The following is a 139,353-nucleotide window of genomic DNA, read 5'->3' on the forward strand; positions in this document are numbered from 1 at the left end:
CCAGCTGGCTGTGGCGGGAGCACAGCCTCTCCACGCCCTGCTGCTCATTTAGAAGCACTCAGGGCAGTGGTTCTCGACCTTGGCTGCCCATCAGAACCACCTGGGAATCTTTTTAAAATCCTGATTTCTGGGCCTCATCCTCCGGAAATTCTGTTTCTTTGTTATGGGGTGGGGCCACAACATTTAGTGCAGCCAAGGTTGAAAACCACTGACTCTGTGTAATGTCCAGGCAATGTTCAATGCTGTTTGTAATAATGTCTCCTTCTTTCTCTTTCTCTTTACAGAGAAAGTGACGGAGCATTTGGATGGAAGCATGATGGGCCCTGCGAGCCTTCCTATGGCATTGGTAGCAAGCCTACTTTGCGGAAGAAGCCACTCTGAGCCTTTTCAACGAGGGCGTTAAATTCCTAGGTGACTGGACAAAGCCTTCTGTTCTATACAAGATGGAGAATAGAGTGTTGGAAATTGTCTCTCAACTCTAAGAACCTAGACTGATTTTCATTCTCTGTTTGATTATTAAATAGCAGATGAAAAACTACCTTAATCGTGTGTTTGATCATATAAAACCCAATGCAACTTACAAAAATCATAAATATTTCAATCTATATAATACTGAATAATATTATCTTTATTAAAAATACAACCTTTTGTTGAGTAATGGATTAAGACACATGATTACTTCTGGTAACTACAAGTAACTGCTTTCAAAGATTAAAAAACAATACATTACCTGGGTGTTCATTAAAATTACAGACCCTTGGGATCCTCTTTATCAGAAAGAGCCAAAGGCTCCAGAAGAGGAATCAAGGACTGGAGTTCTAACAAGTACCCAGGGTCAATCTTACAATCATGAATATTAGCCAATATGGATTTGCATTCTAAAACATAGGCCTTATCTATCATTGAATAAACTGCAAATTCTATTCAAAGATATTGTGTGATTTCCGAGGCTTGGTGGAAAATGACATTATTTTCTTTGTCACTCACATCAATCAAGGCAAAGGTTGCTAGTGTACTTGATATAATCCAGATCCAAGGCCCTTAGGAGATACGAGAGGCCCAGTGCACGAATTCGTGCACCAGTGGGGTCCCTCAGCCTGGCCTGTGCCCTCTTGCAATCCAGGACCCCTCGGGGGATGTCAGCAGCCCGACATCCCCCGAGGAGGGTAGTCGTGCACAGGTGGCAGGCAGCCAGCGAGGAGCCGGAGCCTGGGCCAGGCACCAGCCGCTCCTGCTCATCCCAGCCCCGCTGCATCTGCCACCATCGCCCTGGGTAGTGCTGCCGCGGAGGCAGGAGAGGTTCGTGCCACCACAGCTGCGCTTGCCAGCCATGAGCCAGGTGTATGGCGCCTGTCAGTCAGCTGAGTGGCACTCCCACTGTGAGAGCACACTGACCACCAGGGGGCAGCTCCTGCATTGAGCGTCTGCCCCCTGGTGGTCAGTGCGCACCATAGCAACCAGCCAGTCGGTTGTTCGGCTGTTCGGTCATTCCGTCGCTTATATAGAGAGCTATGACATGCAAAATTTTCCCTGATGTTTCTATGTCTCTCCCTCTCCCTTCCTCTCTGAAATCAAGACAAATATATTTTAAAAATAATAATAACACCCCATAGAGGGACTGTTAAAACGAACGGTATAAACAAGTTTAAAGTGACAGCCCCTAAAACAAAATTGTTCCATTTCACAGCCATCGCCCATGTAGCCACCATCTGGATTCCACAATTAATGTTTTCCTGTGCTCCTGCCGCACTTACCTCTACCCACTCATCCAATCACCTTCACTATTTTTTGATGTGTGTGAAAGATGCAGGCAGAGGTCTCGCCTCCAGTAACCGACTAGCGAACAGCCCTAGCCCCCAGTGTGCGGCAGCTTCGTGGGTTTTGCATCTTGGTTTCTAAGAGTTGCCTCAAGACGCACCTGCCGATGATGCGATGCAACCATCAGCAGAAGTTATGTTGCGGGACCAGCAATGCCAGGCTCCGCCACCAGGTGGCAGCAGCGGCCCGCCCACAGCCTGAGCCTCCTACTGGGTCCACCAGTTTGGGATTCTGTCTTCCACACCTTAGTCACAAAGCGCACCGTAAATATATATATACACACACATATGTATATACACACACACACACACACATATATATATATATTATTGATTTCAGAGAGAAAGGGAGAGGTAGAGGAAGAGGGAGATAGAAACACCAGTGATGAAGAATCATGGATCGGCTGCCTCCTGCATGCCCCCCACTGGGGACCGAGCCCACAACCCGGGCAAGTGCCCTTGAATGGAATGGAACCCGGGACCCTCCAGTCCGCAGGCTGACGCTCTATCCACTGGGCCACACCAGCCAGGGCACAAGCACACTTCTTTCAGCAGCAGGTGCTAGCGGCGCCGAGGAGCACCTGCATGCGGGGTAAACAGGTGGATTAACTGCCAACAGGAATCCACAGAGGAGGCTGGTTAATGGGGGAGATTGCCGAGGCCGCTCCCGGGTCCCTGTGGCGGCTGCTGGGTCAGAGAACAGGACCCGAGGGCTGGTCACCGGACCGCGCCCACAGAACCGGCCCCGGAGTCAGCGTCCTGTCTCGGGAAGGAAAGAGAAGCCCTTCCCAGGGGCCTCCGAGCCCAAGGGGCAGCCGGGTGAGCGGCTGGATTAACGGGGTGGGGGCTGCCTGCGGGCGGGCAGGCGGGCGGGGAGGTGCTGTGGACGCGGGGCCCAGGCTAAGCTGGCCAGCTCAGGGCAGCCGTGCAAACTCAGGAGCCTGACGTAGCCACAAGGGAGGGTCGGAAAGTACAAGTTTTTAAAAAAATATTTTTTCATTTCAGAGAGGAAGGAAGTGGGAGAGAGAGAAACATCATTGAAGAGAATCATGGACCGGCTGCCTCCTGCACGCCCCGCACTGGGGATCGGGCCCACAACCCAGGCCTGTGCCCCGACGGGGAATCGAACCCTGACCTCCTGGTTCATAGGTGGATGCTCGACTACTGAGCCACGCCGCGGGCAGATTAAAGCTGTTTAAAGTAAAAGCAGTGTATGGTGGGTAGTCATGGCCTCGGCTAGAATCTGCCCTGACGGAAGCCAGTCTTTCCCTGCCTGAGCCGGTCTGTTCTCTCTTGCATCTAAGATAACAGACCTTTGGGAAGTCAGGGTGACTTCCCTTTTTCCAGCCCACCCCCCCCCCCAGGGTAAATGGGCAGCGCTTTGGGGGGAATTACATTATTTCAGAAAAGGGTTTGAGGGGGGAGGGGGGGAGGGCATCAGTGTGAGGGAAAATCAGATCTCCCTTAGGTGCCCCAACTAAGGATCAAGCCCCTGGCTAACAGGTCTGTTGTCTTTCCTTTGCTTAATCGTTTTCATGACCTTTCGATGCAGAATAAAACAATGAACTTCAATACCCCAGTCTCAGCAAAAACTCTGGTGGGTTGGGTGTTTGCAACCACTCACCACGAGGGGGCGACGTAAACCAGCATTTCTCCTGTTGAGCCATTTTGAAAGGAGGCAATTGAAGCAAGTCTGATGAAATGACCATGAATGACAGGGTTCCCACCCCGGGCTCCCCCGCGGGCTGAGCGTGTGGCTTCCTCCTGTGTGACCTCAGACCACCGGGCTGGGCGTGGGCCTCAGCGACACGAAGCAGCGGTGGCCCAGCACTGACCCTCTGTCCTTGGCCAGAGGCAGGGGAGGTCAGGGTGCCCCTGAGGCCCCCGCCCCGCTCGCCTCTGGAGCTCCTGCGCCCCTCAGGGTCCTAGGAGGACGTGGGGGGGGGGCAGGGAGGCAGGGGGTGACCGGTGTGACGTCGGAGGGAAGGTGAACCTGAGTGACAGGGGCGTGAGGACAGCAGGCTCACTCACCCGTGAGTCATTCTGCGGAGAAATGTTATCCCGTGAACGAGGGAGGGACCTCAGAGTGACACGGCCCGCCCGGCCTGGTCCCTGCGCTCAGGACACCGGCCTGAGCTCCCACCGCCTGGGCTCTGGGCCTCATAACAGACAGGGAACCAGCCCTGGCCGGGCTCAGTGGTTAGAGCATCGGCCAGGCCAGAAGGGGCGTGGGTTCGATCCCGGTCAAGGGCAGGTTCCACCTCTGGCCCCAGTCGGGGCGTGTACACGTGTGCGGGAGGCAACCAATCGACGTGTCTCTCTCTGTCTCTCCCCTCCCTCCCAACCTCTCTAAAAACCACTGGGGAAACGTCCTCAGGTGAGGAGGAACGAAATGAAGAACAGACAGAAGACGCTGCCGGCAGGAGGAGGGAGCACCTAGGCTTGGCCCACCTGGCCGAGGCACCTGGGGAGGAAGGAAAGGAGGACAGAACCGGGAGAGCCCGAGCCTCCTGCTGGGCGGGGCGCCCTCCCTGCCAGGAGCCCGGGGCCAGGGGAGGCTCGGGGCCCAGGAGGTAGGTGGGAACCCGAGGCCGCGACAGGAATAACCCAGAGTTACCTGAGGTTAGACACTCGTCCTGGCTGAGCCTGGAAACCACAGCTGAGGACTCGGAAAGCCCTGTCTGCCTCTCTCCGGCTCCTGAAATATGTCTTTGTGTTTCAATGACTGTGTCCTTTGTGGTGGCGTTGAGGCTCATAGTTGTGGCTCAAAAACAATGTGTTTCGATTTTTACAAACCTGATACATTCGGGAAACCTTGTAAACTATGTTTTAATTCAATGACGAAATCCTGGATTTGGGGCCAAAAGTGGATGATGCTGAAATGAAGGAGGGGAAAGTGAACCTGCGGGAGGGGACAGAGAACGGCTTTGTCAAACCCCAGCTCAGCTCAGGGAAACCTGCCCAGCAGGTCCGTGTGGAAACTTGGACGGTGCGTCCCGGCTGCCAGCTCCCGGCTGTCGCAGAAAAGGGTTGTTGCCGGCCCACGGGGAGTGGGCGCCAGGCGGTTCCCCACGTGCTGCTCCGCGGAGAACCCCCACCCGGGGGACGCCCATCACCCGGAGGCTGAGCGGCGTGGCTCCATGAGCCCACCTACTGCTCGGGCGGATGCGGCGGCCACTTCTACGTTTCACTCATTTTTTTAATTCACTTTTGTATTTTTTAATTTGTAAAAGTGTTTAATCCTAGTAGACAGTGCATATTATATCTGTCTCAGGCGTACAGCGAGGAGTGGGACGTTTGTACAGTTTGGGAGGCGATCCCTCCATAAGTCTAATCTCCACCCGGCACCGCAAGCGTAGTTATTACAGTATTATTATTTTATAAATATATTGTGCTGATTTCAGAGAGGAAGGGAGAGAGAGAGAAAAAAACACATCAATGATGAGAGAGGCAACCAATCACTGATCTGCTGCCTCCTGCACGCCCCACACTGGGGACCAAGCCTGCAACCGGGACATGTGCCCTGACTGGGAAGCGAACCCTGACCTCCAGGTTTGCCGCTCACCACTGAGCCACGCGGCGGGGCCCATTGCTATTGCCTGCGCCCCCCAAGCTGGACCCTGCACACCCTGATTATTGTGCAGCTGCCAATTCAAACTACTGCACATGCTCTCTCCCTCTTTAATCTCTTCAGGACTCAGCCTCCCAATTGTAAAAGCCCAGCGAGGCCTCCTGTGCCACCTGCTCAGGTGTCGGGGGCACGACAGGTACAGAGGGAAGTGGGGTGGCAAAGGCTCTCCTCCCCGGGGCTCCCAGGAGGGGCGGCCTGCGCATCCTCAGGGCGGTGCTGTGGGCGGTGGGCCACCGGGAGGGGTAAGAGCGCCACCTCTGGTGCTTCCTGGAAGTGCAAGGAGAACCAGCGGATCAGGGGCAGCTGCCCTAGAATAACCTTCAGTTCAAGGTCGTTCAGGCATCGCGCTGATGAGATGCCCCGGAGCTCAGCTCTTGTTGATGTCAGTTGCCCTGCGGGAAACGGGTTCGAGATGCACGGTTTCGCTTCAAGTCTCTGAGCCGATCGCCGACGCTGAAGCTCTCGGTCGTGGTGGAGGTGGAGGTGGAGGCGTGGGCGGTGGGACGGGGCCTCCCAAGGTCTGGCGGCCTCACCGCGGTTTGGGGTCTCCCATCAGCCTCCTCGTGGAGGTGTTCGTGTCCGTGGGAGCCCGCCACTGATTGGCTTAAGGAAACTGATTCCCACGAGCCAGCCAGCCAGCCGCGCAGGAGAAAGCAGGTTGAGTCCTGGATGGTGATGAGATGCGTCCCTAGCGACGGCGTCGTGTCCGGCAGGGGGCGCCTTTGTCCTGGTGGGAAGCCTCCCTGGGAAACCTGACACTTGCAAACCGTGTCTGTCCGTCTGAAGGCCAAGTCCCTGGGGTGGCCGTGGTCTCAGGCCCCCGTGTCCCGGCCCCGGAGCTGCTGGGGGCGTCCTCTCCTCCGAGGCTGTGTGCTGCGCATGCCTGCGCCTCCCGCCCTCCCAGCAGGGTGAGCAGCCCCGGGTCCCAGTCGGGCTGTCCCCTCCGCGGGGCGGCCCCCCGACACCCGGCTCGCCCCTGATGCGTGGACTTTGCTGAGCGATTAGGGTCTGGCGCTGGGCTCTCAGCGGCACCTCACAGAACCCCAGCGGCACCCTATCTCCTTCCTACCATCAGTCTGATACTAACCAGCTACGTGACCTTTCCTGGGCCAAAGCTGTGGAATCTACCCAATTATAGCAGATAGGTCAGCATCTAGGGACAGTGGCTTCCTTTTTTGTTTGTATATTTTTTATTAATGTCAGAGAGAGGAAGGGAGAGATAGAAACATCAATGATGAGAGAGGATCATGGATCGGCTGCCTCCTGCACGCCCCCCACTGGGGATGGAGCCCACAACCCGGGCCTGTGCCCTGACTGGGAATTCAACCCTGACCTCCTGGTTCATAGGTGGACGCTCAGCCACTAAGCCATGCGCCGGGTGAGACCCTGGTTTCTTGATGTTACTTCCAAGCTGGGAGGAATGTGTCCCAGGAGAGCCGAGCCGTCACCGAGAGAGCTGAGATGCGCAGAGGCCCTGGGGTGGGCGGGCGGCTCCCGGGCAGGTTTCTCGCCCTTTTCTGCGGGGACTTTCTCCAGCGTCAGTTCCAGGCCCGGGAAGGGACACATCCCCTCGCACAGACTTCCTGACACCCACTTGGCCATTTACAGGTGGGGACACTTGACAGCTTCCTACCCAGTACTTAGAGCAGGCGTTCATGACTGCCGATCCCCGTTTTACAGGCTGGGGCTGGGGCGGGGCCGGGGAGGTGCCGGGGTGCGCCCTCGTTTCTCCCTGATGATGACAAGCTGTTGGCACCCAGTGCTCGCTGCAGAGCCCTGTTTCCCAGCGAACCCAGGGCTTGCCCTAGAGGTCTGCGGCCTTTTCACCATTTGCAGGGACCGCAGCCCGGTTCCTGCAGCGGCCGTGGGTTTAGATCAGTATTGCCGGTATGTGTACCACAGGCAAGATCTGAACATGAAGACAGGAAAGGCAGCTGAGCCCGGTCTGTGTGGCTCCGTGGTTGAGCTCCAGCCCATGGACCTGGAGGTTCAGTTCCCGGTCAGGGCACAGGCCTGGGATGTGGGCTCGATCCCCACTGTGGGGTGCGCAGGAGGCGGCCGATCCGTGATTCTCTCTCCTCGTTGATGTTTCTCTCTCTCTCCCTCTCCCTTCCTCTCTGAAATCGATAAGAATATAGACGACAGCTCAGCATACATTCCACATGTGTCACCGGAAGTGGGGCTGCTCCGTCCCAGGTCCCAGGACAGCACTCGCTCGTGTCCACGCAGGGCCCGGAGCACCTGAGTTTCCGGGGCGGAAGGGTGCCAAGGCCACCTGACACCAGGCAGCCGTCCATCCTCCTTCCTGTGCATTGAAAGGCAACCCTGCCTTCGCTGCACGCTCCGGCTCCTTGTGTGGAAGGTGCTATCCTAGCTCCGCTGAAACGTGAGCGGCCCTGCCCTGGACAGCGGTGTTGTGTGTCCCGGGAGCACCAGATCCAGGGGTGGCGCTTGGAGAGCCGGGGCTCCGCCGTCTCCCAGGCCCAGCACGAACCTCTGACCTGGGGGCGGCTGGCTGGTCTCCTGGCGTCCGGAGCACACGCTTAGGATCACAGGACGCCAAACAGGAAGAGAGGGCTGAGCCAGGAAGCGTGACGGTGAATGTTTTTCTCTCCTCGCCCACGTGAGCCAGTGGGTTAATGAGTAACCCCTCCCTCCCAGCACATCGATGCCTCTCTCCGTTGGAAACGGGCCTGAGTTGCACAGGAGTGAGAGGAATGGGGTTTAATCGCTGCATCGTGGAGGGAGACGCCGAAGATCCCGTGTCTCCAGTTGCCTGGGGCAAAAGGGAGAGAGAGAGAATTTACAAGGTGTGCCATTCACAAACGCAGGCCCAGCGTAAAGTCAACTCACAAGTTCCTCCCGGAGCTTTGCTTTATGGTAACAGTGTCAGGGGCATAATAGACTCTCGGGGACCCACTGTAATTATGGGAAATGTGCCTCCTGCTCTGGGAACCGTGGCCCTGTCCTGATGAGAACGCGCATTCGCACCTGGCGGGGAGCTGTAGCCCTGGGACAGGGGAGTCACTTCGGAATGCGGTCCGTCCTCCTGTCCCGAGAACCGCCTTCCCTCACGGAAAGATTTACAGCTTCGTGGCTGAGACAACCCAGTCCCCGAGGCACCTGCCCTTTGCAACCCCAGCCCGCATGGCCTGTGATCTGGTCCCCGAGGCGCCCCCACCTCTGCGACCCCCTCCCCCAGCCCGCATGGCCTGTAACCTGTACCCATTACACCTGCCCACCCCCCCACCCTGTGATCCTACTTCCCCGTGTAATCTTCGTCCTTCTGCCCAGTACGAGCCGCTGGCTGATGGGGGGCAGAGCAGATGTTTGTGGGTGCCCGCTTCTCTCCCTGCTGCCGGCAGGACTGGGATAGACGCTCACATGACTCAACCCTGTCTCTGCTGACCTGGCTCAGGTGGTGCCAGGCGGCCCGGACCCGGGTTGTCCGGTTACAACATGGCCTGCTAACACACCGTTTCCTTAAGACGCTGTATTTGAAAAGCAGATGCAAGCATAAGACCCATTGGTAGCAATCCTAAAATACAGTTTATTTTATCATGGAATGAGTTTCATCACCCAAGTCGGGAGCTGTGAGGGTGAAGGTGGGAAAGGGAGGAGCTGGGACAGGACCTCGGAAGAGGGCGGGTCGGTGAGTCACCTGTATGGTGTTTCTTCCTTTTGTTTTAGAAGTAAAAACATTTGCCAACTTTTTAGTTACTGCGATTCCCAGGGGAATATTTAATTTACACAGTAAGCACTTCCCGGACGGAGTGCCAGGAACCGGTATGTTCTGACCGACCCTGACGATGACTTCACACTTGCGGTCACGCTGGCCACCAGCCTGGCCAGTGTCGGTCCCCGCGGTGCTCAGCAGAGAACAGGGACTCCTTCGTGTGTTTCTGTCGCTGCCCCATTTGCAAACATAATCATCAGTGTGAACAAATCAGCTCATTCCTAGAGGGGGCTCCCGAGATGGTACTTTATAACCCGTTTTGTAGACAGGCCCTGAGCCACGTGGACACCTTCCCCAGGTGTGCAGCCAATGGGAGCCTTTGTTCATGCCCACCCCCCGCCCTGAGGTGCCCGCTCGCGAGCACAGCTCCCCTCAGTCCCCTCACCTGTGCGAGTGGTTTAAGATGACAGTTTCACAGCAGCTCCCGCACCTGCTTTTCTGTTTGTCTATCTGAATAAAATGTGCTTCACTCTCACTCCGACTCAAATGAATGAATGAATGAATAAATAAGTAAATAAATAAAACAAGTGGACCTGTACAGTTCAAACCCATGTTGTTCAAGGGCTTGTACATGCACGCATATATACATATATAAGTGTGTATATGTACATACACATATACAACATGCACATGTATATATAAGTGTGTGCATGTATATACACAAACATGTACATATAGAAGTGTGTGTAAGTATGTATCTAAAGTTACACAAGTAGGATCATGCCTTTCCAAGCTATTAGAGAGGCATAATGTATACAATACGATGAAAATAACAAAAGAATTATGTAGGCCAGTGATGGCGAACCTATGACACGCGTGTCAGAGGTGACACGCGAACTCATTTCTTTGGTTGATTTTTCTTTGTTAAATGGCATTTAAATATATAAAATAAATATCAAAAATATGTCTTTGTTTTACTATGGTTGCAAATATCAAAAAATTTCTATATGTGACACAGCACCAGAGTTAAGTTAGGGTTTTTCAAAATGCTGACACGCCGAGCTCAAAAGGTTCGCCATCACTGCTGTCGGCGAAGGCCTCGTTAGGCCGCCAAGACACGTGGGCAGTGAGCCCCGCCAGAGCTAAGGTGCTGCTTCCGCTGGGATTTCACAGCAAACTCTAGTGTGCAAGCTCCCTAGTGGAGGGCATTGCCACGGCCATCACCAGCCAGACGACCTTGCAACCAGCAGCAGCTTGTCAGACGCGGGTTGGATGTTATGTTCAGTCTGAACCATGAGTCGGTGCAGGCAGAGAGCAGGAACCTGGTGTCTTCTAGAAACCTCCAGGAACAGAACGGACTGGTCGTGATGTGTTAGAAACGCCGGCCCTTGTCCACCGCAGGGCTCAGTGGTTGAGTGTCCACTAGGAACCAGGAGGTCACGGTTCATTCGGGTCAAGGGCATGTGCCCAGGTTGCAGGCTCTACCCCCAGTGTGGGGCGTGCGGGAGGCATCCGGTCCAGGATTCTCTCTCACCACTGATGTTTCTATCTCTCTCCCTCCCCCTTCCTCTCTGACATTCATCAATAAATATATATTTTAAACGAAAGAGGGGGTGGGAGGGTGTGCCGGCCCCTCCGTGAGGGAAAGGAGACTCTGAAAGGCTCGCTGGTCAACCTGCAGAGAGCTGCACCTTTAGCGTGGGGATGGCATTTCTGTGAACCAGAACCCGAGTGAGCGCAGTGGGTGCTGGCTGCTGGGGGGGGCGGGGGGGGGGCGGGGGCAGCCCAGGGATGTGGCCGGCCCTCCTGGGGCCCCGCCCCCTCCTCCAGCTCCTCTCCCTGGAGAGAGGAAGGATCCCCCCGAACCCCGCAGAGGATGGTGGGCAGCTTGTGCCTGGTGGGGCCCACGGACCCAGACACCTGTCAGATGGCAGGGAGCCCCGGAGACAAAAGGCCTTTGTGGACAGCTGGGCGCCATCTGTGAAATGCTCGGCTGCCAGCCACATTCTGTTCCTCCCTCCGCAGGCGGGAGGGGGGCACGCAGGGAGCCCCTGCACTGAGCAGAGCGCTTGCTCCTGTGTGTGTGTGTGGGGGGGTGGCGGGTGGGGGGACGGGAGGGGGAAACTGCCCTTCAGCCCTCCCAGGCTCTCCCTGTGGGCCTAGCCATCAGATTGACATGAGACAGGAAAGAGAGAACAGGACCACATTCAATTACATTCCACGACAGCCCCACACACCTGAGTCCGAGACAGAACGTGAACGTGAGGCCTGTGGCCTCCTGAGCCAAGCACAGGTGAGAGGGCGCCTGGGGCTCAGGGGGAGGAAGGGCCTTCGCAGGAGGGTACGAAGCGCAGATGTGCAGTGATTAGGGGTTTGCCCTGCCCTACAGATCGCTCATAAAAAGTTATTTCTAGCCCAGCTGGTTGCCCAATGGTTAGAGCGTCGACCTATGAGCCAGGAGGTCACGGTTCACTTCCTGGTCAGAGCACATGCCCGGGTTTTGAGCCTGATCCCCAGCGTGGGGCTTGCAGGAGGCAGCCGATCCAATGATTCTCTCTCATCATCGATGTTTCTGTCTCCCTCTCCCTCTCCCTTCCTCACTGAAATCAATAAAAATATTTTTTTAAAGACGAGTGCGTGCAGGAGGCAACCAATTGATGAGTCTCTCTCACATCGATGTTTCTCTGTCCCTCCCCCTCCCTTCCACTCTATAAAAATCAATGGAGCCCTGGCCGGTTTGGCTCAATGGATAGAGCATTGACCTTCGGACTGAAGGGCCCCAGGTTTGATTCTGGTCCAGGACACATGCCCAGGTTGTGGGCTTGATCCCCAGTGGGGGGCGTGCAGGAGGCAGCCAATCAGTGAGGCAGTCTCATCAGTGATGTTTCTCTCCCTCTGCCTTCCTCTCTGACATCAATTAACATATTTTTAAAAATCAATGGAGCCGAAACGGGTTTGGCTCAGTGGATAGAGCGTCGGCCTGCGGACTGAAAGGTCCCAGGTTCGATTCCGGTCAAGGGCATGTACCTGGGTTGCGGGCACATCTGATCGATGTTTCTCTCTCATTGATGTTTCTGACTCTCTATCTCTCTCTCTTCCTCTCTGTAAAAAATCAATAAAATATATTTAAAAAAATCAATGGAAAAATACCCTCAGGTGAGGACTAAAACCCCCAGAAAACAGGTTCTGCTTCCTGATAGCTCCTCTCCTCTGCCTGCCTCTCCCCACGGAGCCTGAGTGACACGTGCCGCTGCCTGTGGAAGCCACCAGGTCGGTCTGAATTCTAACCTCCGTGGGCCGTGTCCCCGCCCCGCTCTGTATCAGCTGCACAGGCCGAAGCCCGCTTTCCATCCCGTCTCACCTGGTCAGTGATAACGATGTTAAACAATCCTGGGCCCGGCCCAGCGCTGAGGAACACCTGTTCTGGGACTCTCGGTATCACTGATCCGCCGATAGCGGCTGCCGGTGCGCACCTCCGCCAGGTGCGCGGGCCCTGGGCGAGGCTCCTGCAGCCTGAGGGCTCCGGAAAGACCTGCTGTGCGAGCGCTGGTGTGAGTGAGGGGGCCCGGGTGACACGGCCCGTCTCCCACCCGGGCTGTAGCTCCGCTCCCTGAGGGAGGACACCGTGGTTCACTCAGGCGCCCTGCAGCACAAGGAACTAAGGCCACTAATGGTGGCGTCCGGGGGGGAGCTGTGTACACCCCTGCACGCCCAGCTCACACTCCCCACGTGAGCACGCCCCGGTTCACACTCCCCCTGTGAACATGCCCTGGCTCACACTCCCCTCTCCACCCCCCCCCCCCCAGCACTCAGGCTCACACTCCCCTCTCCACCCCCCCCCCCCCAGCACTCAGGGCTCACACTCCCCTCTCCACCCCCCCCAGCACTCAGGGCTCACACTCCCCTCTCCACCCCACCCCCCCAGCACTCAGGGCTCACACTCCCCATGTGAGCACCCAGGTCACCGGCAGGTGGTCCTGTCAGGCCCTGGGCGCCCACCCTTCCTGCCAGCTCTCCACGTGGTGTGCGGTGTTGGGTCTTGCTCTAACTCAGAAACGCCTGGGTAGTGGTGCCCTCCCGGGCCGTCACTCCCGCTGTGCAATGAAGGAGACGCTGGTTTTCGCGTTAATCCAGGCGGCCCTGGTGTTCACGTCATCTTATTAACATGCTGAAGCACACTGATTGGTTTTTAAGATTAGAACAGCTGTTTATTCCTGGGGGAAACCTGCTTGGCCCCTTTGCTTGATCACATTATGTGTATTTTTTACATATTGTTGAACTGAATTTGCTAGGATTTGGGGAACAGTTTTTACGTTTACGTTCCTGAGAAGTGCTGGTTGCTGCTGCTGGGTTCTGGCTTCATGCCGGGGCTGTCTCCCGGGTGCTGGTATCGGGTCGTGCTGGCCTCGGCGGCACCGGCCCCTCCCCTCGGGTTCCAGAGGGGTTTCCGGGGAGCCGACAGTCCTTCTTCCTTCATGTGTTTGCAGAACTCGCTAGTGAAACCTCCTGTGCACCGGGGATGTTCTCCCGGGAAGGCCTTCGGCGCCAGGTGGAATGTGTGTAATAGACATCGCGAGTTCTGGGCTCTTGCTTCGGCATGAGCTTCGGCAGTTTCTGTCCTTCATGAAATTTGTCCACTAAAACTAAGTCGCCAATTCTATTTTTTAATACGTTTTTATTGATTTTAGAGAGAGAGGCGGGGAGAGGGAGAGAGAGGTAGAAATACCGGAGAGAATCATAGATCGGCTGCTTCCTGCACACCCCACACTGGGGTCAGCCTGCACCCGGACCTGTGCCCTGCCTGGGAATCGAACCATGACTTCCTGGTTCACAGGTCGACGCTCACCACTGAGCCACGCTGACGGTGCGAGACCTTTTGCTTACTTTCTAATCCAGGTGTTCCCAGCTACAGACTGTCCTCCCGCCTGATTCGACAGCATCCCACAGAATTTATACAGTGTGTTTTCATTCTCATTCAGTTCAAAATATTTTCTATTCTTTGTTTGGACTGCTCACTTGGCTTACTTAAATGTGTGTCATTTGGCTTTCAAAATTGGGGGTTTTCCAGATATCGACTTTGTCACTGGTTTCTTTCTCTCTCTCTTTTTTATACTTACTATTACTGGCAGATAAAGAAGTACATGAGGCCCAGCTGGTGTGGCTCAGTGGTTGAGTGTCGACCTATGAACCAGGAGGTCAGGGTTCAATTCCCGGTCAGGGCACAGGCCCAGGTTGCGGGCTCGACCCAGTGTGGGGTGTGCAGGAGGCAGTGGATCTATGATTCTCTCTCATCATTGATGTTCCTCTCTCTCTCTTCCTCTCTGAAATCAATACATATATATTGTATAAATATTTTAAAAATGTACATAAGGCAAGCCTGGGAGGTTCCCGAATGCTGGGGCCCTGTCCCCATGAAGTCGGGGTGCAGCCACCCTCCAGGTGCCTGAATATATTCACCAACCGGAAGCGCCCCTGAGCCGGTGTTCAGCATTTTAATCCAGGTTTCATTACCGTCATGGAGAGTGAAACCGGCGCCACCTGAGTGAACTCCAGCCCAGGAGGCTGAGGTGAGGCCGGCTCCCACCCTCCAACCAGAGGCCTCGTGGCTCCGACGTGACCGTGACCGGCTCCTCCCTGCACACTCGCTGCGGCTCACCCCGGGAGCTTCACAAGCATCAACTCAGGTGTCGTCCAAAGTGACTCATCAGGAAAAACACAAGGTAATCCTTCCGGGAGATTCCAAGCGTTTCTGAAGCTCTGCGCTGGGAACCAGAAGCCCTGGGAGGGGTCGGACGCGTCCTCTATCACTGCCACACGGAGTCAGGAGCCAGATCTCTCTCCTCAGCCTTTTCCCGCCCCCCCCCCTCGCCCCCGCTGTGTTCAGAGAACTTCCTGGGAAGGAGCTCAATGCCCCACAAGGTGCTGGAAATGCCTGTGACCGAGAGTAGGATTGTTCTGGATGAATGTTCCGCCGGCGTGAAAAGAACATGTCCTCTGTTACGGTCGGTGCCGGAAAAGTCAGGTTTGCTGCCAAGGGTTGGTTACTTGGCCGATTTTAGTGTGGGAAGTGTGGAACTTTACTTATTTTTATTAGTATTATTCTTTAATCCTCACCCGAGGATATTTTCCCATTGATTTCCTCAGGCCAGGCGGCTAGGGTGGGTTCATTAGCATCAGAAAAATGCCCTTGGGGGACCTGTGACCTGACTCTTTCCGGAGTCGCTCCTCTGCCCTTGGCTCCCACCCCTCCCTGGCTGCCCTTCCTCACCCGGCCTCCAGAGCCAGGAGCCTTCCAGAGATGCGGGCAGGGCCAGGTGCCGGCCCTAGGGGTGGGCGAGCAGTGGTGGAGGGGCATGCATTCAGTGCTCCCTTCCCTAGGAGCACCCAGGCCCCCCCTGAGGCTGTCCACCCCCCCTCCAGGCTCTGTCCCCGCCAAGCTCTGTCCAGACCCCCCACCCCCATCCCCTCCACCCCCGCCCCCGCGAGGCTCTGTCGGAGAGGCTGAGGGTCAGAGACGGATAAAACCCGGGCAGGCGGTGCTCACTCAGGCCCCTGCGGCAGGGGAGACAGACGGCTGGCACTTGGACTTGGACCAAATGTATCCTGAACAGGATCCGTATGGACACACGTAACGTAGTCCATTACATACAATGTACACACCCTGTTTATTTGTTCCTAAGTGTGCACAAATATAAACTGTTCGGCATGAATATAAACAAACTTTTATTCAAATTCACATCAACAGCCACAAATGCGCGCGCACGTGCACGCACCGCTAAACGCTCAGAACAAACTGGAGCGGGACCAGGGCAGCCTGAGCCGTCCTGCCCGGCGGGGGAGGGACACCGAGCGAGACCGCGGTGGGTGGGGGGGAGGGCAGCAGCCGGAGGCAGCGCCGGGCGGGCGGAGGCCGTCCTGGGAGGTACCCGCAGGCTGCGCTGCCGGCGTGACCTCCCGGGCCACGCGCACAGGTGGGAATCCGGCTCCGGTGGGCGCCCGGGCTGAGGCCTTGGGCGCTGGGGCGAGGACTGGTCTCCCACTTTGTTAAGGAGAACACGGGGACCAGCTGGGAGGACGGGGCGGGCCTCTGACCGCATCCCAGTTCGGGGTCCAAGAGGAGCACCTGCCCCCGCGCTGGCCGCTGCAGGCTCCCCGCTCCCCTGCGTCCTCTAGGCCTTTCCTTCCCAGGCCCCGGAACCACGCGAAACGGACCTGTTTGTAGGCCCGACTTTCTCAGGACCCCGACTCTCTTCTGTGGCTTTGGGGCGGGTCCGGAGGCGCGTGAGGGTGCCGTCCCAGCAGATGGGCCCCGTTCCCCGTGAGCGAGGACCGGGGCTGCGGGCGGGGCCCATCGGGAGCCCCTGCGCACTGGGTATGGGCTGCGTGGGGGAAGGTGCCGCGGGGGTGCAGGGTCGTCCCAGGTGCCCAGCGACACCGGCCACTCGCCGCTCCTCCTGCAGCCTCACTCCTGCCGGGGCCGCCCCTCCCGCCGCGCCGCCCCCTCCCCCGCCCCCGCCCCCGCCTCGCAGCCGCGCCTCCCGCCCGCACCTGCCAGAGGGGGCGCTCCCTCGGGGGCGGAGGTCCGCGGGGCGGGGCGCGGGGCGCGGGGCGGGGGCGGCGGAGCCGGCGGGCGGGGCGCGGGGCGGGGGCGGCGGAGCCGGCGGGCGGGGGCGCGGCGCACCTGGCTCCGGCCCCTCCCCGCGCGCCGCCCCCGCCGCCCGGCCCGCCAGCCCCTTCCTTCCTCCCCGGCGGCCCGCGCGGCGGACGAGGGGTCAGCGCGGAGGGAGTGGGTGCGGCGGCGCGCTCCGCACTCGCCGGCCGAGCTCCATGGACGCGCCCTGCGCCTCGGCGGCCAAGCCCCCCACCGGGTAAGCGGGCGCCGGGCGGCCGGGACGCGAGCGCCGGGGAGGCGGCGGGGGGCCGGGGGAGTGTGCGGGGCACCGGCTCGGGGCGCGGGGAGGACACGGAGCCGCGCTGGCCCCGGGCAGGGCGCCCCGACTCTGGCCCGCACCCCGAGCGCGAAGCGGGTTGTGGACTTTGTGCGCCGGCCGGTTGCCCCGGTGACAGTGTCTGGCGGAGGCCGGAGCCTGCTCGCGGGCGTGCGCGCGCCCTTTCCGGGGTCCCCGCGGGCAGGTCCCCGCCGAGCCCTCGCGGTCCCTCGAGCGTTCGTCCCCGCGGGCGGGGGTCGCGGGGGTCGCGGGAGGGCCTGGCTTCCGACTGCAGCCCATCAAGGCCGTGCCTGGCGCCGGCCCCCCAGCCTGGCCCCCTGTCCGGGCCACGGCTCCGCGGGAGAAGGGGGCTCGCGGCGGGGGGAGGGGGGCACCGGCCTGAGGTTTTCATGACGATCGCCCCGCACCCCCGACTTTGTTGTCCGGGTCCCGGACAGTGGGCAGGGCTCGGGGTGGGGCCGGCTGACTCGGGACCCAGGCCTTGGACCTGAAGCCGCTGCCCGCCCCTGCGCTCCCGGGTGTCTCCACCCCACGCCCCGCGGGTGCGGGTCCCGTGCCACACGCCCGGGGGCTCGCGGAGTCCTCGCCTCCTCCGGCAGCCCTGCCCCCTCCCGGCCGAGCTGGAGTTGGAGCCGCGGAGTCCCCAGGCCGCGGGGCCTGGGTGGCGGGCGGGCGCAGCCCCGGGCCGGGCAGGTGCGGCCGGGAGGGGTGGGAGGGTGAGTCCTGCGAATGGCACGAGGGGCGGCGGCACCTGCTCCCCGGCCCCGCTCCGCTCGGCAGCTGCTCGCGCCCCGGCCGCCCTGTCCTCCCGGGGAGCCCAGTGACTCACCCTGCGGGGCGCAGGCCTCGCCGCCGGGTCAGTGAGAGGGACCCACACTGATACCCCAAACCCAGCCCTCCCCACCCCGCGGGGGAGGGGCCGGGCCGCAGAGCGAGTCGTGCTGAGCCAGGAATGTTGACAAGAACTTTTTTTTTTTTTTTTACGGAGCACTGAGTGCGGTTATGTAATTCCCGCCCAACAAACAGGTCTCCCCCAAAGGCAGTGCGGTGGGGAGTCCCTGCCCGCCGTCCGGCCGCCTTTGCCCGAGCAGGCCGGGCGGGGTGCCCTGTGAGTCCGTGCTGGGTGGCCTGTTTGGTGAGCGCGTTAGGAGGCCGATGGCCTGTGAGCGCGCAGGAGAGGATTTCGGAGGCCAGCCTGGCCCTGGGAGTGTCTGCTAAGTCCTGGGGCGACTGGCTGCAGGGGGAGCCTTGGGCCCCGCACCCCGCTCTCTCCAGCCGCGCTGGCCGGGTCAGGTTCCACTGTGTGCGCTCCCTGCGCTGCGGGCCTTCGCCTCCGGCCCCAGGGAGCGAGGACCCGCGGAGGATGGTGGCCCTGGGCGGGTAGAGCCTGGACTTGTTGTCCCTGTTGCTCCAGCATCCGGTCTGCTTGTTTGAACGTCTTTGCCCAAGAAACATCGGCAGGTGGCTGCATCGCCTGTTACTCCCAGTTAGTTTATCGGTTGTCACTTGTGTTAGGGCCTTTAGTGAAGAGACAGCAAGAACATAGCCATAGGGCCCGGCCCGCGTGGCTCAGGGGTTGAGCGTCCACCTATGAACCGGGAGGTCAGGGTTCCATTCCCGGTCAGGGCACAGGCCGGGGTGCAGGCTCCATCCCCAGTGGGGGGCGTGCAGGAGGCAGCCGATCCATGATGCTCTCTCATCGTTGATGTTTCTCTCTCTCTCTCTCCCTCTCTCTCTGAAATCAATCTCTATCTACATGTTTATACACCTATAAATCTTTATATGTCTATAAGGCTATACTGTGTATCTATATACATCTATATCTATCTATATACATACCTATATAGGAAAATAGCAATATGCTTCTATTTTCCAGGCAAGAATTACATGTTTATTCAGAGGGTGAGTTAAAATCCGAGGAGAGCACTGGTTGTGGGCTTTTTTAGTCTTTTCTGTACCGGAGGAGCCTGGCTCGCCCACCAGGAGAGAGGGAGTGAGGTGTCGGGCTCTGGAGCGGCTGTGGCCGGGCTTCTGGTGGCTCTTTGGGGCCTTGGTGTCCTCTCCGGCCGCTGGGCTGCTGCCTGAGAGCCAGGCTGAGCTTGCCTCGCGCTCCAGGGAGGTGACCGCGGCTTCTCTCCGGTGCTGCCGCCCCGGCTGTCAAGTCAGACGAGCGTTCGGTGACCAGAGTTCCCACCGAAGTCGCGAACAGCGCTCATTCTCGGGGAGCGACAGGCCAGCGGAGGGGGAAGGAGATTTCGGGAGCGTGCTGGGTCCAGGAAAGCCCTCCTGTGGCTGGTTGGGGCGACAGAGAGATGACTGAGTGCAAACTCCCGGATCGAGTGCCTGGCTGAATTATTAATACGTAGTTATTCCTTATCTTTGCTGAGAACACACAAATGCATTTTTAATTGGGTTGAAATTGTATATTTTTCTCAGTAGTTTTATTAGAAACAATGACATGACTAACTGCACTGCCTGGGAAAGCTATTCTTTTTTGTTGTTAATCTTCCCCCGGGGATATTTTTCCATTGATGTTTAGAGAGAGTGGAGGGAGCGGGAGACACCGAGGGAGAAAGAGAGACGTCGATGTGAGAGAAACACGTGGATTGGTTGTTGCCGCCTACATGCGCCTCTGGCCGGGAATCAAACCCACAACCAAGACACATGCCCTTGACCGGAATCGGGACCGGGACCCTTCAGTTCACGGCCTGGTGCTCTACCCACTGAGCAAAACTGGCCAGGGCGAAAGCTATTCTGTCAGGAAGGAGGATGGATACAGAAAGGAGCCAGCAAGGCAGACGTGGTGTGACTTGAAGGAATCTTAGAGCTCGGTTGAAGTATAATAGCTGACAGACCACAAGGGAAGGCAGATGGTCTTTTGGTAAAGTTTTAGAATATATTCAGGCCCAGTTAAGATGACCTGCTTCCTTCTAGTCTAGTGGTTCTTAACCTTGGCTGCACATTAGAATCACCTGGGAATCTTTTTATTTATTTATTTATTTATTTATTTTATTTTTTTCGGAATCTTTTTAAAATCCTGATTTCTGGGCCTCATCCTCCGGAAATTCTGTTTCCTTGTTACTAATGTTATGGCCCCACCCCATAACAAAGAAACAGAATTTCCGGAGGATGAGGCCCAGAAATCAGGATTTTAAAAAGATTCCCAGGTGATTCTAATGGGCAGCCACGGTTGAGAACCACTGATCTAGTCTATCTGTTTCCTTCTGAGACCCACCCCAAGAGCCGGTGGTGGAACACGGGGTTCCGTTTCCCACTGACCTCTGTGATTCAGAGATAGAGGGCTTGGGGTTTGGCAGGACACGGGTCAGTCTGCTTCCGTGGAGGAGACACACGTGTGCGTGGACCGGAAGGAGCTCGCGGTGGCGTGAAGTGTCGCAGCAGCAGGCACAGGTGCTCAGTGGCTGCCTTCGACGCGAAGCTTATGTGAAGCTCAGAGGAAGCTTGCCGACCGGTTTCATCGCACGGGAGCTTCGTGGACCCATAGCCGGGGTTCCCTTCTCTAATAATTTAATCAAGTTGTTAGAACGAGGAATAATGTTTTAAAAATGTAATCGGAGTGGGGAACTTGAACTTAAGTATAGCAGGCCTGCGACCCACAATGGCATTTGCCATTCCGCTCTGGAGTATTAACAAGTGTACCCCCCAATATGATGTTTAGGTAGGTAGTTTTCTGGGGGCTCTGTGGCCACCGTGTTAGAAAACGTGTTTCTAGTTTTTAAAGTGGTAGCATGTGTAATTACTTGTTCCATTAAGCTTTCCCATTTAATTTGAGCTCTATTTTTAAAAGATGCACTTCTGAGCCCTTCCTTTTTCTTTGTTTTGTTTTTTCCCTATTCAGTTTATTGGGGTAACATCGCTTAGCAACACTCTATGCATGAGCTATTCTTTCCTAGTATGTTGGCAGTTCACCTAAGAGCGTAGAAGTTGGGCCTTCTCTGATGTGAAGTGGAAAGTAGGCCCTGGAATTTTATTCTTTTGTAATTATAATTTTCCTTAACAAATGAGAGGCATCGGACATGTCCCTGTCACAGTATCAAATCATCTCATTGCATTTTAAATACTCCCCAGTGGCTGTGGGTGTGTAAGGATGATGGGACTAAAGTATGATTAGGTCGGAGCCACGCTGGGCCGCCCCGCCTTCGGAGCCCTGGCTGCCCGCCCCGTGCCCGGCCCGGCGGGGTGGCAGCCACACACGCAGGTCTGGGTGCAGGGCCCCTTTCATTTGGGACCTGGGGAGTGAGGTCATAAAACGTGTGTGCACCCAAGAGTGCTCCCATCATTATTAAGAAAACAAGATTATAGGGCGTCTCTGCAGACCATAATAAGCGGCTGAGGTCTCGAGGCCTCCGGTGCTCTGCTATTAAATGCATCACCCGGCGTTACTGGGATCAGAAGTCCTCACGAGCGAGCAGCGATATTTGATACCAAGTGCGTTCAGATTGAGGCTGCGCCTGTTTAAAATACAGAGGCGCTCGGGTCTGATTTAGACTTAAACTCAGTGAGAGCACTCAGGAGAAGGGATCGAGTGTTTATGGGACGGGCTCCGTCCTCTCCCATCCACCTGTAGCCATGGGGCCTGTGGACTGTGGGGCTGGTTAATTTTAGTTGCACATTTTCAGTTAACTTGACACTGTAACGAAACCGAGATTTGACATATAGGAATGCTTTTATAAATCCTCATCTTTGTACTGTGTCTCTACTTAAAAGATTTACTACCACTTGTATGATCGGCTTAGACCAGTGATGGCGAACCTTTTGAGCTTGGCGTGTCAGCATTTTGAAAAGCCCTAACTTAACTCTGGTGCTGTGTCACATATAGAAATTTTTTGATCTTTGCCACCATAGTAAAACAAAGACTTACATTTTTGATATTTATTTTATCTATTTAAATGCCATTTAACAAAGAAAAATCAACCAAAAAAATGAGTTCACGTGTCGCCTCTGACACGCGTGTCATCGGTTCGCCGTCACTGGCTTAGATCTTGCGGTATTGATACTGTGCCTTTGTTACCCATTTTAAAGTTTACCCCCCCCCCTTCCCTTTGCTTCCTCGCTGCCCCTCACCGCCCCTCGGTCCGCTGCTCAGGGCCGCGCCCCGCCTCAGTGCCTGCGCCAGGGCAGGGCCGCGCTCTGTGGCTCCCCCCGCGGCCCCGGTAAACGTTCTCACGTGTGACTTCTGTGGTTTCGTTTGCTGTGCACGAAGCTAGTGATGGGATCCCTTTCAGGACTTCGGGGTGTTGGTGCCAGACGAGATTTGGCGATGAGCTGGGGCCGCAGCAAGGTCTGCCTTGCCCACTCCTGGCTGGGCGCCAGGCGGGTGCAGCCGCTCCCGGCCCAGCTGGGGGCCCACACAGGCTTCCTCCCGGTCCCTGCTTAGCTGTCTTCTGAAGCCCAACTTCAATGAAATCAATTCCACAGCTAGAACATTTCCATCTAAAAAAGGGGACAAACAGGAGAGGTTTCTCAAGCTACTGTGCAGGTGTGGCTTATTCAGCTCATTTGACTAGACAAGCTCCCAGAGCAGGAACCTCCCAGCAGCTCGGTCCCCAACAGGCAGGACTGGCGTGGATAAGGCGCCGAGTCCCTAGCCCCGCCCCCCAGGATTCCTGGGGCCCACACCCCACACCCCACAACGGGCCAGGTCCATCTCCTCCTGGCTCATTCATCTCTCCGTCTTCTCAGCTGGCTGCCCCAGAACCCCGACGGGGACCCATGCTCCATGTCCTGGTGGTGAGAGAGGGCAGTGGCTGCCTGGGCTGGGCGGGGCCGCTCCCTGAGCCCAGTGCCCTCTGCTTGGTCACTCATCCTCTTAGATCCCAGGCAGACCGGCTGGCTCAGGGAGGAGCGCAGGCTCGGGACTGCGAAGCCTTGGGCCCGCCTCAGCCGTGCGGGACTCACCGTCCCTCCTCAGAGCCCGTCTGTTTGACGTTCCAGCTCCGGCCCGTTCCCCACGGTGTCTGCACCACTGTGCGTCCCCACCGCGTGCACAGGGCCGGTTCCTCCTGTGCTCGCCTTGGCCCAGGCCCAACACCTGCCATTCGAAGTCTTGGAGGGCCTGGCCGGTGTGGCTCAGTGGTTCAGCGTCGACCTCTGCACCAGGAGGTCACAGATCGATTCCTGGTCAGGGCCCAGGCCCAGGCTGTGGGCTTGATCCCTCGTAGGGGGCGTGCAGGAGGCAGGCGATCCATGATTCTCTCTCGTCGTTGGTGTTTCTCTCTCTCCCTCTCCCTTCCTCTCTGAAGTCAATAAAAACATATTAAAAGCAAAGTCTTGGAGAAGCAGACACGGAAACAGGCTTCGGCGGGCTTTGCTGAGGGGTCACCTCTCACCCTCTGGGAGGACCCGGGCTCCTCCTCCTCACGCCAGGCCCTGGTACCCCGGTTTCTTCGGAGTGGGTGCCCCGGGCAGGTGCTGGCCCCGGGGGAAGCTGGCCCCGAGTTTGCTCTGAGCACAGGCGGTGGTGCAGGACCTGGGGTGGCCACGGGCGGCTGCCTGCAGGCCCCATGGGGCTGGCATCTCGCAGCAGCCCCTGCATCCTGGCAGGAAGGTGGGCGTGCCCGTCCCTCCCAGGGGGGCTCTGCATCCTCAGCACAGTGACGGCTGGGCTGTGTCGGGACCAGGTCGGGGTGGGGTGGGGGGGGGCACAGTTTTCTTTCCTGATGTCTCTGTTGGCATCAGCCGTGTGGCGCCCGCTGCTGCTGGTTGAGAATGGGTGCCAGCCAGGAGGGGGGAGGGAAGAGGAATTCGGAGTCTGGGCCCTGAGGGTGTGGGGAGGAGGGAATCGGGGCCCTGCTATAGGCCTGGGGGTGGGCAGGAGGGCAGGAGGGCAGGTGGGGGGGAGCCTGTCTAGAACGAGGTGGTGTCTGCCTCGGTGTCTGCGCTGGGAGAGGCCGAGCAGCCAGAGAACAGAAGGGCAGCAGGGGCTGTGTCCACCCGACAGGCACATGGGAAGAGCTGCAGCGGTTCAGCCAGCAAATGAGGTGCCCGTGGGCTGTGTGCCTGCGATGGGTGTGTGTGTGTGTGTGTGTGTGTGAGCGAGCGTGTGAGCTTGTATGTATACGCACATGAGTGTGAGAGTGCGTGAGAGCTTGTATATGCATGTAAGTGTGAGTCTGAGTGACTGAATGTGTAAGCTTAGGTCTGCATTTGGGTGACCGTGTGAGAGTGTGAGTGTGTGTGTGAGTGTGACTGTGAGTATGGCTGTGGCTGTGCAGGTGAGTGTGAATGTATGATGGTGCGTATGTTGTGTGGACGTGTGTGTGAGCATGTGTGTGTGACAGTGCACGTGCATGTGAGTGTGAGCGAGTGTGGTGTGCACGCGCCGCGGGTGGGAGAGAAGTGGAGGCTGCCCTCCAGCACCGGGCAAAGCCGTGGGTTCCCAAATCAGCGTTTTCCAGCCTCGTGCTGGGGCGTTGAGTTAAAAATAGCCCGGGTGGGAGTGAGCGGGCAGACGCATCTGTGTGCCCGGGCTGGCTGCTGAGGCTCACATGGAGCCGGGTCGGCTGGAGCCCGGGGCTGCGGGCCCCACTGATGTTCCGTGAGGAAGGCGTCGGGGGGAGAGACGGCCCGCGGCGGCCGGGATCTCCCATGGGCCGCTGAGAGCCGTCTGGCCGGGGTGCCTGCCCGCCCTGCGTCTTGCTGTCTGTAATTATCAGCTGGAGTCGGTTTGGGGTGAACTGGAGACTTTCTCCCTCCCGCCCTGTGTCTAAACCACTTCTTACATAATGTGGTTACCACGGGCCTGACCCGGACACACGCAGCGAGGCGATTGCAGACCCGGAGGCGCTGAATCACCTAATGACACGCTCACGTGTCCCCGGCCCCAGCCCCAACCTGGCCCGTCCTCACCTCCCAGTCATCTCGCTCCAGGTCCCGGGTGCGACTGTCACCTGACCCTGACCCTGCAGTCTGCGCCTCGCCCCGTGGTCACCCCATCACGGGACGTGGAAGCGGGGACGCGGTTCCCAAAGCCCCGATTCCTCATGCCTCCGTCCGCTCTGCGCAGGCGATGGTGTCGGTCGCTGCGTTTGAACCACCGGCGGTTCTCATCCTGTGGCTCCTCCTCGTAGGGACACTCGTGAGGCTGCCACTTGGCTGCCACCGTGCGAATGCGTGTCTAGCGGCCGGACTCTGGCGACCCTTAGGTGGGGATTTGCTGTTGGAAAGAGCCCGGCCGGCGTGGCTCAGTGGCGGAGCGTCGACCTAGGAACCAGGAGCTCAGGGTTCGATTCCTGGTCAGGGCACAGGCCCGGTTGCCGGCTCCATCCCCAATGGGGGGCGTGCACACTCTCTCTCCCTTCCTGTCTCTCTCCCGGAGGCGCCGCCCTGCTGCTGAGCTAGCAAAGGGCCGAGCCTGGCGTGCCCGGTGCTGATGCGGCTCCTGTTCTTGGGCCCGTGGTTCAGTGAAAGCCCTGACTCTCTGTGCCCACAGTGAGCTGCTCCCTGGCGGGAGTGGGGGGGTGGGGTGGGGAACCGCACAGGCCCACTGGCATCTGCGGGTGGCGTTGGCCTGCGGGTCATGTCCAGACCCGGCTGAGCTGTGAGACCCTGTGACTGCCTCACTCTGCGGGTGGCTGGGCTTCTGGGACAGCGGGCTTCTAAGGCGCGTGTCCTCCCTCCTGGGGGCCTCGGGGGGCGGGGGGGGCAGCAGGGAGGAGCTACGAGGAAGGACGGCCTGTGTGGCCCGCAGCGCTGGCCTGGGCCCTTCTGCCGGCCGTGCTGTGCCCTGTGCTCTGACCAAGGGCCGTGCTGTGCCCTGTGCTCTGACCAAGGGCCGTGCTGTGCCCTGTGCTCTGACCAAGGGCCGTGCTGTGCCCTGTGCTCTGACCAAGGGCCGTGCTGTGCCCTGTGCTCTGACCAAGGGCCGTGCTGTGCCCTGTGCTCTGACCAAGGGCCGTGCTGTGCCCTGTGCTCTGACCAAAGGCTGTGCTGTGCCCTGTGCTCTGACCAAGGGCCGCGACCGCGACAGTGAAACGCTCGCATCGTCACCAAGGAGCCCTTACTCGGTGTCCACCCGCGTCCAGTGGGGGCCTCTGAGTGTCACGAGGGTCCGTGTCCATGTGCGCCCGGCTCCCCCCGGGCCGATGCGGATGGGACGTCTCAGTCTGTTCCCACTTCCCTTTCTTTTTCAAACTCGTTTAAGAAGAATTGATTCGGCCCTGGCCGGTTTGGCGCCGTGGATGGAGTGTCGGCCTGCAGGCTGGAGGGTCCCGGGTTCGATTCCGGTCAAGGGCACGTGCTTTGATTCCCTGGCCCTGGTCAGGGGCCCGTGTGGGCGGCAACCAGAGACACATCGATGTTTCTCTGCCTCTCCCCCCTTCTGCTCTCTCTGAAACTCAGTGGGAAAACATGCTCTGGTGAGGATTGATAGAAAAGTGATAATTGGCTGGTCTCACAATGCCCCCCTCGCCTGAGCGGCGGCCTCTCCGCTCGGGCTGTACGAGCTGCAGGGCAGTCGGGGGAGAGACCTTTGCTCTTTGTCCAGCTGCTGGTCCCGGGGCAGCTGGGCTCCGTGGCAGCGTCCGAATGGCACCCCGGAGGGAAACATGTTTGCAGTGCTCTCCTGGTGCTGACTTCTCATTCTGAGTTCACAGTGCTCTCGGGGGAGGCGGAGCCGTTAACCGCGGTTCAGGGAGGTGGGGGTGACTAGTGTTGAAGCTGGGCTGGCTCTGATAACACACTCGTGGGGGTGGTGGTGGTGGGGGTAGGTCCACACGTCACCCTCGTGGCATTTGTACCTGGATAGGGCGTGTTCTTGTTTTCTTTTTATTTTTCCTCAGGTGTTTTTATTGATTTTTTTTTTTTTTTTTTTTTAAGAAAGAGAGAAAGGAAGAGAGAGAGAGAGAATCATGGATCGGCTGCCTCCTGCACGCCCCCCACTGGGGATCGAGCCCACCACCATGGCATGTGCCCTGACTGGGAATCGAACCGTGACCTTTCAGTGCACAGGGTGACACCCCACCAGCTGAGCCACACTGGCCGTGGCAGGTGCTGGTCTTAGAATGCTAAGTATTCGTTGGCATTGACACGAGTTTTCATTAATTTTGTACGTGCAAAGGCGACGTCACGGGGGAAACGATTTCACCAGATGTGACTGTGTGCCTGTCCTTGGGGCAGAGGGAAGGTGAGCCCACCCCTGGCCTCGCACACAGCCCCGGCGTGGAGGCTGGGGTTTTCGAGAGGAACGGGAGGGGCAGCAGCCGCTTGGTCTCTCCCCGTGAGGGTGAGGGTGTGGACATAGAGAAGGATGGGCATGACAGAGAGACAGCCCTCTGTCCACCCTCTGCCACGGTGGCTCGGCACCCTCTTCGTCCCTCGCTCCCTGGGTCCAAGACAGCGAGCTGGGGGCCGCCTGTGCTGGTGCAGTCTCCACTGCCAGGGCCTGACGGGGCCCGGAGAGCCTGGATCCACTGCTGGGGCCTGGACGTGGGGGCCCGGGGAGCCTGGATGCACTGCTGGGATCTGGATGGGGCCTGGGGAGCCTGAACCCACTGCTGGGATCTGGACGGGGCCCGGGGAGCCTGGATCCACTGCTGGGATCTGGACGGGGCCCGGGGAGCCTGGATCCACTGCTGGGATCTGGACGGGGCCCGGGGAGCCTGGATCCACTGCTGGGATCTGGATGGGGCCCGGGGAGCCTGGATCCACTGCTGCAGTCTGATCACTCCAGTGAGTGAGTCGGTGGCTGTGGCGGGAACAGTGGCCGCTCCTCAGGGCCGGCCCACGGTGCCTGTGGTCACAGTTGCAGCATGACGTGGGGAGGGCAAGCCAGGACTCCGCGCGGGCCAGGGAGTGAGTCAGCGCCTGCCTGTGGGCGGAGGTGCCCTTGACGCTCCGGGGCCAGCTTTCTGCTGTGTCCGTCTTCCTTCCCAACATGGTGGCCTGTCATTCCCGCGGTCACTGAGCTCGGGCAGGCCCGCGCCCTGCAAGCTCCGTGGGCGGCGGGGCTGTGACATCCAGGGCGTAAGTGTTCCCACGGCTGCCGCCGCGGAGCCACTGGAGCGGGAAGAAATGCGGGCACTTCGTCCAGTGTCACTCCCGAGGGGGGCGTGGGGAGGGGCCGAGCGGTGACTCACACAGGACTCTGTCCGGGGCACTGGGCACTTCAGGCCAGTTCAGGGGAGGTGGACGGGGCGTGGCTGACAGGGAAGCTCAGGGGGTGGAGTCCTCGGTCAGGGTGGGGGGGACGGAGAAGGTGAGGGACACTCCCCGAGGCCAGGGCGGTGCAGGTGCTGGTGGGCAGGTGTCCACCTCTCCCCAGCTCCCACCCACGTAGCCCCAGACCCCCTGCTGTTGGGAGGCTCCGGCTCAGTTCACAGCGCTCGGATGTGCCCTCCGTTAGCCCTGCGGCAGCCTGGGGGTGAAGTGGGTGCTGCCGTTTCCCTGGTTTTTAAAGGGGGGCGACCAAGCTCAGCCAGGTGCCCGGGGAGCCCCGGTGTGACCCTGACCCCGCCGTGCACTCTCCCCCATTCGTGGGCAGTCAGTCGCCCTGGGGCTGAAGAAGGTTCTGGTTGAAGAGGAGGTGGTGGGAGGGTTTTCTGTAACTGAGCCCCGGGAGCTCAGCAGGTCCTGGGAGTGCAGCCTCGCGGGAGGAAATACATATATTTAAAAACCCGAGCAGAACCTCTCTGGAGATCCAGACCAGAACTTGGCTGGAGATCCTGGCTAGGCTGCTGATCAACTGAACACTGTCTCTGTGTCCTTCCTGCTTCGCCGACTCCGTCTACGCCTTTGGGGACCCCTGGACCTGCTGGGGTTGGACCCTGGCAATTTTACAGAGGAATCTTTTCTGCATTATCCATGGATCCAAAGGTTTGTCTCTTGCCCTCCATGAGTTTCAATTTCCTTGTCAATAAATCAGGAATAAATATCTACCTCAAAAAAAAAATAAAAAAAATAAAAATAAATAAAAACCCAAGAAAGAAAGCAAAGGCAAGCTTAAGTGTTCACTTGCCCTCATTCAATCATCTTGTAGTATTTTAGGACAAACTCCCAATTAAAGTCATCTACTGGGTTTGTTTCTGCGTTCATTTTTTTTTCCTGTCATACTTTCCACATTATGGGTGTTTAAAAATTAAAAGATCCGTCTTTGCTGGTGTAGGACCCGTTTAAATTTTATTTGTGTAATTCACTATGATTTTGAAAAAATGTAAGTGATCCTTAAGCTTCACCCACGTGGGCACGTTGTCCCTGACCTGACAGCCCCCCTGTACAAGCCAGGCCGGTTCCGGAACCAGAGGGCGGGCGAGCTGCAGGCCTGGCGCAGACGGGCCAGGACGCGGCCGGCCCTCCTGCGGGCGGGGCTGAGATAAGGCCGTTATTTTTATGAAAGAGATCCCGCTGGAGCAGATCTTAAATAGAACAGCCTGCCAGCCGCGGCAGCCAGGCGCGGAGCTGGAAATACCGCACCAGGATTAGCTCAAGGAAGCGGACGCCGCGAGGCTTCTCGCTGCGGCTTCTCCTCCCAGTGAGCAGAGGAGAGGGGACGGACCAGGCCCAGCGGACTCCGCACTGGGCGCGCCCCGGACCGGGGACCGGCCAGCAGGGGGGCTGAGCCCGGCCGGCGGCCCAGCGGCTGAGTGTCGGCCTGTGAACCAGGAGGTCACAGTTCGGTATCCAGTTGGGGCACATGCCCGAGCGGGGGGATATGTATGTCCAAGAGGCCGCCGATCAACGATTCCCTCTCATCGTTGTGATGTTTCTCTCTCTCTCTCCCCCTTCCTCTCTGAAGTCAGTCAATTAAATAAATAAATAAATAAATAAATAAATAAATAAATAAAAATGTATTTAAAAAAAGAAAGATGAGGAGGCCGTGGTGGGGCCAGTCCGGGCTCTGGCGGCAGCCCTGGGAGAGGAGCGCGAGAGGCACGGGCGGTTAAGGCACATGGTGGGTGGCCCCGGCGTGTGCCGTCAGCGCCTGGTCACAAGGGTGCCACCCGTGCTTTGTGGTGGGGCCAGATCTTGCGTGGCAGTGCCTGGCAGTGCCGATGGGACGGGGCAGGGGCTGCAGGGGCTGCCCACACACACGGGTCTTTCTCTTTCCCATCACTGAGCAGCACGTTTAAAAAACAAATACATTTGATAACTTTTAAATGTTTTCTAATTGATTTCAAAGGGGAAGGGAGAGGGGGAGAGAGAGAGAGAGAGAGAGAGAAACATCAATGATGAGAGAGAATATGGATCGGCTGCCTCCTGCACGCCCCACACTGGGGGTGGAGCCTGTAACCCGGGATGTGCCCTGACCAGGAACCGAACCCTGACCTCCTGGGTCCTAGGTGGACGCCCAGCCACGGAGCCACGCCCGGGCCCCGGGTGTGTTCGTGGGCAGCCGCGGGAGCGCACGGGCCGGTGCATGTTGACGCATGTTTTCGCTCTGGGAACTGTCACCACAGCCGACAGGGAAGCGTTTTCTCTCCCGGCCGGAGGTTCACGGTGCCTCTCCGCCCGCCCCCTCCCTCCACCTGCCCCTGGGCAGCCGCTGACCCGCACTCTGTCACCGTCTGTGGGTCTGCATTTTCTAGAATCTTCTGTGAGTGGCAGTGTGCCGTGCACACTGGTGTTTGTCCAGTTCTCCACTGGGCCTCATGCTGTTTGTGTGCACCACGTGCTCTGTGTGCCGTGGCAGGCCTGTCACCCGCCACGGAGACTCGGCTTCTCCCGCCGCCGCCTGCAAACCGCCTGGCCGGCCTGGCCGCTGCTTTGCCTGTGGCTTCTGGAGCCGAGTTCCCCAGCCATTACCCGCCAGGTTTCCCAGTGTGGCCCGTGAGCTGCGCCTGGTCACCCACAGCACCTGTGACGGGCGTGGTGACGGCCCGTCCTCGCGGGTCCCCGTGGGTCCCCGTGGGCCCCGTGATCGTGCCTGACGCCTGCTGGTGTCTGGTCAGGGGCAGGTCCCCCTCGCACAGGTCCTGCGTCTCCAACTCAGCTGGACACTGTGGCCCCGGAGTGACCGCGGCTCAGGCGTGCATTTCTCTTCCCAGCACTTCCCGCGGCAGCTCCCTTGTCCTCCGCAGCGGGGTCCCCCAGGCCTTGGTGCAGGGCCCGGTCCAGGAAGGCTAGTGGAACCAGGGACCGGAAGCCAGGCCGGGGGGCGGGGGGGGGGGAGCTCTGGGCCTGGACCGCAGCCTTTGCAGGCCGGGCGTCGCCTGGTGTCTGCCCCGGGCGACTGGGCAGACGGTGGGCCCGGAGGCCGCGCTGCCCTGGCGTGGGGGGTCGTTAACGTTCCCATCCGACGCCCCTCCCGGTTCCACGTCACACCTGGTGCTCTGCTGAGGCTGCTTCCGGGTCAGCGTGTCCTCCCACTGGTCGGGTCTGTGAGTCTTCGCCGGAGCTCCGGCCTGTGGCCGCCCCGTCCTGCGTTGGTTTGTTGGCTGAGACTTTTCTGCTTCTTCACGTGACGCGTCAATGTGGGCCGTTGCCTGGACGTGTGGGACGTTCGGCTGCGATGCTCTCGCTTTTACTTCAGTCTTAGGAGGATGCTGACTTGTTTTGTTGGGCGACTGACCCCATTGGGGCCGTGTGACTTTCTGCCCAGCTTGTCTAGGTGACTGTTTGCACGTTAGTTCTGCTCACGGGGCCTTTGCCTGGCGTTCAAATCTCCCATCTGTGCCTCTGGGGGCCAGTGTGGGGCCTGGGGATGGTCTGTCGCATTGTTCAGGTCTCAAAGCCAAGGCATCTGCAGAGGGTCCCACGCCCAGGGGTGCCGTCTGAAGATGCTGGGGGCAGCCCGGGGGTGGGGTGGGGTGGGGGGGGGAGAGGTGAGGCACAGAGGGCCTGAGGGCGTGGGGCTGCTCTGTGGCACTGACTGTGCCCACCGCGCTCTGCCCTGGTCCAAACCCACAGACGGTGCAGCGCCCGGAGGAGGCGTGAGGCCGCGGGTGTTTCTGGCGGGTGATGATGTACGCGTGGGCTCTTCCGCTGTGGCCAGTGGGCCCTCTGCGTGCGGCGTCCACCTCAGGAGCACCGGGGGGTTCAGCACCTGCTGCTGAGTTCGCTGTGAATCTGCAACTGCCCTAAAACTCAAGCCTATTAATCACACACGCACACATGCACATGCCACACACATGCACACACGCACGCGCGCGCGCGCACACACACGCCAAAGGATCTCGTTACACAATTGTAGGGCCTGACGAATATAGTGGAAAATTTCAGGCAGTTTATTTAAAAGCAAAGAGGAGCCCGGCCAGTGTGGCTCAGTGGTTGAGTGTCGACCTAGGAACCAGGAGGTCACAGTTCGATTCCAGGTCAGGGCCCAGGCCCAGGTTGCAGGCTCTGTCCCAGTGTGGGGTGTGCAGGAGGCAGCTGATCGATGATTCTCTCTCATCATTGATGTTTCTTCCTCTCTCTCTCCCTTTCCCTCCCTCTCTGAAATCAATAAAAAAATTAAAAATCAATCAATAAAAGCATTTTATAAAATAAAAGCAGGACATGACGTGGTTGGGTGGGGGTGGGGAGTGTAACGCACTTTCGGAGGCATCTCGGTAAAGGCCACGTGTTTCACGGCCTGTTTTGCAGGCGGCACGCGGCTGGGTTCGATTCTCCCACACGTTTCTTGGGCTGTTTTTCTTATTAGAATTACCCGGGTTTTAGGACCTAATTTTAAAGACGCTGAGACGCCAGGATTCAGTGGAACATTTAGAACGTGTACAGTCCCTTCCACGTGCCTTCGTTGTGTGGCCTCCCCATACATGGATGATGGACTGTTAGCGAGCGGAGCCTATGGTGCCGGCTGGTGTGCACAGGGCGGGCCCGCTAGTAATTTGAGAGGGACAGCAGCTGTGCCCCTCCTCAGGGCCGGGGGGGCGGGGGGCCTGCAGGCCACATGTGCGTGGGCGCAGGGACGGGTCAGAGGGAAGCGAAGAAAAGTCGGCCCGTGGGCTGGGCCGCTGCCCGGCGGCTTCTGTAACTGCCAGTTCCCTCCAAACTGGAACCATCTCGAAACAGACTCTGTGCGTGCGGATCGCCCGTCGTCTGCTGCCCTGGGTTTTCCTGCTTTCGCGGTGGTGGTGGCTTTTAGGAGTGCGGGCGGGAAGGGGCTGATGGGCCGCTGGCCTGGCCGGGAAGGCAGAGCCGCTAAATATAGCGCCGCCTCCGCCTGCGCCTGCGGTGTGGCCGGGACGGCCGGTGGCCATACATGGGGCGCCGCTGTCCGCTCCCGGCCCCTGGGCCCGCGCAGCCCCTGACTCGCCATCCGGTCACCCTGCGTGGGCGTGGGCGTCGCTGTGAATGCGGAGCTTCTAAATTTAAGGGCCATTTGGCGCGGTGTCTGTTTCAGGGCGCGGATTCGGGTGTGTGTGAAGTCCAGGGAGGAGACTGTCCCTGGGCGTCCCGGGGACCACCTTCCCCTCGTGTGTCTCCGGGGCATCGCGCGGCACGGAGAGGAGCTGAGCGGAGCGCGGGGACCGATCCGATCCACTCTGTGCTGTTGCGAGTGGGTCCTCTCGCTTCCTGCGTTCTCAGGCGCGGCCGCGGCGCGTGGCTGGGCGTTCAGCACGCGCACTGAGAGCCTGTAGCAGGGAGGGGACTTGTCCGCCATCTGCCTCAGTCACTGACCACTTCCCACCTGCCCTCCCTGCGCTCCCTGTGCTCACGGGGCTGCGTCATTCGGAGCGCTTGTCGCAAGCCCAGCAGGGCAGCCTCCCATCTCTCTGGACAGAGCAACACTGCAGTGCGGCAAGTGCTCCCTCCTGCATCTGTCCAACAGTCCACCCGGCCATGGCCTGTCCGTCCATTATCCATCCCTCCATCCTTCCATTGTCCGTCCATTATCCATCCATTATCTATCTATCCATCAACCCATTATCCATCCTTCTGTCCATCCATTGTCTGTCCATCCATTATCCATCCCTCCATTGTCTGTCCGTCCATTATCCATCCCTCTATCCATCCATTGTCTGTCCATTATCCATCCCTCCATCCGTCCATTGTCTGTCCATCCATTATGCATCCCTCCATCCGTCCATTGTCTGTCCATCCATTATCCATCCCTCCATCCGTCCATTGTCTGTCCATCCATTATTCATCTCTCCATCCGTCCATTGTCTGTCCATCCATTATGCATCCCTCCATCCATCCATTGTCTGTCCATCCATTATCCATCCCTCCATCCGTCCATTGTCTGTCCATCCATTATCCATCCATTATCTATCTATCCATCCCTTATCCATCCCTCCATCCGTCCATTGTCTGCCCGTCCATTATCCCTCCCTCCATCCATCCCTCCATTTGTCCATTGTCTGTCCATCCATTATCCATCCCTCCATCCGTCCATTGTCTGTCTATCCATTATTCATCCATTATCTATCCCTCCCTCCCTCCATCATCCATCCATCCATTATCTATCCATCATCCCTTCATCCATCTCTCCACCCATTGTCGATCCATCCATCTACCATCCATCATCCATCCACCATCCATCATCCATCCATCCATTCTTCCATCCATTCATCTATTGTCCATCCAACCATTGTCCATCCATTGTCCATCTATCTAGCCATCATCTGTCCATCTCTGTTATTTGTTATTAGCAATATACACAAAGGTAACTGAGGTGAATTAGGTCCACAGAATATGTATATTTTTAAGTTAAGGATCATTGACCCACAGAGGGAAAAAGGGCCACATAACAACTTTAAAAATTGTGTTTTCTGCCTGGCCGGCGTGGCTCAGTGGATTGAGTGTCATCCATGCATCAGTCAGGACATACTGCGTGGGTTGTGGGCTCCATCCCCAGTAGGGGGCGTGCAGGAGGCAGCTGATCTATGATTCTCTCTCATCATTGATGTTTCTCTCTCTCCCTCTCTCTGAAATCAATAAAATCACATTTAAAATTTTTTTAAAGAAGTAAGCATTCCAGTCCCATGATTTGCTCCCTGACAGCTTTATTGAGACCTAACGCATATGCCATCTCGTCCACCCACTTGTTTCTGTGGATTTAAGATCCAGGAAGTCCCTGAGTAACTTCAGGCCAGAAGTGGGGGATCATCAGCTCAGCTACTGGGTCACCTCCCTCCTCGGTGTCCTGAGGGGGTGACGGTGTAGCGACCACTTCCTGTGGGGGCTGGAGGGGGTTCTCCTGGGGCACCAGGGGTGGGGTGGCCGGGGAAGGGCCGCGTGGAGCTGCCTGGGTCGCAGTGCCACCTGCCCGAGGACGATGAGCCTGGCCGGCTGCGTGGAGGCGGCCATGCTGACCAGGTGGCCACGTCCCCCGCTGCCTCCGCAGAGGAGGGTGCTGGGCGGGAGCCGGGACGGGGCCTCCCCATCCGGCGACGCATGACCCAGGCGCTGCCCAGCCACGTCCCCCCACACTTGGCAGCCCTGACCCGCCCAGTCTCCCCTTTGCTTGTGAGCCCCATGGAGCCCAGCCCTGTACGCTGAAGGCCGGACGTGTTCTGGGGCCGGGACTCCTCCCCGCTGGCCCCAGGCACCTCAGGGCCGGTCCACACCAGAGTCATCGTCACAGAAGGGTTTGGGCCTGGCCACCTGCGCGAGCCACCCCGCGTGGGCAACTCCCCGCCCACCGGCAACCCCCTCCCAGAGGAGCCCAGCAGGACCCGCGGGCACTGCACCCTCTCACTGCCCAGAGATGCTGGTCTCCGCGTGGCCAAGACTTGGAGTAGAGAACATCTTTTATTTTTTAAATATATTTTTATTGATCTCAGAGAGGGAAGGAGAGGGAGGGACAGAGAGAAACATCCATGATGAGAGAGAATCATGGATCGGCTGCCTCCTGCATGCCCCCCACTGGGGATCGAGACCGAGAATGGAACCCTGACCTCCTGGTTCATAGGTGGACACTCACCCACTGAGCCGCGCCGGCCGGGCTGAGCAGAGAACGTCTTATCACAAGTTCAGAATGTGCCTGCCCGGGCGTGGGCCCCAATCCTGAGCTCAGAGCTGCCGAAACGGATTCCCCGGATTCCTGCTTTATCAGCAGGGAACGCGGCGCCGCCTCCCTGCACGAGCCAGGGCGCCCCGAAGGCCGGGTTCCGCAGGCAACACGCTGCCCAGGGTGGTCGCAGTCCTCGCCTTTGTCCCGGAAAGCCGACAGGCTGCTGCATTGACCACAGATGAGGAGGGCTAAGGGCTTCTTTCTAGAACAGAGAAGCCCAGCCCGGCCGGCGCGGCTCAGTGGTTGAGCCTCGACCTATGACCCAGGAGGTCAGGGTTCGATTCCCCGACAGGGCGCAGGCCTGGGTTGTGGGCTCCATCCCCATCCCTAGTGGGGTGCGTGCAGGAGGCAGCCGATCCCTGATTCTCTCTCATGGATGTTTCTCTCCCTCCCTCTCCCTTCCTCTCTGACATCAATAAAAACATATATTAAATAAAATAAAATAACAGAGACATCCGGAAACCCCGAGGGGTAGATACCAGGAGAAAAGAGAGAATCGAGGACCTGAGGCCACAAGACGTGCTTCAAACACCCTCCCCCGGGGGGAGGGGCCGGAGCTGCTCCCCGTTCCCGGAGGCTCCTGGGTGGCTGTACTGGCCCTTGTCCTGTGGGGGCGGGGGGGGGGAGGCGGGGACACCCTTGGAGTCCTGAGCCCCAGCAGGTGGAGGGCGTGGGGCTGGGGCACCTCTCCTCTCGGCCCTGATGCAGGAGCAGCCCCAGGAGGTTTGTCCCTGAACCACCGCGTGGCCAGGTTCCAGCAGAGCTTCCTGTCTGGACAGTGACATTGGAGTTTCATGTGACGTCATACGTCATGGAATATCCTCCCTGTTTGGATTTTTCCTTCCAACCATTTTAATTTTTTTAAGAATATATAATTTCAGAGAGGATGGGAGAGGGAGAAAGAGATAGAAACATGATGGTGAGAGAGAATCTCTGATCAGCTGCCTCCTGCACGCCCCCTACTGGGGATCGAGTCCATAGCCAGGCTTGTGCCCTGACCAGGAATCGAAACCATGACTCATAGGTTCCTAGGTGGACTCCACCGCTGAGCCACGCCGGCTGGGCTGCCCCTGGGCATCTTAATCCTCGGGCTGAAATCTGAGCGTTTGGGGGTGACAGGAAGTAGGCGGAGTTCTCCCACAGACGGGACCTGTCGGCAGTAGTCCCCAACCCCCCTCGAGGCTCACCCCCTGGCTCCCCAAGTCGGTCCACAGCACCGTGAGGCAGTTTACACGCCAGGAGTCAGATCCACTGGGGAGTCTGTTTTTCAGAGGTTCCCCCCGTGGGCCTACTGTGCCCCGAAGCTGGTGAGCTGGCGTAGGGACCCCCAGGGCCCTCGCATGGGTACCGGGGGCGGGGCCTGCGGGCCAGCGAGGACCCGGCATCTGCTGACGCCCGGGGCCTGTCCGAGCTCCCAGCTAACAGCGCCCACAGCACCTCCGCGAAGACTTCAGCTCCACAAAACTCAGGGAGGCGTCAGCCCCGAGCACGCTGCAGGTTTCCAAACCCGAGGTTCTCCTGTTGTTGCTTTTCTTTGGGTTAAACAGTAAAGTACACGTCAGGCTCCTGGAGCATCTGAGCGCATTGCCTGGGGGCTCCGCTCTCGCTCTGCGTGACTCCTCCCCGTGTCTCCTCTCCCCGTGCGGAGCCCGGTTCCCCGGAGCTGTCCCCGGTGGATGGACGGTGCTTGCGGAGTCCGGCTCAGCGTGCTGTTCCTCCCGGGAACATGTGTGTGGGCACGATTTCCGTTTCCCGGCACAAAGCCCCGTCCGTCTCTCCCGGCGGCGAGCCGAGTGCACGCCAGCAGCTGCTCTGTCTCCTGCCAACACGCGCCCCGCGCCCCCGGCCCGCCCTCCCCCGGAGGCTCCCGGCGCAGGCCTGGCACACAGTAGGCGCGGGGTGGATGCGCGCATGAAAGAGCATATTGAGGGGCTCGGGCCTCCGGCCAAAAATGTGCGTGTTTGGAGGGGACCTTGTTTTGAAGTCCCCGGCCCGGGGCCTGCGCCCGCCCCGCGGAGCTCTGCAGTATCGGGTTGTATAAAGACGCCTTTCTCGAAGGCTCCCCTTCGCCTCCCTGAAAGGGGGGCCTTTCACGTCGCCCCGAGCTCCGTGTGGGCACGGCGGGCGTCCAGGGCCTGCTGCGGCCCAGGCTGTGCTTGGCAGCCGGTGCGTCTAGGACAACACAGGTGCTCCACAGCCCGTCTGTCTCCTGGGCCGTGAAGGGACGCTGGACGGTGGGGTTCTCTCTGATTTTCTGGCCGCTGCCTTGATGAAGTCCAGATGGAAGGGGGAGAAGCCACTCCCAGGGGGGCTGACAAGGCCCAGTGTCCCCCGAGCCCAGCTGCCACCCGCAGAGGGTGGCGTTGGGGCTGGCACCAGCCACATTCAGTGGGCGCAACAGAGCCCACCTTGTCTCTGGACCAAAGAGTCTTTGATGGGAGGGTTGGCGTGACTGTGAGCATCTCCTTTCTCATGGAAACGCTGGGCAGACGAATGGACAGTGTCTATAAACTATAAAAGCCTGGCCAGTGTGGCTCAGTGGTTGAGCATCAGCCTATGAACCGGGAGGTCGCAGTTCGATTCCCGGTCAGAGCACATGCCCAGGTTGCGGGCTCCATCCCCAGTAGGGGGCAGGCAGGAGGCAGCCGATCGATGATTCTCTCTCATCATTGATGTTTCTATCTCTCTCAACCTCTCCCTTCCTCTCTGAAATCTATATATATAAAAGGCTAATATGCTAAGTGCCTGACTGTCTGACCGGTCGCTATGATGCGCACTGACCACCATGGGGCAGATGCTCAATGCAGAAGCTGCCGAGCTGCAGCGACTTGGCAGCAGCAGTTCTAGGGTGACACCCCAAAACCGGAGAGGAGGGAGCCCGATTCCTTGTGGGGCTGTGGGATTCCACCTTCGGGTGTGGGTTATGTTGTTGCTGGGACTCTGTCGGCCCCGAATCTGGTTAACTGCTCACTTGAGTTTGTGTTCCACACCCTGTACGACAGCAACTTTGCAGAGTGCCCTCTCGCACTCTGGACCCCTTGGGGGATGTCGGTGAGCCGGTTTTGGCCTGATCCCCGCAGGCCAGGCCGAGGGACCCCACCTGCCGGAGGGACTCTGTTCACTCCACAGACGCCAGGGAGGGACCGTGGGAGGTTGGCTCCAGGGTGTCTCAGGCCCATCTCGCCCAGTCCTGCCCCACCAGCCACCTACTAATTAATTTCCTTTCAATGTGCACAAATCCATGCACCAGGTCACTAGTCAATAATAAAAAAAATATTAAAAAAGAAACTATAAAAGAACTCATTACTTTCCCAACTCTGGCTCCGACTTCACAAAATCAAGGATTATTGAGGGGAGCCAACATCATGGTCCTGTCGGCTTGGGTTTAAGCTCCGTCTGTCTTGTCTGTTCTCTGGAGGAGACCAGGAAGGAAAGGAGCAGGGCCCTGGGGTGGACTTGCTGGGGCCGGCGCCCTTGGCCGGGATTCTGTCCTGCCATGGCCGGCGTCCCTGTCGGCAGGTCCTGATGCACCCACACCAGTTATGGCTTCCCTTCTGGCTCCCCTGGGCTGCTGGGAGACCCTGGTGGCCGCTGTGCCTCGTCCCTCCTGCCCCAGGGGAGCAGGGCCTGACCCCCGGTCCCTGAGACCTGACACGATCTGGGACCCAGGTGTGGTGGGGAAGGTCTCCTTCCTTCCGCCGACGTTTGCTGGGAGACACAGTAGCTCTAGGACCGTCTGAGGTGGCTCCTCACGCTGTTACTCCTCTCCCTCTCAGCTCCATCTTTTATAAAGCGGGGTGATGGCACCCCCTTATTGGGCTGCCCTGGCCTTGGAGACACTGGGCCCTCGTGTGCGTTCCTGGTTAGCGCCCCGTAAGCCCGGGTGTCTCCCTGCCCGGTTTGGAGGAGGGACAAGGCTCCTGTCACACGCTCTCTGAGCAGGGAGCCGTGGTGAAATGCACCCGGGCTGCCAGAAAGGTGTTCAGTGACACTCGGATCCTGTCACCATCAGCCACACCACCCAGCCAGACCCGTCCGGCCGGTTGTGTCCGGGCCTTCCCGGCAGGCCTGGAACCTGGGCCGGCCGGCTGGCGGCGGCTGAGTCTGCACAGCCCACCTGGGACCCCTGCCTCCCAGGTTCCTGGGCCCCACCTCTGCGGAGAAAGACACAGCGCTCACCTGCCCACGTGATAAGTACCTGAGGTGCTGCTTCTCGCCCACGGAGAGCTGACAGGATGCCTCTGTGGCCATTTATTTATCTATTTATGTTAATTTTCGTTTTCACCCAAGGACATTTTTCCATTGATTTTTAGAGAGAGTGGGAGTGAGAGAAACATTGATGGGTTGCCTCCTGCACATGCCCTGACCAGGGCCCAGGTCATGGAGGAGCCTGCAACCGAGGTATGTGCTCTTGACCAGAATTGAACCCGGGACCCTTTGGTCTGCAGGCCGACGCTCCATCCACTGAGCCACACTGGCCAGGGCGAGGGCCATTTTTTGTGCTGAACATTGGTGCTGTCCCTTTTCATCCTTAAACTTCCAGGTTGCAGACAGCTGGGTAAACATGCAGACAGCTCGGCCGTGTGGCTGGTGTGAGATCCCCAGGTGGCCGACGTGGGGGTGCACCTCCCGGAGGTGGGAGTCCACACGGGTCCCTGGGGCCGTGGAGATCCACTCTGCCCGGCTCCTTGGTGGCCCAGGTGCAGCCACTTAGGATACAGGACGCGGGTCACGAGGCCTGTGCCCTGACTGGTTCATAGGTCGGTGCTCAACCACTGAGCCACACCTGCCTGGCCGACCAGGCGTCTCCCCCGCGCTCTCACGGGGGAGCCCGGGTCTGCCGCGCTGCCGAGCAGGGTCCTGCGGCCTCTCAGAGGTGGAGGCCTTCTTCCAGCGGGGCCCCCACAGTCTGGCGGCGACAGACAGCTGGTCTACCCTGTGATGCTGTTGACTAACCCCGGGGCCTGGTAACCGAGGAGACACGGGAAAGGCCACGTGTGGCTCTTTGACTCTGTCCCCAGGGAACGATGAGAGCAAGTTCAGAAGAACCCGCTGGGGGCTTAAAAACTTTCGCCATTAAAAATATCTTTCACGTTCTTTTACATTTAAGCCCATCTTTAGATCTTTATAGAGACTGGCTAAGTCACGGGGTGTTCAAACGAATATAAACTGCAGCAGAGACACTGTGTTTGTCTAGGAAATAACCTTCTGAGAACTACCAGTTCCCTGATGGTAAAACGGGGAACGCGTTATCACGTGGGCATCACACGCTCCCAGGGCACACGTGTCAGACTGCACCCGCCGCGTGCGCAGCCGCCTTGCCCTGCCCAGGGGAGGATGGAATGGGTGACTCAGAGGAAGGGCCCCGCAGAGCTGAGGCACCACGTGGGGGCGGGGCCTGCGTCACCCTGCCCCACCCTCCACCCTCCGCCCTGGTCACGGGCACCACGACCTTTGTGCCCTGCCGTTCAGGTTTTATGATGTGAGAACTCCGAGGATCCCACTGCCGCCTCTGCCCGCCTGTGGTGTCGGGAGCACGTGAGAAACTTCCTTCCTCCAGCTCACCAGCGCAGGCCTTATTTCCCATGGAACTTTAAACCACCCTGGAACGTGTCAATGAGCCGGGCCAGCATGGCTCAGGGGTTGAGCATTGACCTATGAACCAGAAGGTCACAGGTTCGATTCCCGGTCAAGGGCACAGGCCTGGGTTGTGGGCTCCATCCCCAGTGTGGGGCGTGCAGGAGGCAGCCGGTCAGTGATCCTCTCTCATCATTGATGTCTCTCTCTTCCTCCCTTCCACTCTGAGATCAATGAATATATCCATAAAGAAAGTGCAGGTGAGCCCTAGCCGGCTTGGCTCAGTGGATAGAGCTTCAGCCTGCGGACTGAAGGGTCCCAGGTTCGATTCCGGCCAAGGGCACATACCTGGGTTGCAGGCTTGATCCCCAGTAGGGGGCGTGCAGGAGGCAGCCAATCAGTCATTCTCTCTCATCATTGATGTTTCTATCTCTCTCTCCTCCCTTCCTCTCTGAAATCAATAAAGAAATATATTTAAAAAAGAAGAAGAAGAAGAAAGTGCAGGTGAGTCTTCTGCGTCAGTAAACGCATTTGTTCTTGCCAACGTGGGGGAGAAGTCCGCAGGCGAGGCCGCCTGTTTGTTTGTGACTGGGTCCCTTATCAAGCCGGGATGTCAAAGAGTGACAGCCCTAGGAGCCGACTCCTCCGTAAGCATTTGCGAGCTTCACCAGTCACGGAAGCTCGCAGATGTTTATTGGGGTGACATGGAGGTTATATGACCGCGATACAATGCCACGCCCAGTGCCAGCTTAGGCAGGATCCCTGCTGTCACTTCTGCTGTGGCCGAGAGCCGGGCAGCCGGGCCAGGGCTGGGTGTCAGGGACTAGTCCCTCCTGGGGCCTGAGGGAGTGACCCAGGACGGGGGAGGGAGGAGAGGACTGGCAGGAAGCTCTCGGACAGACGGACAGACGGAGGTGCTGGCAGAGAGGTGAGTTGTGTCCTCTTGAATAGGAGTGACGTTTACAGTGGGTGCCCGGGGCGCCGCAGGGCGGGGCGGGGCTGCCTGGTGGCCGGGCTCCTGGGCCTCCCGGGACACGGAGGTGGCCCTGCGGGTGCAGCCCCTCCCCACGGACACTGCCGTGGCTTCGTCCCCCTGGACCACCGGTCTCAGGACCGTCCAGGTGGCCCCGTGGCGGCCTGCGGGAGGCGGGCAGGGAGGCCGCTGAGAGCTGGTTCTCTCTCTAGGAATGTGTAGAATGAAGGCGTGGCTGGGAGCGCAGGCCCTTCCCTCTGTCCTTGTCGTGCCTCTGAGTTTGTCAAGTGTCCAGGCTTCCATGGCATAAACTTCTCTCCTGGTTTCCTAGTTATTTTTGTGCAACGTTGTTATTTTTCCTTTTTTAAAATATATTTTTATTGATTTCAGAGAGGAAGGGGGAGGGAGAGGCAGAGAGAAACTCAGTGATGAGAGAGAATCAGGGATCGGCTGCCTCCTGCCCGCCTCCTCCTGGGGATCGAGTCCATATCCCGGGCATGTGCCTTGACGAGGAATTGAACCGTGACCTCCTGGTTCGTAGCTCGAAGCTCAACCCCTGGGCCACACCGGCCGGGCCAGCATTCTTTTTCACCTAAGAGATTCCCGCCTTTTCTCTGCCGCCGGGAGCAGGAGCCCACTCCTCTGAGTGCAGATCAGGAGCTGTGGGAACCCTGTTTCCTCTGGAATCTGGACGCCCCACGCTCTTGGCGCCTCTGACAGATGTGCCCGTGGCCCAGGCGTCTGCGTGGACGTCCTCCCCAGCGCGGGGCTCCTTTAGGTCCCGGTGCGTTTAGACGTGAAATTGTCCCGAATAACATGCTCAAGAGAAGGCTGGGCTGCGTGAAAACACGGTCCCGATCACAGGGGTTCACTGAACTGTAGTTATCCCCGAACAGTGCGAGAGGGTGTGACGTGCTGTGCCGGGTGGCCCGCGAGTTCATTTGCGCATCGGTTTGTGCACTTAGTGATTCAACCTGAATGTGTTGACCTAGGACAGTGATGGCGAACCTCTGACACGCGTGTCAGAGGTGACACGCGAACTCATTTTTTTGGTTGACTTTTCTTTGTTAAATGGCATTTCAATGTATAAAATAAATATCAAAAATATAAATCTTTGTTTTACTATGGTTGCAAAGATCAAAAAATTTCTATATGTGACACGGCGCCAGAGTGAAGTTAGGGTTTTTAAAATGCTGACACGCCGAGCTCTAAAGGTTCGCCATCACTGACCTAGGACTTTCCTGGGGGGGACGGGGCTAGATCAGAGCCGGCCCCCCCTGTCCGGAGCTAGGTGCCTGGACTGGTGAGCAGCAGTGACCTCTCCTCCGAGGCCAGGCCTCTGGGGTCAGGCACTGGTGCTGGGACTGTGTAACCAGCTCTCTGAAGCAGGGGTGGTGTTGCTATGCATTTCACCCACACGGAGCCTGGGTAGAGGGTAATTCAAAATCGTAAGATAGCCAGGTGGGCGTGGCCCAGTGGTTGAGCTTTGACCTGTGAAACAGGTGGTCATGGTTGGATTTCCGGTCAGGGCACAGGCCCGGGTTGCAGGCTTGATCCCTAGTGTGGGGTGTGCAGGAGGCAGCTGATCAATGATCCCCTCTCACCATCGATGCTTCTGTCTCCCTCTCCCTTCCTCTGAAATCAATACAAATAATTTAAAAAATAACAAAATCTTCATACAGTCACTCCTCCGTGATGGAAATTGCTCGGAGCATTCGTTGGTCACGGATGGTTTTGTTCGTCTGTGCGGACCCTCCCCGTCCCCTAACTTGCCAACCAGGGAAGTTGGCCACCCAGCGCCCACACTCTGAGCCCTGCCAGTGGGAGGTGAACAAACCGACTACAGTCAAACCAGCCCCGTCTGCGAGGCGGGCGGGGGCTCTCCAAGCCAGCAGGTTGGGGCTGGGTGGGCGCTGCCCTCTGGGGACGCCTGGGCACCAAGCTGGGCAGGGAAAGGCCTGGCAAAGGGCCTGGCGTCCGCCCTGGGCCCGTTGGCTGTCGGCTCCAGCTGCCGCGGTGGGACCCACTTTGCCCTCTGGCATCTGAGGGGCAAGAGCCCCGGGAGGCCTGGCGAGCCAACAAAGCCCCCTGTGACATCAGCCCTCCCCCTGGCTGTGTCCCGGGTCCTCGCAGTCCCCACGGCTTCACACAGAGGAGGAACCCGGAAGCTCCAAGGATGTAAATCCTTCGTGGGGACCCGGTCATGATCCAAAACGCCATGTAAGTATCGCCGTTGTCCCGCCCGCGCCCCGTTCTGAAGGACGCCCTGCAGGAGCGCCCCCCCTGGCACAGCGCTCGCTTCCATGGCTGACATGTGGGCAGAGGTGGCTTTTGAACGGCGCCCCGCGAAGCGTTCAGGGGTGCTGTGCGAGGAGGAAGTAGGACGGCGGTTCTAAAGCCACAGTGGGCTTTCTAAGGCGAGTGGCAGCACGCAGGCCTGCGGCGTGACCCGTCCCCGTGGCCTCCTCTAACGGGAAAAGGACTTCCGGTCGGGGCACTGCACTGGGACCCAGGCCTGGGAGCGGACTCGGCCGTAACCGAGTTGTTGCACCGTCGCTGCCGTTCGCACTGTTTCGTGGCCTTTGTAAAGCTTCCTGTAACTCTCTGTAGGGTCACGGCAGACAAGCTCGTGCGAGATGTGGAGAAGTCTGTAAAGGCTTGGCTTAGTATATTTTATTTAAAGGAAAATATATTTTATTTCAGAGAGGAAGGGGGAGAGAGGGATAGAAACATCCACGAGGAGAGAGAATCACTGATCGGCTGCCTCCTGCGCGCCCCCCACTGGGGATCGAGCCCACAACCCGGGCCTGTGCCCTGACCCCAGGAATCGAACCCTGATCTCCTTGGTCATAGGTTGACGCTCAACCACTGCGTGATGCCATCTGGGGCGAAGCTTTGCTGTTTTTTAACAGATTAGACTCGAGCTGGGAAACGGTTACATTTTAACATTAAGCGTCATTAAATGGTCCCAAGTCCCATTGTGGTAGGTTTCGGGGCTGGGTGGCGGGTTCTGGGTCCAGAGAAGGGGAGCCCCGGGAGCTCAGGCGGACGAACGGACTCCCCTGTGCCAGGCCCCGCGCACTATCATTTTGGTTTTGATGAGAAAGAAGCAGATGGCAAGGAGAGGGTTGTCAGAGAAAAACTGCGAGGAGGGGGGCGCCCCCTGCAGGCCAGGTGAGGTGTTAGGGGAACAGCTGGCGTGGACTTGAACCTGGGCGGGAAGGACAAAGGTGCTGCTCAGCCCAGCAGGGCCCCAGCAAGCTCAAATGTTAAGAGGGAGACGGGGCGCCCCGCGTCTGGGAGTGATGCGGGCGGGGTGGGGTCCACGGGGCCCCTGGGGCTGGGGGGCAAGCAGGTGGAGGCGGGCAAAGGCCTGAACGGCCGCCCCCCTCTGCAGACACACCTGGTTTCCTAAGTGCCCCTGGCCGCCCCTGGCCTGTTCCTCTCTTCCCTACACACCGCGCCCCACCCCCCTTCCCTGGGCTTCGGTGTCCCTGTTCCACGCGGCGGTGGGAGCCGGAGCTGCAGAGGGACCCCGCCCACTCCGCCTGGCAGTGAGCTCACCCAGGGCTCCACGCTGGCACCTGGTGTGCAGGGACCCAGCACCACAGGGATCCGGTGCGGCTGTGAGCTGGTGAAGTCCGAAGGGGCCCCGCTCACCAGGAGGGAAGGGGGAGGGCCTTGCTGAGTGCATGCGCCCCACACAGGCTGTCCCACACACATGCCCCCCACGCACCCCCCACACTGCCCCCCCATGCCCCCCACATACATGCCCTCCCTATACGCCCCCCACATGCCCCCCACGCCCCCCACACATGCCCACCCCCCACACACATGCCCCCCATACATGCCCCCCACACCCCCCCAACACACAGACCCCCCCTCCACCCTCCTACACACACCCAGCTTGCGGCTCCCTCCTCACCCAGCCTGCCCTCCCTGCAGGCACCCCCTGCTGGCCACCTGCTGCATGCACCACTCTTGGGAGGCCACTCCCCTGCAAAATTCATTTCTCTCCCCAGGTCTCTGAGCCCCTTCCCTCCCCTAACCCCCTCCCCCCCCACCCCTCCCAGTCAGCCTCTGCTGTCTGCCCTTTCCCCGGGTCAGAATCCTCCTCTCTATTGGGAGCAGTGACAGGGAGGACACTCCCCGCCCCGCCCCCCACTCCTTTCTCTCCTTTTCCAGGAGGACAGGGAGCCCCAGGGGCAGTGGCAGGCCCTGTGCGGGGCTGGGGGGCTGGCAGCGTGCGGGTGGCACAGGCCGCGGGGCCTCTCCCGGGGTCTCAGGCACTGAGCTCGGTGCCGGTGACTGGGAAGCAGGCCTGGCTGCTGGGCCGCGGCGCCGGGTGAGGCGGCAGGTCGGAGGCTGGAGCCAGAGCCCCCAGCTCAGGTTCCTGGGACGGCTGCAGGCTGGGCCCTATTTTGAGCACCAGTGTCCCGGGAGGCTATCGGGTGTCATATTTTCAGGGGAGAATTAAAGGCGCCAGCACTGAGCTCTCGGGGCCGAAATCGCCCCCATCGAGGCTGACTGACCCGCCTGCAGCTCGGCCTGTGCCTTCCTCTCCAGCCCGCTGCGGCTTTGGGGCCCCTGGCTGCAGAAAACGTCACCCTAAGCGCAGTGCCATTCCCTGGGATTGCGGTGCTGAAAGTTCCGTTTATTTTTACGTTTTTAGACTTTCCTTCCTGATATGCTTTATTTTTTAAATTTTTGCTTTCTTGTTGATAGTCTTACAGATATCTCCCACTTCCTCCCCCTCCCCCGGCCCTCCCCACTCCTCAGGTCTTCACTGCCCTATTGCCCTGCCCGCGGGCTGTGCAGGGAGGTATAGGAGGTCCTTGGTTTCTCTCTTCTGAAAGTTCTGTTTGTTAGCAGAGGCAGGAAGTCCATGGTGGGGCTGTTTTCATAGCCCACAGGCACGAGTTTGTTTGCAGCAACTGCCTGAGGGCAATGAAATTCTGCGAACCCCAGGCTCGGAAATCAGACGTTCGCAGGAGACCCCGCGGGGCATCGGCTCTCTCTCTTTCTCTCTCTCTCTCTCTCTCTCTCTCTCTCTCTCTCTCTCTCTCTGAGCCCAGGGCCCGGCTCTGGTCAGAGGGCCGGTTCGCGTTCCTGGGAACCTCTCGGGCTGCTCGGTGCCAGCGGCTGGCGCTGCCGCCAGCCTGTTGTCAGGTTTCGCTGCTTTTCAGGCGCTGACAAAAGGGGCAGGACGAGGCCGGCTGACGGCTTATCAGCCGCGGATGCATTTCACGCCCGTGGCTCCCACCGCTCCCCACTCCTCGGCTCTGCAGGGCGGGTCCTCGCATTCCCACCCGGCTTTGTTCCTCTTTCTCACACTTCGCTGAAGGAACTTAATCCGGCCGCGCTCCTGTTCCCACCGAAGGAGAAAGGGCCCGTGTGCGGCTCCTGGAACGGAAAGCAACGTGCTGCCCCGGGTGATCGCCCCGTCTTCCCGCGCTTGGCCCCCCTCTCTGGCCGTGGGAGACGGGTGATATTTTTTTAATATATATTTTTATTGATTTCCGAGAGGAAGGGAGAGGGAGAGGGAGAGAGAAACATCCATGATGAGAGAGAATCGTGGCTCAGCTGCCTCCTGCACGCCCCACACTGGGGATCAAGCCGGCAACCCGGGCCTGTGCCCTGACCGGGAATTGAACCTTCAGTCCGCAGGCCCGCGCTCTGTCCACTGGGCCACACTGGCCGGGCAACCGGTTGGTATTTCCTGCTCCGTGCCAGCTGCAGGGTGGGGCAGGGGAACCTGGGGTTTTCCTGAGGGTCTTTGGAGCAGAATTCTGTGCTAATGAGCCAGCACGCCCTCCTGGAGCTGCTGTGAAACCCAGAGGTTTGCTGTCCATCCAAGCCATTAGCCGCCTGTTCCTCCCCAAAGTGTGATGCTCAGACCGTGAGCAATTCTGGTTCAGTGAATGTTTGTGAGCTGTCGCTATGGAGCCTTCAAGGGCGAAGTGACGGGGCCTTCATTTCCTCTCCCATCTCCCGTGTACCCGGCGCCGGCTCCCGTGTTTGTGTCCGCAGTGACGCAGGGTCGTTTCCGTGACTTTATCATTCAGCGCCCTCGTCTGTCCGGGAGCTTCCCTGGTAGGTGCGGGCACAGGCTCCCGGTGGCCCACAGCCCGGAGGGAGCGGGATGGCATTTAGGAGAAAGGCGTGAAAACGCGGCTGCTATTTCCTTTGGGAAATGAGACTGGTGGGTGCCCCCGGCTCAGGGGCGCCTGAGGGGCGGGTTCTCCTGGGGGGGCCCCTCTTGGTCCTTCCAGATGGAGGCCAGGCCTCGCCCTCCTCCACCCACTTCCAGGGAGGGAGAGGCAGGAGCCGGCCCTCGGTGGTGGGTGCAGTGGTCCGGTACCTGAATTACTGCTCTCTCTCTCTCTCTCTCTCTCTCTCTCTCTCTCTCGGGCATTTCCATTTTTAAAAAAACATTTTCTTAGTGATTTCAAAGAGGAAGGGAGAGGGAGAGAGAAACATCAGTGATGAGAGGGAATCATGGATTGGCTGCCTCTGCACGCCCCACACTGGGGATGGAGCCCACAGCCTGGGCATGTGCCTGACTGGGAACCCAACCATGACCTCCTCCAGGCCCAGCTCAACCTGAACCCCCCCCACCCCCCCGCCGCTCACCCCCCACTCCCTGCTGCTCGGCCCCCTCTGGGGAGGGAGAGGACGGAGGTGTGGGAGGAGGAGGAGGGGGCAACGCACCAGGCAGGGCCGTTGGGAATGGCGGCGGGGACTGTGTGGCTTGAGGGCCCTTCATGGCTTTGGGGCCCAAAGTTCCAGTCCTGGAGGGTGGCAGGGCGGGAGGGGGCAGAGGAAGCTCAGAGGAGGCTGGTGTCTTTCGAGGGCATCTGAGGGGCAGCACACTCCTTACTCCTCGGGGCTGAGTGGGACTGGCCAGGCTTCCCCGGGGGGACAAGGGGGTCGACCAGAACTCTGGGTTCAGCTGGCCAGGGACAGTGAGCTCAGGTGACGCTGAAGCTCACACTGAAATTGCGGGCCCTCAGGGGCGGTGATATCCTGGCAGCCAGATCCTTCCCCCAAGTCTGCTGTACCCCCGCCGGGACCCCCGTGCCCTGGCTGGGACCCTTGTGCCCTCGCTGGGACCCCCCTGCCCTGGCTGGGACCCCCGTGCCCTCACTGGGACCCTGTACCCCCGCCGGGACCCCCGTGCCCTGGCTGGGACCCCCGTGCCCTCGCTGGGACCCCCCTGCCCTGGCTGGGACCCCCCTGCCCTGGCTGGGACCCTGGGCACTGTGTGTCAGGCTGGAAGGCGTGTCCGCCTGCGAGTTATCTGTTGGGCAGCGCCCGGTGACGCCGGGACGGTGGAATGTGGTGGAAACTGAATAGCCCTCAGCCGGGCAAGCGCTCTGAGCGGAGACGGGCTGTGGAGACAAGGTGCTGCCCGCACGGGGGTTTGGGGGAGGCGGGGGGGAGAAAAGTAAACTCTCCTCGACAGAAGGAGGTGGCACCAGGCCTGGGCACGCCGGGCGGTCTGCCGGTGCGGGCGCTGGCTGCGCAGGCTGCCTGGCCGCCCCTCGGCCCAGAGCCGGTTCCCGCATCGCGCCCCACATCACTCCTGGCAGCGCCCCCAGCGCTGGCGGGCGGCCTGTGAGAGCCGCGGGGGCCCAGCCTCTGTCGGACCCGCTCGGCCTTTCCTCCCGGCAGCCTCTTCTCTTCCCCGCGCACGCGCTGGTGTAGGGTGTTGGCGACTGAGCGAGTGAGCCGGGGCTGCGTGCGGTTCCCGGTGCTGGACGTGTGGCGGACGGCACAGCCGTCGGTGGGCGCCCCGGCGCACGCCCCGCATCGGGTGGCACCTGCATGAATAAGTCACGAGCTGGCGGGGCCCCAGGCCTCTGCGCTGCTCCTCGCCTCCCGCTCCTGGTCTGGGAACCGCGTCTGTTCTCCGCTCCGGGGACTGAGGGGCCCAGGGAGCCGCTGCGGCCGGGCTGGCGGCTGGCATGTGTGCAAACATGGCCCGGTGGTTCGGGAATCAGTAAGTTTCCTCCTCCGATCTGTTCCCTTCCCCTGGATAAGTGGTCACCCTCGGGGCAGCGCCGCCCAGTTGTGTGGGACGCGAGCCTTTCCCGTGGCGTTGGCTCTGCTGGGCCTCGCCTTCACCACGGGGGACGGGGGACGGGGGACGGGGGAGAGAGAGGGGGTGCAGGAGGGGGCAGGCGAAGCAGTCACACCTGCTGGTCTGTGGGAGCCGCTCCTTCTCCTCCAGGCACAGGGGCCCGATGGGCGGGAGACCGTGTCCCCGGGCCCCGCGAGCCTGGCGCTGGGCGAGCTGGTGGGTGCGGGAGCTGCTGGGGTTGCGTCTGGGAATCCTGTCCAGGAGGCGAAGCCCTTCCCGTCGGGGCTAACAGCGTCCCCGGCCGCTCAGCACCGCGGAATCTGCTGCCGTGAGTCCGGGTGCGAATGCATCCGCTGCAGACGGAGGCTGTTCTGGGCGTCCCGGGGGCTGGCGGCTCCTCGGACCTCGGGAGACGGAGGTGGTTGTTCTTTCCTTGTTAGTCCCGAGGGCGACGCTGCTCGCACAGCGACAGCTACTCAGTGCCCCCCCCCCCCCCCCCCCCCCCCCCCCCGTCCGGCAGCGCCGCCTCTGAGCCAGGCCGCCCCCGCTCCCCACGCGGCTCTAATCCGCCATCACCCCGCCGGCTGGACCTGACACCACGCCCTGCTCAGCTCTTTTTTTAAATTTATTTTTATTTTTTTATTGATTTCAGAGAGGAAGGGAGAGGGAGAGACAGAAGGAAACAGTGATGGGAGAGAATCATGGATCAGCTGCCTCCCGCAGGCCCCACACTGGGCAGCCCGCGCATGTGTCCTGACCAGGAATCGAACCGTGGCCTCCTGGTTCATAGGTCGATGCTCGACCCTGAGCCCCGCCCGCCCGGCTCCCTGTCCTCTCGGGAGGAAACGGGCTCCCCCGCCACCTGCTGGGCCGCTCCGCCTGGCGGGGCTCCTGGCTCTGAGCAGACCTTCCTGATGGGCGCGCAGGGCTGGCTGGCGGGCGCTGGCGCTGGGACCTCTGCAGGGAGATGGTGCCCTAGGCCAGTGGTCGGCAAACCGTGGCTCGCGAGCCACAGGCGGCTCTTTGGCCCCTTGAGTGTGGCTCTTCCACAAAATACCGGCTCTTCCACAAAATACCGACTTCTGCACATGGGCCACGAAGTTTCAATCGCACTGTATGTGCGCGCCCGCACGTGGTATTTTGTGGAAGAGCCACACTCAAGGGGCCAAAGAGCTGCATGTGGCTCACGAGCCGCGGTTTGCCGACCACGGCCCTAGGCTGCAGGGAACACGGTGTTTTTAAGGGAAACCCATTTCCTGGTTTGCTGGAAGAGTGCGGGCTGTTCTCCCTGCGTGAGCCTGGCCTCCGTGTGGCAGTCTCATAGCCCTGTGTGTCTGGGTCTCAGGTTGAATGGTTTCCGTGGCCCCAGTTTTGTTTTCCAAGCACAGGTGGTGGGAGAGCATCGGGACCTCCGCTGTTTCTCACTGATGAGAAGGCGTCTTGTCCTGGGGAGACCAGGCCCGATGTTGGAGGTGCCCGACGCCGGGGGGAGCTATCACAGGCTCTCCCGGTCCCTGAGCCCGCCCCGCAGAGGTCTGCTAAGGTGCATCGTGCCTGGGGGGTACCCACAGCTGCACCAGATCCTCCGGGAGCCCCTGGCCCTGAGGCATGGGGGACCCTGAGCACTGGCCCTGAGCTCAGCCCTGGGCACGTCCCTCCCAGCCCCCTGGCTCCGCCTCTTCTCTGCTCCCTGACCTGTGAGCTCTGAGGATGCTGGAGGGGCTCTGACTGTTCTCGGGGCTCTGACCGAGACCCACATCACCCATCACAGCGGGGGCTGTGTCCTCCACTGAGAGCCAGACCGTCCCCTTCCCTGGGGGCAGGGGCACTGCCTGACTTTCCCCTTACCCCCAGCTCCACGCCAAGGTCCTGTTTCCAGGAAATGAGGAAGGAGACAGGCAGGGGTGCTCATGGCCAGGGCAGCTGCGTAGAGATCCCGGCTGCCATTCTCCTCCGGCCACGGGGTCCCCGTCTCTGCTCCTCCATCTGCGGGGTCCCCCGTCTCTACTCCTCCATCTGTGGGGTCCCCCGTCCCTGCTCCTCCGGCCACGGGGTTCCTTGGCCATCCCCCCCTGTAAAGGGGGAGGCAGACCTGTCACGTGATGTTGTCTTGAGCCTGGAAGGCACGCTGTGCCCGAGGTGCTGGCTCAGAGGCACGGCACTCGGAGCTGAAAAGCCAGTTGTTGGACGTGGAGCCAGGAGCCAGGACAGGATGCCGGGCGTGGGGGGCTCGGGGGCCTCTCTGGAAGCCGGTCCTGTCTCCCCATCCACGAGCTCTGAACGCAGGGGGGCCTGTGTCCACACATTTCCTGTCTTAGTGGCTCCCAAAAGTGGGCGGCGCCGAATCCCAGCCCAGGAAAGCACAGAGGGAGAGGCCCTGTGAAGGGGCCCGTGAGACCCCGCGCTGGGCGGGCCTGGTTCCCAGGGAAGGCTTTCTGGGGGCACAGGCCGTGGTGGGCGGGCCTGGTTCTGGGGGGAAGGCTTTCTGGGGACACTTGTGGGGGACAGACTGGGAGGAGGCGAGAGAGGAGCGAGCAGCATGTGTGAGGCCTGCACAGGGGGACCTTGCTCTTCCGGGTGCCAAGGGGGGCAGGTGGGTGCTCGCGGCAGAAAGCTCAGGGCCGTAGGCGCCATGCGGGGTGCTGCGTGTTTTTAAATATATACCTTTTCATTGATTTCAGAGAGGAAGGGGAGGGAGAGGGAGATAGAGCATCAGTGATGAGAGGATCATGGATCGGCTGCCTCCTGCACGCCCCACACTGGGGATCGGGCCAGAACCCGGGCGTCGAACCCTGACCAGGAATCGAACCCTGACCTCCTGGTTCAAGGTCAGCGCTCAACCCGAGCCAGGCGCCGGCTCTTCTCTGTCTGGACCTTTCCATGTGTGAAATGTGGGACACCCCTTCCTCCTCCCACCGCTGAGTCACGGCCCCAGAGGTCGGCCTCTGAAACCTCGCACAGCTGTGCCCGCTCCCTCTCTGGGCACATACATATTTTGGAGCTTGTTTTCTAACAAACCTGTATGGAACATTTTGTCATTTCATACTACATTCTTGTACAGTGTACCTGACTGGTTTCACAGTGTTTGCAGGCACAATCGTGTATTGAAACTGTCTCTTCCTGACCTGCGGCCAGGCTATCTCAGGGCATCTCTGAACCTCTCACTGAGCTTGCTTGTGGGGTGATTTCCTGAGGATAGATTTCTGGAAATGGATGCCTACCTCTGACACCTGAGGCGTGAGTGCCCCAGGCAGGGCTGTTCTGGGGAGAATCTAACCTGTTGAGGGCTAGCTCCCTCCTTGTGGGTCCTCTAACCAGAGCCGGTGGCAGGGGGGAGAGGGCGGGGGAGAGGGAGCGGGAAGGGGGCAGAGAGAGAGGGGAGCGGGGACGGGAGAGAAGGGGGAGCTGGGAGAGGGAAGGGGGCGTCGGGCACTCCCCTTGTGTCTGCTCTGACACCTGCCCCGTGAGCTTCTCAGCGCTGCGACCCTGGGACGCTGTTTTCTCAGCTGCAGTGTTTTGAGGGCTGAGTGAGGTGCCGTCCCAGGTCATGCAGAGCCCAGGTCCTGAAGTTTAGGAAGTGCTCGTTGTTACTATCAGACACCATGGGCCTGTGTAAAACAGGCTCTCGTGTGTAATGAGTGCATGTAGATACGTGTGTGTGTAACACCCCCCCCCCCCCCCCCCCCCCCCGTGCACACTTCTGCAGAGAATAAAGCGCCCAGACAAAGGCAGGAGGCGCCTCACTGAACGCCCGGAGGAGGCGGGAAGTGTTCCGACCTGTTCTCGGAGTGGGTGACGCGTTGGGGTGTCAGAACCCCCTGCGGGGGGGGGGGGGGGCTGAGAAGGGAGAGTGTGGCTGGAAAGAAGGTGGAAAAGCAGGAAGGTCGTGCGGGGACACGAGGGCCCCTCTTGCTACAGCTCCTGCCTCGCAGTGGCCGGCCCGGGGTGGGCGGGACGGGCCTTCTGGCTGATTCAGTTTGTCCTGATGTCGCCCCCGCACGTCCTCCGTGTGACGGACCAGGGACCAGAGCCGGGGCTGCATTCACCCTGGAGCCTGGGCACCGCCTGCTGGGGGGGGGGGTGACGACGTCCATGGTGACCCAGAGGTGCTGCTCGCTCCCATCTCGACCCCAGAAACGGCCCCTGTGGGGAGCACGTGGGGGCTCTTTCTTCCAGAAACATTCCTCTGTTTTCTTTTTAAAATATGTTTTTATTGATTTCAGAGGGGGAGAGGAAGGGGGAGGGGCAGGGGGGAGGGGGAGGGAGAGAGAAACATCAGTGATGAGAGAGAATCGTGGATCGGCTGCCTCCTGCACGCCCCCCACTGGGGATCGAGCCCGCTCAGGGGAATCTAGCCGTGGCCTCCTGTTTCATAGGTGGACGCTCACCCACCGAGCCCCGCAGGCCGGGCCCTCTGCTCTTCGTAATTGTCCGTGTTCTGAGAGCGCTGTCGGGTCAAGGTTGGAGCCACTTCTTTTCCCAGGAAGGGCATCGCTGGCAGCCGGGTTCAGGTTGTGTTACCAGTAGAACCTGGAAGTGTGTGTTTGGTGTTTGTCAACTAGACGGTCGTCCTGTTGTTTCTCAGTTTTGTGCCCGGCCGCTGTTGTCATGAGGACTTTGTAAAACTGCGCACAGCCCGGCTGGGGCGGCTCAGTGGTTGAGCGTCGACCTATGAGCCAGGAGATGACGGTTCGATGCCCGGTCAGGGCACAGGCCCGGGTTGTGGGCTCCATCCCCAGTGGGGGGCGTGCAGGAGGCAGCTGATCAATTATTCGGTCATCATTGATGTCTCTCTCTCCCTCTCCCCCCCCCCCCCCCGAAATCAGTAACAATAGATCCTTGTGAACGTGCCCGCTGACTGATGTCCGCAGCGCTGCTCGGAGGCACTGCCGAGGGAGGTGGCTGCTGGGAGCGAGGAGGACAGCGCTGCTGGCCGCCATGTCCTTGCTGCCCGAGCTGGACGCGGTGCTTCATTGGTCTCCTGTCGCCCCTCAGGAGGAAGATGAAGGCTCGCGCCCCGCCTCCCCCGGGGAAGGCCGCCACCCCGACCGGGCAGAGGGCGCCGAGCCCGCAGCGCAGCGCGTCCCCCGGGCGCCAGCAGAACCTGCTGCACATGAAGGAGAACCTGCGGGAGCGGGCGCTGGACCTCACGGTGGTGCTGCCCAGCGGGCTGGAGCGGAGGAGCGTGGTCAGCGGGAGGTAAGGGCCGGGCGCGACCGGCCGCCAACTGCAGGGCCTCGCCCGGGAGGACGGTGGATGGGCCCCGGGTCCCCGCCGCCCTGAGCGGAGGGACGCGCTGCCCAGGTCGGCAGGAGGTGGACTCAGACCAGGGGTGCAGGCCGGGGCCCCCTCCAAGCAGGTGACCAGCCACTAGTCTGTACCCGTGTCCTGGGCGCTGAAGTTCCACGGCCGGGGGCAGCCTCCTGGACTGACCCTCACAGGTCCTCCCAGGCTGGCCATGGAGGTACATGCCGCCCGCAGTCCATTCTCTGAACCCCGGTTTAGAGGACGAAGTCGCCCGGCCGGTGGGGCTCAGTGGTTCAGCATCGGCCTGTGAACCAGGAGGCCTGGGTTCGATTCCCGGTCAGGGCACAGGCCTGGGTTGCGGGCTCCATCCCCAGTGGAGGGCGTGCACAAGGCAGCCGATCAATGATTCTCATCGTTGAAGTTTCTATCTCCCTCTCCCTTCTTCTCTGAAATCAATGAACAGACATTAAAAAAATAATAATTAAAAAGAAAGAAAATGGGACCCACGGGTGTTAAATGTAAGGGACTCGATCCCCAGGCCTGTGGCTCCCACCCCGTCCTGAGCTCTGGTCCCCCGGGTCACGTGGCCAAGGTCACTTGCACCTCTTTCCCCACAAAAGGCGCAGCCTCCTTCCATCAAAACGTGAAGTTTTATCACCAGTAGAGTTTCTAGTTTGAGGCTTAATATTTATCAAAATATGTCATAATTATATTGTTTGATCGGTTCTGTGTTACTGCTTCTGTCATTACTAACCACTTTATAATTAAACATTTTAACCAAGTCACAGGGAAACAAAACTTTGAATTTAAGTGTTTAGACAGTTTTTATTGTAGCGAGTGCGATAGAATGATCAGTGCCGAAGTCTTTCAAACGTGAAAATATATTTGCATCCTCCTGCGGCAGGAGAGTCCAGGAAAACAAGGAGAACAAGGACGGACGTAAAGTGTTTAAACTTTAAGAAGCCGTTTGTTCGGGTACTTACAAATGGGCGACAGTCACGGTCACGTGACCCCGAGTGTTTTTATTCCCATGAATACCCTGGAAATGGTGATGTGCCAGGTTTATTTTTATTTTTATTTTTTTAAAAAAATATATTTTATTGATTTTTTACAGAGAGGAAGGGAGAGGGATAGAGACTTAGAAACATCGATGAGAGAGAAACATCGATCAGCTGCCTCCTGCACACTCCCCACTGGGGATGTGCCCGCAACCAAGGTACATGCCCTTGACTGGAATCGAACCTGGGACCCTTCAGTCCGCAGGCCGATGCTCTATCCACTGAGCCAAACCGGCCAGGGCAGGTTTGTTTTTAAAAGTCAGTTTTCAGGTCCTACTGGACTTTATCATGACTTTCATATTACAGTTTGAGCTTTATAATGAAAATTGTAGGTGACACTTTCATGGGCAAAGGGCTACATACATTTTCAAAATTATTTTATGGGGCAGGTGAACAAAACCTTGGGGAGCATTGCTGCAGGCCTCAGGGTCTGCCCAGGATGCGGGGTGGGGGGCGAGGCCCAGCTGCTCCCAAATAGCGTCCCAGGGAAGTATCGGGGCCTGCTCCTCAGGGCACCCCCTGGTGCCATTGTCCCGGGGAAGGGCTCGGGTGCAGAGTGGGGGCTGCCCTGGATCTCGAGGGGGTGTCGGGGGGTGTCCATGGCCCCTGCAGCAGGGATGGCTCCCAGGGTCCGTGCACGATGGCCCACTCGCAAGAGGGCCTGCGCTTCGTCGTTTCACAGAGCGGCCCTTGTTGTAGGAACGTTTTTCCCGCGTGCGTCACTGTGACTCCAGAGCATCAATAATACGACAGTTTAAACTACTTCAATAGGTGCGTGAGTTTTACCAGTGAATATATCATGTTTTACTCACGATTCTTATGTATACATTTTTTTATTGATTTCAGAGAAGAAGGGAGCGGGAGAGAGGGAGACAGGAACACCAATGATGAGAGAGAATCCTGGACCGGCTGCCTCCTGCACGCCCCCCACTGGGGATCAAGCCTGCAACCCGGGCCTGTGCCCTGATCGGGAATTGAACCGTGACCTCCTGGTTCATAGGTCAATGCTCAGCCACTGAGAGACCTTCTCGTCGGATAAGCGAGGAGTTTATAATCTGCCATCAGACCCTTAACCCTGTCCTCCCGACATGAATATTCTCATTTAAATAAACCACAGTAGCCCGGCCCATGGATGTTTCTCTCTCTCCCTCCCTTCTTCTCTGAAATCAATAAAAATATATTTTTAAAAAAAGTGGCAGCCCCACCGGTGGGCTGAGGCGCGGGCCTCCTGTCAGCGCCGTGTTCGCCGCCCTCACGGGGGTCAGGCCCACACGCCCACGGAGCTAACTGGGGGGTGGCTGTCTTCCCAGGCACACGGTGTGGGTCTCCCGTTGCCTTTGGGTCAGGTCGTTGGTCAGTATTGGGGACGTGAAGATATTGTGGTACAGCCCGGCCGGTGTGGCTCCGTGGGCGGGGTGTCATCCCATGCACTGCGAGGTCGCTGGTTCGATCCCGGTCAGGGCACATGCCTGGGCTGTGGGCTCCATCCCCAGGAGGGGCGTGCAGGAGGCGGCCCGTCAGTGCTTTGCTCTCACATTGAGGTTTCTCTCTCCCTCTCCCTCTCTCTCTCTCAAAAGTCAATTAAAATATTTTAAAAGCTATCGCTGTACAGTCACGCCTGAGAATTAACGCTCGGCCACTGTCTGTCTTCGTGGGTTTGCTCGCTCGCCCGCCCGCTGGTTCGCTGGTTCTGTCCCGGACGGAAGGAGACGCAGACCCTAATGGCCGCTCCGTCTCCCCTTCCAGCCACGCGATGATGGACCTCCTGGTGGAGCTCTGCCTGCAGAACCACCTGAACCCGTCCCACCACGCCCTGGAGGTCTGGCCTCCGGAAGCCCAGCAGCCTCTGAGCTTCAAGCCAAACACGCTGGTCGGGACCCTGAACGTGCACACCGTGTTCCTGAAAGAGAAGGTTCCCGACGAGAAGGCCAAGCCTGGCCCCCCCAAGGTGCCCGAGGTCAGTGGGCTGGGGGCCTGGTCATCCCGGGGCACACGCAGACACCTGTGGGAGGGAGCTGTGGGTGGTGGTGGGGGGGCCCTGGGGTCTTGGTGACACAGGCAGGCACCTGTGGGGAGGGAGCTATGGGTGGTGGTGGGGGGGGCCCTGGGGTCTTGGTGACACAGGCAGACACCTGTGGGGAGGGAGCCATGGGTGGTTGGGGGAGCAGGGGGCTCTGGGGTCTTGGTGACACACACAGACACCTGTGGGGAGGGAGCTATGGGTGGTTGGAGGAGCAGGGGGCCCTGGGGTCTTGGTGACACACACAGACACCTGTGGGGAGGGAGCTATGGGTGGTGGCGGGGCAGGGGGCCCTGGGGTCTTGGTGACACAGGCAGGTGCTGTGGGGAGGGTCTCCTTCCATGCCAGGCAAAGGTAGGCACTAAACGGGGTTATTTGAGAAGACTAAAGTCCCCGGAACTGAGTCCTGTTTGCTGTGGGCCGTGTTAGGAGAGGCCTGGTCTGAGCAGACACGTCCATCTGACGTCCAGCAGAGATGGGAGGGTCCATGAGTCTGGGCCTGGCAGGGTGGCAGCCACTGATGCAGCTACTGAGCATGTGCAGTGCAGCCAGTGGGACCCCAGACCCGACTTTTAATTCACTGAAACTTAAGCACCGTGGCCACCCTACTGGGTTCAGGCCTAGAGGCCTCCTTGCCCCAGAGGCCGGCGGGACCCAGACGTGAACTTCTTAGAGATGGAGGTCAGGGGTCGCGGGGAGGGGAGGAAGGAGTTTTTATTTTGAAAAACTTTTGCTGTTATAAATATCTACTCACTGCAATTGGAGAACATCTATAATAATAAAAGCATGACATGCTAATTAGACGGACATCTTCCGGACGTCCTTCCGGACTTTGGGTTATCGATTGAAATGAACACCAGCGGTTTATTATCCTCTTGAATGAGGCTCTGCTGTGGTTCTTGAGCTCCCTTCATAAGTAGCGCTATTTCATCCGTTTAGGTTCCTGGAATATGTACAAAATTCCCTGCTTTTAAAAATGGCGGTTTAGCCATCCGTCTCCTGAGAATTTCTAGGTCTGGGTGGTTGATAAAAGTTAACGATGCCATCGACCCTCGGGGTGCGTTTTCCCTAATTCCTACGTTCAGTCCATGTTCCAGGAGAGAGCCCTGTCACACCAGGTGGCTCCGACCTTCCCGGCCGCCAGGGGTAAACCCCAAGGGCAGCTGGCCCAGGGCTGTGCACGACCCCAGGCCAGACACGTGGAGAGGCCCTCCGTCCAGCTTTTTTCTGAAAATTCGTGGAACCCCGGCCTAGTCTGAGGTCGGCCTCGGTGCCTCCACAAAGTCCACGTCTGCCGTGTCCACTCACCAGGGTCTGGGTGCCATGAGCGTGACCAGGAAAGGCCAGAGAGAATTTTTTAAAATACGTTTTTATTGATTTCAGAGAGGACGGGAGAGGGATAGAGAGAAACATCAATGAGAGAGAGAATCATGGATCGGCTGCCTCCTGCACGCCTCCCACTGGGGATCGAGCCTGCCACCTGGGCATGTGCCCTTGACTGGGAATCAAACCCTGACCTCCTGGTTCCCAGGCCGACGCTCAACCACTGAGCCACCGGCCGGGCGATATTTTGGTTGTTAAACAGAAGTTTGGTACCTTGTGTGGTGAGGGTTTTCCGTTCCATTGACTTTTTGACAGCTCTTCCCGCTGTTTCCCGTGGAAGGTGTACTAAAGCCTCATGTTCAGTCTGGTCTGCACCCGGGGACGGCCCTGCGTGTGCTGGGCTGTCCACGGAGAGCCCTGCCCGATGCCCACTCCCGTGTCGTTAGCTGTGTGCTCAGCAGGCGGGGGCATCTGCTGGGGGGTGCTCTCCGGGCATTGCTGCTCCCCGTCCTGCGGGCCGTCTCCCCGGGAGCCCCCGACTTGTGGGAGAAACTGCCGCTCACCGTCTCCCGCACCCGCATCCGGCGTGTGGCCGGCTCCACCGTGGGCCGACGTGCTCACCGAGCTCCCCGCCCCGTGTGTCCTCCCAGAAGTCCGTGCGCCTGGTGGTGAACTACCTGCGGACGCAGAAGGCCGTGGTGCGCGTGAGCCCCGAGGTGCCCCTGCACAGCCTCCTGCCCGTCATCTGCGCCAAGTGCGACGTGAGCCCCGAGCACGTGGTGCTGCTCAGGGACAACGTGGCGGGCGAGGAGCTGGAGCTGTCCAAGTCGCTCAGCGAGCTGGGCATCAAGGAGCTCTACGCCTGGGACAACCAGAGAGGTGAGGCCCCCGGGGACTCGTGGGAGAACACGGGAAAACGCGGGAGCACATGGTAACATGTGGGAGCCTGTGGGCACATGGGAAAACGCGGGAGCATGTGGTAACATGGGAGGATGCGGGAGCACATGGGGACACGCAGGAACACGCTGGAGCAAGGCCCCCACTCCGACGCTCAGCTCGACGCCCCGCAGCACCGGCTGGACGGGTGCGCGCGTTTTCAGGCAACTGGGATGCAGTCCAACCCAGAGGGGCCGGGGCAGGAAACAGATCCAACTTGCTCTCGCTCCCTGGCGGTCCTGCTGCCTCTCGCCCCGCCCCGAGCCCCCCCGGTTACCCCTCCTCTGTGAGCTTCCGGGAGATGAGAGGGGGGGACGGCGAGGACGTCAGAGCCTCCCCTCTAAGGGAACCACCCGGAACCCACACATAACCCGTCTTCGTGCGGACGGGCTTCTCCGTGGCCTGTAGCGGCTCCCAGTCTCAGGCATCGCTCACAAAGCCAGGGACACATGCACGGCGCTGCCCCCTGGCATTGCCCAGTCACCCCAGCCCCCGCGACCACTCGCGGCGCTTGGCTGTCGCCGATGCGGAGACAGCTCAGTCCTCGTGGGAGCTGGCCGCGTGGCCTGAGGTCCCCGTGTGAGCCACGGGAGCGTGGAGGCCGAGGGGCAGGTGGTGGGGAAAGAGACTGACCTGTGGTGTGAGCCGTTGTCCCTGAAGGACACGAAGGCTGACTGTTCAAACAGAACCCCCCCCCCAATTTAATATTCTTTGACCTTAGAATTGTTAAAATGGACTTCTTAGATCCTCCCTTGATATTTGCTGCCTTTTTATTCCACAAATATTGAGCATGCTGGGCTTTTAAAATATGGACGTATGCAAGGTTTTCCTATTTACCTTCAACTTTTTAAAAAAGTTCTTGCAATAAAAAATCACAATAATTATGTTGGTGACATCAGTGCTCCTAGTGGCACCAGCCTCCGCCTCCCCCCACCCCCCAGAGGCTCTGGAACCCGGATCTCACTGGGCGCCCGGGAAGGGGTTCAGCCCTCTGAGTACAAGATACAGAGACTGCTGTTCCTCCATAACGGGCTCTGGCATCCGAGAGCCGCGGGTCCTGGGGCCGGGCCAGCATCTTAAACTCCCACCAGACCCCCCTCGGCACCTGCCCCAGGCCTGGGCGGAGCGCGGCGTCTGTGTGGAGGTCGCACCCACTCTAACTTGGTTCCCGTGAGGCTGGGGACAGGAAACACGCTGTCCTGCGCTGGAGCGCGGGGAAGAGAAGGCCTCACGCAGAACATTCCGGAGGCCGTCCACATACCTCTCCTGGCCCCTTTCTGGCTCCCTCCCCTCCCAGCCCCGGCTGAGCTGGGGCGGCCAAGGCTGGGCTGCCTCCTGGGAGGGCCATCCTCCCGGGGTGCTGGCCTGGCCACCTGCTCTGTGCTCCGGGGGCTGAAGGCCAGGCTGCAGCCCGCTCTGCACTGGGCCTGTACTGACCGACAGACAGCCCCCGAGAATGACGGACAGACAGCCCCCCGAGGCTGACGAGTGCCCAGCCCTGGTCAGGGGCTGCTGCCGGCCCTCAGCCCGGCTCGCCCTCACTCTCTCCTTGCTGCCTTTCCAGTTCTTCTGACCAAAACGCAGTCGGAGCCCTCCCTGCGCTGCCGAGGTCAGTGAGCCCCGGGGCTGCACCTGCATGGCTGGGGGTCGTGCACGGAGTGAGGGCCTCGGGCCATGTGGCTGGGGGGGCGGGGGGGGGGAGGCAGGAGGTGGGCAGGGCTTGCTGGCCCAGGGAGGCTGTGCTGGTTCTCGGCTCCTGGTTGGCTGAGAACGGAATGTCCTGTGGCAGGATTTGCTGTGGTTCTGACTGAGAAGCCAAGGGCTGCTGTGAGGAAATGGGCTCCAGGAGGCTCCAGGGCGGACAGTCCCTGCTCGAGGCGCCATTGCCTTCTCACCTGTACTCACCTGTGCTTGCCTGCACTTACCTGTACTCACCTGTACTCACCTGTGCTCGCCTGTACTCACCTGTGCTTACCTGTGCTCGCCAGTACTCACCTGTGCTCGCCTGTACTTACCTGTACTCACCTGTACTCACCTGTACTCACCTGTGCTTGCCTGTGCTCGCCTATACTTACCTGTACTTACCTGTGCTCGCCTGTACTTGCCTGTACTTGTGCCTTCCTGTACTCGCTGTGCTTGCCTATAGCTGTGCATTCCTGTGCTTGCCTATGTGGACCTGTTCTTGCTTGTACTTACCTGTGCTCACCTGTACTCACATGTGCTCACCTGTACTCACATGTGCTCACCGTCCCTGGGCTCCATCCTGCCTGCTGCAGAATTCAGGGCATCGTGGTTTGTGATGTTTAACCTTTGCCGCCATAAATATAAAAATGAGGAGTTCAGATTTTGCACTTATTCTGACACTGATTTCTTACCGATTGTATATGTGTGCACACATACGTGTATATTTACATACGCGTGCACACATAACAGACACACACACATGCGTACGTAGTGGGATGTTGATGAACCTTCTGGATTGCGCGTGCACACAGCTCATTAACATCCCAGTGAGTTTTTATAGTTTACGAGAATTTCTGTTCATGTGGTTCGAGTGTTTAACACTAGGTCTTATTTCTAGAAAATCCAGTGAAAGTGAGAACACTGGGCGTGGGCTGGCACCAGTGGGGGTGTCACGTCTGGCCACAGTCAGCCCTGAGGGTGCCGGCCGCCCCGTCCCTGTCCAGGCAGAGGGCCGAGGCTCGATCCCGCGCAGTGTCCTGAGGCCTCTGGGTTGGTGGGTGGCCCTCGAACCGGGGTGCCAGGAACATGCCCTCCACGCTCACCTGCTGGGCACCGCCGCATCCGCACCTGCCTTCTCCCGTCACACACGGCCTGTCTGCACGCAGGCAGGTACACACACACGGACACTCCCCCCGGCTGCCAGTGTCCTCGCAGAACAGGGTGTTGTACGGGACAGCCCCGTGCCTGAGGAGGGCTTTCGTGTGTTTAGCCGTGAACGCCACGTGCACACGTGGCTGCTGAGTGGACGTGCATGACAAGCCGCCGGCACCTGCCGAGAGCCCTGGCGCTTGTGACTGAACCCTGAGCCTCCGCCACGTGCGGAATGACTTTACAAATGTGTGCGCTTGTGTTTCTTTGTTTTTTTAAATCAATTTTGAGAGAGAAACATCAGTTTTATTGTTCACTTATTGATGCATTCGTTGGTTGATTCATGCATGTGCCCTGACTGGGGATCGAACCCACGACCTGGGTGTTTCGGGACAAGGCTCCGACCACTGAGCCACCGGCCAGGCCTGGGTTTGCGCTGTTGGGGGGACGGTGCCTGTTGCTGCCACTCCGCCTTGGGTCTGGTCTGACGGGAGCGTCACAGTCCGTGAGCAAGAGAAGCTGCTGTCGGACTGCAGGCTGAACAGCCAGAGGTCCCACCAGGGCCTGGCGTGGGGCGTGGGGCGTGGGCAGTGCCGTGGGGAAGTCGTGTCCTTCAGGGACACCAGGGTTTTCCTCCTGCCATATCCATGGGCCTCGGAGAGAAAGACGGGACGCGCTGATGGCCGGGGCCTGAGTGGCCTGGGGGGTGAGGGGAATCCAGTGAGCGATGGTGTCAGCAGCCGTGCGGCACCGGTGGGCGGGCAGCACCCCGTTCACCCCATTCTGCAGATGAGCGGACTGAGGCTCAGAGTGCACCCACCCCTCGGTGCTGGTAACCTCCACCCCACTGGCCCTCAAATGCTCCCTCACACCTCGAGCATCTCCGAGGCTGGGGCGTGTTGAGTGCAGGGCGCTGGGCCCACCCTCAGAGCTTCTGATTCAGGGGTCAGGGCTGGGTCCAAGTCCCAGGGGTGCTGACGTGCCGGTCCCACCTCATTGTGAGAACCACAGCCCTGGGCGAGGCTGTCACCTGCTGACACGTCAGGGCTGCAGGGTCCCCTGGCCCAGGAGAGCGCCCGTTCCAGCCCACCCTGGGCCCCAGTGACTGCCAGCCCTGGACCGAGTCGACGAGACTGTGCTAGCTGCGCAGGCGGCCGGGGGGGAGGGGGTGCGGGGATATCGGGGACCACGCTGTGCAGACCTGGTTGTCTAACGTCTGTGCCTCACGCCTGGAATGAATGAGGACTAAGACTGGATATCAGCCGCAATGGAAAAATAAACGAAATTAATAAGGAACACCCCCCAAATAATAAAATAGTTATTTTATTATTTTACTTTGTAATATATATTTTTACTGATTTCAGAGAGGAAGGGAGAGGGGGAGAGAGAGAGAGAGAGAAACATCAATGATGAGAGAGAATCACTGATTGGCTGCTTCCTACACCATCCCCTGCCCCCCCGGGGATCGAGCCTGCAACCCGGGCCTGTGCCCTGACCTGGAATCGAATCCAGGACCCCCTGGTTCATAGGTTGACACTGAGCCATGCCTGTTGGGCTAAAATAGTTATTTTTTTTTAAATGCTGATGAAGAAGGAAAAAGATTGAGGATTTCAAGCTCAGAGAGAGAGAGGGAGGGAGGGAGAGAGAGAGAGAGAGAAAGTAGCTATGGTTCCCTGGAGAACGTCACTAGAGAGGAAAGCTTGCCGCTGAGCCAAGGAGGATGGGGGATGTGAGCGCGGCCAGAGGGAGCGCCCCGTCCCCACCGAGCGAGCGCGAGGCCCGGGGTGTTTCGTACCCGGGTGCAGGCTGGTGGGTGCAGGCTTGGGGGTGCGGGTCGTGGGCGGTTCTGCTCTTATAAGAACGAAACCAAGTTTAAGAGGAGAGGGTGTGTTTGCTGAGATTTTTAACGCGACGTGTTGATGCTGAACAGTAACTGAGGACTTCCTTTCCCTCCCAGAAACCCTCAGAAAGTCCTCCTCTGGCAGCGATGAGGCGGAGAAGGAGAAGAAGAAGTTCCTGGGGTTCTTCAAAGTGAACAAAAGAAGCAACGGCAAGGTGAGGGGGCCGCCGGCTCTGCCTCCTGCCAGCGTGGTTCCCGAGGTGTTCGCGCTCGAGCTGCCTGGGCGGCTCCCAAACAGGCCGGGATAGCAGTTCCCCGGGTCCACGGGGGCTTCTCCGGGCGCACCCCAATGACGGCTTCTCTTCCACACGCCAACCCCGCAGCGGTTCTGGGCGATGGGGTTTATTCGCCAGCAGACCGTGGCGCCGAGCCCGTGCCCGCTGCCGCCTGCCCGGTGCCCAGGGCCGGGGCGCAGGCTGGCTGCTCGGATGGGGGTGGGGAGTGGGTGGGGCGGGCACAGCCGAGCGCGGGTGAAACAGCCCGGATCCCCACTACTGAGCCCAGTGGCAGGAGCTGCCCGCAAAGGCAGTGAACCGTCTAGAAATGCTTTTGTTTAAGCCTGAGAGCCTGGCTTGGCTCTGACCGCGGCCGGAAAGGGTGAGCCGTTGTGCAGACGCCACGGACGACAAAGGCTGTCCCGTGCCAGGGACTTCCCCGTCCATCCTTTCTCTCCTCTCTCTCGGACTGGCCAGAAGTAGTTTTCTTTTCTTTCTTTTTTTTAAGTATATTTTTATTGATTTCAGAGAGAGAGAGAGAGAGAGAAACATCAGTGATGAGAGAGAACCATCGATCAGCTGCCTCCTGCACGCCCCCTGCTGGGGATCGAGCCCGCAACCTGGGCACGTGCCCTTGACCTGAATTGAACCTGGGATTCTTCAGTCCGCAGCCCTGACGCTCTATCCACTGAGCCACACCAGCCAGGGACGTTTTCCTTCCTCATACGCCCTCTCTTTCACGTGGGTCTCTCCCTCACGTTAACTTTATTTTATTTCTCCCACCACATCCTTCCTGCAGTCGCATCTTTATTGTGTCATTTACTGCTGTTTGGGGCTGGCTTCTTCATCCCTCGCGTCTCTCCACTTGTGTCGTTTGAGATGCGTTGCTCCGTCAATCTCATTTAACTTACGGAGACCTGGGGGAGAGGGGGCCGCCCCATCTTCCGGGCGCAGGGGCCGGCTGCTGTGCCCGGAGCTAACACGGGGAGGACGCAGAGCCCGCCCCCACCTGTCCGTCCAGCGCCCCCACGCTCCCCTCCCCCACACGGCCCGTTCCTGGACCCGTCGGGTCTCAGTGTTTCTTCATTAACAAGAAGAGGGTTTGGCCCTGGCTGGTTTGGCTCCAGGGACAGAGCATCAGCCTGCGGACTGGACGGTCCTGGGTTCGATTCCGGTCAAGGGCACAGGCGGGGCTTGTGGGCTCGATCCCAGTGTGGGGCGTGCAGGAGGCAGCCGATCCATGATTCTCTCTCTCCCTTCCTCTCTGAAATCAATAAAAATATCTTAAAAGAAAAAAAGAAGAGGAGGTTTGGAGTAAATCATTTTGTAAATTACTTCTAAAGGCCTACGATGCCTGATAGTCCACAGGCAGCCTCAGAGAGAACACGGACGCCAAGGCATTCAAGCTAAAGCGAGCCTTTCTGTGGCTCCTTCAGGGGGAATGTAAGTGCACGTGTGTTGTGTGAGTGAGCTCTCATCGGCCAGTGGTCGGCAAACGCATCAGTCCACAGAGCCAAATAGCAACAGGACAACGATTGAAATTTCTTTTGAGAGCCAAATTTTTTAAACTTAAACTCTATAGGTAGGTACATTGTTATTAACTTAATCAGGGTCCTCCTAAGGCTTAGGAAGAGCCACACTCAAGGAGCCAAAGAGCCACATGTGGCTCCCGAGCCGCAGTTTGCCGACCACGGCACTAGAGCATATGCGTAAAGAGGTACCATTTTGGCTGAAGTATATATGACAGCAAATACCCCTTCTTGTTTTAAAACTGCGGTGTTTTAACACTTTTAAAACGTGACACTTTGGGGTCATTGTGACATTTAATCTGCGAACCCCGCAGTTCTCAAAGTACTGAGGAAGCACCTGAGACAAGGGGTTCCTGGCTCATGACGCAGAGATTCTCACGGGGGGCGAGTGGGCCCGGGGCTGTATTTCCCAGCTGAGCCACGTGGTTCTGTGGCGCGTGGCCAGCACTCCTGGCAGCCTCTCCCAGACAGTGACGTGCGGCGTCACGGTTACCTGTTATCCGTGAGGAAGGAGGCATTCGGTTGGTGACGCGTGCCCAGCCGGCCAGTGCTCGATGCTAACCTGAATGTACAGCTCATAGACCCTGAGACCTTGCTGACTGCTGGGTTCTGAGCCAACTCCACAGCTCAGCACCCGCCAGCCTAACAGGACCTGCTCTCTGAGCTAAAGAGATGCTGAGCCCCCGTGTGGCTCAGGGGTTGAGCGTCAGCCTATGAACCAGGAGGTCACGGTTCAATTCCCGGTCGGGCACAGGCCTGGGTTGCGGCTCGGTCCCCAGTGTGGGGCCTGCAGGAGGCGGCCGATCCATGATCCTTTCTCATCATTGATGTTTCTCTCTCTCTCTCCCTCTCCCTTCCTCTCTGAAATCAATAAGAATATATTTAAAAAAAATAAAAAATAAATAGACGCTGCTGGGGAACAGGAAGAGCAGTCACCCCTGTGAGCTGTGGCTTCAAAACTGTGGCGTCCAGAGCAGCGAGCCCCTGGGAGCGGCTCTCAGGCTCGGCCGAGGGGAGGCTGAGGGGACGCTGTGGGTGCAGACGCGGCGCCTGGAGTGGCCCGCTGGCCTGTGCTCTGCGCCCACTTTCCCCGCGATGACGGTGCTGTGCTTCTGCCGCAGGTGGAGCAGGGCCGGCTGTCGGCGGACAGCGACGACGACACCGCGAAGCTGGCGCCGGGCAGGGCCTCCCACGTGAGTACGGGCACCGGCGCGCTCAGCGCCGCTGAGCGAGGCGCGCTGCGGGGCTCTGTTCGGCTTCCAGAGGGTGAAATTGCAGTCACTTTATCGACCGGGGTGTGGGGCTCCCATTCGCTCTGGGCCTCGGTAGGAGCTGCATTCGGCCCTGGCTCGGTCGCCCGGCCCCATTGGCCGCTGGGATGTTAGTTCCCCGCAGCCGCAGGCTGGCTGCTAGGTGGCTGGAGTGGCGCGCTCTCGAGTCACCTCCTCCCTGAGGAGGAGGAGCTGGCGGTTTTGGAGACACACTGGCCTGTCCCCGCCTGGATCAACCTGCTCCTCACTCCGCAGCTACACCCTCAGGGCCTCAGAAACTCCCCGAGCCCCACACGGCCGCGTTGGCATAGAAAAAGGCTCTTCTTCATTTTAAACACTGGACAGAGAAGAATTCACAGCAGCTTATAAACATGGTCCTTTGAAATGGATCTGGTGAAAGTTTGATTCGTACTGTCATGTCTTAAAAATGGCAAAGACAGACTCTCCTGCCACAGTGAGAAATTTGCGTTATTGTTGTTCTCGGTTTCACATTTCCGAGCCCGCCGGTGTCAGACTTCCTGCTCCGCAGTCTGTTTTCATGCCTGGAGTTCTTTCGTCGCATCTTAAAATGAAATAGGACATGAGGTATAAATGTCTGTCTAACTTAGATTTTCTCATGATCATAAAGCTTCACGCAGGAAGCTAGCTCTCTAGGTTGAGCTCTGGTTATAATCACAGACGAGAGCGGTGTAGAATGTTACAGCGGCCATCTGTAACTGTGACCAGGAAAAGGAGCTTTTTCTTGAAAGGACCTCTTTAATAGACGAAAGGCCATTTTTTTTCACTCGTCCCACATTTCCACGAGTGACCGTGTTTTATTGATAAACTAGAAAAGTTTCCACGTGGACTCGGTGCCCCTTTCCATTTTAAAAATCAAATCTATCGGGGTGACATTGGTTAAAAGCAGGGGTGGGGGACGTCCGGCCCGCGGGCCATGTAAGGCCCACAAAGCCATTTGGTCTGGCCCTGCCAGGGCACGAAGGGGCGTTAATTAAATGCCTGGCCGCATGGAGCAGGCTGGTGTTTAAGTGGACGGTTTTGTGTGGCCCCGGATGCTGTTATAAACACGCAGCTGGCCCTGGGCAGGAAAAGGGCCTCCCTGGGTTAATAGGACCATGCAGGTGTCCAGAGGGGACTCCATCCCTTTTCCTGCTGGGGGTGCAAGCCCCGAGGAAGCAGCTTCATGACTAAGCGTGGAGGCTGAACGGCCCTTGACGTGCTGGCCACGGCACACCCTGCCCGCGCCGATCCCACGGGGGCCGTCCCGGCGCAACGGTCACTTCTCGTGACCTTTCACCGGTACCCGATTGGGGTCTTTTCGCATCGTCAGCAGCCAGGGTTCGGAAGCCGCGTGACTGGCGAAGGGGTCTGTGACTCACCTGGAGCTGCGATCCCGGGAGCTGGAGGGAAAGACGCGCTTGGTCAGGTCTCACCCAGCAGTCAGTGCGTGGCCGGCACTTTCTAGAGCAGTGGTTCTCAACCTTCTGGCCCTTTAAATACAGTTCCTCATGTTGTGACCCAACCATACAATTATTTTCATTGCTACTTCATAACTGTAATGTTGCTACTGTTATGAATCGTCATGTAAATATTGGATATGCAGGATGGTCTTAGGCGACCCCTGTGAAAGGGTTGTTCGGCCGCCAAAGGGGTCGCGACCCACAGGTTGAGAACCACTGTTCTGGACCCACGACGTCACCCTCGGTCTGAGGAAATTGAAATGTCAGTTTCCATTCACGTTTGCAGATACAATGTGTTTTAATAACACGTTTATTTTAAGCATCCTCCCAGCTGGACATCTGGTTTCTTCACGGTGTCCGGTCGGTGGGTTTAGCCCCCTTGTTCCCCGGGGAGGGGATGTCTGTCCTTGAGCCCAGGCGTGGCAGCGGCCGTCCTTGGGAGCAGGGCCCAGAGAGACGAGAGAAGTCCTGCGCGGCTCTGAGGACCTCGCTCCCGGCGGCGGTCGCTGCCCGCTGTGGGCCTCTGGCCTGGGTTCCCAAAGCCGCATTCCATCCCTGCAACGGACCTGGAGTGACCGATGAGACTGGGCTCGGGGTGGCGATCGGGGTGCTGAGCACACACGCAGGGCGCAGGGGGTGTGTCGGGGGGCTGTGTGTGCTTCTGTTCACCAGTGCCGCCCATAAATCCAACAAAGAGGAAAGGAGAGCACGGGCATCGTTTATGTGCTTCCGGCGGACAGGAAACTGTCCCTGGGCACTTTTCTCCTGGCCAGTCAACCCAGTTGTCATAAAAAAATAAAATGATAAAAGGTTCTCCAAACAGAGATGAATAGGAAGCCACGTGCTGGGACCCATCTGAAGCGAATCGCGTGAGCCTCATGCGACGCCTTGGGCGTTTCCCCTTTGCCCCTGAAGATGGTGACAGAAGCATCGTCATCACGCTCTTTGTGTCTCACTGCTCAGAACTGGTTTCCAAATGCAGATCACGGACCCAGGCCCAACCCAGGCTGATGTGTGCCCGCCCTGGGCCCGGCCCCGAGGGAGGCGGGCAGAGGACGGGTCCCGCCTGTAAAAGTCCTGATGCGTGTGGGGGCACCCACCAGTAACATGATGCTTTGGGGAAAAGTTATTAAAAACTAAGCTGTACAGCCGGCTGGCATGGCTCAGTGGTTGAGCGTGGACCTCTGAACGAGGTGGTCAGGGTTCGAGAGGTGCATCCCGGTCAGGGCACACGCCTGGGCTGTGGGATCGATCCCCAGTGTGGGGCGTGCAGGTGGCGGCCGATCAATGACTCTCATCATGGATGTTTCTCTCTCCCTTCCTCTCTGACGTCCATAAAAATATATTTTAAAAAGCAACACAACTCAGCTGTAAAGCAAACCCCGTCATTTCCACTGCCCCGCCCCCTGTGTGTCGGAGACCCCGCACTTTGTCCCGTTTGCCCTGGAAGAATCCCGTCCCAGAGAGAGATTCGCCGATGAACATGGACACGTCGCTGGGGACGCAGACAGAGTGGGGCGGCCTGGCGTGGGGCTGGGTTGGGTGAAGGGAGGCAAAAGGGAGGGAATGGGGGACATTGGTAACATCGTCCACAATTTTTAAAAATTTAAAAAAATAAAGCATCCTGTCCCAAGTGGATGCTCCAGAACCAGAAGGTGTGGTGAGCGAGCTCGGCCACAAGGGGGCAGTGTCTTCACGAGCACAGCCAGTCCCCTTGGAAGGCCACCCTCCGGCCTGCAAACCTAACATTCCTGGTTGGCGAGCCCCCGCTCACCAGGGAGAACAGAAACGCACGTCCCGGGGCCCAGCCGCCTGCCTGAGATGCGGAACCAGTCTTTATCAGTCCGTTTGGAAGAGACTTTTCAAACGTGTGGCTGGCACCGCTCACAGTGCCTTCCGTTCAGACGTGTAGATTAGCAGCCCGCGGGAGTTCGGAGGGCGATGCCTTTCCATCCAGGCACGGGCCAGCGTGGTTTCTCGCCGACGCTGGGCTCAGAGCAGCTTTCCCCCGCGCATCATGGCACCTGCGATGCTCTCCGCACGGGCGTGGCCTCTTGATTTCCGGAAAGGCCGAGTGTCTTCCCCGGTTTGGGGGCACCCGGTCCGTGTGTGTCTGCAGAGCGATGAGCTCCCAGCCAGCGCCTAAGAGAGGTACATGCCTCGGCCCATTACCCGCTCCTCTTCTCTGGCCTCGGGGATTCTAGGAGGGCCCCCCGTCCCCAAAGCCCGTTTTCATTGAAGGGCAGGGTGTCCTTATAAAAGACACCACAGCAAGATTAGGGAATCAAAATCAAATCGTGGAGCCCGGCCCGTGGCTCCGTGGCTGAGCGTCCACCTAGGAACCAGGAGGTCCCAGAGTTCGACTCCCGGGCAGGGCACAGGCCCGGGTTGCAGGCTCCATCCCCAGTGTGGGGCGTGCAGGAGGCAGCCGATCCATGATTCTCTTTCACCATCGATGTTCCTATCTCTCTCTCCCTCTCCCTCCTCTCAAATCAATACAAATAGACATATTTTTAAAAGTACACCCTGTGTGCTGGGATGTCCCCTCTGCTGGAGGCACCCCAGAAATAGACCCCAGATGACTTACAGTTTCTCAACATGTGACCCTCCTTCTGGGGTGACAGGGACCCGGGATTCCCTTTCACCCCCTGGTCGCAGCGAGGCGGGGCCGTTTGCTGCCCGTGACAGGCCGGGGGTCTGTAGTTACACGCAGGAGGCACCGTCAGCGGCCTTTAGCGAAGGCTCACACGGTGACGCTCCCGCCGTGAGTCCTTTGGAGGCAGCACGGAGGCCCCGGTGAGGAGGGACGGCCGCAGTCGGTGCTGAGCGGCCCTGGAGAGGATTTGGACAATAACCACTGGAGGACATCCCTAGGAGGTTAAAAAAAGAAAACAAGGCCCTGACCGGTGTGGCTCAGTGGGTAGAGCATCAGCCTGCAGACTGAAGGGTCCCGGGTTCGATTCCCGTCAAGGGCATGTACCTTAGTTACGGGCACATCCCCAGCAGAGAGTGTGCAGGAGGCAGGTGATCGATGTTTCTCTCTCATGGATGTTTCTAACTATCCTTCTCCCTTCCTCTCTGTAAAAAATCAATAAAATATATTAAAAAAGAAAAAACAAGAACATCAGGAACAACAGAAAGGGAAAGGCAGGGTTAAGTATAGACAGACTTACATGGTAGAATCTGTGGGGATCCGGTTGGGCTCTGAGCACACGTCGTGTGCGTCCGCGGTGGCCGTCTCCGCTGCGTGTTTGCTGTGAGCATCCGGGTGTCACGCCGTCGCGTGGCTGGGCTTAGAGCAGATAACCTGAGCAGGCCATGGAGGCGACGCGCGTGGGCACCGGCGCTCAGGTCTGAGCTCTGGTGGGGAGAAGGCACACAGAACTGATGGGGCGTCCGTCTGTCTCCCCGACAGGGCTCTCTGACGACGCCAAACTCCCCGTCCGTGAACTCCCGCTCCATCACGCTGGGCCCCGCGCTCTCGCTGAGCAGCATCTCGGGCGTGTCCGTCAAGTCCGACATGAAGAAGCGCCGAGCCCCGCCGCCTCCGTCCCTGCCCGGGGCGGGGCCGCCCACGCCAGACAAGGCATCGGAGAAGGTAGGGGCGCGTGCTGTCTTTGTTGTAAAGGTGGCCAAGGTTTTTTAAATTGTCCGGTGTCTTCCAGGGGCGTCTGAACTTTTTATATGTGTTTTCATTTTCATTTTTTTTAAATATACGTTTATTGATTTCAGAGAGGAAGGGAGGGAGAGAGAGAGAGGAACAGCCATGGTGACAGGATGCCACGCGTTGTGACTGGGTGCGCCCGATGCTCAGAGTCACGGCCACACGGGCCTGTGTGCCTGCTGAGCAGCTCTGTGTGATGCCACCTTTGCTGGGCGGGGGGGGGGGGGGGGGGCCTTGAGTTTGCTGAGCCCCCTTTTCTATGTTTACCTTCTGAGCCCCGGGACACCTGTGCACGGGGCTGTCCTTACCTGCGGCAGCACCTGGGTCCCCAATCTTTCTGTCCCCCACCCCCCCGCCAGTTAAGCATTAGGGAGACCTGGCTCGGAATATCAAACTTCCCCTTCTCTGGGGGCAGGACACTGTTGGACAGTAACTTGGAATGTGACGCTGTAAACAATGTGAGAGTTGCCCGGCCAGTGTAGCTCAGTGGTTGAGCGTCCACCTTTGCACCAGGAGATCACGGGTCCGTTCCCAGTCAGCCCACAGGCCCGGGTTGTGGGGCTTGATCCCCACTGAGGGGCGTGCAGGAGGCAGACGATCAATGATTCTCTCTCATCATTGGTGTTTCTATCTCTCTCTCCCTCTCCCTTCCTCTCTGAAATCAATAAAAAAAAACACACACACACATTTTTTAAAGTGGAAGTTTTTGTTTTCCAACGCATCCCCCTTTGGGTGGGCCGTGGCGGCCACCACACCCCAGGGTGGCCAGGGTGGGGCGTGCTTCCGGCGGGTGCAGGAGCTGAGTTCTCCTGGCGGACAGAGCCGCCCGTGCCGGCAGCGGGGCCTGCTCCATGGGCATCCGCAGGCAGCGCCCCGGCAGCGTGGAGACGGCGTGCGGTCTTTCCCTCACACCTGCACCCCCGCTTCGGGGGCGATGCCACCACCAACAGGACCATGTGCCGGAAGCACATTATGTGGGACAGAGAAGGAAGACCTTGTCACTCTCCAAAACGTTCTTCCCAGAGACGGTGTCGTCCTCAGATTTTAAAAAAATAATATTGTTATTGACTTCAGAGCAGAAGGGAGAGGGAGAGAGAAACATCAGTGATGAGAGAGGATCATGGGTTGGCTGCCTCCTGCACGCCCCCCACTGGGGATCGAGCTGCACCCCGGGGCCTGCAGGGGAACCGGGCGCCCTCTGCAGGGTGAGGATCCTGCGTGTTTTCCATCCAGAACCCCAGGTTCTCTGCTCAGTGCTCCTGCTCCCATTCGCGGTCCCGGGAGCTGTGGGCTGAAGTCTGTGTGTTTGCCGGGAGCGCTGGGCTGAAGTCTGTGTGTTTGCCGGGAGCACTGAGCTGAAGTCTGTGTGTTTGCCGGGAGCGCTGGGCTGAAGTCTGTGTGTTTGCCGGGAGCTGTGGGCTGAAGTCTGTGTGTTTGCCGGGAGCTCTGGGCTGAAGTCTGTGTGTTTGCCGGGAGCTCTGGGCTGAAGTCTGTGTGTTTGCCGGGAGCTCTGGGCTGAAGTCTGTGTGTTTGCCGGGAGCTGTGGGCTGAAATCCGTGTGTTTGCCGGGAGCTGTGGGCTGATGTCTGTGTGTTTGCCGGGAGCTCTGGGCTGAAGTCTGTGTGTTTACCGGGAGCACTGGGCTGAAGTCTGTGTGTTTGCCGGGAGCTCTGGGCTGAAGTCTGTGTGTTTGCCGGGAGCACTGGGCCGAAGTCTGTGTGTTTGCCGGGAGCTGTTGGCCGAAGTCTGTGTGTTTGCCGGGAGCGCTGGACTGAAGTCTGTGTGTTTGCCGGGAGCGCTGGGCTGAAGTCTGTGTGTTTGCCGGGAGCGCTGGGCTGAAGTCTGTGTGTTTGCCGGGAGCGCTGGGCTGAAGTCTGTGTGTTTGCCGGGAGCTCTGGGCTGAAATCCGTGCTGTTTGCCGGGAGCACTGAGCTGAAGTCTGTGTGTTGCCGGGAGCGCTGGGCTAAAGTCTGTGTGTTTGCCGGGAGCTGTGGGCCGACGTCTGTGTGTTTGCCGGGAGCACTGGGCTGAAGTCTGTGTGTTTGCCGGGAGCACTGGGCTGAAGTCTGTGTGTTTGCCGGGAGCTCTGGGCTGAAGTCTGTGTGTTTGCCGGGAGCGCTGGGCTGAAATCCGTGTGTTTGCCGGGAGCTCTGGGCTGAAGTCTGTGTGTTTGGCACAGAATGAGCAGGGAACTGGCTCACGGAGACCACCTCCCTTGTGAAGCTGATGAACGGCGTATGGATTTGATGGAGTCATTTGCTATGAACATGTTTGCTTGTTTTGTTTTGTTTCTCCCTAAATGAAAGCTACTTATTATGGACTAATTTCTGGGAAAGAAACCCAGAATGCATTGCCGTTGCCGTCGGGGAAGAGCGTCCGTTCCTTGCCCCGGGGACGCGTCTCCGGCAGCCTCATCCCCGCGGCGGCCCCGGCGCAGGGTCCCCAGGGAGGGGGCAGGCTGGCTCCCGCGGACGCGCTGGCTCATAAGAAAATGAGCGAGCTCGGGTTGTCACACTTTATTTTATTAAACATTTTTACTGGTTTCAGAGAAGAAGAGAGAGAAACATCCATGATGAGAGAGAAGCATGGATCGGCTGCCTCCTGCAGGCCCCACACTGGGGATCGAGCCCGCAGCATGGGCATGTGCCCTGACTGGGAATCGAACCCTGACCTCCGGGTTCCTAGGTCAGCGCTCAACCACGGACCCACACCGGCCGGGGCCACGTCTTCACGTTTTAAAAGGCTTTTTCCTTATCAGCCAGAGTGAAAGACTCAGGATGCACTTATTCCGGCCGCACGGGCGGGGTAACGCCACCGTGTCCCGGTTCCCCTGGAACTTGTTAGCCGTGTCGTGTCCGTGTGGGTGCCGGCTCCCGCGTGTGTTCCCGTGTTTGGTCGCTAGTGCGGTCATTCCCGCAAGCTCTTTTCGGAGAGCTGCTGGTGAGAGGGACGAGTGCTGTCCTCCTGCAAGCGAGCCCGTCGGCAGAGACCGCGGGGAACCGGGACGCCGCGCTGGTCCGGGAGGCGGCGCGTCTCTTGTGCTGCATCTTCCCCTCCTCCCGGGACCGCGGCCCTCGTGTCACTCCCGTGGACCGTCCAGCTGGGAGTGACACGTTACACGCGTGAGGGCACTGCCTGCCGGGTCACTGTTTCCACGCTGGCGCGGCATCACAGTCGCCCCAGGGCCTTGTTGGCACACATTTTCCTGGGCTCCACGCTGAGGGGTCAGGGGCCAGGGGTCAGAGGCCTGAGAATTTGTAGTCAGCAGGTCCCCAGGTGAACCCCACTTTGAGAACCACCCCTCCAGACCACTCCCTCCCTGCTCTGAATGCGGGCCCATCACAGGGAGAGAAGGTCTGCTCCGTGTAAAGATTTTCCAAGTTCTAGATCAGCGGTTCTTAACCTTCTGGCCCTTTAAATACAGTTCCTCATGTGGTGACCCAACCATACAATTATTTTCGTTGCTACTTCCTAACTGTCATGTTGCTACTGTTATGAATCGTCATGTAAATATCTGATATGCAGGATGGTCTGAGGCGACCCCTGTGAAAGGGTCATTTGGCCGCCAAAGGGGTCACAACCCACAGGTTGAGAACCGCTGCTCTAGAGAATTTCCTCCGCAGAAAAGTCACCTGAGCCCAGCTGGCGGGGCTCAGTGGTTGAGCATCGACCTAGGAACCAGGAGGTCATGGTTCAATTCCTGGTCAGGGCACAGGCCCAGGTTGCAGGCTCCATCCCCTGTAGGGGGTGTGCAGGAGGCAGCCGGTCCATGATTCTCTCTCCTCATTGATGTTTCTATCTCTCTCTTCCTCTCCCTTCCTCTCTGAAATCAACAAAAATATGTATATATATATATGGCTAATATGCTAAGTGTCCTTCCCTCCATCTGGGTAATGACGTCACGTAGCAACGCCCGGCTTCCTCTCCCTAGCAACTGGCCTCCTTGCAGTTTCTTCATAGCCAGGTGCAGACATTTCACACTGTAACCAGATGTCTGTGAAGCGTTTTCCCGTGCCTCGTCTCATCTGATCCTCACAGAAGTCCTGGAGTAAGTAGATAGGAGACTTGGTGGAATCCTGTTTTCTTTTAATTGGCTGGAAAACGGAGATTTAGAAAGCTTAGAAACTTGCCCCGACTGAACAGAAGGAAGAAATGGTGAACCTTGAAAGTGACTTCAGGTTTTCTCACTGCACAGAATATAGTCAGACACGGCTGCCGTTAAATATTTCACCTTTTGTTCTCCCTGCGTGATCTATAATAATAATCTGCTTCGTGTTGATATTTACTGCTGTGTTGCTGACAGTTACCTGAAAGAGAAGTTGGGGTGCTTCACTGGGCTGGAAAAAGTTTAGCTACATGAGAAAGCAGGTCTAATTAAGCAAGTTTATTCTATGTCTGTAAAAGGCTAAGCTGACTCGCCCATGTGTGATACATGTAAAGCTCTCCTGGTGCCCATCGCACGCGTGTGTTTGGATCTGTCATTGTCGATCGTGAATTTGATGGACACTTCTGTTATAGAGAGGACAAACAGCGATATTAAAATGTTTCTTCTAATTAATTTCCTTCCACTGTGCACGACTCCATGCACCAGGCTCTAGTATTAAATAAAGCGAAGGCGCGGCCCCAGCAATGGCTCCATTCTTGCTGTGTTTTAGGCATCGTGTGAGACCTTATATATGTCATCTCACCTAAGTCCCTCTTCCCAGCGTGCTCATGACGTAGGCGCTGCCCTTACCTTCCTCACACCCAGGGCAGCACCAGGCTTGCCAGGAAGAGAGGGCACGGCTGCCGGGCCCCCCCCTGCAGGCAGCTCTGGTGCCTGGTGCCTGGGATCAGAGGGAGCCAGTGGCCAGCAGGTGGCGCTGTGCAATCTGGGACACAGACAGGGTCCAGCCTGCACTGTGCATCCTGTGCACCTGTGCAGGAGAAGGTGTGGTGAGGCGGGCACCTGTGCAGGTGCAGGTGGGAGCATGTGCATGTGGGAGCCTGTGCAGGTGCAGGTGGGAGTGTGTGCAGGTGCAGGTGGGAGCCTGTGCAGGTGCAGGTGGGAGTGTGTGCAGGTGCAGGTGGGAGCATGTGCAGGTGGGAGCCTGTGCAGGTGCAGGTGGGAGTGTGTGCAGGTGCAGGCAGGTGCATGTGTACAGGAGAAGGTGGGAGCGTGTGCAGGTGTAGGCGGGAGTGTGTGCAGGTGCAGGTGGGAGTGTGTGCGGGTGCAGGGGGAGCATGTGCAGGTGGGAGCCTGTGCAGGTGCAGGGGGAGCGTGTGCAGGTGCAGGGGGAGCATGTGCAGGTGGGAGCCTGTGCAGGTGCTGGTGGGAGTGTGTGCAGGTGCAGGCAGGTGCATGTGTACAGGAGAAGGTGGGAGAGTGTGCAGGTGTAGGCGGGAGTGTGTGCAGGTGGGAGTGTGTGCGGGTGCAGGGGGAGCATGTGCAGGTGGGAGCCTGTGCAGGTGCAGGGGGAGCGTGTGCAGGTGCAGGGGGAGCGTGTGCAGGTGCAGGTGGGAGCATGTGTGCAGGAGAAGGTGGTAGCGTGTGCAGGTGTAGGCGGGAGTGTGTGCAGGTGCAGGGGGAGCGTGTGCGGGTGCAGGCGGGAGCGTGTGCAGGTGCAGGGGGAGCGTGTGCGGGTGCAGGCTGGAGCGTGTGCGGGTGCAGGGGGAGCGGGTGCAGGTGCAGGGGGAGCGTGTGCGGTGCAGGGGGAGCGTGTGCAGTGCAGGGGGAGCGTGTGCAGGTGTGTACCACCCCTGCTGCAGGGTCTGCGTGCGGAGATTCTCAGGTGGAGAGAGCGTGTGCAGTGGATGACGTCGCTCGTGTACCGTCCTTGGCAGGGAGGTCACGTGTGTGCTGTGGGAGGTCACATGTGTGCTATGGGAGGTCACGTGTGTGCTATGGGAGGTCACGTGTGTGCTATGGGAGACTGGAGCTTACGTTCTAAATATCTTGGAGGACAAACAGGCTCGCGGTCGGTGGCGCTTGGGAGGCCGTTCTCGTGCTACAGGCTCCCGGCGCCTCTCCGCCGCCCCGTCTGCCGGTCGGGGAGGAAACTGCAGCGGGAGCACCTGGCAGAGCCCCATGGGACCAGGCTGCTCCTCCCCTGACCTCTGTCAGAAAACAAGGCCACCGGAGCCCGTGCCAGGAGGTGCCCGTCCTCTGGGCAGCCCTGTTCTCTGGGAGCAACTACTGAGCCGACAGCTGCTCCCATCGGGGCCGGTGTGGAAGGTCCATCCACTCGGCAGGTCGGACCCCGGGGCTCAGCCTCGGGCAGCGGGAGCCTGGCCCTCACTGCGGGTGCAGCCACCCTCTGGGCACCGCTGCCGGATGCTCAGCGGGGGCTGCCTGTTTGGAGCTGCCTCCTGCATGTTTCGGCTCCGCCCGATGCCCACACACCTGCTCATCTGCCCCCACAGTTGCTCCTGGACTGCCCGGGTCTTGGCAGAGGCGCAGGGCAAACCCAGCGACGAGCTGCGTGCGTGGTCTTGGACCCCGCCGAGCTGCCTTTGCGTCCGCGTTGTAAACAATACCGATGTCACTTCACCTTCAAATGTTCCAGATTGGCCCTGCCAGTGTGGCTCAGTGGATAGAGCATCGTCTGCAGACTGCAGAGTCCTGGGTTCGATTCCGGTCAAGGGCACATACCTCAGTTGCAGGCTAGATCCCCGGCCCTGGTTGGGGCGCGTGTGGGAGGCAACTAATTGATGTGTCTCTCTCACATCGATGTTTTTCTCTGTCTCTCCCCCTCCCTTCCACTCTCTAAAAATCAATGGAAAAATATAAAAATATCTCAAGTGAGGATTAACAACAACAAAAAAGAAAGTCTGCCTGCTTAGTCAATAAACAAAATGCGGGGCGGGGGGGGGGGGGTGGGGGGGGGCAGTGAGTCACAGATTTGCATGAATTCCTTTTGCCACCAACAGCCAAGAACAGGTCTTATTTACATCCCAAAATATGCAAAAGCAAAGGGGAGACTCCCCGGGGAGCAGCGCAAAGGCTGCAGGAAGGGGAGGGCCCAGGAGGTCTGGGGAGCGACTTCCTTTGCCAACACCAACTGCCTGGACGGCTCCACGCGGAGCCTGTGAAAACATCCCAGGCGAGGAACCCCTCGGGTGCAGATAACGGGGTGGCCCCAGGCGATGCTGGGGGCACAGGAAACGCCTGTGTTCCTCGTTTCCCACCCACCGTTTTGCTGGAGCGCCCCGCTCCCCCTCCCCCCCCCCACACACACACACTTGCAGTCGGAGCAGCGTGTGTTTGAGGATTAGCTGCCTCTTATTTCTCGCGTCCTTCCGGTGCCTGACCTTTACGAGGCCCTCGGATAAACTCGGGATGAAATCCCGCTCGCCGCCTCCCTGCGCCTGGGACGCCATGAGCGGGCTGCGCTGTGCAAACATCCCCGGCTCGTCGCCGCCAGGCGGCCTCTGCCCTTTCGGTCTCGCCCACTAGTCACGTCCGCGCACTGCTCGCTGCAAAGGGCACCTCGGAGAGGGGGTGTCGTCTACCTTTTCCTTTGCTTCCTCACAGCCAGGGATTTTCATGATTCTTTCCAATCCCCTCGGTCATCAACCGTCAGGTAAAGAGGGCTTAAGAACAGCAGTGGAGCCCAGCGGCCCGGCTCAGGGTTGAATGTCGATGTAGTAACCAGGAGGTCATGGTTCGATTCCCGGTCGGGGCACAGGCCCGGGTGGCGGGCTGGATCCCCAGTGTGGGGCGTGCAGGAGGCAGCCGATCCGTGATTCTCTCTCATCGTTGATGTTTCTCTCTCTCTCCCTCTCCCTTCCTCTCTGAAATCAATAAAAAATGTATTTTTTTTAAAAAGAAAAAAACCCGGTTAGCTTTATAGTCTAACTTTTTGTCGTGTATCAGGTGAAAGACAAGCAGAGCGATCCTGTTTCTCTGTTGACACTTTTCCTCTTTTCCTCCTGTGTGTCCGATGGCAGTGGACGTCGCGCTGGTTTCTGCAGCGCGGGCTCCGCACCGGCTCCCGTCTGTCTGGTGACGGCCGATGTGGCGAATGTCCCCGTACAGTCGTGGCTCTTGAGGGAGCCGGACAGACGCCGCCGAGGTCGGCCGTGCTGTGTCCGCATTGCCCCCTTCCCGCAGGAAAAGTCCTTAACAGGGAACATGAAATGCTGGGAACGCGGAAGCCGATGGATTCCGTGTGGAGGAAGGAGAATGGCTTCGACTCGGAAGGGACTCGCTTTGTGGAGTAGCCACGCAGCCAGAGAAAGTGTCTCTTTTTGGTCCCAAACCCATTGTTCTCGGTGGACAGAATGACCACAAAGGCGGCGCACTGTCCTCTGTGGGTTTCTGTTTGGCCTTTCGTGTCTGCGCAGGAACGGAGTGTGAAGGACCCCTTGAGTCATTCTACCCCGTGCAGCGGGGGGCAGTGAATCTCCCCGTCCCCGAAGGGTGCGTAGGAGGAGACGGGACAGCAGTGCGCAGGCGGGCTCTCGGGGGAGCTCTAGAAATACCGGAGCGGGGTTCCCCGCAGCGCTCGCTTCCGTGGCGCCGTCCCCGGGGCTGGCAGCACGGCAGGCGGATCAGGTCTTCAGCACGTGAGGGGCTCCTGCCTTATCTCCTGCCGAGGTTCTGAGCACAGCAGGTTGGACCCGACGCCATCGGTGGTTCCGTGCTTTAAGGGAAAGGAGGTCATAACATATCAGTTTCTCCAAAGGCTGATGGACATAAACAAGGGGGCAATGAATGGAATGCTCTCTCTTTCTTTCTCTTTTGCTCTCGCTCTCTTTCTCTCAGATCAATAGAAAACATGTCCTCAGGTGACGATTGTTAAAAAACAACAAAAAACTGAGTAGAGGGAAAAGAATTTCAAGGAAATTCAGTCAGAGAACAAATCAGTGATCAAGTTCAGAGAAAACAGAAAAGCAATTCAGGAAGAAAATGTAGGCAACAGACACATGCATGAAGACAGCTTGTTTACATAATGATAATATCTGTTGCAACAATCTATATATATAAAAGGCTAATATGCTAAGTGTCCCACCACCCGTACGACCGGTCGCTGTGATGCGCACTGACCACCAGGGGGCAGACGCTCAATGCAGGAGCTGCCGAGCTGCAGTGACTAGGCAGCGGCGGTTCTTGGGTGACACACCCTGAAACCAGAGAGGAGGGAGCCCGACTCCTCTCGGGGCCGTGCGATTCCACCTTCGGCCGTGGGTTATGTTGTTGCTGGGGCTCTGTCGGCCCCGAATCTGGTTACTGCACACCTGCGTTTGTGTTCCACACCCTGTATGACAGCAACTTTGCAGAGTGCCCTCTCGCACTCCGGACCCCTCACTCCACAGACGCCCTTCAAGCCGCAAGCCACGGCGCCACCCCAGGTGCTGCCGGCCGGCCGGGGAGGGGCCATGGGGGGTTGGCTCCAGGGCGTGTCAAGCCCATCAGTCCTGGTCCCACCCTACCAGCTACCTTCTAATTAATTTCCTTTCAATGTGCATGAACCCATGCCCCTGTCATTGGTACATGGATCACTAAATTGTGAATTTAAACCTCGTGCTGTAGTTTTTAAAAGATTGGGGTTGGGGATGGTGTGTGGGTGTTTTTGTCTACGTCTGTGTGTGTCTCAAAGAGCTAAATCCTCACCTGCAGCAGGAAACAGTCAGGAAATAGCCGAATACACTTACTACTTATGAAAATAGAGTGGATTTTAAAGGAACAGAGTTTGAAGGGGTGGGGGCCGGAGCCTGGCCTGTGGGCAAGGGACTGCTGGTTAGAGCGGAGCTTTGAGGAACTTTCTTATGTCCCTGTTTTACATAAAACAGATTATAGAGTTTTAAAGGTCCAAGAGGTGGTTATAACGATTGTAGAAGAAAAAATATGATTTTTAAAATAAAAACTGAAGACCAGGAAAATGTATGCCGACTGTTAAACAGTGTTAATGAAGGGGTTTTTTTTCTTCCTTTGGCTTATATAATTTTTGAAATTTGAAATTGGCCCAGCTGGTGTGGCTCAGCGGTTGAGTGTCAGCTAACCAGGAGGTCACAGTTCCATTCCGGTCAGGGGCACGTGCCTGGGGTGCGGGCTCGATCCCCCGTGGGGGGCGTGCAGGAGGCGGCCGATCCATGATTCTCTCTTGTCATTGATGTTTCTCTCTCTCTCTCTCTCTCCCTCTCCCTTCCTCTCTGAAATCAATAAACATATTCTTAAATAAAAAATAAAGTTTGAAGTCGCTGGGTGTCACTCGTTGCTTCGGCCGCGGGCACCACCGGGCAGCGCTGGCGCAGGCTCTGGAGGGGCAGTTTTCCTTGGCCCCTGACGGAGGGCGAGGAGCCCTTTCTCATCGCTGTGCTGAGACGTCACCCCACGTCTGGCTTTGTCAGGCGTCCCTGTAAGAGATGGGCACAGGCCCGAGCGCAGAGGGGTCTTGGGGGGCGTCTGTGAGCTTCCCTGGCCACCCCAAGGCCCCTCCTGGGGACACGGCAGCCTGCACTGCCCTCCCGGGGACACCGTGGCCCACAAGCAGGCTCCCCCCACGGGCACCCCAGGCTCCGTGCCGGCCAGGGCCGCCCTGACACTGTCCTTTGTGCCCCCAGATGTCCCTGGGCTCCCAGATGGACCTGCAGAGGAAGAAGAGGCGGGCACCGGCGCCCCCGCCGCCCAGCCCCCTGGTGCCCCTGCGCGCGGAGGACCGCGAGGAGAACAGGAAGAGCGCGATGGGTGAGTGAGCCCGCCGCGCGCCGGCTGTGCCCGCACCTGTGCACCCGCATCCCGGGGCCCTAACCCACGGCCGCCCCCTCGCGCGGCCCTAACACGGGACACGAGCGCTAATGCGAGGATGCTGGGAAATAAACAGTCTGGAGTGGACGTGTGTGTGTGTGCAAGCTAACAGGCGTGTGTGCAAGCTAACAGGCATGTGTGCAAGCAAACAGGCGTGTGTGCAAGCTAACAGGCGTGTGTGCGAGCTAACAGGCGTGGGTGCAAGCTAACAGGCGTGTGTGCAAGCAAACAGGCGTGTGTGCGAGCTAACAGGCGTGTGTGCGAGCTAACAGGCGTGTGTGCCGTGCGGAAGGCGGGATGGTGGGCAGGCCGAGGCTAGGTGAGGACTCGGTGACAGTGGGCAGTGACCCGTGTTCTGCGGAAGGAAGGCGTGTTCTCAGGGTGACGTGCAGGCCGGGTGCTGAGAAATCAGATCTCGGGTGACAGCAGTTCAGTCATACACCTTGCGTGACACTGTCCCCACGGACACACCTTTCCACAGGCAGCAAAGAGCCTGACAGTTGAGGAAGCAGAGCCCAGAGGAAGGGGGTGAATCAGAGCCCTGTGAGGTCACGCACCCGCCCGCGCGGGACGGGGCGTGGAGAGAGCGACGGGGTCCCTGCGCGGCGGGCGGTGCGTTTATTCCCGCGCCGCCCGGGTTGACGTTCCCTCCGTGGGGAGCGGAGTGGGCTGGGGCGGGTGCCTGGCGCCCCGGCTGCAGGTGCAGGGAGCCCCAAGAGGCTGTCAGGTGGCCCCTCGGTGCCGCCTCGCTCCCCGGTCACCCTCACAATTTGCCTTTGACCGCGGGGAACAGTCTCCTGGGACAAGTGGCCATTGTCCGCGTGCGAGGCGGACGCGGGCGCCTTGGCGGGGTGTCAGCGCCCCCTGAATGCCCCTCTGTGCGAGGCTGGGCCTGCCGCGCCTGGGAATCGCGCTCCGAAGGAGCAGTGGCCTGTATTTCATGTCCGTTCATCCTCTTTCCCAAAGGAAACTACTGTCCGATTTAAAGAGAACATGTTCAGTAGCTCATTAAAGAAACCTCCAGCCTTCCCACCCCACCCCCCACGCTGCCTTTTCCTGAAGGGATGGCAACCTCGATTTAGTTATTTATTTTACATAAACTTTTATTGGTTTCAGAGAGGAAGGGAGAGGGAGAGAAGAAAATCAGTGATGAGAGAGAATCATTGATCGGCTGCCTCCTGCACACCCCACACTGGGGATCGAGCCTGCAACCCAGGCCTGTGCCCTGACTGGGAATCAAACCCTGACCTCCTGGTTCATAGGTTGATGCTCAACCACTGAACCACGCCACCCGGGCTCGAGAATGGGCACCTTCGATGGGGGCAGTGATGGGTAGATACGGGCAAGTCCATTTCCTCACGTATAAAGAGCTGTAACCAGGAGCAGGCCAGATAGGCTTGTCTCTTGATAAAGAAATGATGCTTCGTGTTTTCACCAACAATTGGATCAGGAGCATGAAGAGTCTAACCCAGCCGTGGGCAAACTACGGCCCGCGGGCCGGATCTGGCCCGTTTGAAATGAATAAAACTAAAAAAAAAAAAGACCGTACCCTTTTATGTAATGATGTTTACTTTGAATTTATATTAGTTCACACAAACACTCCACCCATGCTTTTGTTCTGGCCCTCCGGTCCAGTTTAAGAACCCACTGTGGCCCTCGAGTCAGAAAGCTTGCCCACCCCTGGTCTAGACTCTAGCGCGTGAGGAAAGCATTTTGAGGACGTGATGAAGCGGGACCTGTGACAGGAAGCGTCCACACCGTGTGCTAGGCTGAGTCGTTGGCTTAGAAACTGTCATGACCAGGAGGGAGTCATTCTCGTGAGACGTGTGGGTGGCTCCCGATGGATAGCAGCGACGGGCTGTGGTGATGCCCCGAGAGGCGGCCCTTCGCAGCGGGGCCCGGATGGCTGCCGGTGGCGCAGGGGCGGAGACCGTGGCTGAGAGCAGGCGAGGGGTGTGGAGAGGCCGCAGCAGGGCACTGAGCCACCTGCGAGCCAGGCACGCTCGCAGGAATAAAACGAGGGGCTCTGACCTGGACGGAGATGTCGGGGCTTTAGGAATGGTTTCAAGCCCAGCGTTTAAAAGGTAGCCGCGCTGCTGGAGACCGGTTACCCCTGGGCAGGACCCGCCGCACTGGGCCGCAGGGGGTGCCCGGGCCCGTGCAGTGTCCGAGCCGGAGTGAGGGCATGTGGTGCCGACTGAGGTTAAACTCGGGACAGGGTTTGGTTAGACTTGGTACCAGGTGTGGTTGCCTTTGGTTCTAGATGGAGTTGCTTTGGTGCTGAGTGAGGTTGGATTCCGTTCTGGGTGTGATTGGGTTTGGTGCTGAGTGAGACTGGATTTGATGAGGGTGTGGTTGGATATGGTGAGGGTGAGGTTGGATTTGGTGAGGGGTGTGGTTGGATATGGTGAGGGGAGTTCCAGTTAGATATAATGAGGGGAGTGGTTGGATTTGGTGAGGGGTGTGGTTGGATTTGGTGAGGGGTGTGGTTGGATTTGGTGAGGGGTGTGATTGGATTTGGTGAGGGGTGTGATTGGATTCGGTGAGGGGTGTGATTGGATTTGGTGAGGGGTGTGGTTGGATTCGGTAAGGGGTGAGGTTGGATTTGGTAAGGGGTGAGGTTGGATTTGGTAAGGGGTGTGATTGGATTTGGTGAGGGGTGAGGTTGGATTTGGTAAGGGGTGTGATTGGATTTGGTGAGGGGTGTGGTTGGATTTGGTAAGGAGTGTGATTGGATTCGGTAAGGGGTGTGATTGGATTTGGTGAGGGGTGTGATTGGATTTGGTAAGGGGTGAGGTTGGATTTGGTAAGGGGTGAGGTTGGATTTGGTAAGGGGTGAGGTTGGATTTGGTAAGGGGTGAGGTTGGATTTGGTAAGGGGTGAGGTTGGATTCGGTAAGGGGTGTGATTGGATTCGGTAAGGGGTGTGGTTGGATTCGGTAAGGGGTGAGGTTGGATTTGGTAAGGGGTGAGGTTGGATTTGGTAAGGGGTGAGGTTGGATTCGGTAAGGGGTGTGATTGGATTTGGTGAGGGGTGTGGTTGGATTCGGTAAGGGGTGAGGTTGGATTTGGTGAGGGGAGTGGTGGCACAGCGCCCCCTGTTGGCAGGCGGGGAGCCTCTGTCTTGACCTCTGAATAACCCTCCTTGATCCCGTGTAGGTGGTGGACGGCAGGTGCCACAAAAGCCTCCGAGAGGCACGGCTCGGGGGCCTCCCCAGTTAGTGCTGCCCCCGCCCCCTCCCTACCCTCCTCCCGACACGGACGTGGCCGAGCCCCTCGGCTCCCCCGGGGAAGGCGCTGCTCCCGAGGCCGCGGACCCGCGACCCACACGTACGTGCCCCCCCCCCCCCCCCCCCGTGCCCTGACCGCCACCTCTGGTGCCTGTGTCGCTGCCTCCACGCCTCCCGCTCCTCCTGGTGTCTGTGCCTCTCCTCTCCTCCCTTCCCAGCGCTCCAGGCGGTGCGTCCCGCGCCAGCGAGGGCCGTGTGCGGCCCAGAAAGCGGTTTGACCCATTGGTCGCTCAGGTGGTGGTCAGGCTTCGGCCGGCGTGGTGCCGTATGGGGGGGACAGCTAGTGCTCCTCGAATTAGAACCAACCTCAGACTGGCAGCCATCGCAGCCCCAGCGCCGCCCAGCACAGCCCTGCAGCTGGGAGCGCCCTCGGCCGGGGGCCGGGGGCCGGGGGCCATGGTCAGCGCTCGGGGGGCCAAGGCATCAGCACCCGGACCCGTGCCCCGTCCTGGCACTCTGCGGCAAGGAGACCGAGGCACCGGGAGGAGGTGTGGGGTGGAGTCCAGCGCGCAGAGCAGAGCTCCGTGGGCGTCTGCCTCGTCCCAGCCTGAGCCGAGCTCTCCTGGGCCCGGGCTCCTCCCGGGCGGGCGGGGCTGAGCTCTGCGTGGAGCAGCCGCCTCCAGGGCAGTTGTCACGCGGGCCCGGCCTCCGCTGCGTCCCAGTCGCTGCCTCGCAGCCCCACCTCCAGGCGTGAGGGGCGCCCACGCAGTGCCCGGAGGAGGGGGCCTCTTGCTTTTTTTCTTAATATGTTTTTGTTGATCTCAGAGAGGAAGGGAGAGGGAGAGAGAGATGGAAACATCCACGATGAGAGAGAATCATGGATCGGCTGCCTCCTGCAGGCCCCACACGGGGGATGGAGCCCACAACCCGGGCCTGTGCCCTGCCCGGGAATGGAACCCTGACCTCCTGGTTCCTAGGTCGGCGCTCAGTCCCTGAGCCACGCCGGCCGGGGAGGGTCTGGGTTCTTGACCATCTTGGTGGCTGAGTGGGTTGGTGAGGTTCTGTCTGACTGTCACTCTTCGGAGCCTGGCATCTCGTTTGCAAGCACTGCCCTGCGGTCGGAAGCACAGCTGGCTCTCTCTCGGAGCGAGCTCGCAGGAGACAGGACGCACCGTTCGCTCGCGTGTGGGAGCCACGTGGCCGGAGGTCAGGGCGCGCGCTCCGCCGTCACGGGCAGGACTGAGCTCCTGGGCCCGATCTCCCTGCGGCGTTGCCTGCTTCCCGGAGGCCGGGGCCAGGCCATGGTGGCGTCCGAGTTGGCAGGCGCGTGTGCACGGTGGGAGGAGGGGGACCAAGCCCCGTGACCGCTCAGAGCCGTGGCGCGGCCGTTGCCGTGAGCGGGCCTTTGGTGGCGTGTTTGAGCGTGATTGTGGGACAGTGGGACAGTGGTCCCCGGCTCCTTGCTCTGTAGCCTTGTCGTTTCGTATTAATAAGCTTTCACATTAACCTCCGACACGTGGCCGCGCACACAGCAGCCGCGTGGGCACGTCTGAACCCATGTACTTGCACCGGTTTCTCTTCCTCACGGACTTCCTAACCAGCTTGCTTCCTGCCTGCATTTGATTTTACTTGAACCTTCGCTGTGAAATCAGGAGCATGGAGCCCGTCCTGCTGACTGCATTGATGTGTTTGTTTTCAAGATCCGCAGCACGGGTTGGTTACGTCAGGCTACTAACCAGGCACGTTAGGCTACTAGCCAGTCCTCAGTTACTTACTCCCACGAGGAGGCCCCGGGGGTTAAAGCCAGCGCACACAGAGCCATGCACAGCGCCTCCATTCGCTCTGGGCTTTAAATTAAACCGGCCCTGGACTGTCAGGTTACACCCGACCCCTCGTCCTGCACCAGCCTCAAGCTGCCCGTCTTCTCGTGGCTGCCCATTCCTAGGGTCGTTGCAAGATGGGGCTCGTTTGTTTGTTTTTAAGCCTCACCCAAGGATATTTTTTCATTGACTTTACAGAGAGTGGAAGAGAGGGGGAAAGACAGAGAAACATCGATGGGAGAGAGACACATCGATGGGCTGCCTCCTGCATGAGCCCCAACCAGGGCTCAGGCCAGGGAGGAGCCTGCAACCAAGGTACGTGCCCTTGACCGGAATCGAACCCGGGACCCTTTGGTCTGTAGGCCGACGCTCTATCCACTGAGCCACACCAGCCAGGGTGGTTTTAGAGGGAGCACGGGTCGTTGTCTCCTGTTCTGGGAGGCACGTCGCATTCAGGCAGACGGGTGACAACCAGGCGGCCGATGGCTGATTGTTTTCCATGTGTGAGCAGGCGTCTTCTCCGAGGAACCCAGAGAAACCCTGAAATCAGGCAACCAGAGGAGAGAATCAAACTCTCCATCTTCAGCCAGGAGACAGGGCTTTGCGTTGGCTCCTGTGAGATTAATAATAACAACTCACACCCGGCAGCCTGGCCCGCAGAGCCTGGGAGTGCCTGGGCTCAGCTGGGGGTCCCGCTCCCCGAGGCTTGCCTGTTCCATGAGCAGCCCGCACTGGAGAGGGCACAGGGACCAGCGGGTGCCCTCCAGGTGGCACCCGTCCTTAAGGTCGCCTGCCGTCCTCTAAAATCTGAACCAGATTAAACCCTTGGCCTGTTTCCAAGCCAAGGAGTCCAGCCCGAAGCTGCTCACAGTCCAGTGTGGGGCGTCCCGTTGGTCCCGGCCCCGTGGAGCCCGAGGTGGCGGCCGCCGCGCCAGCCCAGGAGAGCGCTGGGCCCGTCCTGTGCTTAGTCACCGCTTCCTGCCTGTCCCTGCAAGGGAGCCGGCCGCACAGCTGCCCGTTGCCCCGGGAGGGGCTCCAGCCGCCCAGCAGGAAGGGACGGGGCCCACGGGCCTGCTCGTACAGGGAGAGATGGAAGGAGATGGCGACGGTGGGAGCAGAGGCTGCGCCTCCACGGGCGCACCTTCGAGAGCCTGGCACTGAGCTCTCAGCTCCGAGCAGCCAGGACCTGGGACCGGGACAGATGGCTGGGTTTTCGAGGATTTGACAAGCCTGTTGTACTTAGCAAATCACGACCATTATTAAAAAGTAAGTTATGTAAGCTTGCGATTAAATAAACAGTATTAAAAACAAAGGTGACAGCCCTAGGCAGTTAGGCTCAGTGGATAGAGCACCGGCCTGCGGACCAAAGGGTCCTGGGTTCGATTCCGGTTAAGGGCACGTACCTCGGTTGCAGGCTCCTCCCCACCCAGGGCCCTGGTTGGGGCGTGTGCAGGAGGCAACCCATTGATGTGTCTCTCTCACATCGATGTATCTCTCTGTCTTTCCCTCTCTCTTCCACTCTCTAAAAATCAATGGGAAAATACCCGCCGGGGAGGATTAACACATAATTTTAAAAATAACAAAAGAACAAAGATAACAAACACTGATCTTGTCACCGCCTTTCCCTGTGTCTGTGCTCCCGGCCTGAGTTCCGTGTGCTGAGTCCACACGATTCGATGGGACAGAGAACGGCGGGATCCCGCAGCCCAGCCTGCGGCCGCGCCCTCGGCCAGCCCCACCGTCAGCCCCTGGCGCTGGCAGCTGGGGACCGACAGGAGGGAGCATTTACACCATGGAAAGTGGCCACGGTGACAGCCCGCGGCTGCTGCCTCTGCCAGCAAGGACTCGAGGGTTCCCTCTCGAGGGCAGATACTTTTGTCCGACAGCCTGAAGGAGGAGGGCGGTGCGGCCATGTCTGCCGGTCCCGGCCCTTTAGCCCCTCCGCAGACGCGGCCGGAGGAGACGCCGGGGCCACGGCGATGGGCGCAGCGGGGCTCTGTTTGCGCGGCGGACGCCCGGGGCCGAGGCTGCATGCGGAGGGCGGGGTGCCCCGGGCGCGTTCACACTCTGCCCTTTGTCCCCACAGTTTACTGCTGTGCGTCATTCCCTAGTCACGCCAAGCGCTTCTGACGACGCTGCCAGAGCTGCCCTCCGCCTCCACCTCCGCTGTCCTGCCCGATCGCTGTCCCCCCGGAACGGGGCCCTGGGACTCGGGGCGCACTTCCTTTAGGACTTACACTTACACGCATCGCAACAGGCTTTGTTTCCCGGGCCCCCTGGTTCCTGGGAGGCGGCAAAGGCCTTTATGTGTCACTCCTCGGCCGGTGTGTCGGCCTGTCCGAATGTCCCAGGCGCGGGTCCTGCACCCGTTCCTGTGAGAGCCTGGCTTTGCTTTACTTCCGACTCGTTGGCCCCTCTCTTGTTCGCTCTTCGTTGCAGAACATCTCCCCGATTTTCCTTGAAACCAGATTGTGCCCATACGGCGGCTGGCGAGGCCATGTGGGTAGAAGCGTTCTGTCCACCTGGTGAAACAGCACCTCCCCGGGGGCCAGAAATAGCTGTGGGACCCCAACTCGCGGCCGGTACCCGTGTGTCCCAGACACGCAGGGCCCAGTGTCTCTGGGGGTGTCCGGGGCTTTCCCATGAGCCTCTGCCACCGCGCAGGTAGTTCCCGCGAAGAACAGAGAGGAAAGAGAGGTCGCTCCGTTCACTGCGTACCCAGCCGCGTGTCCGTACCCCCCTCCCCCCCCCCCCCCCCCGCGGAGGGCTTGCTGGGGGCAGCCGGTGCCGGCATCAGGGCGTCAGCGTGAACAGCGCGGCCTGCCTGGGTTTACTCCCGGGGCTCCCCCTGGCAAGGAAGACACCACGCCCCATCTGACAGATGCCAGCCTGGGGGCTTGTACCAGGGTGATGAGGCCCCTGGTGTGGCCGCCATGACCCGGACAGGTGTGCTGCCCTGCCCTCTCGGCCCGAGAACCCCGTCCCCCAGGGAGAGGGCGACCCTCGGCCCCCGAGGCAGCAGGGCAGGGGGGAGTCTCCCTGTTGCGCCTCCGGCTGAGGATGGACGACGTGCTGGCTCAGACTCACTTCTGTTTCTGTGCAGAGGCCACTGGGACGGGAGACGCTGTCGTGTTTCTCTCCGATAGAAATGTATCATCTTAACCCTCACCCAGGACATTTTCCCATTGATCTTTAGAGCGCGTGGGAGAGAGAGGGAAAGACAGAGGGAAACATCAATGTGAGAGGAACACACTGATTGGTTGCCTCCGGCACGAGCCCCAACCAAGGCCCGGGATGGAGAGGAGCCTGCAACTGAGGCTCGTGCCTTTGACCGGAATCGAACCCGGGACCCTTCCCTCCGCAGGCCAGCGCTCTATCCACTGAGACACACTGGCCAGACCCAATATATACGTGTGTGTGTGTGTGTGTATTTTTAATGTTACTGCTCAAAGTAAGAAAAAGCATTGGTGTTTTCTCACGCCTGTGACTGTCGCCTGGTGATTGCGGTGAAGACGTTAGCGATGAGGGTGGTGGGAATTCCCGCGGCGGACACCGAATTGACAATAGAGACGGGGAGGCTAGGACTTACAGAGTAGAGCTGCGTATAACCAGCCTAGTGCCCTGTTGGGGGAAGAAAAGAACACACGTCCAGGAACTTAGAGAAATGACAAGGACACAGAGCCAGGGAGAGCGGGCCTGTCTGTCTTCTGCATCGAAATAAAGACCTTTCGTCTGCTGAGTAGGGTCCCTCGCCCTCCAGTCACGAAGGGGGAGTCTGAACAAGGGGCGGTGATGAGTCCCTCACGTTGGGGAAGGCGCCGGGTTTGTGACCCCGGCGTGGAAGGCGGAAGTAGCTCGTGTGTTATCACAGCAGCAAGCGTTGGCGCGGGCGGCCGGTGGTCGAGGGACGAGGGCAGGATGCGGGCTGCAGCTAAGTCAGGAGGGCGGTGCGGTACCACTCCCAGCGATTGGCTAGGAGGCAGAAGGTGTCCTGCAGGAACACGTGGAACTGGGGGTGAGGGTGGGAGCCAGCTCGCAGCAGGGCGTCAGGCCCGGGGCCCTGGCCCATGCGCTGTGGCCGTGGGCGAGACGTGGTTGGGACCCCCCTGGGGTCTCTGTCCCCCGGGTGGGGTGATGCAGGCTGAGTGACACGCTGGGGGTCACACATGCCGAGACACTGTGCTCACTGGGGTCTGAGCCCTCGGGGACCTGACGGGCTCAGTGACACTTCATTTTTGCTCAAAGCCCTTGCGTCTCAGATGTTCTCATTCCCGGCTCCGCCTGTAACCCAGCTCCGTGTGGGTCATTTATCCCCTGATAAGCCGACGCGAGAACGGTCCCTTCTCCGTCACGGTACAGGACCAGCAAGGCCGGAGCCAGCAAGGTGTGGCTCAGTGGATAGAGCGTCGGCCTGCGGACCAGAGGGCCCCGGGTTCGATTCCGGTCAAGGGCACGCACCTCGGCTGCAGGCTCCTCCCCGCCCCTGGTCCAGGTCAGGGCACGAGCAGGAGGCAACTAATCGATGTGTGTCTCTCGCATCGATGTTTCTCTCTGTCTCTCCCTCGGCCACTTCCTCTAAAATCAATGGGAAGGTATCCTCGGGTGAGGACTCACAACAACAGAAGAGCTCACTAGAAGGACACAGATGTGAGGTGGTCCCCGTTTTCTGAGCAGCGAGACCCAAATCCAGCCGCCCGGTGTCTGGCCGGGACCCGGGAGCTCACAGCGGGGCCAAGGCCCAAGGGACGTTAACGCCGCATTACCTTTCAGCTACGATCGGTCGGGTCTGCCTTCTCCCCCTGAGCCCGTGGGCAGGGACACCGGAGGAGCCTGCCGTGGGGAAAGGTGTGCGTCTCAGGTCACAGGGCCGTGGCCCTTTCACGTGGCGATCCTGGCGTTATTTAGTGCACACGAGCGCTCCCCGTCCACACGTGACGCGATCTGGCCACGTCTAGTGCCGTGTGCTCACCGGTGTGGTCTCAGCCCCGGGGGGCGTGTTCGCACATCACACCTGTGTTTGCGACGCTGTCCACTGCTGTGGATTTGGGTCCAAGGCAGGATACTGCTGTTCACAGCGTTCCTAACTCGCGTCACCTGATCCCAGACGTTAGCCCATTTGCAGCCGCACGTTTTTCATCGCAAAACACACTTCCCCCGGTCGGGTAGGCTTGCGTCTTACGAACGCAGGGGAGGCGGAGAGCCCGTCACCGGAATAGTGGGGCGGCTCGAAGCAGCACAGCCAGCTGTCAGTGGTCCGGGATTCATGCCCCCCAGGGCCCTTCCTCTCCTCTCCACTCTCAATAGTCTGTGTGTCCCTATGTGTGCGAGCACATGTGCCCCTCTCTCTGTTTACACAGACATGTATATGTGCATGTGTGTGGTCCTCTGTGTCCACACGTGTGTGCACCTGTGCGTGCATGTGCGGGTATATGCACTCCTGTGTACATGTGTGGTCTGGGTGTTCACACGTGTGTGGTCCTATGAGTGCTTGCACATGTGTGTGCGTATCTGTGTACACGTGTGTATGAGTGTGTGTGTTAACCTCCTTCGTCACCCAACAAACACACACGGAGCAGGAGGGAGACAGAATAGGTAGCTGCGTGCGGTTGCCATGGTGAAGTGACAACAAGCAAACTTCAAGGCTCCAGTGAGGACGCAGGTCCAGGCGTCACCGGGAGGCTCGGCGCCCCCCTCGCCACAGCGACACCTGCCCGGGGAGCTGAGGTTCAGCGTGTCCTCGCTTCCTCCTGTTTATTCTGCCCCCACACGCTCTCTACCACCTCCTCCTCCTCCCGAAGAAAACTGTGAGCGTCTGTGGCTGGGAGGACGCAGCGGAAAAGGCAGAGGGTGGTCCCCACGCGCCTCCGGCTGCGCCCAGTGAGCAAGCAGCTGAGAGCCGGACAGAGCCGCGTGGGGACGAGTGCTGTCCCCGCTCAGTCCGTCCACCAGGGGGCGCCCTGAGCGTCCACCAGGGACCAGCGTCCTGAGAAGGGAAGGCGCTCCTGGCTGCTGCACCCAGGCCTCTCCCCACGGTGGGGGCTGTGCCCTGAGGGCCGGCCCCGCCCACTCTGACCGCAGAGCTGCCTCCAGGCGGAGGGAAAGGCCAGCAGGGCCGTGCGCCCAGACCTCCAACCCGGCCCCTGACCGCAGGGTGAGACGGGACCCGCTGACACGCGCGGTGCCAGCCAGTGAGGCTCTTTGCACATCGGGCCTTTAACCCTCACCGTTTGTCGGGTGGGACGGCGAGCCTCCCACGTGGGTCGGTCTCAGGACCAGCTCAGTGAGCCTGCCTGGGGCGGCTCGGCATGGAGCGTTGGCCGCAGACCGGAGCGTCTGGGTTCGGTTCCCAGGCAAGGGCACACACCTGGGTTGCAGACCCTCCCAGCCAGTCGGGCATGTGTGCAGGAGGCCACTGACCAATGTGTGTCTCATCGATGTCTCTCTCTCTCTCTCTACCCCGTCCCTTCCACTCTCTCTAAAATTCAATGGGAAAAAAATAAATTCTTGGGTGAGGCTTAACCAGAAACACACCGGTGCTGCCCACCTGGTGGGTGCCAGGCGCCGGCGGAGCAGAGTCCGGGGGGGAGGGACGGAGCGGGCAGAGGGCCCCGTGCCGACAGCGCCAGGACTAGCTCTGGGTCTGCACGCGCCTGGCAGAGGCGAGCCCGAGCGGGCCCTGAAGGTGCCGCCTGAGGCCAGCCCAGGAGCCACCGCACCTCACGTCCTCGACCTGGAGCAGGCGGCCTCCCTGCCCCCCCCCCCCCAGCCAGCACTCCGAACCCCGGGACCCCGCGCTCAGCATGGGGAGGTGAGACCAGGGGCAGATGGGGTGAGCGGAGCCGAGGGCCGTCTCCTCGGGCCTCAGGACGCCTGGCTTTGGTTCCGGCCTCGGGGCCAGCAGAGGCCCCCACGCTCGGCCCAGCCTCAATGTGGCTGTTTTTTTTTGTTTTGTTTTGTTTTTTAAGCATTTTATTCTCTAAAGAGTTTTCACTGTTCATTTGCTTAGTAAGCACTTTTTATTTATTTATTTAAAAAAAAAATATATATATATATATTTTTTTTTTTTTAATTGATTTCAGAGTGGGAGAGAGAAACATCCATGATGAGAGAGAATCATGGACCGGCTGTCTCCTACACGCCCCACACTGGGGATCGAGCCCACAACCTGGGCCTGTGCCCGACCGGGAATCGAACCATGAGCTCCTGGTTCATAGGTGGACACCCAACCACTGGGTTCTCCCGCCAGGCTGGGCTTTAGGGCACATCTGTGGTGTGAGCTGCACTTGGGGTAAGAACCCAGTATTTACTGCGAGAGAGAGAGAGAGAGAGAGAGAGAGAGAGAGAGAGAAACAACACATAAAAATCCCTGCTTCAGAGCCTACAGACTGTGGACCCTGAACCCCAGGCCCCAGCGCCTGCCCTGAGATTGCCCAGTTTGGGGAGAGGCGGTGCCGGGGACAGTGGCACCTGCCGCAGACGGGTAACAGGTCAGGACGGCAGTCGCCTCCGTGGGTCCCAGCGCAGTCCCCGGGGTCCTCAGAGCTCGGCCACCTTGTGAGGATGCGATTCTTCCTCTTACAGATGAGGAAGCCCAGGCTGTAGGGGGGGCCTCGCTCGAGGCCACGGGGAACCGGCCCCTGGTTGACATTGGTGCAGAAGGAAGTTGGGAGGAAAACCGGAGTACAGAGGGCGTCCCTAACCGTCACAGGGCAAGTGTCTGGGCTGCTTCACGTGTTTAAGAAATTTCAGCCCGACCCGGTGTGGCTCGGTGATTAGAGTGTCGGACTACGGACGGAAAGGTCCCTGGTTCGATTCCAGTCAAGGTCATGTGTCTTGGTTACAGGCTCGGTCCCATGCAGGAGGCAGCCAGTCCATGTGTCTCTCACATCGATGTTTCTCTGTCTCCCTCCCTCCCTTCCACTCTCTCTAGAAATCAATGGGAAAATATCCTCAGGGGAAGATTAAAAAAGAAAAGGAAAGGAAAGAAATTTTATATTTGTCCTAAAAGCCTCTAAAACAGCGGTTCTCAACCTGTGGGTCACAACCCCTTTGGGGGTCGAACGACCCTTTCACAGGGGTCGCCTAAGACCATTGGAAAACACATATATAATTACATATTGTTTTTGTGATTAATCACTATGCTTTAATTATGTTCAATTTGTAACAATGAAAATCCATCCTGCACATCAGATATTTACATTACGATTCATAACAGTAGCAACATGACAGTTATGAAGTAGCCACGAGAATAATGTTATGGTTGGGTCACCACAGCATGAGGAGCTGCATTAAAGGGTCGCGGCGTTAGGAAGGTTGAGAACCGCTGCTCTAGAACAATAAAGACTAGAGGGGAAAGCAACCAAACGTAAACTGAACACGGGGCTGCGACTCCTCTTTCCAGTGTGTTCCTGGCCTTCTGAGAGAGAGAGAGAGAGAGAGAGAGAGAGGGAGGGAGGGAGAGAGGACTCAGCCCTTGATCCTAAAACTCACAAGACTCCTCCCAGGAAGTCTCGGATGGTGCCGGGGTGGTTGGGGCGTCTCTAACCCAGAGGGACGGAGGGGGGCGGCCATCGATAGGGATGGAGGGCAGGGTGGGCGCTGGCTCCCAAGGGGGTGGGTGCCGCCGAGTCCCTGAGCAGATGCTGGGAACTGAGGCCGGGGCCCAGGCCTCGCCTGCCAGGCTGTTTCGGGTGCCGTTGGGCTTGGCTCAGGCGAGTTCTTTCTGGCCAAGAACACGGAGCTGTTGGGCCCGTGAGTGTGAGTCGGATGGGTGGTTGGCGGAGACGGTGAGTTTCCTGGCTGTGCCGTCTGTGGACCTGGGACCAGGCTGGGACAGTTCTGTACTCGGTTCCGAAAGCGGCGGCCGACGCTGGCCGCCCTGTGGTTCCTGCAGCCGCACGATGGTTTCCACGGCGGCCACGCGGCGAGGAGGGCTCCGGGTGGCCTCGTCCTGTGCCCGCACGGGAATTCTGTCCTGTGCCTGGCACAGTGGCCTTGGCCGTGGCTTTGCTGCGGCAGTTGGGGTGGGGTGGGGGGGAGAGAGGGGTAGTTTCGAAGAGCACAGCACGCAAGCATCCTTGTCACTTAGCTTTTTTCCGCTCACTTTTGATGGCGTTACTTTCCGTGACTTCTAAAATCGTTTGGAACTAAGATCTATAATATATATATTATTGATTTCAGAGAGGAAGGGAGAGGGAAAAGGAGACACATCAATGATGACAGTGAATCATGGATTGGCTGCCTCCTGCACGCCCCCTACAGGGGATTGAGCCCACAACCCCAGCATGTGCCCTGATCAGGAATCAAACCCAGACCTCAGTGGTTCGATGCTCAACCACTGAGCCACGCCGTCCGGGCTAGTATTGTATCTTTTCATAAATATTATAGCTATGTTTTATATGTTAGATCTTCACCCTCCGTGCTGGTCCATCCGTCTCACACATCAGACATTGATACAAGTAATCAGCGAGGCAGGAACTCACACCAGCTCCCATGCCCCTCCCTCCCGTCCTCCCCGTGTCCCCGCCGCCCCTGCAGATGGCACCCGTGGGTCTGCTCCCAGGGCACGTGCCCCTCCGATTCCTGTGTGCCTGCCCTCAGTCCCTCAGGTGAGCGCCCCCAGCACCTGCCCCCCAGCACCCACCCCCAGCACCCGTCCCCCCAGCACCCGTCCTCCCAGCACCTGCCCCCCAGCACCCACTCCCCAAGCACCCACTCCTCCCAGCACCCACTCCCCCCAGCACCAGCTCCCCAGGCATCCACCCCCCCCAGCACCCGTCCCCCCAGCACCAGCTCCCCCAGGCACCCACTCCCCCCAGCATCCACCCCCCAGCACCCGCCCCCCCCCGCACCAGCTCCCCTAGGCACCCACTCCCCCCAGCATCCACCCCCCAACACCCACTGCCCCCAGCACCCACTCCCCCCAGCACCCGCTCCCCCAGGCACCCACTCCCCCCAGCACCCGCTCCCCCCGGCACCCACTCCCCGCAGCATCCACCCTCCCAGCACCCGCCCCCCCAGCACCCCCCCAGCATCTCCCCCCCAGCACCCATCCCCCCAGCACCCGTTCCTCCAGCATCTGCCCCCCAGCACCCGTTCCTCCAGCACCCACTCCCCCCAGCACCCATTCCCCCCAGCACCCATCCCCCCAGCACCGGCTCCCGGTCCCTGGCACTGGCGCCAGGTGGGCCCTCACTGAGCGCCTGTCCTGTGGGCTCAAGGCTGGCGTCCTGCAGCCCTGGGGGAGGTTACCCGTGAGAAACGAGAACTGGCTGGGGGGGCGGGGGGGCTCTGATCACCCCGATCCTTGTGCGTGTGACATGGCTGAGCACGTGCACACTGACTATAGAGCTCACACTGGCGGGCTGGGGGCCACCCATCTGGGACAAGCCGAGACGGAGGGTCCAGACCCGCCCGGCCCCACCCCAGGCTCTGCGGGGTGGGGTCCAGGTCCCTGTGACCCGCAGCCTCGACGGGCGTTCACACTCCCTGGAAGGAAACACGCCCCTCTCAGCCCCAGGGACAGGGAGGCCGGGCTCGGGGTCCTGGGCGGCGGGCGTCTCAGGCCGAGTCAGGCGGTGCGGCTGGAGCGGCCCTGCGGCCCTTCCCTCCGAGGCCTGGCAGCTGCCCGCGGCCTCCTCCGAAGAGGTGGGCTATTCATGCTCGGCCGCCCCGACTCCCTCTAACGAAGAGTCTCCAACAAAAGCCAGGAAGGGAGCGGAGAAAGGGCCCATTGTGGCGGCTCGCGCTGGGACGCCCTGCCTCGCGCACTCGGAACAGCCCTCCTTTGTATGCTCTGCCACCTGGGAGCTTCTCTGGAGCGTCTGTCCTGCGCTCGTCTGTCCTGCGCTCGTCTGTCCTGCGCTCGTCTGTCCTGCGCTCGCGTGCTTGTGGGTCCCCGTGCACCGGCCGCTCGCACTGCACTTCCCCTCCTTCCTGTCATTCTCTGCGCTCGCCCGCTGTCCCAGTGAACCGGCACCCGGCACCCCCCCCAGCACCCGCCCCCCAGCACCCACTCCCCCAGCACCTACTCCCCCAGCACCCGCCCCCCGCCCCCCCCAGCACCCGCCCCCCAGCACCCACTCTCCCAGCACCCACTCCCCCAGCACCCGCCCCCCAGCACCCACTCCCCCAGCACCCGCCCCCCAGCACCCACTCCCCCAGCACCCGCCCCCCAGCACCCACTCCCCCAGCACCCACTCCCCCAGCACCCACTTTCCCAGCACCCACTTCCCCCCCCAGCACCCGCTCCCCCAGCACCCGCCCCCCAGCACCCACTCCCCCAGCACCTGCCCCCCAGCACCCACTCCCCCAGCACCCGACCCCCGCCCCCCAGCACCCACTCCCCCAGCACCCGCCCCCCAGCACCCACTCCCCCAGCACCCGACCCCCGCCCCCCAGCACCCACTCCCCCAGCACCCACTTCCCCCCCCAGCACCCGCCCCCCCAGCACCCGCCCCCCAGCACCCACTCCCCCAGCACCCGCCCCCCCAGCACCCACCCCCCGCCCCCCCAGCACCCACTCCCCCAGCACCCACTTCCCCCCCCAGCACCCGCCCCCCCAGCACCCACTCCCCCAGCACCCGCCCCCCAGCACCCGCTCCCCCAGCACCCGCCCCCCAGCACCCGCTCCCCCAGCACCCGCCCCCCCAGCACCCACCCCCCGCCCCCGCGCCCCGATGTCGCAGTGGCCCTGCTGCACCGGGTCCCCTGACTCTCGGGGCCTTTGTCCTTTCTGGCATCTAGGCGCCCCCTGGAGGGATGGTAGCTCCACACGGCAGGTCGGACCACAGCCCAGCACACACCCGGCCTCTTGCCCGGCCACCACGGGCAGTGCTCCCCTAGGCTGGAGGTGTTGACTATTTCTACATTAAGTCTTTTTAAAAAGATATTTGTATTGATTTCAGAGAGAGAGAGAGAGAGAGAAGGGACAGGGAGAGAGAGAGAGAAACATTAATGATGAGAGAGAATCACTGATCAGCTGCCCCCGACTAGGGATGGAGCCCACATCCCGGGCGTGTGCCCTGACCGGGAATCAAACCGTGACCTCCTGGTTCATGGGTCAATGCTGCACCCCTGAGCCCCGCCGGCCGGGCTGTTTCTACATTAAATTTAAAAACAACAGCTCAGTGCGGAGCTGAGCGCCTGCCCTTCTGACGTCGGCGTCAGAGAGGGTTCCCCTCCTCACAGACCTACAGACCCAGGAGCGAGAGAAATGACCTCGCGCAGCTCAGCTCAGCTCAGCGTGCTTCCCGCGGCCCGGCGGCTGTGCCGAGTGGCCACGGTGTCCCCGGCGTTAGTGTCACCGTGAGAGGCGCAAGGCGGCGACAGCGAGTCACCCCTCCCCCTGCAGGGAGCCACCCCCCAGGGCCCCCAGCCCCCAGCCAGGAGGCTGCTGCCTCCTCTGACCAGAAGGTCCTCCCCTCAGATCATCTCTGTGAGCCCAGAGCTCACTGTCTCGCGTGTGACGGCGCAGGCACAGCCCGAGGCCACGGGAGGCAGGGCCACGGGCCACAGGCCCCGGCGTAGCTGTGCAAGTCCCCACCCGCGTTCCTTAGGTCTCAGTTTGTTACGGTTTTAAAACCCTGCTTGCTTTGACAAGCAGCTTCGATTCAGCGCAGGGCCAGGCTGGGGACCAGTGCCTCCGCGGGCCCGGGTCCGGCCACAGCCCGGGCGGGACCAGAATCCCGGGCGGGTTAAGATGCCCTGATTTTAAGGGGATTTTGCTCTCGGTCACACACGCGCCTGTGGCTCCCCCACGTCGGGTTTCTGGGGGGAGCTGTGTGTGAGATCCTCGCCCCCCAGCCCCCACATTTCCGCTGAGTCCGGCAGGGTGGTGGGCGCGTAGGGCGGGGCGGGGTGGCGGGGATGGAGGTGCGGCTGACGTGGCCTGTGTCCCCGCCCTGACTCCCGCAGTGAGCCTGCCCCTGGGGCCCGGCGGCTCCTGCGCGGACGGGGTCCCTGCGGTGCCCGCGGAGGCCGAGGAGACCGTGTCCGTGAGCAGCTGTTTCGCATCCGAGGACACAACGGAGGACTCGGGGGTGATGAGCTCGCCCTCGGACATCGTCTCCCTGGACTCCCAGCACGACAGCACCAAGTCCCGGGACAAGTGGGCCACCGACCAGGAGGACAGCAGCGACCAGGACCTGGCGGGAACCCCGGAGCTGGGTCCGCCCAAGAGCCCCGCGTGGGAGAGAAGCGGCCTTGGGCACTGGCATTCCAGGTGAGTGGGGGGGTGGCCGGGGGAGGGAGGGCACCCCAGTGTCCAGGAGAGACGTCATGGGCCACAGTGACCCAGCCGAGACTCCCTCAGTGTCTCGTACCCACCAGGTGCCACCCCCAGGGCCCCCTCTCCTGACCCACAACCACGTCTGCACGCTCTCCACGTGGGCCTGCGTCGGTAACCATACGGGTGATGTCTTGTTAGTTAATACCCGTTTATAAACACTGTCTTTCTTTTAAATGTGTGTGTATAAATATATATATACATATATGTTACTGATATCAGAGAGGAAGGGAGAGGGAGAGAGAGAGAAACATCAATGATGAGAATCATGGATCAGGATTGGCTGCCTCCTGCACGCCCCACACTGGGGATCGAGCCGTGACCTCCAGGTTCATAGGTTAGTGCTCAACCGCTGAGCCATGCCAGCCAGGCAACACTGTCATTCTCTTAGTGTACGATTCCCCACAACATCCTGTGTGCAAGATTTATCCAGGATGGTATGTGTCATTAGTGCATGTATTTTCCCATTTTTGAATGAAAGGACACGTAGGTTGTTGAGGATTCCACGGCCGGACATAATGAGCAAGGCGTGTGTGGGTCTCTGTTTGCACATAGAGCGTTTTCTAGAAGAGAAACGATTAGACTCAGAAAAACTCATTTTTTAAAACACGTTTTTATTGACTTCAGAGAGGAAGGGAGAGGGAGAGAGACAAAGAAACATCCATGATGAGAGAGAATCATGGATCGGCTGCCCTCTGCACGCCCCCCACTGGGGATGGAGCCCACAACCTGGGTATGTGCCCCGACCGGGAATCGAACCGTGACCTGGTTCATAGGTCGACGCTCAACCCCTGAGCCTCACGGGCCAGGCAAGAAACTCATTCTTAACCTCAGGGATGGCTGACAGGTTGCTCTCCAAAATGGTGATCTGGTTTGCATGCCCTGCGGGGTCACTCTGCGCCCGGGCAGCGTGTGGGACGAGCAGACAGGTACGCCCAGCCCGCAGGTGCCGTGGCGTTTCACGGCTGCCGTTTCTAATTCTCCGGCCGGGAAGAATGGGCAGCCGGTCCCGTGGGAGGTAGCAGTGTGGTTCCCCTCTTCTAGCTCTGCCTTTTCACAGACCTTGACTGTTGTTAAAAATTGTGATGTTACTTTAGAAACAGTCATCCCTCCCTGGTCAGCGAGGTGACAGAGGGTCTTTGAAGCCACGGCGTGGACTTACCTTTTTGCGGTTGCTGTGGCTCGGGTATCCCCGTGACGTAGCTCTGGAGGCAGCATCTCTTCGCAAGTGAACGTGGGGCCCCCCGTCTTCCTCTCGGGGAGACGCCGTGATGCCCCTGGCGTCCGTTAGCACGACGCCCTGCTCGGCACTGCTCGGGAAGCGCTGCTCTGCACCATCAGCCTTCCATTGTCCGTTAGAGCATGCACAGCGCACATGTCAGTCACGTGGGGAGAGGAACGCCCTTTCTCCATGAACCTAGCGCATCCCACACTCGTGTTCTGTGGCCCTATCCACAGCCCAGGGCAGTGAGCCGGGAGGGGCCGGGGGGGCCAGGGCCCGACTGTGGGGCTGTGCTGGGTCAGGCACTTGTGACCAGAGACATTTCATGCTCTCTGGAGCCTGCAGCTTTGTAACTAGAGGAACTCTGGAAGCACAGGAACATTCAGGGACATGTTAACACCTTCTAAGACCCGAAACTTTGTAACTGCGTTATAAAGACCTGAGCTGTTTGGGACTGCAGCCACCGGCCACTTCTAGCCACCAGCAGGTGCCCAGTGGCCGGCCCACGGGGAGCTCTGCAGTCGGTGTGGACATGCTCCCAGTGTGGCCTGGAAATCAAGTGACTTTATGGTTATTACATGGAGAAATGATGAGAATAATCTGGGTTACAGTTCGGTTGAGGAAAGTAGACTCATTAAAGTTAAAGAAGGCATTTAACTAGAGTCCACCCCACCGACGGCCTCGCCTGTGCGGCTGTGGCTGCACGAAGAGCCAGGATGACGCTCTGGAACTCGGGAGCCCGGTGAACAGGGGAGCGTTAGTTAACGGAGTGGGGGTGAGTGTGTGCGGCCGCGATCGGCCGTCCGCTTTCCCAGGCTCCGTGCCTGCCGTTTATCAGGTCACTTGTGAAGTCGACGGGGCGGCGTGGCATTCCTTTGCAAATTGTTCTGCCACCGGAAAGGGAGTTTTTCTTCCTCTCCAACTCTCCTTATTTTCTCCTTCATGGTTCTATGGGATCCGTTACTCAGTTAAACCTTTCTGGCCGCGTCAGATAGACACATGACCGAGGAGGCCGGATGGGTCAGAATTAGCCCAGGCTCTGCATTTCTCCCTCGTATCGTATGAAAACCAAACCAAAAGCACCCGTTTCCTGGCACGGATTGGACCCAGCAGCCCCTCTTTTTTTTTCTTTTTCTTTTTCAATTTAATATATTTGTATTGATTTCAGAGAGGAAGGGGAGGGGGAGAGAAAGAGAGAGAAACATCAAGGATGAGAGAGAATCATGGATCGGCTGCCTCCTGCACGCCCCCTACGGGGGATCGAGCCCACAACCGGGCCTGTGCCCTGACCGGGAATCAAACCCTGACCTCCTGGTTCATAGGCTGATGCTCAACCACTGAGCCACACCGGCTTGTTAGCAAGAGTGGTGAGCCCCCTCGGGGCACCCGCCCTGTGCCCGCTGCCCCTGCCCCTGGGGGAGTGGGCAGCTGCGCTCTGGGCAGACTCTGGCTCGAAGCCCACCGTTGTTGACCTTTGCCCTCATCGTGGGTGCGGCGATGCCTTCGCTGTCCCCACGCCCGGCAGCCACGCCCGTGTGAGAAAATGCCGCTGGTGATGTTTGTTCAGCATGTGCGGCCTGGAGTCTAAGCGTCTGGGCTGTTTGTTCTTTATTTCCTTGGTCTTAAGCCAAAACAAACTGTCAATAAGAACCGCGTCTGAGGCCGGGGTGTGTCGGGCTGCGGCGTGGTGCCGGAGCGAGGGATGGCGAGGCTGCCTCGAGCTGAGATGAGTCGGCGCCTCCTGCTAGCTGTCCGCTCCTCTGGACTCGAACTCGGGCCCTGCTGCTCGTCCAGGGCAGCCGCCTCCAGCCCAGGGACAGAGCGCTCGCTCGGTCTGCGAAGGGGGAGAGGGTGCAGGCCCCGAGTAACCCTTGGGAGAGCGGCTGGTGGGGGGTGGGGAAGGAGAAGCAGCTGTCCCTCCGGAGATTGCATGTTGGAAAGCCAAACGGGCTTTGGCACTGGCTTTGGGTTTTGCCGGGTAATCCGTTCACGCCGGAGTCCAGGGCCTGGAGCCGCGGCCCAGCAGGGCCCCAGGAAGAGCCAGCTGCGGGCGATCGTGGCCCCTGGGCCCAGAGATGAGGGGCCGAGCATCCCCCAGAAACACGAGCCACGGCCGATCCTCCACCCCCAGCCCGCTGGCCTTGCCACTTTGCAAAAGAAAATGATTGCTCATTAGAGAGTCAAAGGGTATTTAAGACGCTACCCACTTAAAAAGCATCTTGTCACTCAAGCTGCTTTGAATCAAAGCGAACACAGTTCTGAAAGCGGACAGAAGGTTCCGGTTGAACTCAGCAGCTCACCCTGGCCGCAGGCGACTGGCTCGCTGTCTGCGCCGGGGCCTCGGGCAGGGGCTGTCTTGGATCATCGCGCCGCTGCATGGAAGAGACGGCTGGCCCTTGAACTGCACGGGAGAGGGTTGGGGCCCAACCCCCCTGCAGTTGAAAGTCCAAGGGTAGCTTTCGACTCCCCAGATGCTTGGTTGTCCCCGAGTATCTGCAGGGGGGTGTTGGGGAGGAGGCCCCGGGTGGGGCCGGAGAGGGAGCTGTTACTCCTGTCGCTGCTGTGACCCTCCTTATTGTTCCTCTATTTCCTGATGAAGGGCCCAGGATGCACGGCCTGTGGGTGGCCTACGCTGCCCTCCAAGCCCTGTCCCGCTGCCACCTGCCCAGGATGCTCATTAAGCCAAGCGAAAGCCTGCAAGGGCCACAGCGGGCCACCTGTCCCCGTGCGGGGCCTGCGCCGTGGCCTCCACCCCGAGGCTCTGGGGCCGGAGGGAGCCTCCTCCTGGGCTCAGGAACCGCCTGGCTGTGTGGCGGGGCTGGTGGGTGACGAGGCCCAGCCCCGGCCGCCCTGTGCCTTGGCAAACTTGGCCTCTAGGTGGCCTGACTCCTTACCACCCTCCCAGGCAGGTGCCAGGTGTGGGGAACACGGCGCAGGTCAGCAGAGCCGGGGGCGGGCGGCGTGTCTGTGCAGCGTGGACTTTGGGCGGCGGGTGGGCGGGAGCAGGTGTGGCCAGGGAGCGGCTGACCCCTGGGGGCCACGCTCACACGTGCACCCCGTGCCTTCTGCGTCGGAGCAGCTCTGAGGACCGTAGGGCACAGGGAGTGGGAACGGCACGGGTTTGAGCTGGAGCTGGGCCTTCCTCGGATGTTTCTAGAAAGGAGGGATGAGATGAGAGCCGAGGGAAACGCGGGCGCTTCCTTCTCTGTGCTCCTCCCTAGGGCGGAGAGGGCCGCGGCAGCCCCCGGGGAGGACGGGGGCCTGCTCATCGCCGGGCAGTGGGAGCAGACCCTGGCGGGCCTGGACGAGGACCTGGAAGGTGAGGACTGGCCTGCGCGGACGTGACCCGGCGGCACTGGCTGAGGCTGCCTCTCTGGGCGCACGTGGGTGATGTCTCCACGGGAGACGCCTGCGGAAGGAAGGGCCGTTCAGTCAGCAAAGGCTGAGCCTCAAGGCCTCGTGCTGAGGCCTCCTGGTCCGGCCAGGGCTTCTGGGGGGAAGGGAGGCTGTGACTGGCCCCCGGCAAGCGTAGGTGACAAACCGAGTGACACTGAAATGCGTGTGAATAACTTACACGCACAGGAGCCTGGGACCCCAATTGCGGCTGGGCATGGGGGGTCCTGGGCACGGAGGTCCTGGGCATGGGGGGTCCCGGACGCGGGGGGTCCCGGGCGTGGGGAGGTCCCGGGCGTGGGGGGGTCCCGGGTGTGGGGGGTCCCGGGCGTGGGGGGTCCCGGGCACGGGGGGTCCCGGGTGTGGGGAGGTCCTGGGCATGGGAGATCCCGGGCGTGGGGGGTCCCGGGCGAGGGGGGTCCCTGGCGCGGGGGGTCCCAGGCACAGGGAGTCCCGGGCGTGGGGGGGGGTCCCGGGCGCGGGGGGTCCTGGGCGCGGTCGGTGACCCTGTGCGCACGCCTTCGCAGGGATGGACGACAGTTATGAGACCGACAGCAGCTCCGTCACCGGCTCCCTCAGCAGTGCATCTGGTCGCCGCCTGCAGGGCGTCCTCCCCGACGGCGACACCGACGCCATCCCTGTGACATTCATCGGGGAGGTCCTGGATGACCCTGTGGAGCCGGGGCTGTTCTCCAACAGAAACAACAACGCCGGGTCTTTCGACCGGGGGAGCGGGGCCAGCAGGTGGGCCCGCCCGCCGCCCGCCCAGGTGGAGGCCCCGCCGCCGGGAAGGAGGGGGCCGGAGGGGCCCGGTGCACCCGCCGCCCCCCAGGATGTCGGGAAGGAGGTCCAAGGGGCCTCGTCCGCCCCCCGTGAAGATGTGAACCCCGTGACCACGGAGCCCCGGGCGGCCACCGAGCCTCCCAGGCACGACCGGAGCGCCAAGGAGCCGGGGCAGGGGCGCGGCGCCGGTCCCAGCGGGCGGACGCCGGCCACCGAGCCCGCAGACTGTCGGCCGGGGACGGCGAGGGAAGCCGACGACCGGAAGGGCGTCTCGGCACCTCCGTCCTGGTATCAGCGAGGCCAGAACCCAGGCGGGAGCTTCGGCCTGAAGTACGGCCTCACCACGTACAAGATCGTCCCCCCGAAGTCGGAGAGGCGGTGCTACGACCCCGGGGTGTCGCTCTCCACGGGCGCCATCAAGATCGACGAGCTGGGCAACCTGGTGAGTCCCCCCGGGACCGGGGGCAGGAGCGTGGCCCCGGCCTCCTCTGCGCTCGAGAAAGAAACCCAGCCCCTTGGGCACGTCCGGGAGTTCCCCAGGGCCGGCTCCACGGAGCAGCTCTCTGGCCGGCCCCCCGCCACGCCAGCCACGTCTCAGCATCCAGCAGGCGGCCTCGGGGCCGAGCCAGGCTCCCTGGGCCCTGCAGGGCCGTTGCCCCAGCCGCCGGCTGCCCACCAAGGAGAGAGGCGCTGTCCCGAGCCCGGGGCCCACCCGCCGCCCCCGGCAGCCACTGGTCACAGGAAGGCCCCGGCAGCCGGCACCTCCCAGGCCCTGTTCCTCAAGCCTCAGAGGAGGACGTCGAGTCAGTACGTGGCCTCTGCCATCGCCAAACGCATGGGGCCCCCCAGAGCCCAGGCCGCCGCGGGGAGGCCGGGCGGAGCCGGGAAGCCCTGGGAGGGCGCGGCGCCCGAGCTTGATGGAAGGCCTCGCGCCAGGAGAGAGGCCACGGCCCCCGGTCCGCGCCTGGGGCCGCACGCGTGTCCAGAGGAGGCCGCGGCCCCCAGCGGTCGCCTTCCCCCAGCCCACGGGGAGGAACCAGCAGAACCCGCGGCGGGAGCCCTGCCCCGGGGCCGGGGGCGCAGCCCTCCCGGGAGGCCGTCTGCTCAGAACGGTGCTGCCGACGCCCACGGTGGGCCCTCCGTGCCCCTCGCCACCGCCGCCCGGAGGGACCGTGAGCCCGTGGGACCAGGCCGTGGTTCGGGTGCAAAGCAGAGCCCGAGTGACCACAGCACCGGCTCAGCCTGGGACCCCAGCGGCTCGCCGGACTGCCCCAGGAGCCCGCCGCCCCACCTGGTGAATGGCTCCCGGTGGGCCCCCGAGCACGGCGAGCCCCCCGCCTCCCTGACGGCCTACAGCAGGGACAGCCACGCCGCCCCCGAGCTGGAGGGGAGGCCCGGGGTGCTGTGCACAGAGATTCGCGAGGCCGATGAGTCGCCGCCCCCCAGCATCTTCGGGCCAAAGAAGAAGTTCCGCCCTGTGGTCCAGAGGCCAGCGCCCAAGGACACCTCCCTGCACAGCGCCCTGATGGAGGCCATCCACTCGGCAGGCGGCAGGGACAGGCTGCGGAAGGTGAGCAGCAGGCCTGGGAGGCGTGGCCTCCCTCCTCACCTGTGGGCCTCCCCCCCCTCACCTGTGGGCCTCCCTCCTCACCTGTGGGCCTCCCCCCCCTCACCTGTGGGCCTCCCCCCTCCTCACCTGTGGGCCTCCTCCCTCCTCACCTGTGGGCCTCCCCCCTCCTCACCTGTGGGCCTCCTCCCTCCTCACCTGTGGGCCTCCTCCCTCCTCACCTGTGGGCCTCCCCCCTCCTCACCTGTGGGCCTCCCCCCTCCTCACCTGTGGGCCTCCTCCTTCCTCACCTGTGGGCCTCCTCCTTCCTCACCTGTGGGCCTCCTCCCTCCTCACCTGTCGGCCTCCTCCCTCCTCACCTGTGGGCCTCCCTCCTCACCTGTCGGCCTCCTCCCTCCTCACCTGTGGGCCTCCCCCCTCACCTGTGGGCCTCCTCCCTCCTCACCTGTGGGCCTCCCCCCTCCTCACCTGTGGGCCTCCTCCTTCCTCACCTGTGGGCCTCCCCCCTCCTCACCTGTGGGCCTCCTCCTTCCTCAACTGTGGGCCTCCTCCCTCCTCACCTGTGGGCCTCCTCCCTCCTCACCTGTGGGCCTCCTCCCTCCTCACCAATGGGCCTCCTCCCTCCTCACCTGTAGGCTCAGGGGCGCAGGGGGTGCATGGGGGATATGAACAAGGGACAGGGAGTATCTGAGCAGAAGCACTAAAGACATAAAGTCGATGGTGGAGCCTGTCCGCACCCCTTCAGGACCCTGACTGCCCTGTGAAGACGCCCCAAGAGTCCGGGAGTGGAGGCAGGGCAGTCACACAGCTGCTCCCCGAACAGAGGTGTTAGTGGACAGTCGGGCCAGGGCCGGTTTGCCTGACACTCCTCAACACCAGGAGGACGTTCTGCCTTGGCCGGTGGCGTAGTGGTTAGAGCTCCAGCCTGCACACCCAGGGGTCACGGGTTTGACCCTGGCCCGGTCGGGGCGTGCGCAGGAGGCAGCCCATCGAGGTGTCTTTCTCAGACATATTGGTGTTTCTCTCTCTCTCTCTCCCCCTCCCTTCAACTCTATCTAAAATCAGAGGAAAATATCCTCGGGTGAGAATTAACACGATAGGGGCATGTTCAGGGCACACCTCCCCTCACCCAGGCATGTAAGCTCACATCTTCCCTCCCTTCCCTGCTGCACCGTGTACGGCGGTCCCTCCTGGGTCCGAGGTGAGTGCCTGACCCAGGAGGTCGCTCTCACGGGCACCACTGAGGCTGCCGGGCCAGGGGAGCACCCAGCATCTCCTCCAGGCTTTAGAGGGGAAACTGAGGCAGGTGCGTCCCAGGACCTGGCCCAGGTCCCACGGCGCTGGTGGGACCCGGGACTCCACCCAGGCCTGCAGCCCTGGACAGCCAGCGGCAGTGACCGGAGGGGCCCGAGGCGAGAGGCCAGCATGTGGGGTCCCCCATGCATGGTGGTCACTGTTCCAGCAAGGTCAGTGCCGACCGCATGGGCTGAGAGCCGTGCTCGGCAAACGGCGGCTCGCGAGCCACGGGCGGCTCTTTGGCCTCTTGAGTGCGGCTCTTCCTAAGCCTTAGGAGTCCCCTAATTAAGTTAGTAATGATGTACCTACCTATAGAGTTTAAGTTTAAAAAATGTGGCTCTCAAAGGAAATGTCAATCGTCGTCCTGTTGATACTTGGCTCTGTGGACTGATGAGTTCGCCGACCACTGGCTTAGAGTGTGGGGAGCGAACCCCCGCCTCCTGCGGGCGGGGACTGTGACCTGGGGGCTGCCTCCGGCTGCCACTGCTCCATCCTGTGCGTGACGTGTGCTGACCTGACCGTTCTAGACGCCGGAGCCCAGCGCAGAGGGCGGGCCCAAGAAGCTGAGCTACGTGGAGCCGGAGAGCGAGCACTCGGCCCTGCTGGCGGCCATCCGGGGGCACCGCGGCGCCTGCAGCCTGCGCAAGGTGAGGCCCCGGCGGGGCTGCAGAGTTCAGGGCGACCCTCGGTCTTTCAGATGTGGGTGCCCCCCCCACTACCCCAGGCTAGGCGGAGGGCGGTCACTGCATGGGAGGCCAGGGCCCAGGAAGTGCCCCCCTGCCCCGCGCCCTCCCCTCCCAGGGCCTGGTTCCCCCCAAGGCAGCAGCCTGGCCTGGTCTGACCCAGCCTTAGGGGCCAGCGTGGCCCTGAGTTTAGGGGCAGGAGGGGGTCCCCGGCTTCCACAGGCAGGGTCCCCAGTGAGGCAGGTGCATGAGCTCTGAGTGGGGAGGGGGGTCCTCCCGGCGGTGGGTCCGGTTGGCACCGTGGCCCCGGGCCTGGCCCCTGCCAGACAAGCAGGTCTCAGAGGGCAGGACTGCCCCTGCTCCGGGCCAGCGGCGCTCTGGGGGGAAGACACAGCCGGTGCCGCCCTGGAGAAGGGCCCTGGCACAGTGTCCTCTCGCCCTCTCTTCCCAGGTGGCGTCTTGTGCCTCTGAGGAGCTCCGGAGCTTCCGCGAGGCTGCGAGGTCCGCACACGGGCCGGAACCATCAGGCCTGGGAGACCCTGGCAGCCAGCCCCCACCCGCCCTGCCTCCCCCGCCCCCTCCGGCAGCCCCAGCTCCTCCTCCCGCCTCCAGGACAGCGCCCAGGGCCAGCGCCAGCGCCCTCAGCACCCCGGTGGACGCCAGGCAAGCCTTGATGGACGCCATCCGCTCGGGCACAGGGGCGGCCAGGCTGAGGAAGGTGATGTGGGCTGTGTGTGAGCCGGGCCGTGGGGGCGAGGGGGCCTGGAGGGATGTGCCACCCGCAGGCGGGCACCCAGCCCTGGAACAGCAGCAGGGTGAGGGCCGGGGGGTTGAGGGGGGCTGCATCCTGCACCCCCCTGTCCAGCAGGGCCCTGCACGCCCTCACGGGGGAGGCAGTCGGCCCGACTAGCTCCTGGGGATGCAGGGGAGGGCGCATCAGCCACGAACCCCTGAGCAGTCCGCCGCCCGCCCTGCGTGCCTGGGACAGGCTGCGCAGGAGCCTAAAATGTGTCCGTGGAACCTGGGTCTCACGCGCGCGCGGTCCACGGCCTGGGTTCGTGGCCCGTCCCAACCAGGCTGGGCCCTGGCGGGGTCTGCTGGGTTCGCAGCGAGTGCACTTGGTGTGTGTGACGGCCTCTGACCTCTGCAGGTGTCCAGAGCTTGAAAGAAAATGCACGGAGCCTGCTCTTTGCAAATGGAGCCAACGTGCTCTTTAAAGCTGCGTCCACGCGTGGTTCCCAGCTTGGGGGGCCCTTGGGGGTCTGGATCTCTTAGTGACGTCGCAGCGGCGCCCCCTCTGGGCACCTGCTCCTCGGCCCACGCCTGCACGGCGGCCCCTGGAGTTAGTGCTACGGCCTTTTCTCTTTCAAATCTGCTCACTCCCTGGGCAGGCCTTCGTCACTCTGCGCGATGGCCCTCAGCGCTGTCTCCACCCCAGGCTGGGCCTTCGGCTCACATCGCCAGGCCCTTCCTGGACATTCACGGGGTGTGCTCCCCAGGTTCAGAGCGGAGCCCCCGCCCCCAGCACCCCCAGGCCCCCCTCCATCCTGCGCTCCCTTCCTCAGCCGGGTGTGGGGAGGCCGATGGAGCCAGGCGGTCGGAGCCTGGTCCGCTCATGGAGACAGAGGCAGGTTTAGCCGAGCGGGTCAGCGGTCGGGGCCTCGTCCTGCCCTCGGGTGTGACCGGCGGGGATGGCTACTCACTGGTTTGTTTGTTATTTTTGTTTTTGTTTTTTATTGATCTCAGAGAGGAAGGGAGAGGGAGAGAGAGGTGGAAACATCAGTGATGGAGAGAATCATGGATCGGCTGCCTCCTCCTGCACACCCGCTACTGGGGATCGAGCCCACAACCCGGGCCTGTGCCCTGCCCGGAATCGAACCGTGACCTTCTGGTTCATAGGCCGATGCTCAACCACACCGGCTGGTCGCTACTCACTGTGTGTTTTTTTTTTAAATCTGGGGCCAGTCACCCTCTCTGAACCCAGACTTCATCGTTGCACTGGAGGCCACACCCACAGTGATAATGCGGGAACGTGTTGGTCGTTGGCCGAGCTGGAGTTTGGAGGAGCTGAGCCCTGTCCGGGGCTTGGAGTGTTCTCGGGGGAGGGGTCCCACAGGAGATTTCCAGGTGGTGGTTGGCGTTAACTCCGTCACGTCCCTGGGTGTCCGCTCTGACCACGCACTGAACGCGGGACGCTCAAGCTGGCACCGTTCACGTTAGAAGGTGCTCACGCCCGTGAACGCGGTCAGGAACTCACCGTGCCTCCCACACAGAGGCACGTGCGCCTGTCCCTTCGCTGGAGAACGCCCTCAACCTTTACCCTTACTTTTATTTTATTCCAATTAATTAATTTTTTTAAAATGTGTTTAATTTTTATTGTTGAAAACATTCCAGATGTCCCTTTTCCTCCCCCAATTGGTCCCTTCTAGCCCGCCCCACCCAGGCCTCCACCAGCCTAGTGTCTGGTCCAGGGGTTAGGCATATATGGAGACAAGGTCTTTGGTTGATCTCTACCCCACCCCCTTCCTCAGAAATTCCACAGTCCGTTCTATGCTGCTGTGTCTCTGGATCTGTTTTGTTCATCAGTTTATTTTGTTCGTTAGATTCCACATATGAGTGAGATCATGTGACACCTGTCTTTCTCTGACTGGCTTACTTCACTGAGCATGATGCTCTCCAGTCCCCTCCATGCTGCCTCAGAGGGTGAGAAACCCTTCTTTTTCACAGCTGCATAGCATTCCTGGTGTGAATGAACCACAGCTTCTGTATCCACTCGTCTGCTGGTGGGCACTTGGGCTGTTTCCAGACCTTATCTATTGTAAACTGTGCTGCTATGAACATAGGGGTGCATATATCCTTTCTGATCGGTGTTTTCTGGTTTCTTGGGGTATATTCCTAGAAGTGGGATCACTGGGTCAAATGGGAGTTCCATTTTCAGTTTTTTGAGGAAACTCCATACTGTCTTCCATAGTGGCTGCACCAGTCTGCATTCCCACCAGCAGTGCACGAGGGTTCCTTTTTCTCTGCATCCTCGCCAGCACTTGCCATTTGTTGATTTGTTGATGGTAGCCATTCTGACAGGTGTGAGGTGGTACCGCATTGTCGTTTTGATTTGCATCTCAGATGATCAGTGACTGAGCATGTTTTCATATGTCTCTTGGCCTCTGTATGTCCACTTTGGAGAAGTGTCTGTTTAGGTCCTGTGCCCGTTTTTTAACTGGATTGTGTGTCTGCCTTTTGTAAGTTGTGTGAGTTCCTCATATATTTTGGAGATTAACCCTTTATCCGATGTGTCATTGCCAAACATGTTCTCCACCTTTGCCTTTAGAGGCACTGACATATCCCCTCAAAATTCTGCAAACCCAACTGTGTGCTGCTGGGGCCACACCCCATGCGGGCAGAGCCGGGAGGAGCCTGAGCTCTCGTGGGCAGTGCAGTGGGGACGCGCGAGCCTGTCCGCTCGTGGCCACCGCCCACACTGACTCGGCACCCAGCCAGTGCTGAGCCCAGCACGGTTCCTACCTCCGGAGCCCCTGCTCCGGTGGTGAGGGAGCCAGGCCGGTAGGGACAAGCCCCAGGCGGGGGACAGAGAGCTTGGCAGAGGGGGTGATGGGGTGGCCGGCCGAGGTTGGGGCGCAGGACCACCTGCCCCAGAGGCTACGCCTGCTTGTTCTGGGAGAAGGACTGGTCGTTTCCCACCAGGAAAGGGGCGTCTCCAACAGAGAGATACGCAGGCAGAGGCGGGCCCAGGGAGGGGACGGCCACGGGGCTCAGAGAAACCAGGAAGGGGGGGACCCTTGGGAGCATTGGCGAGGGCGGGGTCTGCAGACACACCACCTCGGGACCCCCAGGCTCCACCCCTTTGCCCCCGAGTGCCACAGCGAGGCACCGAAGGCGTTTCAGTGCATTTGTGTCTGGGTTTCCTCCTTGGCCCTGAGGGGTTGGGGACCCACTAGAGCCAGCCTGGCGGGCGAGGACCCTGGAAAGACGGGCCTGCGCATGCTCTCGGCGCCCGACGCTTGCGGCCTTGGCTTCCACGGGCCTGAGTAACGGCTCTCTCTCCACCGCAGGTGCCCTTGCTCGTGTGAACCGGCAGTGAGCCCGGACCGGGGCAGAAACCCAGCTGCCAGACGCCCCTGTCGCCGCTCAGGCCGCCACGAGCGAGGGGCTCCGGGACACGCTGTGCTGCCCGCCTGCCGGCCGAGCCCGCATCGCTGCCCCGGGCCCTGCGCGTGGCTCCCAGGGAGGACGCCGCCCGCCTGGCGCCTGTGCCAAGGACTACTGTTTGCCTCTGAGTAGTTCTCGTTGCCAATAAACGCTTCCCGTTGGCAGGTTGCTGGGAGCCCACAGGGCACTTACTTAGAACACCGACGGGCACTGGGAACAGATCACACGGAGGCCGCTGAGGCCTTCACCGCACACGTCAGCGGCCAAGCCGTCCAGTGGTTTCAAACCTCCCGCACCCTGAGCGCCCCGAGCTGCCTGGCGCTCCGTGTTTGGGCGGAACGAGGAGGAGGAGGCGTGGGAAGGCCGCCTCCCGGGGGACTCTTGGGAGTGTGGAAGCGGTCGTGTCTGAGGCCTCCGCCATCGGGGGTGCAAACCTCATGGAGGGTGGCCGGCCGCTGAGGTCGTAAAGACGGAGGTGCCTGGAGAGCCTTGCACGGAGCTGAGATGGCGGCTCTAAGTCCTGCGAAGGTGGAGGGGGGCCGAGACGGCACGGCGTCTGCGTGCACGTGGGTGCCCTCGGCAGCTGGCCCCGCGGGCTGTGATGTAGCCGGGACCTCCCCTGGGAGGCCGAGCACGGAGCCCGGCGACCTCCCCGGAGCCTGGAGACCTGCACGGGGCCAGGAGCGGGCGCTGGGTGTCGCCGAGATGGCCTCCGATCGGCTAGTACTTCATGACGACAGAGCGGTCTGGCCCTTGCCCAGCAGATCCCGTCTCCCTGCACCACACGCAGCCCCCTCACAGGGCGGCCGGGGCTCCGGTGTGTATAACGGTGTACAAGCACAGCGGCGTCTTTCACCTGTACCCGCATATACTGTTGTCGCGAGGAAAGCAGCTCTGTGAGGGACAGACGGGGAGAGTGGGTGGCGTGGAGCTGCGTGTGTGGTGAGACGCCCTGAGAGTCGCGGGACCGGCTCTGCGTCGTCTGACTGGCTTCCCTCACCTTCCCCCGGCGGCGAGAGCGTCCAGCCAACGGCTCCTAAACCGCACTGTCCCCAAAATGTGTCTCTGGTGCCACAAATAAAAGCTCCTGAAATCGTAGCTGCGGTGTGGGTTTCGTGAGCTCCGGCCGCCGTGGGCTTGGATAGCTTGTCCCCAGAACCGCAGAAACTCACGTGTTCCATCCATGGGTGTGTATGCGCGCACAAAGCTGGTGCACCCCATGCTGGTGAACCCCAAATCTGGCTCCTCTCTCGTCATAGCCCAGCGGGCAACATCGCCAAGAAGGAAGTATTCCCATCTCAGGAGACTGAGGCCGGACGCTTTTCTTTTTCCCCTGATACTTTTTATTGATTTCAAGAGAGAGAGAGAGAGAAATGGAGAGGAAGAGAGAGAGAAACATCCATGTGAGAGCAACACACCGGCTGGCTGCCTCCTGCACACCCCTCCCAGGGTCGAGCCTGCACCCAGGCCCGTGCCTGCCGGTCAACCAGGCCATGTTTCGGTGCATGGGGCACACCCAGCCACTGAGCCACACCAGCCGGGGCCCCAAAGCACGTTGATGGTTGTCACAGACAGGAAGTGTCCGCCCCTTGTTCCCCGGGCACCAGTGTAGAAAGGGTCCCCTACAGCGAACGGCATCCCTCGCACGGGGTCCATGTGCCCGAGTCCGCAGGTCTGGGCACAGGGACGCGGGGGCCCTGTGGCTGGAGCCCCAGAGCTGGGACTCCCTCAAGGACACAGTGCAGCCGGCCCGTGACCTGGTGTCCAGCGAGGACGGCCGGGTCCTGTGGTGGCTCCTCGCCCTGCTCCTCGGGCCGCCTGCTGAGCAGCGAGCCCACTGCTGAGGCCGGGCTCAGACAGGAGGCAATGCAGCCGCCGGGGAGCCTCCACGCCTGGCGGGACGCTTCCTGGCCGAGGGCAGGCGCAGGAGGGTCCACAGAAACCCCGTTAGGGGACCGAGCGTGGCTCCTGGGCTCTGGGCTGGGCTTCCCGTGGCCGGTGGTCCTGCCAGCTGCCCTGGCACTGGCTCTGCGCCAGCTCCGCCCGCCGAGCCCTCTGCCGGAGAAGGACGGGGCCTGGGAGGACGGCAGAGCCATGGCCACTTGCTGCCCAGGGGGACTCGCCAGGGAGACGGCGATGAGACGGCGAGGCCTGCCGGGCAGTGCAGACTGCGGTCCTCTCACTCAAAAACCTGACTTGCGAGGGTCCCTCCTGCTCCCCTCGGGGTCCCCCCTCCTCTCGAGTCCCTCCTGTTCCTCTGGGTCCCCCCTGTTCCTCTGGGTCCCCCCTGTTCCTCTGGGTCCCTCCTGTTCCTCTGGGTCCCCCCTGTTCCTCTGGGTCCCTCCTGTTCCTCGGGGTCCCCCCGTTCCTCAGGGTCCCCCCTGCTCCCCTCGGGGTCCCCCCTCCTCTCGGGGTCCCCCTGTTCCTCTCGGGGTCCCCCCTGCTCCTCTCAGGGTCCCCAGGGGCCACCTGGCAGCAGCACCAGGGCGGGTCCCCAGGTGGGTTCCCATCAAACGCCACATGGGAACACCCTTCCCGACAGAGGTTTCCCGGGCACGGGCTCCGGGCGCACGTGGTCGCCCTCACGGGGAGGGTTCTGTTCTCATTTCCTGGCTTTTCCCAAGTTTTCTTCACGAACAAGTGCCATTGGACCATCACAGAGTAGCCGTGGGCAGTCGCGGCTGGGACCCAGCCGGCCTGGGAGGGCGGCTCTGGGCAGAGCGTGTCCGTGTGCCCCTGGCCCGACCCTGGCCCCAGGGCCCGAGGCTCCCCGGCCTGGCTCCCGACGCCAGCTGGCTCCGAGGCCTGGCATCTGACTTCCCCGGAGCGCGCTGTCCGCCCGGCCCTTTCCCGCGGCTCCTGCCCGTGCGGGGCGGCCTCTGGCCTGACCGGTCCCATCAGAACGGCTGTTCCAGCGTTGGCTGCCGCTGACGGGGTCGGGGACCTCCAGCTTCTCTCAGACGTGGCTCTGACCTCACCTCACGACCGGCGCTGGCGAGGGGCACACGGCAGGGGGTGCGGGCGAGAGATACGTGGTAACACGTTCCCCAGGCCCCGTGACGGACACAGTGACCTGGGAGCTTCCTCATCTTCAACCCGGGCCAATGGGCAGCGAGGGCCCCGTGGGGGTGAGTGCCGAAGGGCAGGGCGCCTGGACGCCATCCGTCACGGTCAGCCTCCTGGGGTAGGAGGGAAGGTGGGAAGGGGTCAGAGGCCTGAGAATTTGTAGTTCAGCAGGTCCCCAGATGAACCCCACTTTGAGAACCCCCCTCCAGACCACTCCCTCCTGCTCTGAATGCGGGGGAGAGGAGGTCTGCTCCGTGTAAGGATTTTCCAGCTCTAGAGAGTTTCCTCCGCGGAAAATTCACCTGAGCCTGGCGGCGGGGCTCCGTGGTTGAGCGTCAGCCTAGGGACCAGGTCACGGTTCTGTTCCGGTTCCGTTCCCGGTCAGGGCACATCCCGGGTTGCCGGCTCCATCCCCAGAGTTGGGCGTGCAGGAGGCAGCCGATCCATGATGTTTCTCTCTCTCTCTCTCTCTCTCCCTCTCTGAAATCAGTAAAATTATATATTTTAAAAAGGCCAAACAGTCCCCAAAGCCCAGTGTGGCGGCCAGCCGGCCGTGCGGTGCCGCTCCGATGAGCCGGCTCAGGGCTGCTGCCTGCCTCCCCCCCTTGGCCCCTCCGCGTCTCCCCTCGGGAGCTCCCTGTCCCGGGACTGGCTGCTGCCTCGCGCTATGAAAACCCAGTCAGAGCCCTCCCACCCCTTGTGCTGCCGCCTCTGCCAGGTAAGACCCCTCTCCCGGCTCAGCCCCACCCCCGCCCACCGCCCTGAGCACGAAGGGGTGTCCTAGGGCAGCGGGCACAGCCCTCGCCTCCCGCTCAGAGCGAAGAACGCCACAGGCCAGAGTGCCGATCTGGCTCACCCTGGACTGCCCAGTGGGTTGGCCACACGGAGCCCCCTGCACCGCGTCACGGGCCTTCTCTGGGCCTCGCGGGCAGGCACAGGGTTTGGGGGGCAGGGGGCGGGCAAGCACGGACTCCTGTGGGAGGCAGCGTCCAGCCGCCAGCTCAGGGAAGCGGGGACTCTGCAAGCTGCTGCCGGGATCCCCCTGCACCGCTGCCTCTGCGCCAAGGGCACCCTCTTCGCCACGAGCCGGCCTCTCCCAGGCCCGGGCGCCCCAGGGCCTCTCGGTCTGTGCCCGGTTCAGCGGGAACCTGCTGCGCCCCGTTCCTGGCACTGGGAGTCGCTTTCCCAAGAACTAAACCGCCCACCTGCCATCCAGTTTGCAAAAGCGGTTTCTCCATACGCTGCCAGGAGTGGACGCGTTGCCAAGCAAGCCCAGCGGTAACTGAACGTGACGGCACCTCTCACAGGACGCCTGGCGCGCTCCGAAAAGAGGCGACGGACGTCCTCCACCGGGCACCGTGCCAGCGCCGGCAGGTACTGCGGCATCTCCATCAGCCTGTCCTCCATCCCTGCCCTCCCAGCCCTGCCCCCAGCCCTGTCCCCCCAGCCCTGTCCCCCCAGCCCTGTCCCCCAGCCCTGCCCCCCCAGCCCTGCCCTCTGAGCCCTGTCCCCCCAGCCCTACCCTCTGAGCCCTGCCCCCCCAGCCCTGCCCTCTGAGCCCTGCCTCCCCAGCCCTGCCCTCTGAGCCCTGTCCCCAACCCTGTCCTCCATCCTGCCCTCCCAGCCCTGTCCCCAAGCCCTGCCCTCCCAGCCCTGTCCCCCGAGCCCTGCCCTCCCAGCCCCGCACCGGCCCTGCCCTCCCAGCCCCGCACCGGCCCTGCCCTCCCAGCCCTGTCCCCCAGCCCTGCCCTCCCAGCCCTGTCCCCCGAGCCCTGCCCTCTGAGCCCTGTCCCCAGCCCTGTCCTCCATCCTGCCCTCCCAGCCCCGCACCGGCCCTGCCCTCCCAGCCCCGCACCGGCCCTCTCCCGTGCACATAACTCCTTAGTGCTCACGGGCACTTTGTAAGCAGCGGAGGGCTGCATGGGCTTCTGGGATTGTCAGAGTGGGCAGCGGGGAGGGCGAGGCTTTGCTCAGCTGGCACCTTCCCAGGGACTGGGTGCCCGCACGTGGGCAGGTGCAGCAGACGCGGACCTCTCCGCGCCCCCCCCCCCCCCCGCGCCCCCACCTGCGCCCAGCTCCCCGCAGGACGCACTATCTGATGTCTCCCGGCCTGTTTGTTCACTGTCGGCTCGCTCTGTGGGAGCCGGCAATCTGTCTTGCTGGTCGCCGCGCTCCCGGTGCCTGGCACAGGGCGAGCGCCCACTATTTGCTGGATAAACACACGCGTAGGAGCCGACCGCCCCCAGCACCTCCCGGGCCAGGAGTCCGCGCACCGATGATCTCACTGCACCGCGTGCGGCCCTGCCCGGCAACGAGGGAGAGGCCACGCCCTCCGCACCTGGCACCCGCTCCGCCTGGAGCACAGGCCTGGCACCTGCCTCTGCCTCAGGCCTCGGGGAGAGGAGCGAGGGGAAGGCCGCGAGACCAAGGGGCCCGCATCACGCCCCGGGCGCTCTCTGTGGCCTGGGCCTGTCCTAGCCTCGTGTTAATCCGGGCCCAGGGATGGGGAGGGAGTCATGTGCAGGGGAGAGGGCCGGTGCTCTCTGGGGCGGGGTGGGCAGGGCTGTGACCAGGAGCCAAAGCTCCCAGCCGTTGGAGGGCAAATTCCAGTGATTCTGTGAAGTGTTGTCGGCCCCGTTCCGCCGTGAGTGGCGTGAGACAGGGCATGGGTACCTAGTGCAGCAGCTGATCCTCAGAGCCCTGCGGGCGCCGGGACAGAGCTCCCAGAGACGTCTTCGCGTTTGTGGGGTCGACTCTCCAGCCAACCCCACGGGACAATGTGGTTATGACGTCACAGAGGAGGAACCCGCGGGGCAGGGCCTTGAGCGACTTCCAAATTCACGGCAAATGAAAGGCAGAGCGCACCTCGCCGTCCGAGCTTCCTCCCCGCGGGACCACGCTCGAAGGTCTTAGGAAAATATAGAAACAAAACCAAACCCGGCCGGTGTGGCTCCGTGGGTTGGGCGTGGTCCCGGGCACTGGAAGGTCGCCAGTTCCATTCCCAGTCAGGGCACGTGTCCGAGTTGCCGGCTCGATCCCCAGCAGGGGGCGTGCAGGAGGCGGCCAATCGATCGATGTTCAACTCTCACGTCAGTGTTTCTCTCTCCCTCTCCCTTCCTCTCTCAGAACATCAGTTTAAACATCCTTAAAAAATGACCTCCGTCGAGGACTCGGGCCTTCAACGGGGACGAGAGGCGTCTGAGCCACGTCAGCAGGTAAGAGGCCAGCGCGCATGTCGCTGTAGACGGGGCAGGAGCAGAAGATGCTCCAACTGCACGGACGCTCCTGGAACCCGGTCCAAGGTGACGTGCTGCATGCGGACAGTTTGGGAAGACACATTTTCAACACGCAAGCGCACACACACGCACACACACACGGACAGTCAAAGGGCCTCCCACACATTGGTTGGTGATGTAAAAGCACCTCCTGCCAAGATGACAAAATTAATCACATGGAGATGGCCTGCACGCGACGCCCGGGTGAATGTTTGCTGAGCGCACCTGGGCTCAGCACGTGAAGGGACAGCCGTTAGCCGCCAGGAGGGTCCCTGCGGGAGCCACTGACCTGCTGACTCAGCTCCCGGGCGGGGGACCGTCGCACCTGGCTCCCCCGAGCCGCGGGGCCCGGACCTCCCGTCTCCATGGACACGCGGGGCCGGGCTGGGTGGGCCCCGCTCGCAGATGCCCGGGGAGCGTGAACACGTGCGAAAGCAAATAGGAGGAGAGGCCGGGGCTGCGCGCAGGGCCTGTTTGCCACGTCCGCCCTCGGGCGGGTGAGAGCCGGTGCCGGGCGAGAGTCAGCCTTGCGCTTGCCCCTCACCACGTCAGTGTGTGTTTCCGAAACACTGAGACACGGCCTCCTGGGAGGGCAGCCCACGTACGGCCGTCAGGACCCCCGGGCCCTCATGACCACCCCACCTCATCCCGTTCCACGTGGTCGTGACGAGTCCTCATGTCACGAGAGAAACTGGCCACAGCCCCGTGCCGGCCACCGGGTGGCCATGCTGCTGTCTCCTCCACCTCATTCCTGCTGCTTCCTATTGCAGGACCATTTTTAAGGAAACGAAAAGGCATTTGCTAGAACGTCCCGGGTGAATCCTCCTGCTGTTCCTTTATGACTTGTTCCGCGTCGTCGGCTTTGGGCGGCACACACAGACGGAGGGTACGTTCTCCCTGCGGGTACCGGGCACCTGAGCTCAGGTTGTCCTGAAGGTGTTGTGGACCTGGATGGCATGGACCGGGGTGTGTGCTGAACGCTTCTGCCACTGGATTGGCACTGCCCTCCTTTTGTAACCAATACCTATCAGAGTTGGGGGGGGGAGGGGCTACCCGGTTTGGCTCAGTGGATACAGACTGAAGGGTACCAGGTTCAATTCCGGCCAAGGGCACATTCCAGGTTACAGGCTCAATCCCCAGTAGGGGGCGTGCAGGAGGCAGCCGGTCAATAATTCTCTCTTATCATTGATCTTTCTCTCTCTCCCTCTCCCATCCTCTCTAAAATCAGTAAAAATATCTTTTATAAAATAGCTGTTCAGGGGGGAGGTACTCTGAGACTGTAAATATTTTGTTTCTCAAAAATATTTTACCCACTAGCTTCAGCCCCTGATGCTGGCTGCCGAAATCCGTTATTCCTACAATCATTGCCCAGTGGTGGTTTTCTGAGGAATAACAGCATTATCCCTTTAAGCTGGAATCACTCCTCCTAATCACTCCTTCATGATTAGTGTCCTTTGGGAAGTAGGAACTATTCTTCCATTCTCCCGTTCGTTCATTCATTCATTCACTCACTCATTCATTCATTCATTCGCATTGGCGTGGACTCACGGGTTCTTTTCTCCCCGACAGGTTATCTTCGTCAGCGGCCTTGGCCTTGAGTCTCGGGCTGTTCTCGACCGTGGCAGCGGGCCCCTCGCAGCCGGCTCTGGACCCTTTGGCGAGGCCTTCATCTTTCTTCATCATCGCTTACCTTCCTGGACAGAAAGATGCTCTGGACACGCCTGGCATTTCCCAGGTCCCAGTTCCGGAAAGAATTTCTTTGTCAAGGGCTTCTTCCTTTTGAGGAGAAACTATTCTGAGAATCAAGATCTTGGCCTGAGGTGCGCTCATTGCTGCCGAGTGTCATTGCTTTTGGCCCTTCGTGGACAGAGCTAGGAAAAACAGGTATCGGTGACAGGTAGGTAGGTAGGTGATAGAGAAATAGGTGATAGATAGAAATAGATATGATAGGTAGGTAGATAGATAGATGATAGATAGATAGATAGATAGATAGATAGATAGATAGATAGATGATAGATAGATAGATAGATAGAGCAGAAAATATACTTGAGTTCTTTCTAATTCCTCCAGTTAGGTTTTTTATAGTCTATTCTTACCGAACATCACAGTATAAACCCATTATTCCTTAGGGAAGAGCATGGGAAATGGGGTGACTTTATGCAAATATTTTGATAATTTGGCAAAAGATTCCCCCAGCGCCCCCCAGCCTGCCTGTTCCTGCTGCAGTCAGCGGGGTCAGTACTCAGCGCTGGGACTTGGGATCAACAGCGAGAGACTCTCCGGGAGTTAGAATTCACGTCACCAAATCCCCCACGGGGGCATCACTTCGAGTAAATTGTGCTCCATTAGCTCTCACCCTGGGCCATTACAGGCCCCTTTGACGTCCATTAAAAGCCAGTGGCCAGGGGTGGCGCTCAGGGTGGTGAGTATTCATCTGGCCAGCGAGCCGGAGTCTGGGCTGCGGGGATACAGTTCGCAAGCACCGCCTGTCCTGCGGCTCCAACGCCGCATGGCCCCGCACACGGGTCTGCTTTCTGCGCGGGAGGAAAGGCTGCCGCGGGGGCCTCTCCGCCTCTGTCGCTGTCTCCCTCTCACCCCCGTGTGTTTTAATACACACAATTTTAAATATATATATTATTGATTTCAGAGAGGAAGGGAGAGAGCAATAGGAACATCAATGATGAGAGAGACCCTAGCCGGTTTGGCTCAGGATAGAGCGTCAGCCGGCAGACCCAAGGGTCCCAGGTTCGATTCTGGTCAAGGGCACGTACCAGGCTCCTCACTGGCCCAGCTCCTGGTTGGGGCTCGTGCAGGAGGCAACCAATCGATGCGTTTCTCTCACATTGATGTTTCTCTCTGTCTTTCCCTCTCTCTTCCACTCTCTCTAAAAAATCAATGGAAAAATATCTTTGGGCGAGGATCAACAACAACAACAAAAATGATGAGAGACAATCATTGATTGGCTGCCTCCTGCACGCCCCCTTCCGGGGATCAAGCCTGCAGCCTGGGCATGTGCCCTGACCAGGAATCAAACCGTGACCTCATGGTTCATGGGTCGATACTTAACCACTGATCCACACCGGCCTGGCACTATATATACAATTTTTTTTAATTTAAATTCTTTATTGTTTAAAGTATTACATATGCCTCCTTTCCCCCCCATTGACCTCTCCCTGGCTGCTCCCACCCCCAGCACATGCCCTCACCCCCTGGTGTCCGTGTCCGTGGGTTATGCTCATATGCATGCAAGGCCTTCGGTTGATCTTTCCCCTTTACCCCCACCCTCCCCTACCTTCCCTCTGAGGTTTGATGGTCTGTTCGATGCGTCTCTGTCTCTAGATCTATTTTTGTTCATCAGTTTATGTTGTTCATTATATTCCACAAATGCATGAGATCATGTGGTATTTATCTTTCTCCGACTGGCTTATTTAGCTTAGCATAATGCTCTCCGGGTCCATCCACACTGTTGCGAATGGTAAGAGTTCCTTCTTTTTTACCGCAGCGTAGGATTCCATTGTGTAGATGTACCACAGCTTTTTAATCCACTTACCTGCCGATGGGTTTATATACAGTTTTAACAGCCGCTAAATGAAATGATAACATTGTGTAAAGTGGGGAATATATCAGGACATCAGCTGGTGAATTCTAACTTCCTGGTAAGCGTTCAACACAATAAAATAAAAAATGTAGAGAGAGGGGAAAGCACATAGACTTGACCAGCCGCCTAGTGTCAGCATTAAGTGTCAACAACAGCCAGTCGGAGTTCAGTCGCGGCGCCCTCCCGCAGCAGGGCCGATGCCGGGGCGGAGGCTGGACAGCGTGGGGCTGGAGGAGGATCGCGGAGCAGCCGTCCCAGAAAAGTCCTCAGGCGTGTCAGCTGCTTGACCTTCGTGGCTGAGGAACCAGGAGGAGAAAAACATCCGCGACGCTGGCCCCCTGGGGGTGCCAGGCTGTACATGGGCAGCTTGGGGCACAGATGCTGTTCTGATAGGATCTGAGCAACTTTCTGGCCAGACCAGATGTGACGGTCGGTGTCACGTGTGAACTTGGCGGGTGCTGGTCCCGGCTGTGCGAGGTTCACCTAGGCGTCCGCGTGAAGGTGCTGGTCACTGTGAGCCACGTACACACTCGGTGGGCGTTGTCCAGAGCCATCGTCCCAGTACCGGGGCCCATCCAATCAGCACAAAGGCTCTAGGGAGGAGCTGAAGTTCCCTGAGGAAGAAGACACCCCACCTGTGGACACTCTGGCCTCCCCTCCCCGCGGCCTCCCCTCCCCGCGGCCTCCCCTCCCCGTGGCCTCCCCTCCCCACGGCCTACCCTCCCCACGGCCTGCCCTCCCCACGGCCTCCCCTCCCCGCGGCCTCCCCTCCTCGCGGCCTCCCCCCCTCACGGCCTCCCCTCCCCACGGCCTCCCCTCCCCGCGGCCTCCCCTCCTTGTGGCCTCCCCTCCCCGCGGCCTCCCCTCCTTACAACCTCCCCCCCTCACAGCCTCCCCTCCCCATGGCCTGCCCTACAGGGTTCGGGCCCAATGATGGCATAACCCTTCAGTCCATCCCTGTGTCTGTGGATCTACCTATCCAGGTATCTAACTATCTATTATCCATCTATCTATATCTGTCTATCATCTCTGTACCTATCATCTATAACCTATGTATCTATCTCTATATATCTACATATCTATATCTATCATCTACCTATATCTATTATCTATATCTGTATATCTATGTATCATCCATTTATCTATCTCTATTATTTATCTTTATCTTTATCTCTATCTCTATCTCTATCTCTATATCTGTATCTATATGTACCTATCATCTATAACCTATGTATCTATCTCTATATGTCTATGTATCTATATCTATCTACCATCTACCTATATCTATCTATTATCTATATCTGTCTGTATCTATGTGCCATCCATCTATCTATCTCTATCTATTATTTATCTCTATCTCTGTCTCTATCTCTATCTCTATCTCTATCTATGCATCTATCATCTATCGCCTGTATTTCTATCTCTGTCATCCTCTATCCGTCCTCTGCCCAGCTGGTTCTCTCTCCGTGGAGCCCTCGCTGACACGCCGCGTTCAGTGATCCTGCCCTGCCAGGCCCTGCTTCCTTTCCCAGTGGAAGGACGGGCTCCTCCAGGGACAAGACTCCGGAAGGAGATGGATCCTGGGCCGTGGGCACCCCACGTGCTCTCTGTGCCTCTGGCTCCACAGAGAAAGCCTGTGCACTCTCTGTCCAGGGCCCCCGTCCTCGCCGATCTTGGGAGGATCCCAGGCAGGTCTCCTACCCCCACCTCTGCCCACTGGCAAAGGAGGACGGACTCACCCCCGTCCCGCTGGCTCCCGAGTTCGATCCCGCGCAACCCGGCCTCGTGCCGTCCCCACGAGTGCTCGCGAGGCGCACTGCCTTGAAGACGCAGAGGGACCATTTGCCATCAGGTAACACCCACGTCTGCGTACATGAGCATTTCAGAAACGCTCGGTCGCTCGGGTGACGGCGTCTTCTGAAGGCCAGCGTCAGCTCCTGCCCCTGCAGCTGGCCGCTCTCCTCCAGCGCCGTGGGCGTCACCTCCAGGCCACGCAGGCCATGCGGGGGCGACAGCGGTCTGTCCGAGTCCGTGGTGAACGCCTGGGGCAGGCCGGTTCCGATGCCAGGAAATGCTCGCCAGTGCCATGCGGTGTGGCCGCGGAAGCTTCCGCTGGTCTGAGCGGAGCCCGCGTGACACTCCGTCCCCCTCCCCCTGAGAGGGCCTGGGGCCGTGCTGATGGGTGGAGAGTGTGCCCACCAGAACGCTCAGACGGGATGTTTCCAGGCTCACATCACTCGATGACCAGACAAAGACCAGCGTCCACGCCCGCCCACGGCCTCCCCCTGAGCTGCGTTCTCCCAGTGAGGCGGCGGGAAGCAGACACAGCTCTCCTCTCGGATGAGTGGTCAAAGGAACATGAGCTCACGCTTGAAAGCCAGGACCTCAGGGCTGGCGGCCAGCAAAGAGGCTTAAACACAGAGTGAGTCTCACTTTGTGGTTTGTTCTTAAGCCCGGCCGGCGTGGCTCGGTGGTTGAGCATCAACCCAAGAACCGGGAGGTGACGGTTCGATTCCCGGTCGGGGCACACGCCGGGGGTGCGGGAGGCAGCCGAGCCATGATCCTCTCTCATCATTGATGTTTCTCTCTCTCTCCCTCTCCCTTCCTCTCAGAATCAATAAAGATATATTTAAAATAATAATAATGGCTCAGGTGTATTGATGTAACACACCTCCCTCAGGCCACCCTGGCAAGAGCCCTCCAGGGGGCGCCCGTGCGGGCCCTTGTCTTACAGGAGGAGACGCTGGCGACCAGGAGGCCGGCGCTGACCAGCTCCGAGCGAGCAGCCGAGGACCAGCCCAGCCCCTGTCGTTCACAGCCTCCGCTCCCCTCTGCTCACTGGTGAGCCGGGTGGACGTCAGGCAGGTGCATGTCTCCCTGGGGCGCTAAGGGTCGTGGCGATGTCTTTAAAGCCCTCAGGGTGACAGGGGAGTTGATTTGCATTCAGCTGGCCTGTGCTGGCTGCGGTGGCTGCAGGGCTTCGTCTCCATCGTGGGTGACAGATTCGCCCCAGGGCTGTCTCCACGGGCCCCGCTGGGCAGTGAGCGTCCCCCTCTGGAGTCAGGACCAGAGTGAAGGTGTGGAAACCACACTCTGCGTCCCTCTTCCCCTGCCCGTCACCTGGCGTCCTCGCTGCCCACGCTCACCCGTGGGGTCCACGCGCCGCCATCCACGGGCCTGGGACTGACCCGGGGCCTGGCAGTGTCTCTCATATCCCCCGGACCGGCGTGGAGTCAGGAGGCAACACCGGAGGCGCTGTCCCTTCCACGGTGGCCTGCGGCCTGGCCCAGTGCCGCCACTCACACCCTTAGGACACCATTTCCCATCTTGTTCCGCTCCGTGGAGTGACCATTTCTCCTCGCCGCCTCTGCACACAGTCCCGGGAGCCTGCTGGCCACGCCCCCGTGCCTTCTCTGTCCCCTGGCCTGACCGGCTGCCCCTTCGGCCTTGTTCCTCCCTCGGGTCCTGGGAAATGAAAGGTACAACTGATGCCTGCCTCCCGGCCTCGCAGCCTCTACCCAGACTCCGATCTTCAGCACAGACCTCCGCTCTGAGCTGCAGGCGGAGCCCGAGTTTAAAGCGAGCCAAGCCCTTTCCGCCCCGCGCGCTCTTCCTCCTCCGCGGCCACCTTGCCCTGAGCCACAGGTGCGCTCCACCTCCTGCCCGAGCTCTTTGGGTGCCTTTAGGGGCGTCTGACGCCGGGCACATCCTTGTCTGCTGCTCGGCTTGTAAACGCAGGCCCCTCGCACATCCCAGGGACGCGTGCCACCCGGCCATCTTTCATTTATGCGCTCAGGGCTCCTGGGCTGCCTCGCGGGCTCTTTACTCCTGAGCCCCGGCCCTGACTTTTCTTTTTTTTAATATATTTTATTGATATTTTTCACAGAGAGGAAGGGAGAGGGATAGAGAGTTAGAAACATGGATGAGAGAGAAACATCGATCAGCTGCCTCCTGCACACCTCCTACTGGGGATGTGCCCGCAACCAAGGCACATGCCCTAGGCCGGAATCGAACCTGGGACCTTTCAGTCCACAGGCCGACGCTCTATCCCAGGGGTGGGCAAACTTTTTGACTCGAGGGCCACAATGGGTTCTTAAACTGGACCGGAGGCCGGAACAAAAGCATGGATGGAGTGTTTGTGTGAACTAATATAAATTCAAAGTAAACATCATTACATAAAAGGGTACGGTCTTTTTTTTTTTTAGTTTTATTCATTTCAAACGGGCCGGATCCGGCCCACGGGCCGTAGTTTGCCCACGGCTGCTCTATCCACTGAGCCAAGCCAGTTAGGGCCAGCCCTGACCTTTTAAAGGACTTTTTTTCGTAGCATCACGCAGCGCTTAAAGGAGCTCTGCCCTCTTCCCACATCTTTTTTTTTTTTTAAATATTTTTATTGATTTCAGAGAGGAAGGGGGAGAGAGAGAGAGAGAGAAACACCAATGATGAGAGAGAATCATTGATCAGCTGCCTCCTGCACGCCCCGTACTGGGGATCAAGCCTGCAACCTGGGCATGTGCCCTTGACTGGAATTGAACCTGGGACCCTTTAGTCCGAAGGCCAATGCTCTAACCACTGAGCAACGCCGGCTGGGGCTGGACCCCGTGTTGAGCAAAGTCCATAGTTCACACTGGGCTCCCTCTCGGTGTCAGTCTGTGGGTTTGGACAAAGGCGCCATGGCCTGTGTCCGTCACTGTGGCGTCTCACAGTATTTTCCCGGCCCTGGGCACCCTCTCTCCTCTGCCGCCCCTACCACCCAGCCTGCTTTCTTGTCTCCGTAGCTTTGTCTTTTCCAGAATGTCCTGCAGTTGGAATCACATGGTCCATCTGAGTAACCCAGGAGGTGGTAAGGCAGCCAGTGCGCCAGCTCTTACGGGGGAAAGGAAGTCAGAGGGTGAGGGGCGGCCGGGTGGGCAGCTGGCGGGCACCCTGGAGGCACGGCCATGGGGAGGCCGAGGCCGGAGCGGGGTGAGGTCGGGAAGGGCCTTACGGGCCGTTGTAAGGAGACTTTGTCTTCAACGGGGTGGGGGGGTCCGCAGAGTCTGGGTGGAGGGGGCAGGGATGACTCGCCTTCCCACGGGACCCCGCGGTGCTCTGAGGGCACAGAGGGCACAGAGGGGGCAGGGAGAGAGCCGAGGGCACGCGGTCCACTCCGCCCGGTCTGCCCGCTCCTTCCTCCGCGTTTCTCCCAACGCCGTGGGAAGGGCGCCCACGCGGGCGTCCCCCGGGGGCTCCCTGTGGGTCACGTCTGGGACTTGTCTTCCAGGAGCTCGACCCTGCTGCCCCGGGGTCTCGGGCGGGAGGGAGGGACGGGCCACGGGAAGGCAGCGAGGTGCGTCGTCACTTAGCTGCCACCGCGCCCACAGCTCACACGCGTGGAGGCTCCGGGTGGGGGGTGCAAACCTCCTCTCCTCCCGCCGGGGCCTCAGCCTCTGAGCGAGCGGAGGCGTCACCTTGATCGTGAGCGCGGGGCCCCTTGAGGGGCAGGCTCGGACGGGCGTCGCCCCGTCTCCACCTGAGACCCCAGGCGCTGACCCCCAGTTCCCCCTGGTCACAGGCCAGGAAGTCCTCCCTCAGGTGCCAGCCCAGATGGAGGCGGGTCTCCCGGGCAGACACTGAGCCCTTGGCGGCGCTCTAACCTCTGGCGCTGTCGGGACCACCTCACCCCCGAGGTGCGGGGTCGGGGAAGCCAGGCCTCCCAAGGCTGGGGCTCCGGCCAGGTGGACGCCAGGGAGGCCAGGGTGCAGGGACACCAGGTGCGCCTTTCGCGGCCTCTCTGTCGGGGAGCCCCCTCCTCTTCTCTGAGATGCTCGCTTTCCAGTGAATGCGGCTCGCCCTCCTCCAGGCAGTCTCACTGCCGTCACCTCGCATGTGGCTCCTCTACTGGCCGTCCCCAGGGGCCTGGAGGGCCAGTCACAGGCAGATGTGCCTCCAACAGTGGAAGGACTTCACCTGAGGACTCAGGTGTGGGGTTGGGGGCTCAGGTGTGGGGTTAGGGGCTCAGGTGTGTGGTGGAGGGCTCAGGTGTGGGGTGAAGGGCTCAGGTGTGGGTTAGGGGCTCAGGTGTGGGTTAGGGGCTCAGGTGTGGGGTTAGGGGCTCAGGTGTGGGGTGAAGGGCTCAGGTGTGGGTTAGGGGCTCAGGTGTGGGTTAGGGGCTCAGGTGTGGGGTGGAGGGCTCAGGTGTGGGGTGGAAGGCTCAGGTGTGGGTTAGGGGCTCAGGTGTGGGTTAGTGGCTCAGGTGTGGGTTAGGGGCTCAGGTGTGGGTTAGGGGCTCAGGTGTGGGGTGGAGGGCTCAGGTGTGGGGTGGAGGGCTCAGGTGTGGGTTAGGGGCTCAGGTGTGGGTTAGGGGCTCAGGTGTGGGGTGGAGGGCTCAGGTCGGGGCTGGGCTCCCGGAGAGGAGAGAATGAACCACTCAGGATCAGGGTGGCGTGGGCACCCGAGTGGGCTCTGGGGATGGCATATTAGTCGCCCAGGAGGGTCTGGAGGTCACTGCAGTGGGTGACACGGTGGCCCCTAAGTTCATATGTTGAAGAGTTCACCCCCAGCACCTAGACTAGAGGAACTAGTCTCAGAATGTGGCTGTTTTAGAAAGAGAATTTTAAAGACAATGCCGCTGAGGTGAGGCCCTGAGAGTGGGTCCTAGTCCAGCTCTACTGAGGGTGAGCACAGTCCCCTTTCCGACAGAGCGGCCACTCGCTGGGGTCATTGCTGGCCGCAAATGCAGGCGCATTGGACGGGGAGGAGCGGCCACACTCCAGGAGTTAGTCATTGGCTGGACGGTGAGTAAGGTCTAGGGCAGTGGTTCTCAACCTTCCTGATGCCGCGACCCTTAATACAGCTCCTCATGTGGTGGTGACCCCCAATTTCATTGTTACAAAGTGAACATAATTAAAGCATAGTGATTAATCACAAAACAATATGTAATTATATATGTGTTTTCCGATGGTCTTAGGTGACCCCTGTGAAAGGGTCGGTCGACCCCCAAAGGGGTCGCGACCCACAGGTTGAGAACTGCTGGTCTAGAGGGTACAGCATGTTGAGCGTGGCTTGGTGGGGGCGTGATGGCGCACAGAGCTTCCTGGACTCGCCGCGCTGACCCGCGGAGGCCGTGGAGATGACCTGCTCTCAGCCAGGCACCTGCTGCTAACCCGGGCGCTGGAGGGAGAAGGAGTTCCCCGCACAGGAATCGGCCCCCGCCTGGCACAGGTGCTCACCAGCCAGGCCCCCTCCCCCACCAACACCCCCTGGCTCCCACCCTTTTTCCCTTGGAGTCTCTGTCAAGACTTTCCGTTACAAAAGATAACTCACTTATGTGACTTCTAGTGAGAGAAGTGAAACTTGGGGTAGGATGTTGGAGTATCTCAGCACCCCCCAAAAAAGGACACTTACGTAGGCTCCAGATGGAGGTGTAACTAGGCAGTGGGGAGCCACCCTCACCCCAACACCCCCATAAGTAAGTAACAGGTCGAAGAAGGAGTCACAAGGGAAGTTAGAAAATACTTTGAAAGGAAACACAATGTATCAAAGTGTATGGGATGCAGCTAAGGCAGTACCTAGAGGAAAATTTATAGTTGTGCATATCTGCATTAAAGAGGAGAATGATCTTGACCGGCTGGCCTGGCTCAGTGGTTGAACATCGACCTATGAACCAGGAGGTCACAGTTTGATTCCCAGACAGAGCACATGCTTGGGTTGTGGTCTCGATCCCCGGTATGGAGTGTGCAAGAGGCAGCCGATCCATGATTCTCTCTCGTCACTGATGTTTCTAACTCTTTCACCCTCACCCTTCCTCTCTGAAGTCAAGACAAATATATTTTTTAAAAAAGGGAAGAAGGATCTCAAATCAGCAACTAAACCTTTCAGCTTAAGACATGAAAACACGAGGAGCGGAAAGGGGAAGACCCAGAGGCGGGTGCCTCTTCCACCCAGAGTGGGGTCCGGAGTGCTGGTCCTCAGGCGACGGCCCCAGGAGACGCGGGCTGGCGACTTCCTCCGAGCAGCCCAGGCGGCCTGGAAAAGGAACGGGGGAGGGAGAATAGAGGAAGGAGAAAAAACAGAAACCGAGAGAACGAATGGAAAGGAAGACCAGCTCCATCCTCAGAGTAAATCAGCAACCACGCAGACCACCCATGTCCCATGTGGCCACTGAGTGTCTGTGCAGCGGACTTAAAACTATACCCAAGAAAAGCGAGCTGGCTCCAGTCCCCTGGCCCACGCCATGAAAAGCACCTGTTTCCCGCTCCCACGGGGACCACGTGCGAATGGCAATGTGACAGGCTCCTGCTGCTGGCTGAAGCTCATGCTGATGCTCACGATGACCCTCCTCACCACCCCCACCGCACCCCGGAGGGGGACAAACCTGCCCACCACCTCTTCTCTCATGGCCCGTGAGCGAAGGATGGTTTCTGCATGTTTAAATGGTTGGGGGGGAAAACATCAAAAGAAGGAGAATACTTCGTGACACGTGAAAAGTATGCCTGCTTCGAATTCCGGTCTCCATAAATAAAGTTTTATTGAAACGCAGCCATGCCCACTCATTCACATCATTTGCATTTCCTCTTTTCATCTGTCTCTTGGCCGTCTGTCTGTATGTCCTCTCCGGAGAAGTGTCTGTTCAGGTCCTTTGCCCATTTTTAAATTGGACTCTGTGTCTTCCTGGTGCTGAGGTGTATGAGTTCTTTGTATATTTTGGAAATGAATCCCTTATCAGATGCATCATTGGCAAATATGTCCTCCCATACAGTGGTTTCCCTTGTCATTTGTGGATGGTTCTTTTGCTGTGCAGAAGCTTTTTAGTGTGATGGAATATGATTTATTTTTCCCCTGTTTTCTCTTGCCCTAGGACACTGGTTGGCAAACTCATTAGTCAACAGAGCCAAATATCAACAGTGCAATGATTGAAATTTCTTTTGAGAGCCAAGTTTTTTAAACTTAAACTATATAGGTAGGTACATTGTTATTAACTTAATTAGGGTACTCCTAAGGCTTAGGAAGAGCCACACTCAAGGGGCCAAAGAGCCGCATGTGGCTTGCGAGGCGCAGTTTGCCGACCATGGCCCTAGGAGAAGTATTAGTGAAAATACTGCTACGTGAGATGTCTGAGATTTTACTGTCTGTTTTCTTCTAGGATTTTTATGGTTTTGTGATTTGCATTTAAGGCTTTCATCCATTTTGAGTTTATTCTTATGAATGGTGTAAGTTGATGGTCTGGTTTCATTTTTTTGCATGTATTGGTCCAATTTTCCCTACACCATTTATTGAAGAGACTGCCTTGACTCCGTTGTATGCTCTTGCCTCCTTTGTCAAATATTAATCGAGTGTCATGGCTTGGGTCGATGTCTGGGTTCTCTGTTCTGTTCCATCAATCTACATGCCCGTTCTTGTGCCAGTACCAGGCTGTTCTGATTACGGGGCTTTGTAGTATAATTTGTTATTGGGGATTGTGATGCCTCCAACTTTGTTCTTCTTTCTCAAGATTGCTGAGGAGTCGTTTTTGGTTCCATATACGATTTTGGAGCATTTTTTCTAGATCCACGACATATGCTGTTGGTGTTTCCATGGGGAACTGACTGGCATCTGTGGATGGCTTTGGGTGGCGTGGACATTTGACGATGTTAAGTCTTCCCATCCATGAACATGGTATGCGCTCCCACTTGTTTGTATCTCCCTCTATTTGTCTCAGTGTCACAGAGTAAATTTTGACTTTGCGCCGCGGAGAATGGCAGGATTTATTGCTCCTGAAGATAGCGGTAACCTTGACCTCCACTGGGTCAATGCTTACCTCACGCGTGGGTAAATCCCCTGCAACAAATTTCCACGAAAGCCACCGCTCCCGGCCCCGGGCTGTGCTCTCGGGGCCCCCGGCGTCCCGTGGGCTCACCTGGGACGCACCCGCAGTGACACTGTTTTCAGTGACCTCAGCCTGGTGGTGACAGCGGGGCCCTGTCCACATACCCAGCCTGGGCGGGCATGATAGACGCGGAGGGTTTTGTCTTCTTTCCCAGAGTTTTGACCAAAGACCCTTCTCCTCTTTCTCTAAAGAGCCTCTGAAGCAGATCCCAGATGCTGCCGTGAGACCCGGCCCCGGCAGGCGGGACGGGCCCGTGCCTGGCTCCTGGCGCGGAAGGCGTGCTCTTCGTGGCCCTTTGTCATCTCGGCAGGGCAGGCTCTCCGACTCTCCGCTCCTCTCCGCTCCTCGGCTCAGATCCACTTGGTGTTGGGTGGCTGAATGCTTCGCGCCGTTTAAAGGCGCAGTGTATCTATCCTGTGAGTAGCCAAAGAGGTTTCTCCTCTCAGTGGAAGCGACATCAGGCTGCCTCCCTGATGACTTGGGGTCCTACAGCCAGAAAGGACCGCTCCCTGCTCCTGCGATGACGGCGCTCCTGGCAGCCCCCCCCCCCCTTGTGCTTTGGGTGGAATAGGTACCCGGTGGTAAGTGCACTGACACCTCTGCCCGCTCCTCCACAGAGCACCAGTGGGGGGCCCACTCGCCACACAATCAGGGACTGTTCCAGGCGGTTCCTGGGCCCGAAGGAGCCTGATTCCCCAGAGCAGATTCTTTTCGTTTCCTTACTTCCCTGCCCTCTGGTTTTATCCAGATGCCATTGACCTGTTACGTTGTCCCATGCAAGGTGCCACTGCAGCAATGTGACAGACAGGTGTGTGGGGAAGTGACGCTGTAATGAGGGTGGCTGACACCTAGTATCACCGTGCTTGTGCCTGGATTTTGTTGCTGCTGCTTTGGCTGCTGTGTTAGCCGCGGCGGTGAAACGGGGCTGGTCTCGCCTCATCGGGAATCCAAGCCGGGACCCTGTGGTCCACAGGCCGATGCTCTGTCCACTGAGTCAAACGGGCTAGGACTCTTCCTTAATATTCACGTTGAGAGACAGACAGTAGCAGGTAAGAGCAGGGGCTCAGCCGGCCGGGACCAGGGTTCAGTCTCCCTTCGCGCGGAGCGGCTTTGGCCGTTGTCGTGCTGGCTCCTGATGAGGAACGCTGGTTTCACTGTCGCACGGAGCAGAGGATTGTCACGGACTTAGTTGAATTAATATGTGAAAGGTGCTTAGAATAGTGCTGGGCACGGCGAGGGGCTAAGCTAGGTGACTGGTAAGTAAATGCACTGGCATCTTGTCCCAGGAATGGCTTTTGCTTATTAAACACCGGCTCTCAGCTGGCACGTCCGGCTCCTGGTCCCAGTTCATCTCCCCAGCAGCTCTCCAGGGCACCTGTCACTGGGCAGGGGAAGGGCAGGCCCATCAGGGGACAGGGCAAGGGGCACGTTCTGGGATGTGAAGTCAGGTCTTTTGAGTCTAAAAATCCTGATCGTACCTTTATTATAACGTTGCCCCTCATAAGATTCAAAAGCTAAAAGCTACTTTCAGCCTGGCCAGTGTTGCTCAGTGGTTGAGTGTCGACCTATGAACCAAGAGGTCACGGTTCGATTCCCAGTCAGAGCACATGCCCCGGTTGCAGGCTCCATCCCCAGTGGGGGGCGGGCAGGAGGCAGCAGATCCATGATTCTCTCTCATCATTGATGTTTCTCTCTCTCTCCTTCTCCCTTCCTTTCTGAAATCAATATATATGGGTTTTTTTATTGAGCAACTAGAGGCCCAGTGCACGGGGGTGGAGATCCTCGGCCTGGCCCGCACCCTCTCGCAATCTGGGACTCTTCGGGGGATGTCGGAGAGCTGGTTTCGGCCAGATCCTCACAGGCCAGACCGAGGGACCCCACCGGTGCACAAATCCATGCACCAGGCCTCTAGTGTGCATATAAGACCTTTGGTTAATCTCTTCCCGCCCTCCCCCCTCCCACTTCCCTCTGAGATTCATCAGTCTGTTCCTTGTTTCCATGCCTGTGCGTTGAGTGTTTGCCCCCTGGTGGTCAGTGCACATCATAGCTACTGGCAGTTGCTTAGGCTTTTACAGTGGGGCCTTGAATTACCAGTGTCCCGACTCACGAGTTTTTCGAGATACAAGCTGTCTCTCGGCCGATTTTTTGCTTTGAGCTGCGAGCTAAAATTCTCCTTCTCCTTCCTTCTTCACATGACAGTAGTATTCCACTGGGCAAAGGTACCACAGCATTTTTATCCATTATCTACTGATGGGCCCTTGGGCTGCTTCCAGATCTTAGCTATTATAAGTGATGCTGCAATGAACATAAGGGTGCATACATTCTTCTGAGTGGTGTTTCAGGCTTCCTAGGATATATTTCCAGAAGTGGGATCTCTGGGTCAAAAGGCAGTATGATGTTTTATTTTTTGAGGAAACTCCACACTGCTCTCCACAGTGGCTACACCAGTCTGCATTCCCACCAGCAGTGCACGAGGGTTCCCTTTCTCCACATCCTCGCCAGCACTTGCGGTTTATTGTTGTTGATCCATTTATTGATGGTAGCCGTCCTGGCAGTAGGAGGTGATACCGCACTCCATTTGAATTTGCATCTGTCTAATTGGTGGCTTTGAGCATCTTTTCATTGTCCGTTGGCCGTCTGTGTCCACGGTGGAGGGGCGTGTTTTCAGGCCCCGTGCCCCATTCTCTAACCGGGTTGTTCATCCTCTTGGTGTTGTGTGGTGTAAGCTTTTTGTAGAGTTAGGAGATGAAGCCCTCACCACAGATGACATTGGCACATGTCACATGTCACATATGTTCTCGCATGCAGTGGGCTCCCTTTCCATTCTGTGGGTCGTTTCCTTTGCTGTGCAGAGATTCTTCGTCGGAGGGCGTTCTATTTGTGTATTTTCTCCTTTGCTTCCCTTGCCCACGGAGTTATATCAGGACAATATTGCTGTGAGGAATCCTGAAATGTTCCTGCCTGGGTTTTCTTCTAGGACTTTTATGGTTTGTGATTGTATTTGTCTTTTCTCCATTTCGAGTTTATTCTTGTGGGTGGCGTCAGTGGGTGGTCTAGTTGCATTTTTTGCGAGTACCTGCCGATTTCCCCAGCGCCGTTTATGGAAGAGACGCTCTCTCTCCCGGTGTACGCTCTTGCCCCCGTTGTCAGATACTGAGCGAGCACAGCGGCGGGGCCCATTTCCGGGCCCATTTCCGGGCCCATTTCCGGGCCCCTGCCCAGGAAGCATTTTAGAGGTTCGACTCTCAGGTCCTGCCCCAGACCCGCCACACCAGCTCTCACTTTCACAAGCTCCTCGTGGGGCCCACACGCTGCAAAG

At 59.7% G+C, this 139,353-nt stretch overlaps 1 protein-coding gene across 4 annotated transcripts; it reads left to right on the plus strand.

The window, feature by feature from the left end:
- Positions 1-16,887: 16,887 nt before the first annotated feature.
- On the plus strand, positions 16,888-117,346 carry COBL (cordon-bleu WH2 repeat protein). Of its 4 annotated transcripts, XR_013996584.1 has the most exons (17): positions 16,888-16,992; positions 55,615-55,818; positions 58,671-58,881; positions 60,918-61,146; positions 62,768-62,812; positions 65,993-66,090; positions 68,801-68,872; positions 73,826-74,008; positions 84,620-84,743; positions 87,962-88,132; positions 102,768-103,074; positions 107,581-107,678; positions 108,280-110,105; positions 111,926-112,045; positions 112,533-112,799; positions 114,685-114,784; positions 116,152-117,346. XR_013996584.1 is itself a non-coding variant. In XM_081102160.1 (16 exons), exons 1-16 carry the CDS (start codon positions 16,952-16,954, stop codon positions 116,167-116,169), a joined length of 4,014 nt encoding a protein of 1,337 aa, XP_080958286.1. In that variant the 5' UTR covers positions 16,888-16,951; the 3' UTR covers positions 116,170-117,346. The 4 variants fall into 4 exon arrangements, 3 of the variants coding, with proteins under 3 accessions (XP_080958286.1, XP_080958285.1, XP_080958287.1); XM_081102160.1 differs by lacking the exon at positions 114,685-114,784; XM_081102159.1 differs by lacking the exon at positions 114,685-114,784 and having other exon boundaries at positions 112,533-112,744.
- The last annotated feature ends 22,007 nt before the right edge of the window (positions 117,347-139,353 follow it).

The sequence above is a fragment of the Myotis nattereri genome (genome assembly GCF_964212035.1).
Source record: "Myotis nattereri genome assembly, chromosome: 11".
Taxonomy (NCBI): Eukaryota; Metazoa; Chordata; class Mammalia; order Chiroptera; family Vespertilionidae; genus Myotis; species Myotis nattereri.

Bases quoted from the DNA above. Each gene is read 5' to 3' on its own strand.
- COBL (XM_081102159.1), top strand. From the start codon at position 16,952: ATGGACGCGCCCTGCGCCTCGGCGGCCAAGCCCCCCACCGG. The intron at 84,744-87,961 runs GTGAGTGAGCCC...GATCCCGTGTAG, and splicing joins GAACAGGAAGAGCGCGATGG to GTGGTGGACGGCAGGTGCCA. The intron at 107,679-108,279 runs GTGAGGACTGGC...ACGCCTTCGCAG, and splicing joins CCTGGACGAGGACCTGGAAG to GGATGGACGACAGTTATGAG.